At 40.9% G+C, this 144,179-nt stretch overlaps 5 protein-coding genes and 3 long non-coding RNA genes across 21 annotated transcripts; 2 read left to right on the top strand and 6 right to left on the bottom strand.

Annotated features, from left to right (window-relative positions):
• Nucleotides 1-5,566: 5,566 nt before the first annotated feature.
• On the bottom strand, nt 5,567-13,385 carry LOC133477319 (uncharacterized). 2 transcript variants are annotated; one of them, XR_009788299.1, is made up of 4 exons: nt 9,252-13,385; nt 9,041-9,187; nt 7,226-7,282; nt 5,567-5,867 (listed from the first exon to the last, which is right to left on the bottom strand). It is a non-coding gene; the product is annotated as an uncharacterized LOC133477319 (long non-coding RNA). The 2 variants fall into 2 exon arrangements; XR_009788300.1 differs by lacking the exon at nt 7,226-7,282 and having other exon boundaries at nt 9,252-13,373.
• A 14,656-nt stretch (nt 13,386-28,041) lies between these two features.
• On the top strand, nt 28,042-32,963 carry LOC133476261 (uncharacterized). Its single transcript, XR_009788007.1, has 2 exons — nt 28,042-28,099; nt 32,254-32,963. It is a non-coding gene; the product is annotated as an uncharacterized LOC133476261 (long non-coding RNA).
• Nucleotides 32,964-60,015: 27,052 nt separating this feature from the next.
• LOC133476259 (ependymin-like) lies at nt 60,016-63,655 on the bottom strand. 2 transcript variants are annotated; one of them, XM_061769407.1, is made up of 7 exons: nt 63,484-63,655; nt 62,953-62,987; nt 62,706-62,840; nt 61,465-61,648; nt 61,046-61,133; nt 60,561-60,718; nt 60,016-60,436 (listed from the first exon to the last, which is right to left on the bottom strand). In XM_061769407.1, exons 1-6 carry the CDS (start codon nt 63,641-63,643, stop codon nt 60,568-60,570), a joined length of 753 nt encoding a protein of 250 aa, XP_061625391.1. In that variant the 5' UTR covers nt 63,644-63,655; the 3' UTR covers nt 60,016-60,436; nt 60,561-60,567. The 2 variants fall into 2 exon arrangements, with proteins under 2 accessions (XP_061625391.1, XP_061625390.1); XM_061769406.1 differs by lacking the exon at nt 60,016-60,436 and having other exon boundaries at nt 60,485-60,718.
• A 996-nt stretch (nt 63,656-64,651) lies between these two features.
• On the bottom strand, nt 64,652-94,565 carry pnpla6 (patatin-like phospholipase domain containing 6). 8 transcript variants are annotated; one of them, XM_061769399.1, is made up of 36 exons: nt 93,481-93,593; nt 87,938-88,023; nt 86,252-86,302; nt 85,976-86,063; nt 85,785-85,867; nt 85,613-85,704; nt 85,397-85,537; nt 85,158-85,317; nt 84,827-84,907; nt 84,441-84,569; nt 84,181-84,261; nt 83,906-84,041; nt 83,674-83,736; nt 82,569-82,669; nt 82,196-82,375; nt 81,525-81,602; nt 81,175-81,380; nt 80,813-80,944; nt 80,566-80,689; nt 79,505-79,618; nt 79,354-79,429; nt 79,075-79,224; nt 78,924-78,987; nt 78,577-78,745; nt 76,819-77,001; nt 76,591-76,709; nt 76,354-76,510; nt 75,587-75,703; nt 75,427-75,496; nt 73,477-73,593; nt 67,571-67,719; nt 67,279-67,431; nt 66,908-67,024; nt 66,571-66,658; nt 66,169-66,314; nt 64,652-66,093 (listed from the first exon to the last, which is right to left on the bottom strand). In XM_061769399.1, exons 2-36 carry the CDS (start codon nt 87,983-87,985, stop codon nt 66,025-66,027), a joined length of 4,032 nt encoding a protein of 1,343 aa, XP_061625383.1. In that variant the 5' UTR covers nt 87,986-88,023; nt 93,481-93,593; the 3' UTR covers nt 64,652-66,024. The 8 variants fall into 8 exon arrangements, 7 of the variants coding, with proteins under 7 accessions (XP_061625383.1, XP_061625382.1, XP_061625386.1 ...); XM_061769398.1 differs by lacking the exon at nt 73,477-73,593 and adding an exon at nt 69,362-69,478; XM_061769402.1 differs by having other exon boundaries at nt 82,196-82,363.
• Nucleotides 94,566-94,713: 148 nt separating this feature from the next.
• Nucleotides 94,714-99,407, bottom strand: atp5pd (ATP synthase peripheral stalk subunit d). The gene is made up of 6 exons (XM_061769408.1): nt 99,289-99,407; nt 98,306-98,436; nt 95,390-95,486; nt 95,214-95,285; nt 95,022-95,084; nt 94,714-94,904 (listed from the first exon to the last, which is right to left on the bottom strand). Exons 2-6 carry the CDS (start codon nt 98,425-98,427, stop codon nt 94,773-94,775), a joined length of 486 nt encoding a protein of 161 aa, XP_061625392.1. The 5' UTR covers nt 98,428-98,436; nt 99,289-99,407; the 3' UTR covers nt 94,714-94,772.
• A 1,525-nt stretch (nt 99,408-100,932) lies between these two features.
• LOC133476256 (homeobox protein MSX-2-like) lies at nt 100,933-102,777 on the bottom strand. The gene is made up of 2 exons (XM_061769396.1): nt 102,374-102,777; nt 100,933-101,868 (listed from the first exon to the last, which is right to left on the bottom strand). The coding sequence occupies exons 1-2, from the start codon at nt 102,651-102,653 to the stop codon at nt 101,450-101,452; spliced, it is 699 nt and encodes a 232-aa protein (XP_061625380.1). The 5' UTR covers nt 102,654-102,777; the 3' UTR covers nt 100,933-101,449.
• On the bottom strand, nt 101,730-139,396 carry caly (calcyon neuron-specific vesicular protein). 4 transcript variants are annotated; one of them, XR_009787996.1, is made up of 13 exons: nt 139,263-139,396; nt 135,793-135,931; nt 135,446-135,556; nt 133,879-133,992; nt 131,144-131,360; nt 128,597-128,667; nt 128,322-128,481; nt 128,115-128,225; nt 119,609-119,776; nt 118,109-118,166; nt 116,190-116,294; nt 115,798-115,899; nt 101,730-101,868 (listed from the first exon to the last, which is right to left on the bottom strand). XR_009787996.1 is itself a non-coding variant. In XM_061769394.1 (6 exons), exons 2-6 carry the CDS (start codon nt 135,919-135,921, stop codon nt 130,267-130,269), a joined length of 582 nt encoding a protein of 193 aa, XP_061625378.1. In that variant the 5' UTR covers nt 135,922-135,931; nt 139,263-139,396; the 3' UTR covers nt 130,155-130,266. The 4 variants fall into 4 exon arrangements, 1 of the variants encoding a protein (XP_061625378.1); XR_009787995.1 differs by lacking the exon at nt 118,109-118,166; XR_009787997.1 differs by lacking the exon at nt 118,109-118,166 and having other exon boundaries at nt 119,652-119,776.
• Nucleotides 132,331-139,495, top strand: LOC133476257 (uncharacterized). Of its 2 annotated transcripts, none has more exons than XR_009788005.1 (3): nt 132,331-132,542; nt 138,979-139,100; nt 139,198-139,495. It is a non-coding gene; the product is annotated as an uncharacterized LOC133476257 (long non-coding RNA). The 2 variants fall into 2 exon arrangements; XR_009788004.1 differs by having other exon boundaries at nt 132,335-132,542; nt 139,217-139,495.
• The last annotated feature ends 4,684 nt before the right edge of the window (nt 139,496-144,179 follow it).

The following is a 144,179-nucleotide window of genomic DNA, read 5'->3' as shown; positions in this document are numbered from 1 at the left end:
AAAGTTTATCAGATTTATTAAAAAAGAAAAACTGAAATATCAAACAGCCATAAGTATTCAGACCATTTGCTCAGTATTTAATAGACATATAGAGCTAATACAGCCATGAGTCTTTTTGGAAATGATGCAACAAGTTTTTCATACCTGGATTTGGGGATCCTCTGCCATTCCCCCTTGCAGATCCTCTCCAGTTCTGTCAGGTTGGATGGTGAACGTTGGTGGACAGCCATTTTCAGGTCTCTCCAGAGATGCTCAATTGGGTTTAAGTCAGGGCTCTGGCTGGGCCATTCAAAAACAGTCCCGGAGTTGTTCTGAAGCCCCTCCTTGGGTATATTAGCTGTGTGCTTTGGGTCATTGTCTTTTTTGAAGGTGAACTTTCGGCCTAGTCTGAGGTTCTGAGCACTCTGGAGAAGGTTTTCGTCCAGGATATCCTTATACTTGGCCGGATTAATCTTTTCTTCGATTGCAACCAGTCTCCCTGTCCCTGCAGCTGAAAAACACACCCACAGCATGATGCTGCCACCACCATGCTTCACTGTTGGGACTACATTGGACAGGTGATGAGCAGTGCCTGGTTTTCTCCACATCATGTTACTTAGAATTAAGGCCAACAATTTATATCTTGGTCTCATCAGACCAGAGAATCTTATTTCTCACCATCTTGGAGTCCTTCAGGTGTTTTTTTTTAGCAAACTCCATGCAGGCTTTCATGTGTCTTGCACTGAGGAGAGGCTTCCGTCAGGCCACTCTCCCATAAAGCCCTGACTGGTGGAGGGCTGCAGTGATGGTTGACTTTCTAGAACTTTCTCCCATCTCCCGACTGCATCTCTGGAGCTCAGCCACAGTGATCTTTGGGTTCTTCTTTACCTCTCTCACCAACCATTTCAGGATTATGGAGGTCACTGTTCTCTTTGGAACCTTAAGTGCAGCAGAAATCTTTTTGTAACCTTGGTCAGATCTGTGCCGTGCCACAATTCTGTCTCTGAGCTCTTCAGGCAGTTCCTTTGACCTAATGATTCTCATTTGCTCTGACATGCACTGTGAGCTGTAAGGTCTTATATAGACAGGGGTGTGGCTTTCCTAATTAAATCCAATCAGTAAAATCCATCACAGCTGGACTCCAATGAAGGTGTAGAACCATTTTAAGGATGATCAGAAGAAATGGACAGCACCCGAGTTGAATATATGAGTGTCACAGCAAAGGGTCTGAATACTTATGGCTGTGTGATATTTCCGTTTTTCTTTTTTAATAAATCTGCAAAAATTTCAACAATTTTTTTTCTGTCAATATGGTTGCTGTGTGTACATGAATGAACCTAAATGATTTTAACAAATGGCTGCATTATAACAAAGAGTGAACAATTTAAGGGGGTCTGAAAACTTTCCATACCCACTGTATATCACTCTATGTAGCCTAGGAAGGGCAATTGCACATTTTAATACGACATTTTGTCTCTTTCAAAGCACATGCAGGCATAGATATTTTGGGACTAATTTAAAAGTGTGAAGAAACCCAGCTGCGCACTTGGCGTTCATTGATAAATGTGTCCATTTTCCTTGTCTTTGCTCCCTTTCTCCCACTATCTGTTTGCATTTTTGTAACCCACTCATCACCAAGTAACAGTGATTACTTACTGAAAGCCTATTGGAGGGAGTCGGCTGTTGAAATCAGAAGATCCCCCCTGCACCTCATATACACTCACACACACGCATGCGCACACCCTTTGCCTCTGGGAATCGAATGGAAGCATGGATCATCAGGTTAGAGTGTACATCTGTCACCAGAAGGCTGAGCGGGGTGGCTGAGTGCAGCTACAATTCAAAGAGACAGGGACAAAATGACAACAGGAGCGCCAAACTTTGAGGACAAGCAGTTATTTGTAGCCGAGAATGAGACAATGGACAAAAGTTTCATTTGTAACACATCTGAAACCATACTCTGACTTGATTTTTTTTGCGCATGGATGTGGGACAATAGGTGTTTCGACTGTGTGCAAATGCTCAGTAGGTGTTGGGGTGAAAAGGACGCAATGACGATGAATGTTAAGTGTGGCACCCACATATGACAAACTGTTATGCATCTGTTTTTCAGAGTGACATCCACCCATTTGGGAGGGTTTCAGTATGACTATTTACAGAGTCACTCACCAATGACTCACTTGTTTTTTTCCTACTTATTAGTCCCACTTGAATATGGCCGTTTCACAGGTCTTTCTTTGCTGTCTACGCGACCAGCACAATCCATTTTAGGGACAAGCAGCATCATTGCTAGCTGTCGGCTCCTTTTTCAGAGAAGACTTTTAAAAAGTGTCTCAGAGCTATCATTTCAAATGGGATTCCAGTCTCATTAAGAGTAGCTGATTAGCTCTCAAGCCTCTGGGAATGATTGGAACTTCAAAACAATGCTGGCCCAGCAGATATTTCCCTAGAAAATAATTTGCCTAGACAAATCTATTTTCCAGGAGCTCATTATGATCGAGAGCAATCAGCTCTGATGGTCCTAGAGACCACGCTGCACCATGCAACGTGATTATTAGACTGGCCAGGCAATTCATTCCAGCCGAAGGAGGGACATGTTGCTGGCTTTCATGTCCCGGTTTGAAAAAAGCTTTCAAAGTTGGGAGTGAGGGCCCAATTTTCAAAATAGGCCAATTTTATGCTTAAAACGTTTTTGGGCACACTATGGATGAGAAATTTATGATTACAGCACGGAAATAAAGAGAGAGTTTGTCAATTTAATGTAGGCAACTCCCAGGGTGACGGTAATAATGAAAAAAAAAACATCGGCGCATGAGAAAAGAAGCTCGCAGCCGGCCGCTAATTGTAACATGCAGCACTGTAAAGTTGCTCCTACTGTTTACTATTATTAAATCACATGATTTTTTAACAGTCTCCATGGTAACTTGGTATGTTCGGTGCTTTCATGTCACATCTTCCTCCGTGGGAGGCCCCCAGCTACTTGACATCACCTGACTGAAGTGCGGAACGTGAAGCTTGAATTCATTTCTCACTAATGCATACTATGTAAATGAAGACTCATCAATATTCTTGCTTTGATTGAAGAGGGGCCATATTAAAAAGATGGAAATCCTAAGATTGCATTGTATATGGTGTACACAGTTCAACATCAATGCGTACACCCGCTTTGAAAAGTTTTAGGCATTTCTCAGTAAACACATCCATTTTTTTTATTTTGATGATGATTGGAGTCACCTGACCTGGTTCAATTCTTTAATTCATCTGGGGAAACAGCTCACTACGACGCATTGCTTGCCCTGATGGATGAAGGTTTTTTTGTTTTGGTTTTTTTAATTGCCTGACGGAGATGTGCAGAAGAGCATGGTCAGGTACATGCACACATAGACCCAAGTGGTGATCCAGCACCTGCCCTTTTTCCTAAGTGCCTTGGACGAAAAAGTGCCATTTTCACTGCAGCCCATTTTTTTTCTTCATTCTGCGCTATTTAAAATAATAAAAATGACCCTCTCTGTCATCAAGTCCACCTAAAGTGTTTTGATATTTGAGCTGCATTTATTTGAGTCCTTGGGAGAATTGTACATATGCTCCCACCTTCATCTATTTGGGATGAATCAGAGTCATTATGACACTAAAGGTTGGCAGGTGTGTGCAGACCCCTATTAGCATGAGTTTGAATGTGATTACTTAATTCTGAACACATTTATAAGAGGGTGTGCTCACTTTTGCCGCCACATTATCTCAGTTGTTTCTTTGTACTTTCCCGCTCTAATTTGAGTTGTACAACAGTTCTTGTCTTGAGCAAGGCTAGTTTTGTTTCAGTAACTGCCTAAAAGAAGAGAAGTAGTAGACGTAAAAGATAGAGATATTGTGAAGCCAATGAGTTTGTTGTTACTAAATCACACTAAAATGTTGATAAAATGTTATGACTTACTTTGCAACAGGGATTTTTCCTCAGGATCCTGGGAGGGTAAAGGGGATTTATGTCAGTTAAAGCACTGTTTCTGTTTTTTGACTGTTTTCGATGCTAATAATGGCTCTTTATATTCAACTGTTGGTCTGTATGCTCTTGAGACTTGGCCAAAGATATTTGAGGGTTTCCACTATTCTGGAATGTACTTGCAAGTAAAACAAATATGTCTTTAAGACATTGAAAGTACTCAAAGAAAAGAAGAGAAACTCCGTTTTAATATAATTTATTTTTAATATGGGTGGAAGATTAAAAAAAAAAAACATCTTGTTCAGAGCACTGTGTGGCTCCGTAATGACCGCCGATAAAGTTCTCTTTCATGACTCTTTTGGACCTGTGTGATACAACTCCAGCTCTCTCCACAGACGATGGGCAGCCCAGAAGAATAGAAGTTTATCAGGGTGAGAGCAGCAGGGCCAGCATGGAGGAGAAGGCAGCACAAGTGGGAAGCTCTCGTATCTGTAATTGGCTGTGTAGTGCGTGCTGATGGGCGGGCTGATGGGTGTTTGAAGGAGCTTACATCTAAGCACTCACTGCACCTTTTACTTCATGTACGCTGCTGTTTGGTAAACAGCTATGCCGTTTATCATGCATATGCGTTTCAGAAACGTACAGATGATGTTATTCTCTTAAATCTGAAGATGAGGCTTTCATTATTTATCTTAGAAATGCCTTTTGGGCAATTCCACAGTGCAACCAGAGGTTTTTCACAGTGATTCACTCTTTCCTCATTTTGTTATGCTACAGCCTTGTTCCAAAATGTGTTAAAGTAATTTCTCCCTCAAGATTCTACACACAACACCCCATAAATGTATTGGAAAAAAAGAACGAAGAAATCACATGTACATATCAGTAAATATATGCTGCGAATACTTTCCGGACGCACTGTTTGCTTTCAACTCTGTACCAAGAGGTTGGTGAGGGTCCTTTTCAGGTCCCAGTCCACAGAACATGGTCCATAAAAGCATGCTTAGATGAGTTTGGTGTGGATGAATGGGAGAGCTCTGACCTCAACCCCATCTAACATCACTGGGATGAAATGGAACAGACCGTGTGAGCCTGCTTACCTCTGATCTGAGCTGTTTTAGCTTCATATTTTGAGCCATTTCAACGTGTTCATATAGTATAATAATGTTTCTCATCCCATAGTTTGATGTCGAGCCAGTCTCAAAGGTCCAGTTGCTTCATTGCAATTTGCAATTGCTAGTCAGTAATCTGTTTTGACATTTGTCTGATTTAAAGATCATGTCAAAGTTTTAAGGCTTCAGGCTAATTTACCTCATTGATAGTGCTAGATTAAAAATGGTTCCCCTAAAATCCCCGAGGGGGATTCTCACTAAACTTCACACAAACTGACAAAAACTGAACTAAAGTGCACAAGAATGAATCATTCCACCCACTACTTTAAGGCCCATTGTAAACAATTTATTTAACCCAGTTGAACTCATGTTCTTTTTTCCTAGAGATTTATTGTAGTGCGTTATTTAAAGATAATATTATATTATATAATATTTTCTTCAATTTGACAATCTTCTTTGAGTAAACATGCATCCATCCATCCATTTTCTGAGCCGCTTCTCCTCACTAGCGTCGCGGGCGTGCTGGAGCCTATGAGTAAACATGCATCTTGTAATATAGACTTCATGAAGACTCTATGGGTGTTGTTTGATCAAATGGTGTGACTGTTCTGGCATAGTCCTCATATAGTATGGCTGATGGCTTCATGTTAGGAGAAAAATTATTAAAACTCAATACAGTGCTTTTATTTTTTCATCACCCAATGACGAAATCCATTCAAGGAATAAAAAGAAATTGTTGAAATAAAATGTCTGTTCGCCCAGTGATTGATTGGTGACCAGTCCAGGGTGTAATCTGCCTTTTGCCCAAAGTCAACTGGGTTAGGATTCAGCTCCCTGTGACCCTGGACAGGATAAACAGTATAGAACATTCATACGTTAATGAAAAATGTGGATTAGAGCTACAACAGAGATGAAATATGTTCGTTCTGATTGGAAAATGATCACCATATGCATTATGTAGCAACAGAGCAATCTGTCGGTCTACTTTTTAGGTCCTTTGTTGTAAAAGTAACATACTGAGACATTATGTCACAACCACAGTTCGGTGTCTTAATGACAAAATACCTCCATGATCAAGAATTACGTCACATTTTCACTCTCTTTAAACAGCCCTGTTAAGAACAGCTGGTTTTGGAGGCTGTCCTGTCTCATGCATAGAGCCACTGCTCATCCTGTCCCCCGTATTACTGTATAAGGACATCTAGCACAGCCCTAGCTCGTGCTAATTTACATCCAGCAACACTGCAGCTCTGCTTAGCTTTTTGCTAAGGAATGATAGTGGTTCTGTGTAGTCTGCTTTACTTACTTAAATATACTCTTTACCCAAAATTTACTTGGTTGTGGAATTTTGCACTTGATGGGTGGGCCGGCACTGCAGACTCCAGACACTTTTTGCATACAAGTAACTGAAAAGTCAATTTTGAGAAAAACATCCAACATCCTTGTGCCAATCTCTGCTGCTTCATCCAGCATCATTTTTGTTTCTGCTCACTTGTTCCGCAATAGTCCTTCACTAAGTGATGGGTTTGACCAAATGGAGCCCTTTCAAAACAATGTATTTACTGCGTGAGCCATCATAAGCCATTATGTTCCTCAATTGCTTCCAGTAACTGTAACCTGATATTGTTCTCCTCCATAACTCTTTCCCTTCAAATGGCTTACTGAAGCCTTGGGGACAACTCTTGTTGCCTACTACAGTTAGTCGTGTCCATCCACACCTAAAGATAGAACACAAAAATTATAATGCACAAATCAGGCTTGTCTAGTCACAGTTTTCAATTTAGCATTGAGGGACAATGGAAATTCTTGGTCCTTAAATGTTCAGTATAGAGGAGGAGACACTCCCCCGAAAGAATGATCATCTATCCTCGCATCGTGGCCTCCATAAATAGTAGAAGCTGTGCTTCATGCAGTCTTCAGGTGGATTGTCCATTTGAGCAAATAAAAACACTTCCCCATATACTGTAGACAGCCCAGAAGGAAAAGAAAAACAGGTGTTAAACATGTAATTTAAAGCCACCTTTCCACCAAGAGGTTCAGTTTGGTTCATTTTTGTAATTCACAAAAAGTCTGGGATCTTAATTCTTTATACAAACTGTAACCCATAAGGACTAGGGTGAAACAAAACAAATCACTTTATAACATAGGACAAGCAAAATACACACCAGCATAGTTTTATAGACATGTAGCAAGGGCAAACCTGAATCAAGTATCAGTGGGCAGCTTACATCTTACGCAGGACTCTTTTTGTTCTGTACTGTGGCAAGAAGTAGAAACAAAATTACAAAAATGAAAACAAACTGTGGACACAGTACAGACAAAAACAAGCTGTTTTGTAAAATGTAAACGTGTTTCTGCTTTTGTGAATTTGTTTTCTGAAATGTGTGTTTTGGCTTTTTTTTGTTTCTGTAATGTAAAAGTGTTTCACAATTTGTTGAATTGTTTTGCACTTCCAGGCCACCGTACAGCTGAAATAATGCTTCCTACAAACCGACGACCTAAGAGCCAAAACTTTGTATATAAAGCTTCACCAGAGCACTTGTGCTTGTCTTGTTCGGCAGAAGTGCCAATTAATTCCGCCTCCTTCAGTACATTATTCATAGCAACCAACAATAAAAGAACATATGAATAGAAACTGTTAATACTAGGCGTTTACATATTCCATTCACCGTTGTAACAATTAAGTAACCATTCTCCATTAAATTAAGTATGGAACTCTGAAATTGATTAGATAAATACCCCACACATTACAGCATATAAATAATACCGTACACTACTCTACCTGTACTATGTTCTAATTTCATTCCTTCATTTCATCCACCTGCCAAGCACATGCGCTTGACTATGTGTAATGATCTGTGGTAAGAGACATACTAATAACATGATTATACACACTTACGGAACCTATTCAACCGAGGTCTTATCTGATGTCATTCACTTGACAGCTCTCATGCTTCCAAAGCCATCTTTCTTTACATGGACAAGTTTCCTCTCATTTCTGGTGTCCATGAATAATTCATAGCTATCCCCACAGGCTGTGAACGCCTTTACGGACAGTTATCTACCACAAAGAGCCTGTTATATAGGGTTAAAAGGAGCCTAGCAATAATCCATCCATCCATTTTCTGAGCCGCTTCTCCTCACTAGGGTCGCGGGCGTGCTGGAGCCTATCCCAGCTGTCATCGGGCAGAAGGTGGGGTACACCCTGAACTGGTTGCCAGCCAATCGCAGGGCACATAGAAACAAACAACCATTCGCACTCACAGTCATGCCTACGGGCAATTTAGAGTCTCCAATTAATGCATGTTTTTGGGATGTGGGAGGAAACCGGAGTGCCCGGAGAAAACCCACGCAGGCACGGGGAGAACATGCAAACTCCACACAGGCGGGGCCGGGTATTGAACCCGGGTCCTCAGAACTGTGAGGCTGACGCTCTAACCAGTCGGTCACCGTGCCGCCCTAGCAATAATAATTCAGATAATAATCCATCCATACATTTTTTTTGACTGACTTTAGGCGAGAGGCGTGGAACACCCAAGACTGGTCGGCAGTGAGTTGCAGGACACAAATAAACAAAAAACTATCCACACTCACATTCACACCGTTAAGTCATAAATTCACCTAATGTGCATGTTTTGGAATGAGGGAGGAAGACTGAATACTGAAAGAAAACCCACGCAAGGATGAGAGCCAGAGTCAAACTGCAATCTTCAAAACTGTCAGGAAGACATGTTAACCACTGGGTCATCTTCCTGCCCCTGTAATATTCATTTGACGAATAATATTGTTAAGCAGGGGTACTGGTACTAAGTAGTAATGGTACTGGTGGAAACGGGCTAAAGTAGGGAAACATGAATGCTGGGTGGATCTTGAGAAATAGAGGGAGTTTTAACTGTACAGAGGTGGCATTGATGATTTTGGTGATAAGAAAGGGACCAATGAAATGTGCAGTGAGCTTACGGAATTCAGTTTGGAGAGGGAGGTCACGAGAGGAGAGCCAAACCATCTGACCCACCTTGTATTCTGGTGTGGGAGAGCGATGAAGATCTGCCAGCCACTCATTCTTCTCAGCTGAACGAGTAAGAGCAGCCCTGACGTCCTTCCACACGGATTGGACATGTCGAAGATGCTCCCTCACTGCGGCAACCGCCACCGTATGCTCCTGTTCCATAAACAAAAAAGGATGGAAACCGTAACATGCCATGAAGGGAGACATACCTACATACTTGTTGTGTGAGGGTATTCAATGAGTCCATGATCTTGAGGAGGGCTTTGTCCTGTCTGCCTATGTGCGTGGCCCTGATGGGCGAGCGCTTCCCTCAACGCTTCCGGTGTTGCTGGTTCCATGATGGCCAGAGTATTCTGTCACGATACGAAATCGTATCAAATTGGACTGGATCGAAAAGCAGACTGAAGCGGAGGGAGTAGATTATAATGATTTATTTGGAAGCGGCAAGAGTTCGGGTATCCAAGAAAGGGTCATTGTTCATAGGACCAAGGACGGTGCAAGAAGCGGGAACGTGAGGGCGTGGAAGAGCTTGACGGCATGGTTGGAGCGGGCAGCGAAGCAGGGAGGCACGGAAGGAGCACTGGAAGGGGGAGAGAACACAACAGGCTGAGTACAGTTGCGGGTCGTCGGATAGGAACTTGCTTACAAGAATGCGAAAGTCGGCCTGTGTACCACAATAGAGTACTAATACTCTGGCGATAGATTCCTGGATCTGGCAGGCTTATATGCAGGCAGTGATGAGTGCTGATTGAAGACAGGTGCACGGCCAATTTGATGCTGATTGCTGGAGAGAGGGAGAGAGAGAGAGAGAGAGGGAGGGAGAGAGGGAGAGAGAGAGGCGAGGCACAAAGCACCCCCCAAGCGCAAAAAAGGAGACTGCAGGACACCGACCATGACAAGGTTATTGAAATGGGTGTTGTACGGTGGCTCTGAAGTGCAAAACACAATAGCGAATAACTAAACACAACGGCAAATTAAAAGAACACAACAACAAATAACTAAAAACAACAGCAAATTGAAAAACACAACAGCAAATAACTAATCACAACAACAAATTAAAAACACAACAGCAAATAACTAATCACAACAACAAATAACAGTCTTTTTGGTTTGCTGGTGTTTAGTTATTTGTTATTGTGATTATTTGTTGTTGAGCAATGATTTGTTGTGTTTTTTGATTTGCTGTTGTGGTTCATCAGTTGTTGTTGTAATTAGTTATTTGCTGTTGTGTTTTGTAATTTGTTGTTGTGGTTAGTTATTTGCTGTTGTGTTTTTTGCACTTCAGAGCCACCGAAGTAAAATTCACTTTTACTTTTTACTTTTGTACTTAAGTACATTTCAGAGAGTACATTGAATTCCTTTTTACTTTTACTTAAGTACAGGAGTTGAATCAATACCTTTCTTTTACCAGTCTTTCTTTACACAAGTATTTCTACTTAAGTACAGCATGTGAGTACATTTGCCTCCTCTGGATGACAGCGGCCGGAGTGTGCATGACAAAGAGCAGCAGCAGCGAAGCAGTCGGCCTGATTCGATCTTGTGAAAAAAAAGCGCTAATTGAGAGCACTGCCAAAGGGGTCGAGGTGCACGGGTCGCAGGTGTGTTTTATGTATCTGAAAGCGGGTGGGTGAGCTTTAGAGTGAGTACACAAACTACTTTGATAGGAACACACAGTCCATCTCATTTATATGCTAAAGGTTTCCACTCCATTTGCACAACAACATCTTAAAAGCTCTTCATGCTCAGCCTCGCTAATTCCTGAATATATCACTTCCCACCCAACATGCATTGTAACTGTCCCGTTCTCATCTAGAAGTTCACTTACTATCCAAGATGATGTGACTCCACCTCTTCCCATCAATAAGAATAATCTGATTTTCTTAGGACAAGACTCATCTTTCATATCAATACCAGTGGTAAATTAGGTTGAAGCTCAGCCTTGGAAAATGGACATGATAGGAAATATTTATGGCTAAAATGGGTTGTTATGTGGCTAGCAAAAACAAATGGAAGAAAACCACTAGTCTTCTCTCTGGAATAACACTCCCAGCCAATATGAACGCAGCAGACAATTGATGTGTGCATGAATCAGTGGAGCGGATGGAAGCAAATGGGTTTTGGAAGCAGACAATAGCCCAACATTGTGCATAATTAAAAAATAACAGCTGCTCATGGTGTGTCACGCCTAGTGAGTGCCAGCGCATCTGCGCGTCCCCGACAGCCTTCATTTTCTTCAGCACCAAACCAAAGAGGATCACTTTACCAAAAGACAACAACAACTTACTGCACAGCCCCTCTACAGGAGTGTCGAATTTAGTTCCCCTTCGGGCATTGTGCATTAAGAATGAAACATAATTGCTCTAGAGAGACCAGGTGGGCTCATGGGAAATAAATGGTCTTGGTCCATCCAGGCTGCATTCCAAGCTGCTCCGAAGAAGGAAATACCCCACTTGGAACTTCTGAGGTTTAAAGTCAAAAGTAAACAGTAAATATGACCTCCATATACATGTTGTTTAGTGTTAGCAGTCCAGTCGTGTCAATATGCTGAAAGCTCTTTTAAGCTAGTTTTATTAGCAGCTTTGTTCACCCTTTTTCACCCCCTGTTTATCACGGGCAATATGTTGCAGACCCACCCGCAATAGGTATTAAAAATGAGCAACCAATTCTTACATTGAGCAAAACAGGACGAAACCGTTGCTTCTGGTGCAGGTCACTGGCGGAGCCCTATGGCAGGAGACTAGGAGAAAACGCTTGGAGAAATAGTAAACATCTACAATGCCTTTTGATTTACACAAGATGACTTCAAGACTTTACCAAAGACGACCGTATCCTATGTTTAGGCTTTGTCCGTGTTTACATGTAATCACATTATCTACAGTATGTATAAATAAATTATACCTTTACATATATTTAACCTTTGTTCGGCGATATTAGTGATTAAAAAAAAAAAAAAATATTATAGCAAGTTCGGGTTCAAACCATTATGTCATCAACCCTTAGTTATCGTAGTTATAGCTGCACACACAGGAAGTCCGTCGACCTGTGCATATACCTATTTTTCTGTGTGTCTACCTACTAGACCTGGGACCTCAAAGGTTTTGCGCAGGCTCTTAGCTGTTCCCAGTATTGCGCTCTTCTGGACGCAGATGTCGGATGTTGTTCCTGATATCTGCTGGAGCCATTCTCCCAGCTTGGGGGGTAACTGCCTGCAGTGCCTCGATCTCTACGGGCACCACTATTGCCTTCACCATCCACATTTTCTCTAGTTCTTCTTTCAGTCCTTGGTATTTCTCCAGCTTTTCTTGTTCCTTTTTCCAGATGTTGCTATCACTCTGGATTGCTAGTAATAGATTGCTATTACTACCGCTCTCTATTATGTTTATCTACCACCACTATGTCAGGCTGGTTGGCAATCACCGGTTCGTCAGTCTGGATCTAGAAGTCCCACAGGATCTTGGCCTGGTTGATCTTAACCACCTTGTTAGTGCCTGCCATCTTGATTCTGGGACCTCCAGTCCATATTGGGTATAGATGTTACTTCTTCCTGGTTATGCCGCTCTATGTATGCCTTGCCTGCCAGAATTGACGTTATATTTACCTTATTTTGATCGTTGTGTGTATAGAAATAGGTGAAAACTATTTTGGATGCTGAAATAACAGTGGGGTCGCTTGGAAATCACTGTAGAGTGTCTTATACTTTTCGGTACATTGATGTTTACATGCACTGCGGTTACTGCTAGCCCAGAACAGCCACCACCTCCCACAATGCAATGCAAAATTAAGTCACATGTCCACACACAAAATCTTCTATTGGGCTTCGCTTTGGTAAGTTTTGAAAGCCGTACATGCTCGTGTTTACATTACAGACTAGGAAAAGAGAGCGCAGTTTTGTCACTGCCCAAACTTGGATATTTCAGCCCACTTCTAACTTCAGAAAACACCTTGCGGTAAGTTGCAAATGTTTTTGCTGTTGTTTTGGCTGTGCATATAGCAACATTACCACTATTTTATGGTCACAAGTAACTGTAAAACATGCAACTTGTTTTCTCTTGCTCTCTCTCTCTCTCTCGCTCTTTCTCTCTCTCTCTCTCGCTCTCTCTCTGACACACACACGCACATACACACTTGATCAGTAAATCTAGTCAGTTTTTACATTCAGTCATTTTAGTGGGTGAAGCAAATACGGTAATGTTTCTGTAAGGCCCTATGCATGTGTTGTTGTTTTTTTCCCCTTAAACATTTAAATGGTGGCAGGTTTGTGTGTGGACTCCCATCGAACATGAGTTTGAATGTGATCTGTTACTTCTGCACACAGCCACATGCCAGTTATAAGAGGGAGTGCATCCTTGTGCAGCCATATTTATTTTCATTTCTTTTATTTAAGTTTTATTTAACTTGGTCTTTTTGTCATCTCTGCCTGTTGAACCTATTGTGGTGTTTACAATATAGTATGACCATTTCTTGTAGCTGAATTTGCCTTATTTTACAAAGATTTTATTTTATAAAGATTGTATTTTTAATGTCTTAGATTAGGCGGCACGGTGGACGACTGGTTAGCACATCTGCCTCACAGTTCTGAGGACCGGGGTTCAAATCCCGGCCCCACCTGTATAGAGTTTGCAAGTTTGCTTCTGTGGGTTTTCTCCAGGCATTCCGGTCTCCTCCCACATCTCATAAACATGCACAGTAGGTTAATTGAAGACCCAGCACACCTGTGACCCTTGTGAGGGTAAAGCGGGACAGAAAATGGATGGATGGATGTTTTAGATTAAGTGATAATGTTCATCAACATTTGTATTTACTACTCACTAGTTACTCATAACTTGTAGTTTTTTCACTGAGTACTTTCTTACTCTTACTCAAGTAATTATTTGGTGGACTACTTTTTACTTTGACTTGAGTCATAATATTCTAAAGTAACAGTACTCTTACTTGAGTACAATATTTGGCCACCTCTGTATATACACTATAAACCACCGGTGAAAAATTTTAGAGCACCCCAATTAATTTAGCTTCTTTTAAATTAAAATTTATGCTGTTCAAGTTCTCATTTTACTCTTTAATCTTCAAGAAACCTAACATGCTTGTTTTTGGAATGTAGGAGGAACCCAGGAGTGCCTGAAGAAAACCCAGACCAGCAGAGGGAGAACATGCTAACTCCAAACAGGAAGCCTGTATTGATATTCGAACCACTAACCTGAGTTCCGCCTGGTGGATATACTAACCACTCTTCTACCGCGCCAAATTTTCCCAATTACTTCCCTTTAAATCTTGAGTCAGCCTAAACAGCTGATAAAGTTTTAGTGAAGTTCTGTGAAGTTCAGTTCAGTGAAGTTGCGATACATCAATTTGCACTGCGTGAAAAAAATTGAGAGGCATTCAAGGTCGTGTTATAACAGGCATTCCAAGGTGACCCATATTAAGTCCATTCACAGTAATTTAATGTGTTTTGGAAATGCTTTTTTTACTGACATGCTTTATTCTTTGGGGTAAAAGAAAATTGTTCTACTCGCCAATCCGTTCATGCTCCCCTTCCAGCTTTTCCCCATCAGCAGTAACTTATTCTGCTTTTATTCTCGTTTCTCCCCACTTTTATATAAATTTTAAAGAGACTGGTAGCAGCAATGTACACGCAAAGAGCATCCTTTTAAGGATTAATACATTGAAACCTTCAGCAGGGAGACCCAGCGTGGCGACGTATGAGCAGCAGAGCGGTAGACGGTGGCCAGGAGAAGGCCTGCTGCTGAATACTGATGCTGTAATAATTTTGCATGCAAAAATCCAGGCAGCGCTGGATCGCTGAGTGAGAAAACAAAGTACGAGCTGAGCTTTGGGGAAAACCAAACATCTGGCGCAGTTGTTCACTCCCATCACGTTTTTTGGGTCCTTGTTTGTTTCTTGGGGAATTGTCGGGGCCACGTGGGAGTGAAGTGAGGGAAATACAGACATCAATCTCTCTAGAATGATGACGAACGAGAGTTGAGTTGTTCCCAGCACATGGACAGATATTTATCAACAATTACGTGATATTGACAGTCAAATGTGCGTGCCATGGTCGTATGTGTTTATGGCAGATATATTTGCATGGAAACCATCATCCATTATTAAGACTTTGACAGCAGGAGATGTTTCTTCTGACAAAATAAGCTCAAAATAAACCTGATTTAGAGCATCTTTTTGCTGTCAAAATGGACTTTGACTGGGCTTCTGCTGCAAGCTGCCTCGAACAGTTTGTAACACTTAGACCCCTGCTGAGTTGTGAACGTAGCTGACAGTGTGTTTGTGTGTGTGTGCATATGTGTGTCCCCACAAGGATACTCGTTCCACAGTAGTCAGTTCTCCCAGGATTTAAACTCTCTCTGAGGGAAGGGAAGAATAAACAGCAAAAATTATTCCAGAGCTGCTCTCCCCCGCTCATCCTCCTGGCCCTGTCGCCTCCTCACTCGCCATCTTGACTTCCTTGCGCTATTTCTTCCCCTTCTTTTGCTCCCATTGTCCCACATGTCTATCCATTTGTATATTCGCTTGCCTTTTACCCCTTCATTAATTTCTCCTTTCATTTACCCCGACTGTTCTCTCCTACACCGTTCTTTTTCCTCTTCTTTGCAATCATTATTCTACTGTCTGCATCTGTTTCTCCTCTTCCTCATCCTGAATCTGGTGACCTCTCCTCCCCAGTGACCTCTTGATTAAGTGGGAACTCGCAGCAGAAAAATGAAAACAAGGCAGAGGGACGTGGTTACTGCCTGGTGATAATTGACATGCTGCCTGCTCACACACACACGCACATGCACATTTACACACACACAGAGTTCATGAGGGTTGATACGGTAATAGGAATTCTGAGAGACAGGAAAGCCCAAGACTATTAAGACATTTAAAAACCAGTACAAGAACCTTAAAATCGATCCCGAAGCACATGGGGAGCTACTGCAGTTATTTTAAAATCAGTGTAATACAGTATGTTTCCGTCTACAGGTCTTCGTCAGGACATGTGCCGCCGAATTCTATAGTAATTGTAAACATGAAATGCTCTTTTTAGGAAGATCAGAAAGCAGGGCGTTACAGTAATCAATCTGATTAGTAATAAAAGCGTGCATTATTGTCTCCGTGTTGGCCCGAAAGATGATCATTTTTCAAATGATGAAAACCTGTTTTAGTTGTATTTTTACAGTCCGGGATAAACGTGAGCTCAGAGTAAGGATGAGGGATTTAGACATAATATTCATACTTTAATTAAAGGTTTCTCTCTCTGGGCCTCAGTACCAGTGACTAAAACTTAATCCATTGGACTGGCGTGAACAGAAGACAAAGAGATACAACTGCGTGGAAATTCATTCCGTGCCTCCTGATGACACTGCCAAGAGGGAGCATATATAAAATGAACAGTGAAAGACCTAAAATTGAACCCTGAGGCACACCACGTTACTTCATAGACTTCTGTAGAACATGAATCTAAACTTACCATAAAACGTCTCTCAGTGAGGTAGGATAAAAAAACAACAACATTTGTGTATAGCACCACAGAAACGAATCAGACATTTGTGTCTATTTAAAAGAATGGTGTGATCTACCATATCAAAAGCGGTGCTTAGATCCAGCAGAACCAACACTGTTAATTTATGGCAATTGAGATTATTTCTAAATTCATTTAAAATATTGACGAGGGCAGTCTCTGTGCTGTGGTTTTCCCTGAAACCAGACTGATATGCTTCAGAAATATTAAAATTTGCAAAAAAAAATAACAAAAGGAATAAAAATGAGTTTGTCAAAAATTTGGGTTAAAAATGGTAGTTTTGATACCCGTCGGCAGGGACGTGCACAGACACTTTGGGGGGTAGAGGCTCGAGTGAGAAAAAGGGCACTTGTATTTTATTCATTTATGTACCGTACTACTCTTTGCTGTTTCCTGATGCTTCTCCTTCTTCCTTTTCTGTCTTTTGTTTTTTGCATTGTGCTGCTGACAGGATTGAAATGAATAATTTCTTACTTTTGAGCTTCTATAACTATGAAACAGAAAACATAATTTCCCAAATATTTCAATTAACTATTATTGAAATTGTTACCATTATTTTGCAGCACAGTGGACGACTGGTTAGCACTTCTTCCTCACAGTTCTGGTTCAAATCTGGCCTCTCCTATGTGGAGTTTGCATGTTCTCCCATGTCTCCGTGGTTTTTCGCTGGGTACTCTGGTCTCCTCCCACATTCCAAAAACATGCATGGTAGGTTAACTGGAGACTCTCAATTATCCGTAGGTGTCAATTATTTATTTATTTTTTGTCTTGAGTTTGTTGTCACATTTTTGTCGGGCCAATTATACATTACTCGTGCACTCACTGTAGTAGTCTCGCCACGCTGCACTATTTGCATATCTGTTGTTGACCAATACTGGCCACTCATTTGCCCTGAGTAGCATCTGCACCATTTGCACAATCGACTGAGTAGTATCTGCAACATTTGCACAATCGACATTGTCTCAGATTATCGCACTACTGGTCACTTTAAATTGCATACATTTCTTGAAGTCTTGGTGCCCTTTGCACAATGGTCATTGCACTGGACTCTTGCTATATTAGTCATTCAAATTGCTCTAAGTGCTAGAGGACTCTGCACCTTTTTGCACAATTGTCAAAAAAATAATAATAAAATAAAATACATTGCACCGGCATTACCAGATTACTAGCAACCTTTTATTGCTCAGTGACTGTTTTTCTCAATGTCCTTACGTCTCAAAAGTATTCTCTGTCAATTGACTGTCTGTTGTCGTACTAGAGCAGCTCCAACTAGCAGAGACAAATTCCTTGTGTGTTTTTGACATACTTGGCAAAATAAAGATGATTCTTGTTTTGTCTTGTTTGTCTATGTGTGCCCTGCGATTGGCTGGCGACCAGTTCAGGGTGTAACCCGCCTCTCGCCCAGAGTCAGCTGGGATAGGCTCCGGTACGCCCGCGGCCCCAGTGATGATAAGCGGTACAGAAAATGGATGGATGAATGGATGACAGGGAAGCTGTGACAAAGCAGGAATGTATATGTTTACAAGAGGATGAAATTCACTAATTAAAACAAACAAACAAGCAAAAAAGGTCTATGTGTGCACATGTCTGCTGGTCAGTAGTTGTCAAGATTGTTAAACTCTAAATTGCTCCTCTTCAGAAGGACCATTACCACTGCTGCTTTGAAAGCTGCAGGTAAGGTGCCCGTCTGAAGAGAGCAATTCATAGCGTTTAAAAGGTCTTCACGAAACAATCCATAAAATGTTTGAAAAAGTGACATCCAGAAGACGTGGTGGGCCTCACTGTGGAGTAAACTTTGTCAATTGTCTCATCATTTACCAGAGCAAAACTGTCCAGTGTTTCCCCAGGTAAAGATAAATAAATAATAAGATGAAGTTAAAACCATGTCACAGCTAAAATATCACATCTGATACTATCAATCTTCATCCATCCATCCATTTTCTGATGGGTCGCGGGCGTGCTGGAGCCTATCCCAGCTGTCATCGGGCAGGAGGCGCGGTACACCCTGAACTGGTTGCCAGCCAATCGCAGGGCACATAGAAACAAAAAACCATTCGCACTCACAGTCATGCCTACGGGCAATTTAGAGTCACCAATTAATGCATGTTTTTGGGATGTGGGAGGAAACCGGAGTGCCCGGAGAAAACCTACGCAGGCACGGGGAGAACATGCAAACTCCACACAGGCAGGGACGGGGATTGAACCCCGCACCTCAGAACTGTGAGGCTGACACTCTAACCAGTCGGTCACCGTGCTGCCACTATCAATCTTTCCTCTGAATTTATTATTATCGACCATACGCCTCTGTATAGTAACTCATCATTGGCAGATCTCTGTCGATTTCCAAAGCTAAAATTAGTAAAAATCTAATTTGCAGTAAGGACTTCATCATGTGACACCTTGGCTACTTGCACCTTATATATTGTGTTTCATGTATTGCTCCCCGTGGGGGATTTGACCCATTTGGTGTTTTGGCCAGCATTAGTATTCCCCCAGTCCCTATACTGCACACGACACTAATAGAACACCTTTCATGTCAAATGGAGCAAATGGAATAGTTGTCAGGATGCACAGAGTTTGAAATAGTACACAGATCGCTGCCTTTCTCTAATGGGTTAAGAAGCTATTTCATCAATGTGTGGCATTTTCCTCTTGACTGAGGAATACACTCTGAAATGGAGAATGGTGAAAGGGAACTGCATGACTTTTCACAAATCTGAATCCTGCTGCAATAATGTGATGTTGCCTGTCAGAAAGACAGAAAATGGCTCTTTGTATGTGTGGACGGTTTTTACGTCAGCAAAGATTTGTAACACACACACACACACACACACAGACACATGCACGCACGCACACACACACACGAATGAAAAACTGGTTTTGTTAGCTTTATATGCTACCAGAACATGCTTTCTTTCATTGCATCCACATGGTTTTAGACACTGAAAGGAAGTTTTCAAGGGTGACCAGCTTGTTTCCGTTTTCCTTTTTTGTGTATGGAATTGTTACCTCAAGCATCATTTTATCCATATTTGACACTGCATTTTTTTCCATTTAAAACATCCATCCATTTTCCTTACCGCTTCTCCTCACTAGGGTTGCGGGCTGCTGGAGCCTATCCCAGGTATCTTCGGGCAGGAGGCGGGGTACACCCTGAACCGGTTGCCGGCCAATCGCAGGGCACATAGAGACAAACCACCATTCACACTCACATTCACACCTACGGGCAATTTAGAGTCTTCATTCAACCTACCTTGCATGTTTTTGGGATGTGGGAGGAAACCGGAGTGCTCGGAGAAAACCCACCAAGGCACGGGGAGAACATGCAAACTCCACGCAGGCGGGGCCGGGATTTGAACCCTGGTCCCCAGAACTGTGAGGCAGATGTTCTAACCAGTCGCACACCGTGCCGGCATTTAAAACATGATATTAAATAATACATTAAAATGTGAATTTCTATAACATATAGTATATAAATTCATTATTTAAAATTAGCCTTATTTAAATATTTTGTTGACTGTGAGGTAGAGTACTTCACTATCAGTTCAAATACATTTCCCTGTTAACATCGTTTTGATAGAATAGAATAGAATAGAATGCCTTTTATTGCCACTATACAAAGATTTGCTTTGTAGAGTGTACTTATTGATCAAATGTTATGTGTGCTTGCCTGTTTGTACTTTTTTGTTCTTCTCTCTTAGAAAACCACACCCACACAAATAAACATATGCACGAAGATTTGTATTCAAACAAAACAAAAAAAAACTGACATAAAGGAGAAAAGTCCCAAATTTTTAATTTGCAAGTATATTCACGGGTGGCCGAAAAAGGGTTACTCTATTAGATCTGGGTACTTTAAGCAGTTTTTTAGGTCTGTGTTCATGTATTTTTGTTATTCAAACGGTCGGGCTCATGTGATTTGTGCATGGGTGGTAACGTAACTGGAGGAGCAAAGCGTTTGACGCAGTTGCTGAAAGATAGTGTGTGTACAGGATTATATATTTGTTCGGCTGTGTGTTTTAATGACCACTGAGTACCGACACACAAGTACACACGTATAAGTGCCCTGTTAACAGCAGCCAGTACCTGCATGCTATTAAGTGTTTTACACAACGTTAAGTAGTGAAAGATGCCGTGTAGCAATTGCTAAATTAGCGGCCTAATGAATAATGATAATGCATCCATCCATTTTTTGGGCCGCTTCTCCTCACTAGGGTTGCGGGTTTGCTGGAGCCTAACCCAGCACCAGTTCAGGTACACCCTGAACTGGTTGCCAGCCAATCGCAGGCAGGGCACATACAAAAAAACAACCATTCGCACTCACATTCACACCTACGGGCAATTTAACCCAATTCTAACCCGTAATTTGAAACCTCAACCCTCACCTGACAAAACTAAATACTATATATATATATATATATATATATATATATATATATATATATATATATATATAAAGCCAATCTGGTTGAATGTTGCTCAGAAAGTGACCACGGCCCTGAAAAACAACTTTTGCTAGAGGCCCAGACCTGGCAAAACGGCCTAAAATCGACCCCCATAGAAAACTGACATTGAATGTCATTTTCACTTGGAAAAAAATGTCCAAAAAGCTAAGGTTTATCTGTCTATCTGTGGAAAGGTTTTTTTCAATGGGATTTAGTTGCTTGGTGTGAGGGCCACTCTCTAATTGCTGTACACAGCCCTTATGTTGTTTTCTTCCTGGCCTGCAGTCAAATTCAAGCTTTTCTCCCACGACATATCAACAGGATGTAGCACTGCCTTCCCAGTCCACTTATAGATCAAATTCAACTCCTATATAGTGTTGTTGTTGTCATACACTTTTTATGCTGTGATTATTTTTGCTGTTGTTCCTTTTGCTCTATTCTCTCCTCTCTCTCTCTGTCCCCTCTCTGCCCACCAACATACTGCAACATACTGCATGATTAAACAGCTAAACATGAAAGGTTAAAATGAGAAAAAAGGAAATATTGTTTTCAGAACATATTTTAAATAGAATATGTAATTGAAAATGCCTGTTGCTTGTGGACATCATCGTAAAGTATATTAAGGGTAAAATGGTAAGCAATGTGATTAAACACTGCATTATATATTGTAACTGGTTGTGTTTGAAGTTGCCTGACACTATGGCCTCTGAATGGAAGCATATAAATATCCTGCTAAAATCGGAGGCACGTTGCCCAGAGACACCTCAGGGCACATAATGTTGTCCCCTTTCAATGTAAAGTTTCCTTCTCAGCACAAAGAAGTCATTTAAGGAGGCTACTTGTCTTTTCATCAGGACAAAATGCGCTGTCTGCTCTCCTGTGAAGGCAGCAATATTCAAAGGATGTTCGGTGGGAGTGTCCAGTCACTAGAAATGATCATGGTCAGGATGAATGGCTGGGTACTGGCTTTTATTTACACGAGTGGATTCAAAAAATGAACAGTCACGCTTATTAATGAGTACAATTTCTATTACCCATCATTCTTTCCACCATTCATGCTCCTCTTCTCTTGTTCCCAGGACTCGCGAGAAGTGGCCTCTTTTGTTTCCTATTGATTTTCTGCCTCCGCTTGTGGGCTAATGGCCAAGGGCAGATTCACAAACGCTTTAAAGATGGCCGTCCTTAACCTTCAGTGCCTCTTGCCAGCAGCAGCTACTGGCATTTCGTGCAATTCATTAATGTAAAGACAGCAGGGGATTGGTGTCAGCCCTCTGCTGGATTAAGATGGAAGCTCTCATTACATAACACGGCCGGCTGAGATGAGATGACATCTCAAGGTCACACTGCCTGTACAAGTCATGACACACTGCTCCAGTTTGAATACAGTTATGCTTTATTGGCCAATTTATATACATTGTATTTCTCTTACATGAGACAATTCATTTCTGCTCCGATTTGCTTTACATCTAAGGACTGGACCAAAAATGCAACACACTAAATGTTGCACAATCAGTGACTATAAAGCCTTACTAGAATAAACACCATGCCTGATTAGACATCAATCACCTCAAAGTCCCCATTGAAGCAGAGCAAATGACAAAGATATGAACTGAATTGGTTAATGTGTAACAACAAAACCGAAGAACTCTCAGACACTGTAAAAAATGAAACACACACTTGGTAAGTGCTATAGTGTTCTAAGTATATTATATATACTGCAATATTTGTCATTGAGTTGGAATCTGTTGGCATATGACTAAAACAATCACTAATACAATCACACAATATTGAGGACTCAAAGGAGGAGTGTGCAGTGTTAAAACTGCAAGCAAGATTTGAATGTATAGCCTCTCTTCACTAAGCCCCAATCGAGTCCTGACCAAAGCCACGCCTCTCAGTCAAGTGCACAAGTGTGATCCTCAAATACCGTCAGGCCGACCTGGCTTCCAGATGTACCGTGGCTAAATTCTGTCATTTGTGCACCTTCTCACCATTTGCGCACTGGGTGGAGTAACCCTGAAGTGTGGCCGTTCTCTCTCATACTATATCCGGCCTAGCACATACTGTATTCTCCCAAAGACTTGAGCACGTTTCCTCATACGTACTCCAGAGGCTGTAGTAAGTCTAGCGCTCCGGGAAGGCGAGACATTTCGATTCGCTTCTGTGCGCCGTGCCGCCGACGGCTGCATTTTGACGGCCCGGCGGCAGACTTGTGGTGATGAGACACCTGGCCATAGATGCTCACCGATTGCTCAACGGCCGTAATGTGTCCCGACTACATTTCTCATTTCCTCACAACAACTGCAGTCATGTTGATGGCACAATGCTGTTAGATTTGGAATCATTTTGTTTTTATTTGATCTATGCCATCGTCGCTAGTGACATCCGGTTAAGTGACATGCCCGCGTGTGTGGCACTAGTATGTTTGCTGGACCATGCTGATCAACAGCTGGCTCACTTGCTTTCTTATTGATGGACTTCCAAACGTCTTCACTCATAAGCACAGAATTCTGAGTAGATTACATACTGTATATTGTGCAATATTTATTTAATAGAGATTAGAGAATACAAAAACAAAGTAGCCTGTTAGACGAGCAGTGCTTGCGTCTCAGTCGGGAAGGACGCCTAACTTCCATATATCCGTTACGGGGGTTAATTCCACATTTAAAGCGTAACATATTTCCCTGAATGGATTTCTTTGGCATTCATGCATCTCAGGAAAACTTTATTATTATTTTTTTCTCCTTTGCTCTCTTTTCTACATGCACTCTCACTGGAACATGGCTATCTATTTGTTGTTGCTCAGTTAAGCCAGCTGTTTCCCGCATTAGTTAATTCTGTTTTTTGTGCTCTGTATTTCTACACCCTCGCCTGTGAAGGCTTTTATTGTTCTCTTATTTGAATTCATTTGTTCTCAATATGAAGAAGCCCTGGAAACCTTCAAAAGACATCAAATAAATGACTTTTAACAGCATGCTTGAGTGTTTTCCGATGTTTAATGATGAAATATTAAAGTCACATTCTAGACTTGCCTGCGGCCAGGTGCTTTAAACCCCCAGTGTAGCATCGGGTTGTCTTTTCTGCTCTTCTAAGCGACAGTATCTGCCCGCATTCTGTAATTTTGTTTGCCAAATGAAATATTGAATCACGTGCCAAGCTGTGCCTTGCAATTCCCTAATTCCCTCAGTAGTCGTGCAAGGCAGTAGAATGTCATCGTTCACCTCGTCCACAGGAGAATAGATGAAGATGATTGTCAAAATGCACAAAACAATTGGTCACATTTAACAAAACAAAGACATTGGTTTTGCACCAGGCAGACGCGTACTCTCGCGCAATGCACCCTCATGATTCCAGTGTAATATTGTATAGAATGAATTTTTAGATTGTGTTACTAACGGATGCTGCATGAAATATAAGGTGTTCCCAAAAATGTAACATCATTTGAAATATTAATATCTGAGTAACTACATGTGCTAGACCAGTGATTCTCAACCAGTGTGCCAGGGCACATTAGTGTGCCGTGAGCACTCTTCTGGTGTGCCGTGCGAAATTATAAAACGTGATGTAATTGCTCAAAAAATGATTTATTTACAATTTCTTCAATTGTAAAATATGTGCCTTGGCTCCATAAAGGTTGGAAATCACTGAACTAGAGGCTGACAAGGGAGTGGATGTTGACTCCCGCGCCCACTCCCGAGTGTTTTATCCCGCCAAATCCTGAGTGTTTGAAAAAATTCCACTCCCACAGAGATTGATCCTAATTCCGAGTCAAAAATCCAGAATTCAACTCCCATCCCCCCACCCCTCTTTATGTGTTTTACTCCCAATTAATCCTCCTCTGTTTTTCTTTATAAAATATGCAGTACATGTCTGCCTGAGTCACCGTAATAAATGCACTGAATTACCAGAAGGATCAAGAAACAAAACATAAGTTTATTAACAAAAGCTGTATTAGTCCCTTAGATGAGCAATGTTTCGCTCGATGGTGAGTGGAAATGTTCAAATATAGATTTAATTAAAAATACAATATAACCCTGTGACCCTAGTGAGGATAAGCGGTTCAGAAAATGGATGGATGGATGGATGGATGGATGGATGGATAAAATATAACTGCATCACAGTTTCACTCCCATCAACTCCCGCCATCATGGTTTCCACTCCCGTCCATTCCCGGTGACTTTGTTTTCATAGTTTCCACTCCCACCCGCTCCGGATGACCTTTGCTGCCGCTTCTGCCCAATCCCAGGTGAAATTCACTCCCATCCCACGGGACCCGGTGGGAATTCCGAAAAATGTCAGCCGTTAGGTATTAGTACCACTAGTGGTATGTGGGCCCCCTGTAGTACTTTGCAAAATAATCATAGCCTCAGTACAGTTCAGTTGTATTTGACTTTCCAGTAAAATATATTTGTATTTTAATCTTAAATAACTTTTTATTTAAATCATTTTTTTATTTAACTTTTATGTGTTGTAAATTTCATTAAATTATTATTTAGGTGCATCCCCCCCTATATGTAAGTACAATTTTAATGTTCAAACTGTGCATAATGTTACAGTGGCTTAAAATAACAAACATATTTTTAGGAATGCAACCTCTGTCTCGTGAACACTTAGCCTAGAACACTACTGTATTCTAATGTTTGTTGTGATGGGTGTACACTGTAAAAAAAAAAAAAAAACGATACAAGTGGTAAATATAATCCATGAAAATCATGAAAAATGTAAATTTTTTTAGATAGGTAAGGTTCCCTAAAATATAAGGTAAATTACCTTCACAACCTATTTGACAAGAATAAAAAGAAAAATTGAGTAAAATCTACCTAAAAGCCATCGGTACTACAACCCCAATTCCAATTAAGTTGGGACGTTGTGTTCGGCCAGATGACGCTGCACTTGCTTTGAAAGGCTTGACACTCGCAAAATAGGCAGATTTACATCAGTGAAATAAATACACTAAGAGTGAACACAAAGTATACAAGCAATAATGTGGGGGTCACATCCCCACACCCCAGCCCCTCCCGGACTCGGCCGCTGTGGTTGGAATGTAATCACAAATGAGTTTTGGAAGTATTTTATAGCAATTGAAATAAGGTATTCTTCACCCCAAATATGTTTAAATTTAACCAATTAAAGTGGCTAAAAATTGTTACACTAACTTTATTGGGTAAATTCTACCGACTCTTTTTACAGTGCAAGTATTGTTTTTAGGTTTTAAAGTGGTTAACTTCTGTTTACAATTGAATGATGACACTTTTACACTTGAATTCTAAGTTGACTCACTTTCACCATAGTCAAAGACTTAGCCATTTGATTTAACTTTAGTTCTATTTTATTTTGTATTTGTTTGTTAATATAACATGCAGTACACAATGTAAATTTTTGTTTGGAAGTACACAAGAATGGCAGAGGAATATTATATACAATCATCATCATCTTTCATTCTAATTTAAACATGTGCATTGCTTGTACACTTAAAGGGTTTGACTCAGGAGCAGATTAATGGTATTCATATAACTTCCCAAGGATTTTTTGTTGTTGTTGTTGAAAATACCAATGATTCATCGGCATCCTGAAAAGGATTGTACTTGACTTTGGACATCCCATTTTACATGAAAGGGCTTTTTGCAGGGAGTACAAATAGATATGCACTAGCCTTTCTTTTATTTAATTAAACTTCATTCATAATCATACCAAGTAGTTTGACATCATGGGAGTACTTGTTGGTTGTTATTTCCAGCATTGCTAATGAATGCAGTGCTAATGTAAAACACACACTGCTTATTCATGTCTTTTCATTCAGATTTGAATCGGTGATTATCATTAAGACGACTTGTTAGCATACCACTGGAAAGGTCAATGACCCACACAGCTAATGTAGCAAATTCAACATCACTCTGCACTTTTATGTGGTAAAAACAATAGCTTAGCTTTGAATAATAATTGTGAAACAGCGGCACAGTGAAAGAATTGGTTAGCGCATTTGCCTCGCAGTTCTGAGGACACGGGTTCAAACCCTGCCTCGCCTGTGTGGAGTTTGCATGTTCTCCCCGTGCCGATTATTTTGTACATATGTATATAAGTGTTTTTTATACAAATACGGTATTTATTTTAATTATGACTTTAATACTGCATTAGCACAGGTTAGTGACGGGACAATGCATACGAAATTGTGCTATGTCGTCAACGTAGGACTCGTGAAATTTTTTTTGTGCATCCGAGGACAGAGTTGCCTTTTATTGGGAATAGCATTTTTTTGACAGTCTTGCATCAGAAATGTTATTACTTGGGTTGCAACCACAACTCCCAGCGGCATTTAAACAACTGCTCAGATAAAAACAAATGCCTTTGCTGTTTTTAGAGCATAATAATGCAGACTTTTAAAACTGTTACGGTTGCTTTGGTCTGCATCTTTCTTTTCCTAAAGAGAAAAGAAACTATTTATGTTGCACTTTCCTAACAAGAAGAAGATCAGTGCCGAGAAATTCATTTTTGTACATGCAGATGTCATGTTCAGCATCAGGTTCTTGATAAAGTGTTCCGAAAGGCTCTTTGAACATGTCAGCATGTGTAGTTAAAATATGATGTATGTTTTCAAAAGCTATTCATTAAAAATACATTTATTTTATTGCTAAGATCTTTTAGTGGTGCCGTGACAATAGGAAAATGCGGGTTCCGGTGGGACGACAGTTGACAACCAATGCTTTAGACAAGTCATTGCAGTAAGAGTGGGAGAAAAGTAATTAAATGCAAATAAACAACACGGCAACCCTCGCGAGGATAAGCGGTATGGGAAATGGATGGATGAATGAATTTACAATGAGATTCAAATGCTTCAAATCCTTGTTTTGACATTATGACCAAGATTCATACAAGACAAGGTAAAGCCATCAACAACAAAATAAAAAAGTTAAACATTGTAAGCGTTGTATTATTATTATCATTAGTATTATTTATAAAAAAAAATCACATTTATTTATTTGAACTTTGTTGCAGAAGCTGGATTAGCACCGATGGTGAGCAGAGGAAATATCCCATCGCCACACAGCAACGTGGGAAGAGGGAGCAGGGCTTTGCTGTGGGGTGCAGGCATCATTGAAAAAGCAGGTGGGAAAATGTTCAGAGAAGAACGCATAGCAATAGGCCTTATGGCTTGCTGGCACTGTTGCAGTTGCCTCTGCAGGACCCCAAACGAGCTCCTTTTTTGTAATGTGTGGCCAGCGAAGGACGAGAGAACGTGGACTGGAGATGTATATCAGAGTTGCAGTGCATTAACCTTGCAAGGTGTCCATGCAAGGACTCCAACTGAGTCCTAATAAGGTGCGAGGATGACATCAGGCCCCCCCAGTCTAAATTCATTAAAATGTGTTTGTTTGTATGATTATTGTGGACACTTCATTAGGTACACCTGCCTGCAACCTATAATAATGTCTTTTACATGACAAGGTTCACTTTGATTGCCACTGTGAGTGAGGTATTCACTCAACAGCATTCTCTCATATTTGCTTGTTTTCATTTTGCGAAACAAGTGAACAACACAATTTGAAAGCCCTGAGTTTGCTGTCGTGCATTTGTACACCACAACATACGACAATAACAAGCAATTTACATTTGCATTTTGCTTCGAGCAAAATTCATTGATTATTGACTCGCATCAACAAATACTATGGAAAGTCAAATATCCTTGTTGTAGTACCCTGAAGGAGCCATTCATCAAATATTCATATTTGAGTTATTATCATGTAATTCATAACGTACGGTAGTATGAGCCAGTGCTTAATGTAATTTTGCTGCTTGCCTGCTTGAGTGAGCCTTTAGTGAGACTTTACAAGAGAATAGTTCAGTATAGTGCTTGTGCCCTCTAGTACTGGCAACAAACGCCAGCTACTGCAGGTCTAATTTGAATTTTGTGAGGCTCATTATATTTCTGTCTTACTTGTGAAAAAAAAAAAATAATAATAATAATAATAATATTCACCACAAGCCTCTGATGTCATTACTGCAGTCTGGATTATTCATGGTTGATTATTGCCAGGGGTCCGTGTGTCTCACTGGTAATGTTGTGCCACTAAATGGATGCAATCACTCAAAGCACAGAAGCTTGCTTGTCATGCAGAAGAAGAATTCTGCATACAGCCGCTTTGTGACGCCGCTGCCTTTTGCCCTGATGCTGTGGAAGTAGTTTTATGCACATTTAAAGAGTTTTACATCGTGAAGCCGCATGTTGTTTATAGTGGTCAATAAAATAAAGAAAAATGCCCATAAGTTTGTCTACAGATGGCAAATAAAATAGTGGTGATTAGTATATGCAGAACTGAACCGTTTCATTAAAAAATATAATAAAACACCCTTTAAACACTCTTAATGAGAAGAAATAAATCTTGTGTCACTGATATATCTCCCACCTCATTCTGTAACTCGCTGCACTATTTGCATATCTGTTGTTGACCAATGCTGGCCACTCATGCCAGAGTAGCATCTGCCCCACTTGCACACTGACTGAGGAGTATCTGCAACATTTGCACAATCGACATTGTCCCAGATTATCGCACTACTGGTCACTTTAAACTGCATACATTTCTTGAAGTCTCGGCGCCCTTTGCATAATGGTCATTGCACCGGACTATTGCAATATTAGTCATTCGAACTGCTCTAAGTGCTAAAGACTCTGCATCTTTTTGCACAATTGTCCAAAAAAAAAAAAAAACCATTTAAAATTGTACCGGCATTACCAGATAACTAGCAACCCTGTATTGCTCAGTGACTGTTTTTCTCAATGTCTTTATGTCTCCAAAGTGTTCTCTGTCAATTGACTGTCTGTTGTTGTACTAGAGCGGCTACAACTACCGGAGACAAATTCCTTGTGTGTTTTTTGGACATACTTGGCAAATAAAAATGATTCTGATTCTGATGATTAAAGGTGCAGTAGTGGTGAAACTGCTACCAAGATTTGAATGGAGTCTCACTTCATTACTCCCTCCCCCACCGCCTCCCCTCAGGCCTAATCCATGCACCTTGCAGGCGCCAGCTGGCTTTACCGTGGTCACGCCGTATAGGCAACTTTGCCATTTTCGGCATGTCTTGCTCACCGCCAAGTAAAAATGGTCATACTGTATATGAGTGGCAAACTAACTCATGGCATTATAGTTACAAAGTTAATAGCATCAACGTTACATTTAATTAATTATTAGCCCCATTTAGCAACAAGCAGTTTTGATAAAATCTATAAATAGCAATACTCCATATTGTAGTATAAAAGCAATGTCCGGTGAATTTATATTCTTTGCTGTTGAGAGTTCCCGAGAGGAGAGCACGGCTATTGGCCGACTAAAACCCCTGGCCGAGTGCCGTACTTTCACGACCATAGGGTGCACCGTATTAAAAGGCGCAGTCTCAGTTACGGGGTCTATTTCTGTATTTAACACATACGTAAGGCGCACCGTTTTATTGGGCGCAGGCATGGTAAAACATACGCTAGCTTAAAACATACAGTAAGCATGCATGCACGCTAAAACAATGTTTTTAAAAAGGCAGCGGGAGCAAAACTGAGTTCGGTTGTACTTTATTGAAGTATTTAACAACAATGTACTCAGATTATTTTTTGATCAGTCCTCATCCACAAATCCATCAAAGTCCTCATCTTCTGTATCCAAAATGAACAGCTGGGCAAGTTCTCCATCAAACACGCCGGGCTCCCTCTCGTCATTGTCGGAGTCAGTCTCGTTGTCGTGCGGCTCCTCAGAAATGATGCCAGCTTTTACGATAGCTCAGACAACAGTGCAAGCAGACACGTTAGCCCGAGCATCCACAATCCATTCACAAATTGTGGCGTAACTCGCCCGGCGCTGCCTCCTTGTCTTAGTAAAGCTGTGTTCGCCATCTGTCATCCATCGCTCCCACGCCGCTCGCAACTTCACTTTGAACGCCCCGTTTACACCGATGTCCAGCGGTTGGAGTTCATGAATCCATTGCTCGAGTTGGTCTTCCAACTCGGGCCACCTCGCCTTGTTTCTGCGTTTTGTTTTTCTTTTTTTTCCTGCGGAAAGTCAGCTTGACTTGGTGAAGCTCGTTTTCCTGCTTCCTTCACTTGCGAACCATGGATTCGTTGATCTTGAATTCTCTCGCGGCTGCTCGATTCCCATGTTCCTCCGCGTAACTGATAGCTTGCAGTTTAAACTGTGCTTCGTAAGCGTGTCTCTTCGTAGGTACCATTCGTAAAGTAGCAGTCAAGCCAGCCGCACCTAATTTTGTTCATACTAGGCATTACGGTAATAGGCCGCCAACTCGCGACGAAAGCCACCTTCAAAATAAAAGCTTCCCAATAATACAGACGTCAGTGCTCTTCGGTTAAGGAATGCAACCAGCAAAGTTCATTTGAATCTTTAGATATATTGAAAAATGTAGTTTTGGAGGCTGGCTTGACCGGCGCGATATACCTACTCGGGGCGTGGCTTTAGCATCCTCCTTCACGCCCACCCTTCCCCCTTTACGTCTGCATGCTGTCCTCAGCCACGTTCGCTTTTCCTCTGTATAAGCAGCGTGTCGGCAGGAAATGCTCCCAGTCAGTCAAGCGGAGCGCTGATCACACAACAACATTTATAGATTTTGGAACTCGGTGCACACATAAGGCGCGCCGCATTATAAGGCGCCCGGTCCATTTTGGAGAAAATTTACGACTTTTAAGTGCGCCTTATGGTCATGAAAATACGGTACATCTCTGAGTAGTAGACGAGGAGGTACGCTACATGATTTGTACACACGCATTTACACACAAAGACATTTTTAGCAAATTGCGTCAACGATTATGATTCTTGCTAAAAATTGTACCAAAACATTCAAATTGTCACATGTACTGTAAAAAATGTTGAGCTGCCGCAAAAGCATTTTCTGTTACGAAACCCAATTTTACAATAACTTGAAAAATAGCTGAACAAACTATTATTCTTGACTTCTGCTTTCAAAACAAGCTATCCATGAACTTGTTGTGTATGTATACGTAATATGGTGAGCCAATTACACATTTAAAAATGAACGCCCCTGCATGTAAATGTATGTGTACAAGAATGAAAACAGAAAAAAATGGTAATGCATTGTATTCATTCATTTTTGTTGATGGGATTGGTATGAGGGAATTTTTTTAAAATACTTGTTTAAATGGCTTTTATACGTGGACATCAAAAAGAATAGATGCAATATTTGTCACAATGGAAAGACAATTTCACAAACACAAAAGCTAATCACCATAATGTCTCGCTTTACAGGGGAGAGTTGACAGACTGAGTTTAGAGTAATCACATAGTGTGATCAAGAAATTTGTGCGACGTGACCCCGACTCCATGTTTTGACATCTGCCACGAGACATCTTGGGAAGCTCCTCCGACTCCTCAACTCCCCTGTTTAACGGATTGATGTCTGCCATAACTGCAGACACATGACAAACCTCATGGACACCATCTTGAACGAGGAAATTTTACACAGAGCCAGATGGATGTGGAATGACATCCGGACAGCTGATGACTTTCGTGACCCTGGAGAGAACAACAGACAATTCCGCCAAGGCCGCCTATCGCCAATATGTCATGTGGAAAATCCCCAAGCACATTAGATAGGATTCAGACAAAGCAGACAACGAGGAACCACATTTCATATTTTCAAAGCATTGGTCCAGTAGAAATGTGCATGTTATATTACTTTATAAATATTTGTAGCTACATTTGCACTTTATTTTTTAAATTGACTTCTAGGAATGTCTGCACATTTACCTCTGCCATTTTGAAATTGTTCATTTGTTATAAATTAAGAACTGAAAGTAAATGGTATTTTCGCCACGATTGCCACTCAGAAGTCAAAGTTCCACATTTTGTATCTCCTTCCAATTCATAAACATCAGTGCCCTGTATAACGCTTGTTCATGGATTATATATTTAAAACAAGAAATGTAAAACTAATTAAAAGTATTTAAACACCTTTGTATTATTGTTATATTAAGGTTCTTATTTCTCTATTTGCAAGATATGTGCGTGGTTCAATTATGGTACGTCATTCTAAGAGGTTTGTCTGGTATTCCAGCCCTGGCTCGTGTCACTCTAATCTTGATCAAGATTTGAAATTGACAGTTGCAGAGGCAGCATGAGTTGTACTGTACCTTTTGCTGACAATGGTATTCTAAATTTGTGAGATATACAGTAAGGATTCCACCTCTGCAGTGGACCTGAAAAAAACAATGGAGACGAAGTGGTAAGTAGTGTGGTCATACCAGTTATTCAAATAACCGTGCTTTTATCAACAAAATCATCTTCAAGGATGACAATGCACCACCTCGCAACCCCGCCCCAAGAGAACAAGCAGAAACTCTCCAAAAAGTCACAAGTTTAATGGATGTTTTCAATGGATGTTGAAATTCTGTTGCTCTGTGGTCAGAATTCCAATGTTGTTTCAATACTAAACAATGTGCATGCACAATAATGTAGAATCAACATCAGAGTTTAACGTTGACGTTACTTTCAATAACTATCTGGGGTGCTACACAGGAACGTGTACTGTATGTAAAATCGGTTTGAAGGTTTTTGGGGAATGCACAATCAATTAAAAATAAAAGTAGGTGATTGACTTCACTGTCGAGCAGAAATGAAGCCAGGACGCCACCTCTCCAAAAGAAGTTCCAATGTGCATCCTAGTTTTGTTTCTCTCTCTATCAGATTCCCTCTGTTTAGCCTTTCTGGTTTCTTCGCTCTGATTCTGTTTCTTTGTATTAGAAGACCCAGTTGTTGGCAAACGAGGAACAGCCGCTGAAAGCCTCCGCATCTGCCATTTTCCCCAGAGCTTCCTTCTGGCGAAATGCGGGTACACGAAAAAATGATTGACAGACACCTGGGCCACGCCTCCAGTCTGTACAATGTCTGATTGGACAATTCTCTCCGTCACAGACATTATTTAAACTAATAATGAAAATTAAATAAGACGTATTAGATGAGGCCGGAGAAGGATGAGTTTTCAAAAGATCATTTAAATAAAATATTTACTCTCATGACATGCAGAGATATCACACATATGATAAAAACGTGTCCCCCCCGAACTACTTTCATCACCTTTAAGTATAAAATAAATCAACCACTAATATAATTAAAACATAACACACATACTGTATAACACAGTGTCTTTTGTTCACTGTATGGGAGCTAACCAGTCGGCGCTCTCTAGAGACTCAAAAAATATCTAAATTAAAAAGCTTGCCAACATTCTTCCTTGCTTTAACAAAAGTCAGCAGGGTTACATTATCACATCTTGCATGATTTTAGCTTGTGGAAAAGTTCTTGCTATCATTTTTGAGCAGTAACTCTAGCGCCAATGTAGCAAAGTTTGTGCAAACTATACATCGTTTGCTTGCTCTCATGCCAACACGCCCTGAGAGGTGTCCCGGCTGGTCCGCAAGCCTTCTTGACCACTAAAATATGTGTTTTAGGTGTGTGACAGAGGGTAGTCTCGACGCAGGGGGCAGTTTGCATTGAAGGCCCAGCCATCCGCTTTCTATAGCACTTGTCTTCATCAGAGTTGTGGGTGAGTTGGCGTCTATCCCAGCCATCGTGCTGCCACACCATATGCCATTTAACCTTCAAGGCGAAGAAGTAGACCCAAACATTTTTTTTTTTTTTTTTTGCAAGTATATATTGTATGTGCCGGTACTAGTCAAAACACTGTACTCTGATTAATATTATGCTTTGGGAGTAAGAATTAAACAGAAAATTCATCAATCTAAGGGGGCAACCATGTTGGCCTCTGCCGCAGACCTGCAGTGACAACAAAGCGCCAGTAGAGGGTTACCGACTGCCACAGCGCTCAATTGAACTCTCTCAGCAGTGTCCCGTGATTTAAAGTGTGGATGTTGAAGCCTGTTTTTAAAAAATGGATCGGTAGGAACTGCAACTCTGTCAAGCTGTAAGCATCAAAGTTAAGTGTGCAGATTGATTTTTGTTTATAAAACTACATTTGAAAAGTTGGCACCAGCTGTGGGTCAATGGCAGCCCAGCAAGCAGCTATCCGCTAGCCACTAGCCGTGAACGCCAGGGAGCTAGCGCCGTATATATAATTATATAAGGTATAATATAAGGTACTCTAGGATACCAACTTGAACGACGCAAGAACAGCAGAATTGCGAGTCAACCAAGATTCCGCCCGACACCGACTATGTGTTGCTTGTCATTGCTGAATATTTAATAACTGTATGGTTTTCTCTGTAAATAAAGTAGGCAGGAAATGGCTGACACACGTCATATTCTCGCAACTTGGGACTATGGCGAGTGTGAAAAGACGTAAACATGTCGGCCTCCGTAACGAGTAAATCTTTTTTTTAGAATAAATACTAAGTGGCTTTAAGCATTAAGTAAACAGCAGCAGATAAAGATGATGTGCACATTTAAAATATCATAACGTTTTGACACCTTTGATTTAATTCCCCTTTAATATGATAGTTTACTGTCAAACAATCCAGTAGTACGACCTTTTAGTATGCCAACTTTTCACTTAACGTTGTCAAAGGGCTAAGGGCATCAGAATACTACTACGACTACAGTATTTTGACTGATAATAATATTTGATGCACTGTTCTTGGCACGTCTCCATTAGGGTACCATCAGTAGGGTACCTACAGTATGACACCCCACACACCGCTGTCTGTTGATTGGTGTATTGAGTATTTCCCCCAAAAAATGTCTTTCGTGCAAACAAATCAACCTCGTTGACCAATGCGCAACCGAGTTGACCAATGCTCAGGTCGTTGGGTGCGACTGGTGCGATTGAGACACGGTCTGACTGTTCTGATCCATGTTTGGATCAGTTCTTCTCTTCAGGCCTTCAAATGACAGTCCTCGCTCTGGCGTACTTTAAAGTCTAATCCTTATGCAAGTTCAAGACTGGACCTGTCGAACGGGACAGGGGTCAAGGGTTAATGAGCGTAAATGTGGCAGATGACTAAGCCTTCATGAATCTAATACTTGCATGCAGCACATCAGATGAGGCCTGCATGATATCATGTCCAACTGTTTTGTGGTGTTGTTAACCTTTGAAAGGCAAGGTCAAAACACAACCGTTTATAACCTCTTTCTCAATACCTTTTTAAGCCATGAGAAGCTCATGGTTTTTTTGTTTTTTGGGGTTGTTTTTATTTTTTGATCGAAATGATATTTCTTGATTCAAATTTGATCAACAAATATTCTGTGGATCTGATTCTTTGTTGGCTGGGCTTCTCACTGATTTAATATAGCCGCGGCAGGAAAACAGTCAGTCTGTCAGGCGGCGGGAGCATTTCCATACCTTTTGGCTACAATTATGTGAGATGGTTTCCATAACAATGACACCCTTGTGAGAGAGCTTGAATACCAACTCTCCTCCACCTCCTGTCAACAAACTCATCTTGATTGCTTTCACACCACATGAAGACTTATATTTTATGCATTCTTAGAGGATTACAGGCACATTTGAAGAGAAGATTGATATACAGCTGATTGTTCTTCGGATTTAATTATTTATTGCTCTTTTTCACAGGCTTATTTGAAATGAGCAGCGGAGTGTACGGTTTTCCCTTGAAATAACAGGAAAAATAGAGACAATTAAACAGCATTTGCCTCTTGAGATGTACAGTATTTCAGCAGCACACTGTTCATGAAGAGGAGATAAAATCAATTAAAATTTTTAATCAGGCTAATTGCCTAGTTGTCCATGATTAATTAATGGATTTACCTTCAAATTATACTTCGAAGGCATTCTTTACTGTTTAACACTGAATGCAAATTTAATAACAATAAGTTATGTTTGCATTTATAAACAGAGTAACCAGAGGCATATTTTGTTGCAGATGGAATCTGGAAGGCACATTTTATGTGATGCTCCCTCCATGCAGACACTTAACTGGTCACATCTGGCAGACAGGATTTTACACAGCTAAGCTTGTCACTCACATATCAAGAATATACAGTAAAACGTACTTATCATGTTTATGAAGCAGCTGTTCGACCACTCCTGTCTACCTTCGAACAAGGCACACCCTACATGCTCATGCTGGTCCAGTGATTTCAAATGACAATGTAAGTCCAAATTGAATTTATTTAAAAACAAAATTTCAAAAAACAGTAACATTGCAGTTTTTTTGTTTGCTTGTTTGTTTTTTTTACACCATCTGTTAGGAAGTTTAAGGATGCTTCCAGCGTTTGTGGGAGCAGATGGATTGGTGTGCTTTGCCGGTTAATTCAGCGGCTCTTAGTGCTTCATATTCACATGTGCACACTGCTTTCATTAGGCTCATCAAAATAGAACGTGCCTTCATCTGTGTGAAGAAAATTGTGGCCTTTAAAGTTATCACCACATTTACTCCACGGCCCTGTGACTCATTCATTTAGTGCTGGTGTGTGTGCGTGAGCTTAACACTTATTACTAAACATTAAATCTGTACCAAACAGTCAGACAAAATTTGAAGACCTAAAGTAGAAATTAAATGCAAGATACGAGTGACCCAACTTACACGCTTTTTGACATGAGAAAAAAACCATATACTATGTCACATTGGGGAAAATAAAGAAAATAAAAATAAAGATAGAATTGACCTGCAGTCTGAACATCACCACTTGGAGTCAGAAAGGGATAAAGCCAGAGGCAGCCTGCAAGATGAGAAAATGACCCCCAAAATATCAGTTTTTAACAATAAGGTTGTGGAGCCGGGGGGTTTGGGGGGGGGGGGGGGGAGTGTGACACATCTTTACCGTGCCACCAGCTGTAATTTCTGTCATTTGCTGAAAGTGTCAAGAGAATGAGAGGGCCACAGGGAAAATGAATAGCTTGAGCCTGTGTGAGAGAAGAAAGAAACGTGTTGAGAAAAGTGTCTACTTGTATGTCAGAGAAGCTGCAGGGTGGAAGAAAAAGCCTGATTACAAAGTGGAAAAGGCACACATACGCACTCACACACACGCACACGCAGGCACACACACACACAAACACACACACACACACACACTGGAATGTACTGGAAGAGAAATGGAGGCAAATCCTGCAGACTAATAGCACATCAACCAGCCACCATCCTTGCTGGCAAGCTTCCATGGGAACTGTGTTAAAGCTTCTCAACAGCTGAGTGATGTTAAGCAAAGTAAACACAATAAGATAAATGGTGCAATGTAGCACACGCAGCCAGTCACACTGTGGCTGTGACATTGGCCACTGTGTGAATGAAGAGCTTATCAAAGTTTGTCAAGATGGACACTGTGTCACTGAACCACGCCTGCACTGTGTTCACGATACGTGGGTCGTACTCCTGCTTCGTTAGGATCACACAGTACATTACAAACAGAGAACACGTTCAAGTATCCACACATACTGGCCGCTTTATGAGCTGTACGAGAACAATTTAGCCATCCATTTTTCAACGTTGTGGGTAATTGATTGACTTCCAGCTGACTTTGGGCAAGAGGTGCAGGGCACCTCGGACTGGTCGCCAGGCACAACCATTCACACTCACATTCACATCAAAGGGCAATTTAGAGTCTTCACTCGATGCATGTGCAGTTCTACACCACAATAATAAACATTTTAATGGTATTAATTTATACATCCTCGATTTAAAAAAAAAAAACAGTTCTTGCATTAGCTTGTGTTAATCAAAACGGATTAATATGATTTGTGTGGCATTTCATTTTAAAAACTGTATTACCTTGAACTTCAAATGCCTCAGAAGTTGTATAATTACAACCAGGACCTACTTAAAATTTCTTTAAAGGATTTGGAAGGGGTAAAAAACAAAAAAATGGTCTCTATAGAATGGGTTTATACCTACAGGTATTGTGGGTGGGTCTGGAACATATCCCCGTGATAAGCAGGGATTCACTGTACAACAAGTGACTCACTACCAAAAGCACACAGTCCAGCACGCCCCACTCACTGCTGCCACCGAAGCACATCGACTGAATCAAGCAGCCACAACTCCTTGAATGTAATTGCCAAGATGTCCACCTCCAACACATTTATGAACCAAGATGATAATGATAAAACTGCTGTGAGGAGTGACCATGCATGTTATTTACCCAATATCTTTTCATTGTTTTGTCACTATCTAATGAAGCAACAAATCAGCGTTAATGATACTGTTGACAATTCATAATTGCATCTGTTTCTGTATTTTTACAGTATTCAAATGGAGGTTTAAAAAGCTTCCATTCCCTACAAATCAATGAATCAATGCTTTACAGTATATTTTAATGATCTGCAAGGGTCTGTTTACAGAAATAAAATCCAGCAGCTGTGTTTCCTGAACCACACTGAAGGACAAGGATGCTTCTCCATGGTTACGTACATCTGTGTAAGTGGGAAGCGTCACTGCACAGCGTAGCAAGGAAGGCCGGCTGGATTATTGGGATATCACCTAATGAGGCAGAACGGGGCTAATTCTATTTGAACTTTTCCTCTTGAGTCAACTTTACAGGCACGATTAGCTCGCTGACACGAGAGATGGGAACAGACGGGTTGTGAGAAAGTGACAATGGCAGGAAAAATCAATTTCCTCTCTGGGCAGTTCAAAACAAATGTTATGAAATTAATATCCTGTCTTTTACTGTACTTGACCCACTATTCCTCTGTGTATCATAAGGAAAACATATTGACCTTGAGTTTTAGCTACTTCATATATATTGTTAGGTTGCGTGATTATAAAAAATTCAAGCTATTTGAACCAATAACAATAACATTAATTTTACACGTCCATCCATCCAATTTCCATTCAGCAAATTCTCACTAGGGTTGCGAGCGTGCTGGAGCCTATCCCAGCCAACTTTGAGTTAGAGGCGGTCTGCACCCTTTTTTTTTTTTTTTTCATTTTGTCCTGTTCAGCTGTTCGGTCAAGCAGAAAGGAAGATCTGGATCCCTTTTATGCCGGAACAGTTTGACTGTCACAGTAGACTATTTAAGCTGGCACTGCGGTTTCTTTGTATTCTGATGGCTATTTATTGAGAATTACAGTCGTTCAGTCGAAGAGAACAAAGTTTTTAAAGGGGAGTGACAGAAAAAACAAAGGAGAGAGAATGAAAAGGTAACAAAATAATAATAACAAAAAAAGACAAAGCACTTGCTGTAAACAAGATGAGGAAAGTTAAGCATTATAGATATATATATATAGAGAGAGAGAGAGACAGAGAGGGGGGGGGGGGGGGGAGGGGCAAAAAGCGCCACCCAATCTCCAAAACAGGAACTACAAAGATAGCTCATGACAATAGAACTAGTACAATGACACATTGGATTCGAGTGTGGTATCGGTCAGCAGTACTACACCCTATGAGGGAAGTACAGAACAATATAGGACAGGACTCGACAGGACAAGAGGGGAAGCATACAGGACAGGGGTCGTGGACCCGGCTCTACAGCTGAAGTGTGGTGGGAGTGGCTATGTAAATTATAAACATCTGTAGGGGATACCCAAGCAATTCGCATGGTTATAAGTTATTTGTCGCAATGAGTGAGTGGCCCCACACCCAATGACTAAGTCCCAGGGGTGCGTGTCTGCAGACACATGCAAGTGAATTGACACAGTTTGGCATGCACAATAACAGTCAGAAGTGTCCTGTAATTGCTGTGCCTGAACCGCGGAGGCCGAGGACCTCACACCACCCAATCGAGAGACGGGGTCGGGCCCAGGAGTCCACCCGACGGTGGCCCGGTGGAAGGGACACCTCCTGGCCCGGAAACTGCCAACCCGAAGGAGACCGCGGGGACCTAACGCCAAGCCGACATACATCCTACAACCTCTCCCCCCCCCAAGAACCTCCCACCTCCCCACCCACAGGAAGGCCCCCCCATCAACCCGCTTGGCCCACAATGTAGCCAGTCCCCGTCCAGCTCGAAGGTGAGACGGTGGCCCCTGTTTCATATTGTCATATATATATCGATAACGACTGATAGGAAAAAAAATTGTGATAGGATTTTTTGTGAGGTTAGTACACAGTCATAGGCATAAACGCAATTTTACTAATAATTAGCATAATTTATTTCAGTGTTGCTATTTTTGACCTAAAACCTATTCTTGAAAGAAAACCTACTAATTGGTTTAATAAATGGAATGTATTCCACAAAGGTTTTTCCTCTTTTTCATCATCCATCCATCCATCCATCCATTTTCCATACCGCTTATCCTCACTAGCGTCGCGGGCGTTGCTGGAGCCTATCCCAGCTGATTCGGGGCAAGAGGCGGGATACACCCTGAACTGGTCACCAGCCAATCGCAGGGCACATATAAACAAACAACCGTTCACACTCACATTCACCCCTACAGGCAATTTAGAGTTTTCAGTTACCTAGCATGCATGTTTTGGGGATCTGGGAGGAAACCAGAGTACCCGGGGAAAACCCAGGCAGGCACAGGGAGAACATGCCAACTCCACACAAGCGAGTTCGGATTTGAACCCCAGCCCTCAGAACTGTGAGGCAGATGTGCTAACCAGACATCCACCGTGCTGCCCTGTTTCATCATATCAATTATAAATGGCTTGAGTGGCCTTGAGTCCATTCTGAGGAAGAGTTTTACTGTTTAGAAAATACAAGCTATGAATCAAGGCAGTGTTCTAAAAACCATCATATCCAAAGCGAGCTGCCTCTCCCGGCAAGGGCATCAATCTGAAAATTCACAATCTGCTTGGAAAAATGGCCAGTAATAAAGTTAAATGTGCAATTTTCTCTCTCCACAGCGGGCAAGATAACGTAGAAAACAGCAATCATGGAGTGAATTTGCATCACAATTTAGTCCGTGTCATAGAATAGAAAGTCTGAGCACAATTTTGCTGGAATAGTAGACAAGATACAGTGTCAATGCACCAACCAACACAGTGTGCTACTGCAGTAGGTCAAAGGTGAAAACCACTGAGCCACAATCACCCATTAGTTCATATGACATTTGCTGTCATATTTCCGTGTAGCAGAGGTGCTGTTTGTGAGAACTACGGTGCACCTCTCACTTTGATAGTATTTACATGCACAAGGCTGCTTTCAGAGGCAGAAAATGACACATAATTGTATTTACAGTCATTCTCTCACAATGCTGACCACATCCCATGTTTGACCCTGGCCTTTCTGAACAAAATATGCCTTCAATAGTTTCTCTCGTACATGTGACAGACACCTCAACGCTTGGTTACTAGAAACAGATAGCGGAGAGTGGAGGGAATTTTGAACCATTATTTTGGGTGCGTCATTGCTTTCAGACAGTCACATTACAGCTGAACGAGTGTTGTTGTCTTCTTGATGTATTATTTCCAACAAATAAGCCCTTATAGCAGCATGATTTCCATTGGTACTCAGAATCCAGCGGAGGGAGTTTGAATGCATTTCACACACACTTGTGTAAAGAAAAAAAAAAAGAGCACAAAGACTTCTAGTACAATCAGTAACCTTCATGCTTGGAGTGGAAGTGACGCTGATGAAAAGTTCATTACATAAACCTAAACGATTTAAACTCCTAAATTTGCCGGTCAAGTCTTAAGTTCTTCTTTTGCAATGTCAGGAAACAACAAGTCTATCAATTGGATTGACTCAAGTGGCTTTGAGTCATCGACATTCAGTGAAGCATTATTGCTCCATTTATCAACACCAATCAAACGTTTCAGGGAGCAATGAAGTTGGGGCTTTGACCTTGACAACCAGTGATTACAAGCCCTGAAGTTGGACATGTTTGTAGTACAGTATTACCCAGAAAACAGATTCTCACAGAAGTTACATCATTGTAGAGTTACATCACTACTTGCTTGTCACTCTGGTGGTACGCACCAACATTTGATACTCCTGTGGAACCATCTCCCTGCAGTCCGGAGGGTACACACCCTCTTTGTATTCAAGAGCAAACCTAAAACTTACCTCTGTGATAAAACCTATCGCCAGGAATGACGAAGGCTTCTGCTGGCTCATCTCTTCGTGATGCTGCCATAGGCCTGGACTGCAGGGGGATCTATTTCCCCTGAGGCACTACGCCTCCTTTCCTCTTCTGTCTCTCCATCCTTCTCACCTCATCACCATTCATATAGTATGCCAAGGCAGATGGTCGCCCCACTCAACCTGGGTTCTGTTCGAGGTTTCTTCCTTAGGCCTCGTGTACACACATGAGGATTTTTCATATTTTAAAAGTTTGGGTTTTATTTTGGGACAGACCCGATACATAAAGACAAAAAAATAAGGCATTTAACAGTGTACCCGCCTCTCGCCTGAAGATAGCTGGGATAGGCTCCAGCACGCCCGCGACCCTAGTGAGGAGAAGCGGTACGGAAAATGAATGAATGAATGGATGTCACAAAATTAGCGCATTGAGGTAAATGGTTAATCACTTTTAATTTAAATATATTCAATTGAATATTTTCTATTACAATGTATTTAATAGTAAAATCAAATACAGAAATGTGTTAGTTTCAAAACACAATTGCCCCATTCAAGAGAGTACACCTAACTAGCCAACACAATCCATTGCTGCGTGACATCACAATGTGTTACGGACAAGCACATTCACCTCGAAGACCTTTATAATATTGGAACTGTTACTATATTGGATGGAGTTTGTAGAGCCAGAGTAACAATAACAAAACAGAAGTCTTTAAAATGTTTTAATCTTACAGGTAAAGAATCTGCCCCATCTAGAGAGAGTGTCTTCCTTGCACCTCCTAAATATTAATGGCACGATGAACTTTCCACTTATTTGCTATTTTCACTCATCTGGGATGTAGATGTGCAGCTAATGAGAAAGGAGAAGGAGGAGAAAGGAGGACGTCCAGAAATAACATTACCGCAGGACAGTTATTGCAGTAGATCATGTAATTGGATTAAAAAAAAAAAAAATCCTGCATACTGTTCAATTTCACAACATAATCATTACTCTATAATCGTAATCCAAAACATTTCGGCGGCCAAAATTTTGGTACATCATTGATTCCAAATACAGATAATGATATGAAAAACTACCATTGCAATTGTACGTTGAGGAACATTGACCTTAAAATGTTTGACTATTTTCTCACACACTTGTTCACAAAGAGGTGAACCTCGAACCCATCTTTGCTTGTGAATGACTGAGCAATTCAGGGAAGCTCCTTTTATACCCAATCATGGCACCCACCTGTTCCCAATTAGCCTGTTCACCCGTGGGATGTTCCAAACAGGTGTTTGATGAGCATTCCTCAACTTTCTTTTTTGCCACCTGTCCCAGCTTTTTTTGGAACGTGCTGCAGCCATGAAATTCTAAGTTAATGATTATTTGCTAAAAACAATAAAGTTTATCAGTTTGAACATTAAATATCGTGTCTTTGTAGTGTATTCAATGAAATAGAGGTTGAACATGATTTGCAAATCATTGTATTCTGTTTTTATTTATTTTAACACAACGTCCCAACTTCATTGGAATTGGGGTTGTAGAAAGAGAATAATGTTCCACCAGTGTCATGTAGCCTGCTGTCACACTGACAATTAATAATGTAGACGTACTGTACTTGACCTTGGCAGACATCCAGCCTGAATAGGGTCATGTGTTTCTACCTTGAAACCACTTTGGCAGCAATGAGAGCAAATTGGCTGGTGAATTTCGCAATCCATCACCTGATCAACCTCAGTGTTATGAAAGTGTTTGACTGAGAAAAAAGCTCAGATCCTGAGATTCCTTCTTAATTTAGATTGTAGACATTTAGCTTTGAGATGCAATGGACCTCATTATCTGTTCTTGTTTTCCCAAGGTGATCAGCATAAGGTCATGGTGGCATCATTTCCAACGCCTTGACAGCAAACAATTCAAAAAGACTGGCGGCCCTGACAAGAAGGCACTTCCCAATAGGCCTAATTGTCAGCATCAGTCAATGTTAACCGCTTCCTTCTTTCTCTGTCTTTTCCTCATGTCAGCTAACACATGGTTGCTGACGAGATGGGCGGTCGCATCCTCGCTACTCTTTCAAAGAAAAACAGCACCATCTGTGCCTGGATGGAGAGTCAGCCTAAATGCTTTTCACTGAGCTGCCAAATTTCAGCATTAAGCATCTGTAACCAGCATGTTGGATACTTCTAAGAGTGGACTCCATCTGAGTCACAGTGGCAGTTCAGACTGAGTGCACACAGAGGGTTTAACTTTCTATGTGATACACATAGGCAAGCACTAGCCAATTACATTTAGTCAGGAAAACTACAATACTCTCTCTTACTGTCGAATGCAGTCCATGACAGTAATTGGCATGAGCGAAGGGGGATGGGGATGGGGGGGGTTGGGTTGCATCTAGTGGAATAGCATTTATTTGTGCCGCACACTAAATAATCTGCATGGTTAATTATACTAATTAGGGAGAAGCAATGTAAGTGTACAGGATTCCTCAGATTTCACCTTATCAGATATTTGTGTGACCACTTGTTGCTCGGCAGGATATTTGTCGCACAATCGTCTCTGTCTCGAAGACCACTTAAAAAAATGCTTTCTCATTGGTAACTTAGATCGTCAGCCATCCCCCCCATCCATTTTCTATACTGCTTGGCCTCACTAGGGTCACGGGTGAGCTATAGTCTATCTCAGATGACTTCGGGTGAGAGGCAAGGCACACTCTGGACTGGTTGCCAGTCAACCACAGGCACATATAGACAAGCATTCACACTCACATTCACACTTAGGGACAATTTTGAGTCTTCAATAAACCGAACATGCATGCATTGTTTTTAGAATGTGGGAGGAAGCTGGAGTACCTGGAGAAAACCAGTGCAAGCGGGCAAAAAAGCGTCTGCACTGTAGGAGAGCGAGAGAAAGTTTTAGTGGATATTTATTTATTTATTTATTTTAGTTTGTTCAAAACACAAGCATATTGAGCATGGCATAAGTTTCACTCAAATGTAACACTTCTTACTCACACAACAAATATTGTTCAAAAACACGAACCTTTATTGAACATTTCTAATGCCACATGGAATAATCTTCCATTTGAGATTCAGATATGCAGATAACACATATATGAGGAAAAGGTGGGGGGGGGGGGGGGGAGAACATTGTGGCAAAGCTACAGTATTATATATAATAATATAATATAATTATATAACGTATAGTCGGACTCACCTCCACGCACAGCTTGGGCTCTGGTACCAGTCCTCTCGAGAGGGGTTGGAGTCTCTTCCACTCTGGAGTTGCCCACGGTGAGAGGTGCCGAGCAGGTGTGGGTATACTTATTGCTCCCCGGCTTTGGGAGTATGAGATACCGAACCCCCTGATACGGACTGTTCGGTCCCTGTACGACCGGAGTCAGAGTTTGGTCCGCATATCCGGCAGTAAGTCGGACTCGTTTCCGGCGAGGGTTGGACTCCGCCAAGGCTGCCCTTTGTCACCGATTCTATTCAGAACGTTTATGGACAGAATTTCTAGGCACAGCCCAGGCGTAGAGGGGGTCCGGTTTGGTGGCCTCAGTATTGCATCTCTGCTTTTTGCAGATGATGTGGTTCTGTTTGCTTCATCAAGCCGTGACCTCCAACTCTCACTGGAGCAGTTCGCACCTGAATCTGAAGTGGCTGGGATGAGAATCAGCACCTCCAAATCTGAGACCATGGTCCTCAGTCGGAAAAGGGTGGCGCGCCCTCTCCAGGTCGGGGATGAGATCCTGCCCCAAGTGGAGGAGTTCAAGTATCTTGGGGTCAACTGAGGGAAGAATGGAATGGGAGATCGACAGGCAGATCGGTGCAGTGTCTGCAGTGATGCAGACTTTGTATCAGTCCGTTGTGGTAAAGAAGGAGCTAAGCCGGAAGGCGAAGCTCTCGATTTACCGGTTGATCTACGTTGCTACCCTCATCTATGGTCACGAGCTGTGGGTCGTGACCGAAAGAACAAGATCCTGGATACAAGTGGCCGAAATGAGTTTCCTCCGCAGGGTGTCTGGGCTCTCCCTTAGAGAGAGGGTGAGAAGCTCGGTCATCTGGGAGGATCTCTGAGTAGAGCCACTCCTCCTCCACATTGAGAGGAGCCAGATGAGGTGGCTGGGGCATCTGATTCGGATGCCTCCCAGACGCCTCGTTGGTGAGGTGTTCTGGGAGGAGACCCCAGGGACACCCCAGGACACGCTGGAAAGACTACGTCCTTCGGCTGGCCTGGGAACGCCTCGGGATCCCCCCGGAAGAACTGGATGAAGTGGCTGGGGAGAGGGAAGTCTGGGCGTCCCTGCTAAAGCTACTGCCCCCGCGACCCAACCTCGGATAAGCGGTAGAAAATGGATGGATGGATAAAAATGATTATAATATCTTGTCTTAGTTGTGTATTGAATTTAATTTAATTGGAAATCATTGTATTCTGTTTTTATTTACATTTTACACAAGTCCCCAATTTCATTGGAAGAGGTGTTTTCAAAATATAGATCTGTGAAAACCAGCACACATTTCTCTTTTTCCATTCCGTTTACTGTTTCAGTACTGGTATGCCATGTAAACCTCAGCTACCCTTGAAATTAGATGAGAATACATTTAGTTCATTTTTCCTTCTACGTCGCAGGACCGGGAATGTGACTATTGCACACACGTACATCGCAATGACGATGCTCAAATGATAAACAATGGTGCCTCAAGATAAAAGTGACCAGAATGATTTTTCCAGATATTATTTCAGATTAGTTTGCGAGCCCAAACTTGAGAAATGAGTGCTGTATGGCAGCAGCAGGCTCCACTCACTTGACAACAATCAGCACTATGGCTGATATAATTAGTAAAAAAATACTTCAAAAAAGAGGCTTCAAGCTGTCCATTGCCACTAGCAGTTAGAGTTTACTTGAAAACTAACCATAAAATAAAAAGTAGGATTGTTTTATGTTGTAACGTTTTGGATTTGAAGCAAACATATAGCCTCCATCACACATATGATGGAAAAAACCACAGCCACCCACACAGGCTAACAATTAACATAACATGAAAATACAATAACGCCAGCTGTGTTTTTAAAACAATTTGAAGCTGTGGACTAGAGATCTCTTACGCCAGAGAAGTTACGTCTGCAGAAGACATGAGACATTGATGTGGAGGATTCACACAAAAGCAGACCCGCTCGCGTAACATTATGAAAGAACTGAATGTCACGTGGAGCGCAAATGTTGTTAGTGTGTTTGTACACAATGCCTTACCGTTGAGTGCAAGTATTCTAATTAAAAGATGTAAAACTAACGTTTTTGGAAGAGGGCGGGGGGCAGGGGTTGAGCAAGTGTGGAAAAAGAAAGAAAGAGAGAGAGAGAAGAGAGACACACACACCCGGCACATTTTAAGGCACATGCATGCAAATTAAATGTGTGTGCGTATGTGAGACTTTTGTCTTGATTACACTTAATATAACCAGTTAATAACTTTACCTTCTCTTCTATTATGTTTCTATGACTATATTTAACAGTATACTGCTACTTACTTTAAAAAAAATTGTGGAACTGGAACATTGCATTTCCATTCATTTTCATCCGGAAATGTGTTTTGAGGTAAGAACCTGGTCACGAAATGAATTAAACTCCTATCTCAAGGCACCACTGTATCATGTTGCTCTAATTGGGAGTGTCAATGAACAGCTTAAAGCAATCACAAGTTGACTCTTTTGGAAGAACTGTACAGTATTGGTGCATCCCTACCAATGATCCTTTCCACAGCCTCTATAAAAACCACTAACGTTTTCTATTGCCTGTTTTTAGTGCAGACATTTTGCACTGTATTATATAAAATGTAATAAAACATAACAAAAGGTCATGTGAATTGTGAAGACATTTTGTGTTTGTGTGTTTGTCCCAATAGAAAAACAGCTGAAAGTGAATTGGTGACTATGTCTTTACCCACATGTATGCATTGCAGTACCTTAACTCCATATGACTCGAGGCATATCTGAAGCTAGCTACTACAAGTTTGTAGGTACTCAAGGTAACCGCTGTGTAATATCTGCTCAGCACATTGGGAGCTCTGGCTGACTAGGTTGTAGAAATAACAGCTTAGATATCCTGGTAGCACCTGATTTCGCTGATGGAAAAGCCTTCAATAGTGACAAGATTGAATCACAACTTAAACCCCTTGTTTCCCGTTCTCTGGGAAAATGCTATTTTAGTACAGGGTCTTGTTTCTTTTTCATGTAATAACATAACTTGGGGGGGGGGGGGGGGGGGAACAAGCAAATAAGTGAGAGAAATAAGTATAATAGAAATAGTTTATATGCAAAAATTCAAGTGCATATCAAGCATCTTCCTGAAATATTTGCAAATTGATATCTCCTTACTGGCTCAGTGCTGAATTACTCGCTGCTGTTTAGGAAACAAATTTGTGATTCTGGTGCAACTGACGAGTGTTTTACATAAACACATGAAATATAATTAACTAGCACTTGTGTCTTCTCAGCCGTGCAGCAGCTGGCGACATGCTTGGCCCCCTGAGTGCATATTTTGAAGAATATTGTAAAAGAGTCAAAGATGAAGCACTACGAAAAGTTGCGTGCCAACCCACCTGCAGGTTTGCATCAATGCCCATCTCTCAAGTTGTGGGTTACAGACGATGTGCTGTAATGTGGTTTCACTTTATTGGACTGTCTGAACAGCAAGCTCCATCAAAGCTTGAGCAATCAGGGCACCAAGAGTCAACGAAGGGAAAAAGAACATTTGGAACTCCTTGGGAGACTGCTCTTGTGTTGCGGTCTACAACCAAAAGTCAAGGTTGTATTTCTGCATGGCCATGATTTTTCCTATATGTGACATGTAACCATGTCAACAAAGGCGCTTTAACCTTAATCATCTGGCTGTAATTTGAATCCAATCAATTTTAGCCCAAACAAGAACATTTCTCTGTCAAATTATTTTGTAACCTGTCTAGAACTTAAAGACATTTAATTAGTTTTTTGCTGAATGATGGCAGTCAGAAGATGGTTGGGAGTAAGCTCTCGCAGGGTAGCAAGTAGAGGTTGGTGGAGCAAAATAAATTTATATATGTATGCACAGCTATGTATGTATGTATAGTGGGAACGGAAAGTATTCAAACCCCCTTAAAATTTTCACTCTTTGTTATATTGCAGCCATTTGCTAAAATTATTTAAGTTAATTTTTTTTCCTCATCAATGTACTTTTACACACAGCACCCCATATTCACAGAAAAAAACTGAATTGTTAACATTTTTGCAGATTTATTAAAAAAGAAAAACTGAAATATCACACAGCCATAAGTATTCAGACCCTTTGCTATGACACTCATATTTTTAACTCTGGTGCTGTCCATTTCTTCTGATCATGCTTGAGATGGTTCTAAACCTTCATTGGAGTCCAGCTGTGTTTGATTTTACTGATTGGATTTGATTAGGAAAGCCACACACCTGTCCATATAAGACCTTACAGCTCACAGCACATTTCATCGCAAATGAGAACAATGAGGTCAAAGGAACCGCCTGAAGAGCTCAGAGACAGAATTGTGGCAAGGCACAGATCTGGCCAAGGTTACAAAAAAAGATTCTGCTGCACTTAAGGTTCCGAAGAGCACAGTGGCCTCTATAATCCTTAAATGGAAGACGTTTGGGACGACCAGAACCCTTCCTAGAGCTGTCCGTCCGGCAAACTGAGCAATCGAGGGAGAAGAGCCTTGCTGGGAGTGGTAAAGAAGAACCCAAAGATCACTGTGGCTGACCTCCAGAGATACAGTTGGGAGGAAATGGGAGAAAGCTCTAGAAAGTCAACCATCGCCACAGCTGCCCCTCACGCTGTCCAACTGCCCTGTGTCAACCATCAAGTCCAGGGGTGTCAAACTAATTTTTGTCACGGGCCACATCGTAGTTTTGACTTCCCTCGGAGGGCCGCTACAACTGTGAACCCATATAAATGAAAGATTACCTCATATACAGTAATTACATACTGTATACACAACACATTGATGAATAGAAAGTTTTGAAATCAGAAGCCTATAAAAACATGTTTTCCAACTATTACATTTCTTTTCAAAGGGTGATTGGTAACAAAAAATACTTGCAAATATCTCAATGGCATTACACCAGAACGCAATGAGCAATTTTGATTTGCTTTCGCGGGCCACATAAAATGATATGGCAGGCCGGATCTGGCCCCCAGGCCACCAGTTTGACACCTGTGGTCTAGACCTTCAAGTTCCTGGAAATTACAATCTCTCAGGAACTGAAGTGGGACACCAACATCAACTCCATCCTCAAAAAAGGGCAGCAGAGGATGTACTTACTGCGGCTTCTGAGGAACCACGGCCTGCCACAGGATCTGTTGAGGCAGTTCCTCCACATCCTAGTCACCACCTCTTCCAGCTCCATCCCTCAGGTAGGCGCTATCGAACAACGGAAACTAGAACTAGCAGACATTCCAACAGCTTCTTCCCTCTTGCCATGAACTTCTTAAACAGTTAGCTTAAAATTCCATTGTACCATCTTGCCACTTTTGACTTGAGATTGTTGTCACATCTCTGTCGTGCCAATTATACATTACTCGTGCACTCACTGAAGTAGTCTCGCCACTCTGCGCTACTTGCATATCTGTTGTTGACCAATACTGGCCACTCATGTGCTTGAGAAGTACCTGCACCATTTGCACAATTGACATTGCTCCAGATTATTGCACAACTAGTCACTTTAAAGTGCATACATTTCTTGAAGTCCCTGCGCCATTTGCACAATGGTCACTGTACCAGACTATTATTCTATTAGTCATTTCAAACTGCTCTCTAAATTTCTAAAAAGGACCCAGCATCATTTGCAGAACTGTCAGCAACAACAAGAAAAAATGTATCGGCAATACCACATCCTTTCATTGCTCAGTGACTGTGTTTTTATGTTTTTATATGTCTCCAAACTATTCACTGTCTGTTGTCGTACCGGAGAACTAATTTCTTGTGTGTTTTTGACATACTTGGCAAATAAAGATGATTCTGATTGTGATGGATGAATAAATGAATGAATAAATAAATAAATAAATAAATAATATAAAGGAGCAACATTTCACAATATTGATTCACAGGTAGCTGAACGATTGGGCATCTTGACAATTTGGAATGATAACCGATTATGATGAAGTCCAATGGAACAGTAGTAAATTATCATCCTAATATTTGTGTGGATCTGGAGTTCTGGACAAAGAAGCAGATCACTAACTGTTGGCAATAAAGTTAGATCCAGAAGTGGACAGTTTCTACAATTTTGGCTTGATACATGGATTTGAAATAAAACAATAACTGTGATTGAAGTGTAGATATTCACCTTTAATTTGAAAGGTTTCATGAAAAATGAATCAGTGTTTTGCTTATTTTAAAGTCAAAATCATAAATTGGAGATACAGGATTTTTACCGCACATTCTTAACACATTCTTTAATTTCTAATAATACCAACTAGGTCCATATTCTCCCAATAGCTTGACAGGGAAAAGTTGCACCACTGCTGACTGCAAAGATTCTTCCGTCCACTTAAACCTGTCATTTACGCAGTTTTATGCCAGATATGCATTATGGGTGCAACGACCATAAAATGTGGGCAGTCCCTGTCAAATCTGACCTTATATGTATGTGTGTGCTGTGTGTGTATGTGGAGACACAGAACCAAAGCTATTTTATTAAGCTAATCAAATAGGTACTTTCAGTCAGTTATTATTTCAGCATTTTAGTTACGATATTTGTTGACGAAGAATATTGGCGCCAGCAATTGCGCTTCAAACATGGTGCCATGGCATTAAAAGACAAGCCTCTGGAGGTTTTTGAAAGCTCAAAATATCTTTTAATCTGCTTCTACTGTATGCTGGTTGTCAAATATTATAGCATACAGCATTATAAAGTGACTCACTCGGTCCGTGGTGCAAGGAAGGTTGGACAACACTAATCTATAGAACAGCAAGCACATCCCCTTTTTTATTGATGGACCTCCAAACATGCATTCAGTCATAAGCACAGTTTTCTGATTAAATGACTTCTATTGGATTTGTTACCTGCAGAATAAATAAATTTAAAAAACATGCTTTCTTTCTTTCAGAGTGGTACACACACCCCGACTGGTGACGACACATCCGCTATGTCGGGTATTTTCAAATTTAAAGTGTGCTACTTTTTATCATGGATATTAATGACATTCATGACATTGGCAGCCAATTTTTGTAGTCAATTCAATTTCATCGAATGGGTGGGCGGGCTTTATTTTGGGGGTGCCGCAGTGGGGGGCCCCCTAGAACCACCACTGCGTGGAAGGTTAATTGAAGACTAGGTCAGAGCACCAGTAGTAATTTTAGTTTAAAATAGAAACTTCAAGTAGTACTTGTCTGAAACGTGAGATCAGATTATAATGTACAGTAACAACACGTGCACATTGGCGGTTGAGAGCCTCGGCAATGCCATGTAATTTAATGTAATGGAGGTGGCATTTCTTAACCTTTGCTCCCCTCCCCATTAACATGTTCAGTGAGGGAGCTATTTCAGTAGCGCGGCACCGTGAGCAGAACAAACAAGCACACACCAAAACACAACTTAAAACGGGTATGTGAGAACTAACGAGTGGATAATGGTGGGCCACTGATGGGCTACCTCCCTTATGTCGGGTGTATGTAATGGAAGGCAGGACTCTTTACTGGACATTGAACCTCCATGACTGTGACTGAGTGGTAGGAACTCAATGGGAAAGTCTGTAGTGGAACCTCAATATCCATCCATCCATTTCCTATACTACTTCTACTTACAAGGATTTCAGGTGAGATGGCGCATATCCCAGCTAACTTCGGAGAGGCAGGGTACACCCTGCACTGGTTGCCAGCCAATCGCAGTGAACTTTCCAAACATTTTTAAAATAACAATAATCACTTTCAGTTCTTTCATTGACGTATCAGGTGAAATACTAAAGTCTTTCCTGAGTATTGCGTTACGAGTTGCGACGTTTGAGGTTTCCAATTTGCTCCAAAGTTTAGGAAAGAACTGCAGCAGCATGCACGGCTGCAGTAATTATATTAAAATAATCACACAAAATGGAATTTAATTGAAGGCTCTAAATTGTGTGAATTTGAACGTTAATGGTTCCTTTCTCGATATGTACCCTGTGATTGGCTTGTGACCAGTCCAGTGTGTACACCACCTCTTGCCCAAAAGTCAGCTGGGATAGGTTCCAGCTCACCACGAGTTACAATTAGGCTTGGGAATCTCCAACTATGTTATAGCTAATAATAGTGCTATTGGGTATACGGGATGCTTAAGTTAGCAGGCTTTAGATTCTTGCGACGGTGAACCTTTGTCAGTGCAGTCTGAAGTATTTTAATGATGGTTGTACATAATTAAAATGTCAAAGACTTGATTAACAAGATATTTCACTGCAGACTGACTGACTTGTTTGTATATATGAGCGGAGAGGCAGCTGGTTGTGTCGCTCAGCGCAGCTAAGACCGAATTCTCCCACACGAACAAAAGCTTCCAAATACACTCACTCAATGCAAATACACACACACACACACACACAGACACACTGGTTTCGCAGCATTGACATAATGAGAGAAGGCATCTCCATGACAGATGTCTGGGCAGATCTGCCGCTACCACCTTGTGAAGCCTCTGTCCGCTGAGTAAAGACACATAAATCAACAGAAAGTACATACACACGTGAACCCAGATCACACAGGCTAATGACTGTGCCTGCGAACCATCGTTTTTTTTTTTGTCTGACAAGGGCCACCAATGGGAGGCAAATGAAGTCTCGGCTGTGCGCCGTGCATAATGAACGCAACAGGAGGGGATGTTGTGTTGTAAACTAGATTTGACAGACAGTCATTATTAAATTCGATGTTATCAGTGCTCGCAAGATGACTTCCTAATTGTTGCCGTAACCTTTAAAACGTCTCATCAAGAGACTTTAGTTCATATAATGTAGGCCATGTTGCTTCACAAGGGACCTTTTTTAAGGGGATTAAGGCGAAAACGATGCACTCAGCAATAATGTGCTCAACTTTGAAGTACCAGATACTGTATTCTTACTGGCAGCACCATGGATAAGTGGATAGCACGTCTGCTTCATAGTCTTGAGGTTTGGGGTTTGAATCTCGGCTCCGGCCTTCCTGTGTGGAGTTTCAATGTTCTACCCGAGCTTTGATAGATTTAAAGTGTTCCCCTGCTAAAATGCGGAACATCGCATCTTAAAGGATCTATTCTTTCTCAGTTATTTTCTTGTTTTTACAGTATACAGCCAAGACAAAATTTAGAGTTGCATGCCTTCAGTGGAGAGACTCATGAGAGAATTGGACCTATATTCTCCTTTTGAACATGCTAATGATGACAATCTGTTCACCTTGCACAAATCAATGAGAGGATTCGTTACATTATGATGTTGTGTGTTAGTCTTTTTCAAAAGACAAGATGAGATTCATACAGTATTCTAAACAGACACCTTGTGTTGTAAATGAGGGCCTCACAGGCTAATAAATCCTGGACTGAAGGTCCGTATATGACAAAAGTGTCAATGAGGGGTTTTGCTGGCGAGTGAATACAAATGTCTAGGCCGAAAAATGATTTATACGTTAAACGCCTCTTTTGGTCTAGCTGGGGTCGTGTCTCAAACAAAACACACAGCATCCAAACATTACTTGTACGCAAATTACGAATATTATTTATGAGGGCTAAAGGTTGTCAACTGGAACATCCATCCATTGTATATCACTGCTTATCCCGTTCAGAGGCAACTGGAGCCTATCCCTGCTGACTGGGCGAAAGGCAGACTACACCCTGGAGCGGTCGCCAGTGAATCACAGGGAACGCATGGAGGCAGAGAACCATTCGCACAATCACTGAGTGAGTGAGTCAATTACGGGCGGAGCGGCCTTTATCAAATATGGCGGACGTGCTGACGTAGCACAACAACAGGGTAACCCACTTAAGGCAGCGTCCGTGTATACGTTTATGCTAATACGTTGTCAATTGTAGTTTTTTAATTATATAGTTGCGGTCTCCATATTGTCCATCAATGTAATGTCTCATCAATTCAGTGCATAACTGACATGAAGTTAGATGTCATAGTTTTTGTGTCTGTTATCTTTGACTTGCGTGTTTCCCTCTTATGATCAAATATCATTCTTGAATCCAAATGTAATCGTTTTGGGATCTCCCTCCATGATACGTCCGTCATGAGGTGACCTCCGCTCTCTGCGTCATAGCGTAGTGGTGGGTTGTCAGGTTTGCGACGTGCATGACTCCCAAAAAAAAATAAAAATAAATAAATCACTTCTCTTTCAAAAACAAAAGGCACACTCTCTAGAAAAATTGCTTACCACGGCATCCTTAGCATTCGCCAATATTGCATAATAGGCAAGCCAGCCCTGCTCCCAGGGGTGCACGTACAGTGCGTGTTTTAACTGTGAGGGGAAAGGACGCAATTAGCTTCCCAAATGTTTGCAAGACCGGACTGGATGCCCTTTTGTGACCGCCTCTACATCCTGCCATCAAAATGTCAAATGAACGAACACTGGACAGATGTGGCCATGGCATTCCACAGTTGAGACGTTGAAGGCCGGCATCGGTCACGTGACAAGCACTTGGTGACCTCAGAGGTCACACGTTGGACCAAACACACTCCAATCTCGCCTCCATAAAGAGGTCAGCTGACAATGAAAAACATCAGCTGGAAATGGCTGGAAGCGTGTTTTGGGTTAAATCACAATTTGGAAATCATTGCATAGCCTTTCTTTAATGCGCGCATGCGCACACACACACACACACACACACTCCCTCAACATCACAGCAGGACATCGTAAATCAGTGGAGGCTGCTCAAAAATTCCTCACGGACCACTCGACCGTTCCAAGAACTCTTTTGACCCATCAGAAATTAAAAATAGTTCCCTGCAACAGCATGTGTTATGTCACTAATACTTTTCAGCATTTACAAACAGTGGTATTATCTAATCTTCTCAATTTTTATCTTCTCTTGCAGTCTAACCAAAATACTGTATATCCTTGACTCAACAAAAAAAAAAACTCCATGAACTGATTCCTCCAGTGAGAGTAAAGACTTCAGCCTAGTAGAGAATTTGTTACCCATTTATTACATTGCCTGTGTTGTACCAATTGCAGTCAAAGCCAAAACTTTTAAACCAATAGTAGCTACAAATTTTTCCATCCAAAAAAAGCATTACAATAATTCTCATTATACACTAGCTTGCCATAATAGAGATGCCATGTCAACCCTGGTTCCCCTACTTTAGTGGCATATAATATTGGTGGACCAGCCAGGACAGTATCAAAAGTCGTGTCGTGCTTGTACAATCTTTCCTACATAATAAGATAGTCAGACAATATCTATATGTAATAATGTATGTGACAGCTATTATTATTGCCTTAATGGTGCTGAAAAAAGATGACGCTTACTGCATGGTATTACTGAAGATTCATTAATAAGATGAGGCCCAATTTTGATTTTTCTCATAGATGTGCTTGATTAAATAATCAAAAGAAATAGCAATAGGAGTTCATGCAAGTTTGAATCCACTTGTTTCGGTTTTTTTGCACACCAGAATGTTCATGGGGCAATGTGGCCCACTGCATCTTTAATCATAAAAAGTCAAAATAAAAACGAGCACGGCATAATGTCCTTACTAACTTTTCTATCAATATTTAGTGCAACTACTTTGTTATAAAAACAGAAGTCTTTAAACTAGATTTTCAAAGTGTGGTACGCGGGCTCACTCTAGTGGTGCACAAGAATCACTGAATTACTGTAGAAGTTCAAACCACGCTCCTCAGAACTGTGAGGCAGATGTGCTAACCAGTTTCCACCGTGCCGCCCCTTATTTAACTACTGTATTTTTATTTTACTATATTTAAGCACAGTGTTAATGTTCAAACTAACTCGATATAATGTTAGAGTGACTTACAATAATATTAAATATACCTTTTAGGAATAAAACCTCTGCTTCATTTTTGATGAACACTTCGCCCTACTACGCTACCGTGCTTCAATTTTGGTCACCATGGTTTTACTCACTTGGTGGTTCCTGGTTTAAAATGTTTGAGGACCACTTAACTAGACAGTTCTTCCCCCTTTGTAACACCTGCCCGGTCAATATATGTAATACAATATTAGCAATAAATATACAGGATGTAGAAGAAAATAGGGCCAGCAGGAGTTTTATCCTCACGTTTGCATTTTTGACACATTTTCCGGAGTTTTAAACTTTAAATGAGTCTATTTGACCCATGCCGAGTAATTAAATGGATGTGTGAGGTTAAATGAATGTCAAATGTTAAAAAAAAAAAACCAACAGATGAACATTTGGTAAAAATATACAAAAGGCAACATTTGCTCATGGAGGTTGGATGTGCGAATAACCTCCTAATATATATATATTTTAGGCAGCGAGAGCACCAAATAAATGTCATCAGATTATCACCCTCTGTCACCATGCCACATTTGGCCATACACATCTGGAATAGCTGCCTCTAATCTTATTTCAACGTCTGCTTAAAGTCCCTCTCAGCTTTTGGATCCGTGTGAGAGTTGCTCCTAAATGAACTATTGAGAGGCGGACAATATCTTTTGTCCTCTTTTCAGCCAGTATGAGTGATGTTAATCTGCAGTAATCCAAAAAAAAAGAAGAAAGAAAAAAGACAAATGATAGGGTTGCTATTTGTATGGCTGCAATCTTCAGACCTCATTTGAACCTTGTGTCGCTATGGTAGAGCAGAATGTACAAATGCATAATGTAGCACATCTCCTGAGTTATGTAAAGCCATTAAACCTCAGCTGTACATCTGATGAATCCTTTGTCATCACATGAGAGACTGTAAGGTAAGCAGTGGTGGAAACTAGGTAGATTTTTCACATAGTTGTACTTTGAGTATTTATTTTTCTGGCAACTTTTTACTTTTACCCCAACATTTGAAAACATGTCTGTATTTTTTACTTTGTCAAAATAGGCTCGTTACTTTTTTCAACCTACGCGGATGACGACACGATGTAAAAAATATAAATAGAGAAAAGTAAGGTCACCTGCGGTGGAGATCTTGGGGTCTTATAGGTCCGAAAAAAACAGGAAAAGCAGCGACACGGAGGACCATGAACCAGAGGAATTAACGATGATGATGCAACAAATTCAGAGAAGCAAGATATTCCCAATCCATGGCCGTATTTAAGAGAATTGTTTGATGCACCATTGTGTTTGCAGCAAACATATATTTTGGAATTATAACCAAAATGTTGAACATTTGCTTAGAGAGGGAGTTTGCCGTTTTTAGCCTCACTTCACTAATCCGCCCAAGACACCCTCATAAATGTACTTGTTGGGCAGAAATGCTTCAGTACTTCTGAGGTTCTTAGAATTGCATCATGGGCCTGAGCAAATGCTCTTATGGTGCCGTAAATTGTCCATGGGCCATAGGTTGCCCACCCCTGAAATAAGGGATTCGAATAAAGGCAAGTCTACTTATGCAAACAGCCTCTGATTATAGGAAGTAGTGGTTTAGTAGTGGCAAGTATTTATTTTCAGGAACAACAACAACAACAAATGTATCGTGGCTCCTGAAGGGGAAAAAGAATGCTGCTTCTCTCTGCTGGAGGCCAGCGAGTACTGCAGAAATATGGGAGGGTGTTTAACAGGCAACTTTTTAGAAAGTTTTTAAGTGATACATTGGCTTTACTTAGAATAATTTATATGTTGTACAAAATATGCGGCACGGTGGGCGACTGGTGAGCAAATCTGCCTCACAGTTCTGAGGACACTGGTTGAAATCCGGCCTCACCTATGTGGAGTTTGCATGTTCTCCCCGTGCTTGTGTGGGTTTTCTCCAGGTACTCCGGTTTGCTCCCACATCCCAAAAACATGGATGCTAGGTTAATTGAAGACTCTACATTGCCCGTAGGTGGGATTATGGGTGCGAATAGTTGCCCTGCGATTGGCTGGTGACCAGTTCAACGTGTACTCCGCCGCTCGCCCAAAGTCAGCTGGGATAAGCTCCAGCACACCCGCGACCCTAGTGAGGATAAGCGGTAAGGAAGATAAATGAATATAAAAAATATATATTTTTATTAACGTATGACGTTTCAGTTTCTGGACTGGTGTCTCAAAAGATATATTTCAAGTTTTCCCCTTTAAAGTGGGCCAGATGATCAACCGGCACATCCACAAAGAGATCCTTCGCTTGCTTCATTCAGTGTGCAAACAGAGGCGAGAGCTTCGGCAGCACAACTGGCGGCTGCTTCACCGTGACATTGCACCTGATAAGTTTCTGGCCGAGGATAACATTGCCGTGCTGGAGCTACCTCCCTACTTACCCGAACTGGCTGGACGTGATTTTCCCCTCAATTCCAAGCGGGTCATTGGGGGGCCCATTTCGAGCACATGGACAACATCAAGATGGCCGTGACGATGGCGCTGTGAAGAATCCCGGTAGAATCCTTCCCAGATTGCATGAAGGTATGGCAGAGAAGGCAGGGAAAGTAAAATGGCATTCTATGCATATAGTGAATGCCTTTTCCCCCTGCAAACCAAACAAGCATAGTGTATATGTACGATCGTCACGTTATGCTGACTTTGAAAAAAGACTTTATTTCCATTGAATGCATGTATGCATTGGTTGAGAGGCTGGCTGATGAACACAACACCTGATGTCTACTTCCTGTTCTCGGTTTTCCTGGCCAGAGACTCTAAGGCGGTGAACATGGTGTCAGGTGCCTCGGAATCCTCCAGCTGAGACATGGCACAGAAGAAAGGCGGGAAGAAGTCCATGGGATTGGTGATGCCAAGTACCCAGTTGAAAGTGCTGGAAAAGGAAGAAAGATTCTTGTTGGAATTGTTCACATTTACATTTGGTCAGTTGTGGTTCCATGTGTCTTTCTATGTAAGTGTATTTAAGTAATTCTGCATGTTTTACAGCCCTTAAAGTAATTCAAACACATTAATTATTGTTTCAGAAACAGTTTGTTCCGGCAGTCTAGCTATGTAATTGTTCCTGTTGTCTTTTCATATAGCGTGTATGTAAACGTCTGGTTTCAACTGTGGGCGTGAATGTGGATATAAATGGTTGTTTGTCGACATGTGCCCTGCGATTGGGGGGCACCCAGTCCAGGTTATCCACTGCAGTTCCCACCTGACAGTGGTCCATCCACTTGTTGGTGTGTAGCCAGTGAAGGTCATGGGGATGCAGCCAATCTCCGTGAAGACGCTCATATAGGTGCCTGAGCTCATGAAGGTATACAGTATGTAAATAGTAAAGTCAAAAGCAGTTGCCCAAATAAGGAACACAAGCACAATTCTTTATTATTTATGCGTTTGCACACTATGTCTCGTCTGTAAATGAAGCTGTTATTGATCTTTTGTCGGTGAAAGTAACACTCTCGTGTAGCGCACCATTATCACACTCCATTACTGGGCTTTAAAACTGCTAAAGTCTCCCCTGTAGATGGATTCATACATTCAAATTCTGAACATTTTCTTCCATCAATAGACAGTTCTGTTTCCCCAAATAAGCTGTGCACGTCACAGATCCAGCAGTGTTTTTTTCCTCACCGTTGCCTGGCAGGTTTCCGTACCAGGTGTTGACCAGCACACCCATTCCCCAGGAGGAGGAGGAGCCTACAACGACCTGACCCATCAATTGGGAGTCATCAGGCACTTGCATGGGAATGAAATCTGTACTTAGACGCCTCTTCTTGCAAGAAAGTTTGTGCCAGTCGATCTCATAATAGACTTTCTGAGAAAAATAGAAACATGTTGACCTTTAATAAACGATATATAGACTTCAATATGTTGCTTTGGGGCTGTTTTTCCCAGCTGGAACTGCGGCCTTTGTCAAGTTGAAGGGAATTCAGAACAGTTCCAAATACAAGTCAGTGTTGGAACAGAACCTTAAGGCTTCTGCAAGAACGCAACAAAATGTCAGGAAAAGCCTACTAGAACAACTGACATTTGCATTAAATAAGGGCACTTTAAATCAGAATCATCTTCTTTTGAGGCATAAAAACAGTCACTGCTCCATAAAAGGTTACCAGTAATGTGGTAATGCCGGTACATCCATCCATCCATTTTCTGAGCCGCTTCTCCTCACTAGGGTCGCGGGGGTGCTGGAGCCTATCCCAGCTGTCATCGGGCAGGAGGCGGGGTACACCCTGAACTGGTTGCCAGCCAATCGCAGGGCACATAGGAACAAACAACCATTCGCACTCACAGACATGCCTACGGGCAATTTAGAGTCTCCAATTCATGCATGTTTTTGGGATGTGGGAGGAAACCGGAGTGCCCGGAGAAAACCCACGCAGGCACGGGGAGAACATGCAAACTCCACACAGGTGGGGACGGGGATTGAACCCCGCACCTCAGAACTGTGAGGCTGACGCTCTAACCAGGTACAATTTTTGATTTTATTTATTTTGGGTGGCAGTTTTGTGCCCATTCCCATTTGACATGTGATGGCTTAATTTAATTAAAGACACACAGATCACCAGGTCTAAGAGGGTATGGAAACTTGTGAAAACACATTATCTTAGTTGTTGTTAGTTGGTTCAATTGAGTTGTACATGTTTTAGGTTACATTAACGGTGGGAAAAGTCCCCAGAACTGTGTGGCAGATGTGCTAACCAGTCGGGCACCGTGCCGGCGTGTAGACTTTTATATACACTGTATTTACTGTACACATACTATGAAAATGATCCTTTTTCTTAATAGGAATAACCTAAGTCACTATGTACTGTAGATCAAAGCATACCCCAAAATGTATTTTTTTGTAAGATTTGCCATGCACACCTAAATACCTTGTTGAAAAGCATCAGCTGGTCCACAGCGAAGGTTTCATTTCCAACCATGCCAATGTTTCTAACCCGAATCTTCTGACCAAAAGCGTCATAGCTGATTGTTCCCGTAGACACGAAGAGCCCATTGCTGCCCAGCTGGAAGACAAATGACATTTTTCTGGACACCAAAGGAAAAATATATCCCCAATATATCTATCTTTCTTGTTTAAGTGCGGGGGGGCACACAACTTGCAACTGTCTAACTTACCACAGACACACCTCCACTCATCAGAGGGGGAGACTCTATACAAAAGGAAATATAGATACATACCATTAAACAAACTTTGGCTCATGTAAAATAAGCATACATATAAACGGTTACACTGACTAGACAAAATTATTGAGAATTATGTAATACATTCACCGGCCACAAAATCATAGGCACATCGGCACAGTCAAATCACCACTACAAGAGCTACGTCAAAAGTTCTGATAAACGTACCATTAACAACATTTTAAGAGATGTCATTGCATTGTGAAGGTGTACCCAAAATAATAGCCCTTGGTGTTTTTAGAGAGCATTTCAACTGACTTGAGAAATATTTATATAAACCTTTTGTTTGGCCTCTGACAGGACAGAAGGCCCGCCACCTCTGATATAGCCAGTATACGTAATTCATGATAATACAGTGTGAATTTCTATACAGAGAAATGCACGATAACTGTACAGTAATTTTCTATTCCAATTCCAATCCATTTGAATAGATGCATCGCGTTCCAGTGTCGACTACTGACTCACCACAGTGTTGGGGTTTCTGGGCACTGGCAGCTGCAAGCAGCAGGCCGAAGATGGACAAAGCACTGATGATGTTCATGTTCAGAGGCTGCAAACACCTTTGAGTCACAGAGCAACGGGTGTCTCCAAATATACCCGACCACATCTGGACAGGTCCCATCATGGGTTTCCGCCCATGCGGACTCTTTTAGCGCTTGAGAAAAGGAAAATATTAACTCAAAATGCAATGTTAAACAGACACGTCATGTATCACAGGAGTCTCAACCCACATGCTCAGTTGCCATTATGGAGACGCCTCTTCATTAAATATTATACTCACATACTCAGGCCTATTCTCTACAGTAATTCACATTTGATCAATATTTTTCTCCAAAAATGAAAAACAAACAACAAACGACAAATGAAATACATTGAAAGCAGCATTTCAGAGGTTGTGAGTGAGTCAACACAGGTGGAAGAACTCCCACACTGTGGTGACCTCCACCTGCTCTTTTCTCATCTGATTCGCAGTTCTCTCTGAGAAAAGTAACATTTTCACCACTCGTTTTACAAAGGCCACAGTTACTCGTAAACCAGACTACTACTGTTCCTGAATAATGGGAATGAAAATAAATATTATTTTAATCTCTCAATATTATGAACAATAAGGGGACAAACAATATCGTTCTTATCTTTTCTGCCGCGTATAAAGACTAAAGAAGTTCATTGAAAACTCATCTGCTTCTTAATGTTTTTCCCCCCCAAAGAGTGCTTTGGTATGCTTTATCATGACTATGCAGAAAGACCCGTCAACAAATTCATTGGAGGACCAATGCATTGAGCCAAGGCCAGATACTGTAAAAAAGGTTCAGATCCAGGAATGTGTTTGTTAGCATTGCTAGATTGGGGATTTTTTTTTCCGTCAACTGCTTCTATTCCACAGACGAAAATACATTCATGACAAAAATCAGGCATGCGCAAGAAGTGGAATTTTTACCTATGAAGGATTACAATTTGGTGCTTGTCCAAATGAGCATCCTTTTGCTATGGCAGAGGTGTGTATGTTTACAAGAGACTCCACCAAAAGCTGAGCTCTTGTGCATTACACAAACATGGATCTCAGCAGACAAGTTCAAAACATCCACATTCAAAAATGGTGAAGCTCAAACACACAGTAAAAGGTAAACCGCAATATGGCATAATGCATGTTTATTTTACAATGTGCATATTAAATCATTCTTAATCTTTAGCTTCTCATGTTTGCTGCTTTGGGATCGCAACGTGAATAATGAATCGAAACAAAGCATCTGATGAGGAAGGAATATTGTCACTATTTCAGTTACCATTCAAAGCAAATTAAAACCCACATCACAATTTAAGGAAGTTCACAAAAAAACATCAATTAAAATCAGTAGTTAATAACATTAAATCAGTTAAAAAATAAAAATAAAACAAGACCTGTCAAATAAACTGTACAGTTGTTTGACATCACGTTTCTTTGGATGTCGGTTTTGCAACTAAGTATCAGAAATGTACACCTCGCATAAACGCATGACTGTCAACACAAGGTAGTCCATATCATTTCAGTTATATGAGGTGATAATCAGTTTTAATCAGGGTGCTTTTGATTTACCAGTACAGTAGGACCATAAGCTGCAGGGAGTTTTTGTACCTTCAAAATGAAACTGGACTTTGTGACAAAAGGGGCACAGGGATGGAACACCTGGATTTGGGCTGGATTTTGTCATCCAAACCACTCGGATCACTGAAAGCAGCTCAATGAATCCAAAGTTCCATCACACATTCATTCGCTCTCCTCTTCCCTTACAACTACCAAAAGCGAGCTGCCAGTGTGCGTTAGTCTTAAATAAATTTAATTTTAAAAAAACGAGATGGACCAGTGAGTGTCCATCTCGTTTTTTTAACTTCCTTGTAGACGCATTTCGAAACAATCTAAAATCCCTTTCCCATCTTTGACTTTCAATATCCATTTCATCATCCATCGTCTTCCTAATACTTACAACCTTTCCTGATGTGACTTCGAATGTCAAGTTGTCAACATTTCATCCCTCCTGCAGTTTCCTGACATATCCATCTTCCAGTGTCCTGGTACTATTTCAATATTCAAGCATCACAGACACACACAGTGTATATAAATACGCTGGAGGCATGCATCGAAGTGTCTTTCTGGCCATTTCTTAGCCAAACACTGCAGTTGTGTGCAAGGTCCTCCTGTGTGGGGTTGGTTATTGGAGTCCTTCTGGGGTTTGAGGAAGCAGAGTACGTGAAGTGAGAGGGCCCCCTTAAAAGCCATTTTTGAAAAATCCACTTAACTCCTTGTGGGGCAGAAAGAAGAAGCCACTTCCGGTTAAGTCAGAGGTGCTGAGACAGCTTAGGGGATGAGTTCAAAAAAAAAAAAAAAAAAAAAAAACAACAAAAAAATGTTTTTAAAAAAAAATAAAATAAAATAAAAAAAAAAAAATCTGGAGTGGAGCACATTGTTTGAGTTTGTTTTTCTCTTGGCCCTTGATGAGCCACTTCAAAATCTTCCGCTGCAGCTTGTTGTCAGCAGTCAGAGACTTCTGAGGTGTCACTTGTAAGTTTCCTACGTTGCCTCACAGATTTCTCCTCATCCTGCACAGCAAACAATGTTGTTTCTATGTCAAGTACAGAGGCTGAGTTTTCTTTAGCCATTACAGTTACACTCACAGTCTGGAAGATTCCGTTTGGCCCCCACTCTCCAGGGGACAGGTCCTCTAGGTCTTCTGCCTCTTCTTCCTCCTCCTGCCCTTCCTCCTCTCTCACAGTGTCCATCCCATCCTCCTCATATTCCGTCAGACAGTCCGACTCCTCCGCTGAAGGAAAAGATTTAGAAGAGATATTACCGTGATAAATTATGAAGTGGCTGAACCCACCAACATCCATCCAATGTCAGGGGCATGCTCTGCTGCTGTATTCTAATAAAAAAAATTGGGTCTAAGTTGTAAACCCTTATATATTATACCAGTTAAAAGTAATGACATCTTGAAGATGAACAGCGCAAAGCGTTGTCTGAAATATAGAGGAAAAACACAAAACAGTAAAAATGGAATTAAAAAATGAATACTTCACCCTCAGCAGAAACGTAGTTTTGGACTGGCTCTATCCTGGATACAATCTCTGCAAGATCTGTGAAGTCAGCTCCTTGATATGTGCATGACTGGGACACATATTTTTGCATCATTTATTCATGCTGATAATTGAAGCGGTCATTAAAAAAAATAAAAATAAATACCAATGCAGTATATTACTTGTATTGTAAAATATTCGCCTATCATGACGGTTACAAGGCTTCTGAGGCAGCATCCTTTTCACAGTATTGTTTGTTTTAGGGTTGCCCACTTGCTGGACTCTCTGAGCATTTAAAAAATCAGGTAGAGTTTCTTATAAAGGTGCTAGTGGCTCTCACGTCAACTCTTTTGCTGTCGTTGTAGTCGGCCGATCGATGGTCCCTCAGCATGTTTTCAATGATGTCACCTCGGGCCCAGCCAGTGAACACCAGCTTACCGTGCTGGAAGCCCACATCCTGAAACAGCACAATATGTCATCAGGAGATGTTTGTACCGAAAGGAAACAGAAATGCTTTTGTTAAAAGGACTAATAGCTCTTAGTATGATGTATCTATGGGAGATGGTTTCGATTGGATAGACAGAGACAACAAAGTAGCCATAACCAAAACGCTGAAACCACTGCCATGTATATTTATATGAGGATGTCAAAACAGTTTTCCAGGATGTGTTAACGTGTACTGAAAGAGGAAAATCCCATTAAGAAACTCACATAAATCTCATCAAACTTGCCAAAGTCCATGGTCTTGAAACGATCAATGGGCGGTCGAATGTACTCGCAATAAGCACTCTTCTTGACCACCTCTAATTGCCGCACACAAGACACATAGGCCAGTCGAGACTGGATCTCTGCCATATCTGGCACCTAGATAAGGTTGTAAAGATTATAATTACAATACAATAACTGTATAAGTGACACAAATTTAGTTCATCACTACAGCAACACAATGAATGGAGGTTATGCATTCATCACGGTCATCACAGTGCTGCCAACCCGGACCCACCTTGACTTTTTCAGCCCAGGGATTGATTCGTTTCCACAGCAACCACCAGCCAGACAGACAGTCGCCATAGTTACAGAGGTCTGTTTCATCCTGGCTGCCCACGTCGATGGCAATGACTGTTTTGGCGCCCATGTTCCTCGCAATATCCGCTGTGATGGCCACAAGGCAAACACCAGAATCGAGCCGCAGATAAAAAGATAAAGATTCTTTCAATACAAGCTGTATTCTAAAGTCCCAAATTAAATAAACTAACGCCACCAAAAGGATTTGCAGCAGGGAATTTAAGGCCAATTAGTGATTAGCTAATATGGACATTTTGGAAAATGAATACACAGATGAGAGTAGAGGGATGGAAATTTTTCCCATGAAGCGTCTCGTATTTAAAAACTGGGCTTCAACATTGTGGTGGTGCTGAGTCCATTTAAAGACAAACAAAAAGTGCAACGCTCTGATCCAGTGTCAAGAAGGGCCATAAATAGTATTGATTGATCAAACTTCTCCGGGAGAGGGCAGACCGGTAGTTTATCAATAACAGGCTGCTAATTTGACAAGACTGCAAGTCTGTTGGATCAATTTTTAGGGCCACAGAGTGCCATATTTCACAAGCCATCGCGACAACAATCAGTGGAAGATGAGGCATTTCAAACAGTGATGTTTCCAGTGTGGAGCTTTGTGAAATGTGGCTGCTCCGTTTTATCAGGATGACACATTAATATCAAGAAAGCATTTTCATCCGCATCACATACTGGACTTCAGAAACTCAAACCCTTTTTACACATGTAGCTGAAATGTACATCTTTGAACATTGATTTGCAGACCAACACGCTCAATTCATCTTTTCCTCTGGTTGAAATGAGGCAAAGGCTAATTTTGGAACAAAATAAGTTGAGCGGAGTAATAATTTCCAAACATGAACCTGTGGTTGATAAGGACCAATGTCACACAGTTTTTCATTCCAAAATGAATTGCAAAATAGCGTTGACATTTTGAACTGTGGAGAATGCACATTTCAACTGAAGGCATAAGGTCCTGATGTCATCGTGAACTAGTGTCAGCTCATCAAGCAAAGAGAAAGAAAATAAGTTGGTTCATGTTTGAAATTACAAAAGATGGATTTTCTCACATGTATCTAGATGTAGGAACGTAAAACTAGATGAACGATACCAACTTGAAACCTCCCCTACCTCCCATGTTGAAGTTTCTGACACTAGTTCGAGAGGCAGACATCAAGTCCAATGTAATGCTTATTGTACTGCAGCACCACTACACTTCTTATTCCCATCGGTTTGTATTATCGTGCAGCGCCCAAGAGCAGACTTACCCTCCTCATCAAATGGGGCTGACAAAGACTGTTTGTGAGTGGTTTTTTTTTTAATTAGTTTTTAAATTGAGCTCTGGAAGGGGGCGTTCACCGTCAAACCAGCCTTGTGTTGTCAGTCAGTTGACACAAACCATGACGTGTTTAAGAGGAGCAAAACTTCAAAAACTCTGTACCCAGTAATGGAAACTGTGATGATGTTGTCTTTCTAAAATGTATTTGAAATATACTTTACAATTGGACCCATTGGAAAGTTGGTTTGGCTACCAATTTGCTGACGTGAACGTACCCTTATACTCTGATCTTAGCGGTCATTAATGCTGCCTGGCATTCAATAAACAATGTCATACTCACCCATCCTGTGCAAATTATGTACAGCACTTCATCAAACAAGTTTCTCTCAGTCCACTTTAAACCATCCTTCTGGGCCAGGGTGTTGGTGGATATTGACAGAGTGTACCACCTTTACTTGCCTGGCAGGTTGTTGATGTAGCCACCATCCATAAGCAAGTTCCCATCTTTGGGGTCGCAGAGAGGCGGCAGGTACCCGGATAGGGTCATGCTCGCCCGCACATAGCGCCACAGAGAGCCTGGCACACCGGGGACGGAAGTAGGGAGGAGGAAGGGGGGAATAACATCTCAATTTTTGCTAAGAGATTCATGTTAGTGTTGATGCAGACCACAATCCCAACACCATGCAGAGATCAGTCACAGATGGGGAGACGATCCCTGCAGAGTTCGGGACTGTAGTTCTGCCCGCCTTTCCACTCTGCTGTACACCAAAGCAAACCTCATTACCATGCACAAAGATCCATTGTGACTTGTGCGCCAGGTAAAAGGCAAATGGCAGCAATCACAGAGCACCAAGGCTGTACACAAATCTCCAAACTGTGTCGCAGCAATAGCACATTTGCTTTTAAATTATGGAAGCAGCAATATCTATAAAATAAATGGTTGGTCTAAACGTGCTGCTGCAAAGAAGTCAAAGAAATAGCTATTTTGTGACAAGTTTGAAGATTGTGCTACGGAGCAACCAGCCTGCCCAATTCTGCAGTACTGTTCAGTGGCAGCAGGGGGCAGGAGGAGAGCGCTGCATGGGTTGGAAGGATAAGGAGCACAGCAGAGATGCGCCAGGATGTAACTGTGCATAAGGTATTTGTGAATAATTGAGAAGAGATTTTCGAGGCTTTAAAACCATCTTTGCAGAGTTCTTTTTTTCTGTCTTAATGAATGGTCATTTTCAATTTATACACAGGTAACAAATGGGCAACAGCAGGATCCAGAACACTTAATCCCAAATACTTGAAGAAACAAACAAAAACAAAAAAATTAAAAAGATAACGCAAGAGACCTTGCACATTTATGAAAATACAGTGGAACCTCGATAGAACCTACAAATAGGGGCGGGGGTCGTCCGATTTAGCCGATTGTTCGTTACATTGAAGCATGTTTTTTTTTTAGGCCATATGCACAGGTATTACTGTACAGTACAAAATTATTGTTTTGTAGGGGTTTTTCATGGCCTAAAATGCCCAGGACAGTACAAAGTTATGATGAATAAAGCTAAAAAAAATAATTAAAAAAAAATACAAAACTCAACAATGTTTGAAAGTTTCACGTTTTATCCAAACTTACCACGGCGGTGTGCTTGGTCACAGTGACATTGTTGACGTAAAGTACTCATCAAAGTCAAGTCGCTTTCATGAGCCCTGAGGAATTAGTGTGCTTCCTAGTTCTAAATCTGTTGCCAAAGTTGAACGGCTTGGCAAACAAAAAAATTGTTACTGTACCAAAAATAGCATGTTCCAGACTCCAAAGACGTTTTGTACTCCTCGGAGTTAATGCCGCAATGCCACTTTCTCTCTGCCCTATGTATAATAGACAGTAGATCTACTAACCATCGTCGCATGGCCGCCACGTCAATGCCCCCACATTCAACATGGCCACCACGTAGGGTTTGGAATTCGATTTAGTAATATAGAATATCTGTGACCCTGAAATACATCAGTCCTATTCTCTGCTTGCATTGCGCCAACAGCGTCAGTATACAACAGCGGCCAATTCTGGAACTAACAGACTTTGTAAACGGCATTTTAAGTGATAAATTGAAGCTACGGTTTTTTTGGACACATTGTTCCGTTTTATGCAATAGCCATTATATCGGGGTCCAATTTATCGAGGTTCCACTGTGTTTTTATTGGATAAACGTGCCCAGAACTGGCATGCACATAAAAGCAAGCAAAGCCAGGTGAGGAGACAGGTTTGCTGAAGGTGTGACTCAACATGTGGCAACAAGTAAAGATGAACTGAGAGACGAATTGAAATGAAACTGTGGCAGTTTCTTAAACAAAAAAAAAAAACCTCTTCATGGGGAAAGAAGACGGACACATTTCAGCCCAACGACTGGTACAGTTATCCAAGCCAAAACAATGTTGTGATGTAGACATGGTGCAGGGCTATACTTCCTCCAGAGGGTCCCAAAGTAGTAGACACTATAATACAAAACTGTTGGCTTTCATTTAACCCAAACATGTGACACTGTACTAGTTGATGACTATGCCTAAATATCAATCCAAATATCCAAAATTGTACGATGGACATAACCTTTTAACCATCCATTTTCTACAGCGCTTCTTTTCACTAGGGTCACGGGTGGACTGGAGCCCATCCCAGCTGATTTTGGACGAGAGCCGGGGTACACTTCGGATCGGTCGCCAGCCAATTACACTACAAATACAGTATAGACAAACAATTATTTACACTCACAATCACTGGACAATTCGGAGTCTTTAATGAATCTAAGATACGCGTTTTTGGAATGTGGGAGGAAGCCGGAGTAGTAGTCAAAAACACACGCAAGCACGGGAGAACATGCAAACTCTACACAGGAAGGCCATGATCCTAACACGAACCTCAGACGTGCAAGGGAGACAGGCTAACCACTAATCCACTTGGCGCCCCTGCTTTTGAACATCAGAACTTCCCTTTATTTTATTTTAATAAACATGCTGGGTTTTTCATAGTGCAGGACAGTGAACCTCCTATCAGAGAAAATAATACAGCCATTACAGAACATGGGCAGGGTTGGCACAGGGTCATGAAAGCTCTTAGCCAATGTGGCTAAACAGTATAAAAATCTCGTAGACACAGTTATGTGGAGTTAGCCACAAAATCATGTGTGTTTATTTGGCTAAACCTTTAGTCAGTCCTCATCACTGGGAAGCCGATAAGCTTTAACGATGTGGGCCCAATTAAAACTACTTAGTCTTCAATCGGGACTCGGGCTAAACAATATGGGAAAACACTTCTTGCGAGGGTTTTTTGTTTGTTTCTTTTAAACAAATATTGCCATTGTGATTTAGCATCCGATTTTTCGGGAGGAAGTTAGTTATCTTCAGCATTATTGCCGAAATAAAGTATTCTTTAGTATGACCAACACAAGATATAGGATTTATTGGCTATAGGGAAAAAAAAAACAAAAAAAACTATTTCCTGTAGGCCAGGCCTAAATGTTAGGATGAATTGATAAAGAACAAATCTTTATTTTACTATTGAATTGTAAAAAGAAAACCTTTCAGCCACAGTAGAATACTGACTTATTATCGACACTTTAAACCTATGTCGCGGTAATATGCGTGCTTCAATTCAGTGCCAAACGGCATTGGGTCTTGTCACCCCCAATGTTTTGCTCCCCACAGCCAAGAAAGCCTATGAGCCTGACTACTTAGCCAGCAGCGGCTAGATGACGGTTTGAAGCATTTTAAGAAGTGGGACGGGGGTCTAAACCATTAATACCGTTCACACTCACTTTAACTTTTAACAGGAAGCGTTTTTGAGTTTTGACGCGGGCAATTTCGATTCGCCAGCATGGGCAATATTCGCTTCGTCACATTCTATTTTGAATTAGCCATTGGCGAGGTGGTGAACGGGCAGGGCGAACCCATTATGGGTGTTCAGGCACTGTGGATTTTCCTGATTACCCAATACCATGTCTGCTCTCTCGAGAACTAAAATTCAATCCAAATATAGTTTTCCCTCAACATAGCCAAAGTGACTTTAACAACTTGAAGATTATATGTTTTATCCTGAAGCTACTTCGAAGCCCCTGAAGTCTCTGGCGCCGCCCAGAGGAGGTACGCTGCACACTTTGAAAACCGCTGGGCCAGATAACATGAAAGCATCCACATTATCGATCCAAATTCAGAGATGAATAAGAAATTTCAAAGCACACACAGGAGGCCAAAAACAGCAATACGATCATGCCACTCTGATAGATGGATGCACACACAATCAAGAGAATTTTTTTTCAAAGACAATTATAAATGTGAGAGCCAATTGAAGAGGATGAGGTGTCCTATTGGCCATAACGTATTGCAAGATGAAACTAAGGTGGGCACAATCTAAAAGACACATTGAGAAACATTGTCTTTCCTTCCAAACCATGGGCTCCCCAAGTCTAGCTGGTCAGGTTGGGGTTAGTTAGGAACAGGAACGGGCAGGGAGAGCGAGACGATAGCCGAGCCACTGATTGTCGACTTTGATGTTGACGGAGGAGGTTTTGGTGTGCGGGCATTTTTTAAGATCTGACCTGGGACATTGTTTACATAGCAACCGTCCACAAGCAAGTGGCCATCCTTGGGGTCGCAGAGGGGAGGTAAATACGGGGTGTAGGAGGCGCTGGCTCTAACATACCGCCAGACGCAACCTGTCAGGAAATTGAGATGGAGGAGGAAGACATCAAATGTGGGTTGGAATCAAAGTAGCAGGCGGAAAAGAGAATGAGAGAGTGTGAAAGGAGAATACAGGAAGCTGGCATGGGCATGGATGAATGGCAAAGTGTTGATCAACCCTATTTACTTAAGACTACATAAAACAGTAAATGTTTTAACTCTAATTGACCACACAATAACACTGTTACACTGTGACTTAGTGACTTTTAAAAAAGTAAAACCCAAACAGGGCCTATAGTCAGTCCAATATGTGTAACTGGATGCCAAGTTGATTTTAAGTGTTTATATTGAATAATATTAGCATTGTTAGCTGACAAGCAAAGAGAGAGAAAGGTGAGTACAGTAGTGTGTGAGAATGGAATCAGGAGTAAAGGAAGAGGAAGTCCAACATGCCATTAAGTATCATTGGGCCTTTCAAACTAACATGTAAAGAAAATTAACTGGACACGGCTGTATTCGTTTTGAGTTTCAACACATCTACATCCCATTGTAGAATTTCAGGCGATGAAAGCTAAATATGAAATGTCGATTATGACACTAAGAGAACCTCCACCCCCCCCCCCATCCCAAAAACAAAACAAAAAAATAAAAACTACTACTAGAAGTACTGTAATTCCACTACCCACTATTATTATAACTACAGAAAGCACTAAATGAAGTAGAATGAGTGAATGAAACATGCTGGGATGCCATTTTAATGGGAAAAGGTTGGGATGGGGTGTTCTGGAACCTACATGCTGACATGGACATGGGAGAACTATAAAGTATTGACGGGACTGAGCAGGTTATTTTTTTCCTGTTCCGAAAACTCGATAAGCAACTCCGTGAGGTCTCTTATCTACTGACTTTGAAAAACAGCTGTTTAAAAACAATGACAAGATAACCACTTCAATAATTTAGTTGATTAAATAAATTAAGCAAGGAAATTAAGCAATTTTAAAAAAATAACCAAGGAGGTGAAATAGAAATGAAAAAAACTGGTCAAATAAAACAGGAACAGTGAGACAGAGAGGGAAAGGATTTGCCTCAATTGTTAATACACATGCCACGATGCAAACAGTATTACAATATTATCCAGCATATTGTCCTGAAGCACTCTGGCCTGTAAACCCCTCACTTCCAGCATGTTTCAAGGTAAAAATAACGTTAGAAAAATACTTTTTAATACTCGTCCAAGAATATACTGTAATTAAAAATTACAGCACTGTGATAATTTATAGTATACTGGATTTGTGGGGTGAAAAGGGCAGGGAACTCTAGTACTTTTGTCACTGTTAGTGATGATGCATATTAGCAAATATAAATGTACAAGCAGAGAAACGCATCCAAACAACGTTTTTTTTTTCCTGTCTGTCGACAGTTTTTTTTGTAAATCATTGGTTGTGGCACCCCTCAAACAGCATCGTGGGAATTCCTGCATTATCTGTGTGCATTTGATTCAATTTACATTTTTGTTTGGGGTGTGGCACAGTTACATATAAAACTGAACGCATGCCAGAGTCACACTAAGATTTTTCATAGCAAGGATATTGTAACTTCAGCAGTTGACTGTATAACACAGTTACAATAAATACAGTAGGTCTATGTTATTGTACCTCTGACTGACTTATTATTCACTATGTAGACTAAGTACCGTACTTATGAAAGTATTTTTCAGAGCAGGATTTTTGCACTAGAGGAAAAATTCAGTATGCTTTTTGTTTAAAAAAAAAAAAGGCATCTGTTGCCCCAAATTGCCTCAAGTTTGAAGCCAAAATACAAAAGAAGGAAGAGCCGGTGTCCTTCTCATTAAAACAGCTGTCACTTACCATCTTGGTGAACACGCATGGCGGACGCTGTGATATCTGTAGTGACGTTGAAATATGGCAGCCACAAGTCCTGAAGACACAAACGGTATCATAAGCATAAAATCCATTATTTTTTTGCTCTAATCTTAAATGTACTAAAATCCTGTATGCTGCAAATCACCTCAGCTTGCTTGTCCTGAAAAACTTTGTAGATGCTGGTGTTGAATGCAGAGCCGGAGAACATGGAGGTGATGGGATAGGTCAGGTCCAGGACTGTTTTGAATACCGAGTTCATGGCCTATTAAAATAGCAAAAGACATAGCACTTAAAAACATGTATAGTTTTCGACAACTATCACAAGATTGGGATATTAACTACATGCTGTGAATAATCATAGACCACCAAAAATGCAAGTACATTTATCTGCCTTCCGCCCTTTTTTGTCTTTCACTGGCATAAGGCAGAAAACAGATCCAAAACTTTTCAGGAAACCAAAACAAACAGCATGTTTGTTGAACCAATAACATTGCATGCATCCTCAAAGAGGGCAAGCCATTTTCAACACTTTAGATTTGTCAATAATTTGAATAAATAAATAAATAAAACGCACATGGGGACGGACCAATAGTATCGATTTATGAAAAAAATACAAAATTGACCAATTTTGAACATGGGAGGTTTTGGCCTGATGCCAGCACTTTGAAAAAATATCGACATGCAACAAAATGGATCACAAAAATCAAAAGGCAGTTCTACATTTTGTGGCCCATGTTTACAGCTGAAGTACTTATATAAACAGAGCTAAAGTGAACATGGTTAAACTAAAACTATGAGATGCATTCTTACAGGACACAGATTACAATAAATAAGAAACGACTATAAATCCAATCGTATATAACCCCAGCAGGGTACAGTTTCTGAATAACATTATAAATGCGGGTACTGCACCTTTGACCACTCTCTGGCTCTCTGCTTGGTTCTGACAGCACTTCTCTCCTCAGCGTACAGCGCTCCAATGAATGATCCGATAGATGTTCCGCCAACAATGTCAATGGGAATCCCCGCTTCCTCCATAGCTTTAATTACACCCACGTGAGAACAACCTCTGCAGAGGACAAACACAGGGACGTCAAGATGTTGCAAACGTACAGGTAACACTATGCACATTACAACTCACTGGCTCACCTTGCTCCACCTCCTCCCAGCACAAGGGCTATACTGTTACCAGTCAGCTCTCGGGCTAGCCGAGAAAAATCACTGTGTCTATCTGCTGTTTTCTCAAAAACCTTTTCGTAAACGTCTCTCTGCAAAACACAGAATGTGTGTGTGAAAACTTTGCAGTAGTACCAGCTTCAGAAATAAAAAATAGAATATGTGACATATACTGTAAGGTGTCTAGTTGGTATTCTGTACCAGTTTGCTAGGGCTGCGTCTGGAAAAGACCCTGCGAGGGCACTTAAGGTGAAGATGCCCTGAGCACCAGCTACGCATGTTAAGCCACTCGACTGTCCTGGAAGGACCTGGACTATCCTCTCTGTGAAGAAGGATGAGCTGTTTCAATGCACGGACTGCTGTGTTCTCCAGCATCTGCTCCAACTGGGGGCAAATAGAAGAAGTTGTACAGGACATTTGTGCTTGGACTATCACATGAACGATTGATTGCCTCGTTACAAATTCCCCAAAATTTTAATATCATGGAAAAGTTGATTTATTTCCATAATTCCATTCAAAAAGTTAAACTTTCATAGATTATATATTCAGGGGCCACAATTTAACCAATTGCAAGTATTTATTTGTTTATTTTTACATAATTTGGGCTCCCAGCTCATAAAACCCACAAAACCAGTAATTCAGAAAACTTTAATACTGTGAAGAAATCACCATTTACTTCTCTGTTTTTGAAAAAAAAAAAGAAAGAAATTAGGGTCACATTAATTAAATCAAAATATGATCTCTTGATAATATCCCATTGATTCTCAATGGGGTTTAGATCCGGCGAGTTGGCTGGCCAGTCAAGCACTGTGATGGGATGGGCATCAAACCAGGTTTTGGTGCTTCTGGCGGTATGGGCAGGGGCCAGGTCCTGGTGGAAGGTGAAATCTGCATCTCCATACATATCCTCAGCAGAAGGAATCATGAAGTCTTCTCAAACATTCTGGTAGTCTGTTGCGGTGACCTTGGATTTAAGAAAGCAGAGTTGACCAACACCTGCACTGGACATTGCACCCCAAATCATGACGGACTGTGGATATTTCACACTGGACCTCAATCAGCCTGGGTTCTGTTTTTCACCAGTCTTCCTCCAAACCCTTGGAGCTTGCTTCCCAAATGAAAGGCACGCTTTACTTTCTTCAGAAAAGAGGACCTTGGACCACTGGCCAACAGTCCAGTCCTTCTTCTCCTTGGCCCAGTTGAGACACTTCCTACGTTGGCTCAGGCTCAAAAATGGCTTGACCCAAGGAACCTGACAGTTGTAGCCCATCTCCCGGATGCGCCTGAATGTGGTGGTTTATGAAGCTGTGACTCCCGCCTCATTCCACTCTTTCTGGATCTCTGCTAGATTCTTGAATCTTCTCTTTTTAATAATCCACTGAAGCCCACGGTCATCTCTTTTGCTGGTGCATCTTCTCCTGACACATTTTGTCCTTCCATTGCTATGCTTGGACACAGCACTCTGTGAACAGCCAGCCTCCTGATCTATGAATGTTTGTCGCTTACCCATCCTATGGAGGGTATCAATGATGGTCTTCTGGCCAGTTGTCAAGTCTGCAGTCTTCCCCATATTGAACCCAACAGAGACAATTGAACCAAACTGAAGCAATTTAATGACACCTGGGGAAACCTGTGCAGGTGTTTTGAGTTCATTAGATGATTAGTGTGTGACACTCAGTTTCAAACATTTATGGCCTGCAAAATTTGGGCTGATTTTTTCGCAGTATTCTAATTTTTTGAATTCCTGATTTTGTGGGTTTTATTAGCAGGAAGCCCAAATTATGTAAAAATAAACAAATAAAAATTTGAAATTGTTTAAATTGTGGGCCCCGACTCTATAATCTATGAAAGTTTAACTTTTTGAATGGAATTATGGAAATACATTTTTTTTTCCATGATATTCTATTTTTTTGGAAAAGGTCTGTCTGTATAGTATTTTGGCCTTCCTGTGACACAAACCTCTCCTAGGGTCGGTTCCTGGTCTCCCAGGCCAACAATAAGGATGCAATCTGCCTGGCGAATGCAGCGCTGAGTCCATGGGGTCATGCTGTTGTCTGTCTGGTACAAGACAATTCGATTGATGTCTTCCTGCTGGGCCAGCCAGCCGGAGAGGCGGTACTCATAGATGCTGGTGGATAGGAATAGAGGGTATCACTAGCTACTGTAACCACGAAGGCAACAGCAGAAGGAATAGTTCCAGTAAGAATAAATGAGACTTCTTTAATTATATAATTACAATAATGATATCAAGATGAACATAATTTCAAAGATGAGGCAAAATAAGATGTGACTGAGAAGATGCTGACCTGTCTAAAGCAGATGCTCCAAGTCGCTCTCTAATTATGTCACTGGTCAATAGCAAAGTTGGCCCTTGATGGTCAAAAAGTAACATAATAAACCATAAAAATTAAAATCATTCAGCAGGTATTTGATCACACTGAAATCATTAAGGCCTACCAATGGCACTGAGGGCATGGCTAAGCTCCAAGTTGAACGCATTGATTGGCACTTCATCACATACTGGTAACACAGCCACAGTAGAGAGGTTGCTGGCAGGGTTGGTTACATCAGCACTGGTGGTCGTACTTGGCAGACGCAGGGTTGAGCCTGCAAATGAGCCAAGCGAGAAATGTGATTCTATAATGTTATTTACTGTGAAAGCGTCAAATTGACATCCAATCACTACAATGTGCATCATCACTGTATTGTTAATGATCCTCATCTTCACCACTTTACCCGAGAATGGTCCTCGACCCTGCTGAAGGTTCCCCAGAATTTTCTGGCCCAATAAGTGGATCAACCTCGTCACCACCTGAAAACAAACAGTGACCTTCAGAACCAGTTGAGTAAAACACTCAACACAACCACAAGCCAACTCCATTTTTACCTGAGGATATCTTCTTTTGATGTTGTTGAGTGTTCCCTCAGGCAGCTTGACCAGTTCAGTGTCTCTTACAGCATGCACAGTGGTGGCTCTGGGCTGTCTGGTCAACGCCTCCACCTTAACCATATGGACATTGAAGTATAAGGCGAATTTTTTTTGGCATAATAGCAATATCATTATATTGCTATGGCTTCAAGCTCTCATCAGAAGTTTCTTCGTGTCATCAGCTGTTATATTTAAAAGGTTACTGGCAATGTGTGTCAGAATTTACTCGAGGATTTTTGATAGTGCTAGCAAAATTTCCTCATGTGAAATGACAAATGCAATGAAAAAAGTAAAACAAAAATTCAACAGTTGTGAAAACTGTCCTCCATAAAGTTTAACTTTAACTTAACTAACTTTAACTAATGAATGTAAACAAGTATACAGTACGAGAGTTGTGGAACTGGCATACAGTGCAACTGATCAGAATTACATTGGGGAAAATAAGTCTACACACCCCTGTTCAAATGCCAGGTATTTATGTTAAAAATGAATAAATAAAAGAGACCAAGATAAATCATTTTAAAGCTTTTTTCACTTTTTTCAACTCAATTGAAAAACAAAATGGAATATTTTAAGTGGTAAAATAAAAAAAAAACACAAAATAGCTTTTTTGTGTAAATATGCACAGCCTCAAACTAATACTTTTATGCAGCACCTTTGACTTTTTTCCCCACAGCACTCAGTCTTTTTGTGTAGGAGTCAAAGAGTGTGGCACATCTTGCTATGGCAATATCTGTCCACTCAGTTTTGCAAAAACACTCCAAATCTGTCAGATTGTGAGGGCATTTCCTATTCACAGCCCTCTTCAGCTCAACCCAAACTCTCAGTTGTTGATTTTTACTTTCCCTCACTAAAGGATTCAGTTACAGGTCACAATGGTGGAAAAATACTATAAAATTATTTATCCTGCTCTCATTTTTAAATTAACAAAAACCTGGCATTTGAACAGTTGTGTGAAGACTTTTTATATCCACTGTATAGCAACCAAAAGTTGACTCTAAGGAAAACTGAAGTCTCACCACTCCAATGAGCTCTCCTCTTCCATATTCCCCCACTAGTTCTTTCTTGCCATTTGCCTTACGGATGACTGAACGCAGACGTCCATTCAGAACAATATATGTGCAGTCTGACTTATCATCTTGTCTGTATGTTTGTAGACACAAAACACATACTGTATGATATGATATGTTCTCTTAATTATGGTTATATTGTTGAATAAACCATGACGGTAATGTGTGTAAACCAGTAAAAGATGGACTAGAGTACCTGTAGAGGGCTCTACCTGCTTCCACAGCCATCCAGTCAATAGCAAAGTCCATCTGTCTGACAAATGGTGACATCCGGATGGCCACAGTGTGTGCTGCACTCAACACCACACTGGGCTGCTCCCTCATAATCCTGTGAAACAAAGCCACATAAAATAAGGTTGTTATAGAAAGTGAAAGCTTTAAATTATGGCTCAGTTCAAGGTTTTAATTATGCTTTACAGAATTATTATGTATTGTTGCAGTAATTACTGTGCATTAGTGCTTCCTTGTTAGGATTCGGACAAGCACTTTACTTTCAGGAGACCAATTAAATACACTTGTTTACTTGCTTTCAAATTAGGCCTGCTCAAAAATACTCACTCATAGAAATCAGATTTTGATATCTTGAGGTAAGTACAGTCTCGAATGGCCTTAATGGTGAAAATGAGAGGCTCGCCAGTAAGCACAGCGAGCTGTCCCACCATCTCCCCTGGGTGGGTCACAAATAGGCAGACGGCTTCTTGCTTATTTATCATCCGCTGATAGACATGCAGGCAACCAGACAGAACAAAGTGCAGACTCACGTCCTTGGGAAGGGAAGACGAAGGGAAAAAGAAAGCAAGCATCACATGATTTAATTTTGTGTGCTTGTCATTATTTATTATTATTTTTTTCCCAATATTGCTTTTTAAACTACAGACAGACTACATTATTTGCATTATGATACTTACCTGGTCTCCCTGTCTGGCCAAGACAGCTCCAGCTTTAGCTTGATGTAAGGTAACTTTTCCATTTAACAGAGAGGGGTCCTGGCACCAAAAGGACAATGTCAAAAAGTAAATGGAAAAATAAACATAAATAAGGAACACTGTCAGATGTATTAGAAAGTGAAGCATTAGCTACTCACTTTAATACATAATTGTTGCCTCAAATTGATAAATCAAAAATGGAATGGGTTTCAATTGAACGTGTTTGTCATCAAACTTTTGTGTGTGTGTGTCCTTTTCACCGCATAGAAATGTCCAGTACAATTCCTCTAGAGGGGGCCTCCTGACTGACCTGCTTTTATCATTATAATCTGTAAACAGATGCTGCTGGCGGATTAATGCCAATGTGCTCATTCATGCAGCAAGTGACTTGTTATTTATCAATCCATAAGATAACAGTTAGATCTGTCAGTATACCAGATGGAATTTACAAAATCACATTGCAAGACAATGTTTTCTTTCCCCATTTCCAATAATAGTTTGTTTTGACTGTGGATATGAAAAATTGACAACCCCCCTGAAAAATGCCCAGTTTTACACAAGCTTGATTTGAAATAAATTAGCTTGACCTAGGGAATGTATTTGTTATTACCATCGCAGGTGTTCAAGGAAATAACTACTTAACAGATATATACCTCAATCCCCATGAGCTTAAGGACCTCTTTCTGAGCTTCCTCAAACAATGCTGAACTAGATCGACAGGTTATAGTTGTGAAAATATTGTCCACTCCTGTCTCTTCCTCTGGATACAGGTAGATCCCTGAAGGAACCTCATCCACAGTCACCTTCCTCTCCCGGTGGTCCTGGGAAACAGACTGTCAATAATGCACACAATGTTTGATTAGCCTCAATTGATAATTTTCTGATTACAGTGAGGGAATCTAACTTGTGACATTGATTTTGTTTTTAAATCAGTTACACGGTAACTGCAGTCTAATTTTATGATTCAGAATAATTTATATAAACAATTTATCACTGGATAAACAGTATACAGTACTTGACACTGACCCGAGTAAAGTTGGGTGGGGTGTTGCCATCTTCTGCAGACACAGAGATCCGTCCCCTTTCATATGCCATGTCAAAGTCTGATCTCAGACCTTTCTGTATACCTACATAGACAGAAGTACATATTAAACATTTCATTCCACTGTGAAGAGCTGTAGCTGTCCAAGCAGGATTTGGCTGCGGGCTAACAAATATGTTATAAATAGACAATACAGCCTGTTTGCTGTGCTTCATACATCTACAAAACATTGCACAAGAATATTATATGGCAATATTTATCCAGCAATTACCATACCGTGTAGAGTGAGATTTTTCCTCAAAAAAATCTTCAAAAATTAATAGTGCGTATTATACATTGATATAGTAAAATTTAGAAAATTATTTCACAGTGAAATGAGATAAGTAGATGTGTATCAGAACAGCCATAAATTACTTTTAAAGCTGCAATGTTAAAACTAAACACTAGAGTATGCCACAATATTAACTACATTGTTAAAGAACAAGCTGTATACAAGAGAATATGCCAGATCAGGTTCTTCTCATCCTTACTGCTCTGTTTTTATTGCTTTTGTTGATCTAATTTCTTTTCATGTGTGTGTTAACCTAAGGTCACTTGCTAGTGACCCAGCAATGTGGTTTGCGATTATAACTTTGAGCACCGTAATGCTGCTGCCGCTTCACTACCTCTCATGACATTGAAAGGTTCTCCCAGCCGGCTGCCGCGATTTTCTGAATCTCCCTACGGACATCGATCGCCTGTGACATATGGCTGAGGTCCGGAGACGTGATACGAAAAGCATGATCGAGATGGGAAAAGAGGAAGAAGAGCAGGACGACAGGCAAAAAACATCTTCCATGTTCGCAATGAGAAAAAAAAGGTAGAGAAACGCTGGTAGAGATGCTGGATGGATGGATGGATATGGTATCGTGGTTGATACATTTCTTGCTAAATACCAATCCCATATCTCATGAATACAGTATAAATAAATGAATCAAATAGCATTATGTAATACATAATTTACTTTAAAAACTATTTATACAAACCTTTCCTCTCAGGCACATTGTGTCTGAAGAATTTCATAGTAAGTGACAAAGAAAAACACCTCACCAGCAATATCCACAGGCATGGAGATGGTCCTACTAAGAGTAGCTCCATCCTTTGCTTGATCTCCTATTACACACACCAACAAATGGCAATTGAATAGGCCATCAAAACTAAATGTTTAAAAAAAAACACACACACTTAAGCCATATATAGCTAATTGATTTTCTCAATATCACATATTGGTATTTCATGGTCTTGAAACACAATTCAAAGCCTTCAAGTCTCATTTCCTTACCAACCAAATCACCTTTTATGGCAGCTTCGCGTTGCTCCTCAGGCACTGTCAGGCTGCCAAAGCGCTTGCCGTGGCGGATGGGACTGGTGCGGGTCGGGTGAGGAGACGGAGGGGGCTGACGTGAGGGATGCAATTCCTGTCATAGTGAGTATGTGAGTTGAATGATGCAAGACAGAGAAAAAGAAACAGACATAAATCAAAACCTGAGTATTACATACTGTACATAACGATACATTAACGTGTACAGTGCTGGTGAATGTGTGTTATGAACTCACATGGCTGAAGAGCTCATTTGTTAGGCCCAAGTAGTTGTGCAGGGCTAAAACTGTTACTCTCTGGAGACGAACCATGATAATCTGAAAGATTGACAGATAAATTCATCCAAACCACATCTGGTGTTTGAAGTCATACATATAAAGAACTCCAATTGGATCCATAAAAAACAACCCGTAAAAACATGGTCACGATGCTCAGCTAATTAAAAATACTGTGAAAGGAATTAAAACATGAATCCACAAAAGAATAAACTTCTCACCTGTACTACCCGCACCAGGCTCTCAGGGTACTTCTCAAATATAGACAGGAAGGCTTCTACTGGTAACCGAAGAACAGTGGAAACCTCAGCAGCCCGTGCCGACACTGTTCTGTAAGGTTTCTGGTGGCCCTGGAGAGATACAAAACAGTATGTATTTCATGTGTTCTTAAAAAGAGGTTGAATATAATTCATTTTAAATCAACAGATATGATTAATGTATGTAATTAAAAGATAAATACGACAGTATGACGGAATTGACTTGTGAATTCTGTCATTTTGGAAGGAATTTAAAGCAGGAGGAAGCTAATCTGCTACTTGTGCAATTTTTACAGATGACTGAGTCTGTATTTCTGCCCATGCATGTCAGAAACGCGGTAGTAACAAACCGTGATGACATCCAGAATGCTAAGGAGGCTGTGGACACTGTCTCCAGGGAAAACCTCCTTCACCACACTTTCTTTGCCATCCTGGGAGAAAAGAGTAAACAAAAGAGAGCAGAACAGCACATTGAACAGCCAAAGTCTTTTAAAGTCTGAGCTCAAAGCTAAGCAAACAACTGCAATAACCCTCTAGCTTTCTGTGTCAAATTCTTTCCATTGCATTTTTCTTATTCCATTCCTGTGACATTGAAGTGACAATCTACACAGACAGAAGTGTGCCAAAAAGTACTTGGTAGCCTTTACAGCAATAGATACAACAACTGTAAAATTTCCCTACCGTTCCAGTAAGGCACAATTCTAGTTTTCCATCTTGAACTACGTAGATGCTGCTGTCTGGCTGGCCCGGCCTGAAGACATACTCCCCTTGTTGGAATTGTACAAACACCATATGCTTGCAGAGCTCTAGAAAGAGCGGCTTCTCAAAGTGGCCCAGCACACTGCAATCAAAAGACAGTGTAAGAGTTCACTTTATGAGTCATCATATGCAAATCAGCTGTGTGATTGTTTTCAACCTACCGGACATTTTTAAGCATATAAAGCACCTCAGAAGGAAGGTGAGAGTTGGCCACGTCAAACTCAGTAAGATCTGCCTCCAGTACGGAGGGAGGAGGCTCCTTGGCCTGCAATGTAGGCACTTCCTTCTTAAAGCGCAGGATCCTGTAAATGGAGACCATTTGGGGTGAGATGTCAGAAGAGCAATGTTGTGATTTATGGGACTAAGCCTTTTGGTACTTTTTGGCAATGTTGAGCATCTTCTGCTTCTTTTTCAGGCGTGGTCGAGAGGAGGAGGATGTACCCACCAGGGAGGAGGTAGACTGGGAGACCTTTCAAGAAATCACACTAATGTGAGCGGGATCGAGAAGCAGAATTCCTGATACGTTGAACTCTTGAGAGCAAATCTTACTTTACGCATGATCTTTCGCCCATAGAACATGACTTTGTCCCTCTTACGAAAGCGATACTTGGGAGCCTCCTGTGCTTCTAGGTCTGTCAACAACAACAAACCATCTTATAAATACAGAAATAAACAAGATGTAACTTTGTGTAATGATTGCATAAGCACAGGTAAGAAAAGCATCACAAGCAACCACTGACTTCGAAGGTGGATCCGCCGCAGGATGAAGAAGATGAGGATGGCGATGATGATTATGGCGACGCCAGCACCAATTACGATCCCCATCATCTGAAGAAAAAAAAAAAACACCCGAGTTAGCTGCATTATGCATAATGACATACTCCCGTGAATAACATCTGAATGACAACAACAACAAAAACATTGCATGATTGTATGTCATCAATGTACTGCTTAAAAACAAAAAAACAAAAAAAAAAAACAAGAAAAAAGGCTAAGAAAACCTCTTCACAACTTACCATGCTGGTCTGGAGTTCCTCCTCCACAAATGTCTTGTCATTAAACTTGTCCTAATTATAAACAGTGATGTGACATGTTATGTTAATCAAGTGACTGTATCACCTCATAGAACTTCACTAGTAACCTAACAGCCAGATTTCTGCTTCAAATGCAGCAAAATTTTATTGTAGCGCTGTGAAGAGCAAGAAATTGTGTCTACATTGAAAAGGGAATATAGGCTCACTAAAATAGATCTTGGACATAGATTGAGCTTGTCTATTGGTGCAACATCAGCAAAACATCCATCCACCCAATTTCTATAGTGCTTGTTCTCATTAGGATCATGGGTGAACTGGAGCCTATCCCAGCTGACTTTGGGTGAGAGGCAGGGTACAAACTGGACTGGTCTCCAGTCAAACTCAGGGCACATTAAGACAAACATTCACAGTCATACCTATGGCCGATTTAGAATTTTCAATTAACCTCCCATTTTTTTGGAATGTGGGAGGAAACTGGAGAGCCTTGAGAACACCCACACAATCACAGGGAGAACATACAAATACCACATAGTAGGGCCTGAGCAGAGGTCGAAGCCCAAACCTCAGAAACGTGATGCAGCAACCTAATCACAAGGCCATCAATCAGCTAAACATTCATCCATCCATCCATTGTCAACACCGCTTATCCTGGGTGCTGGAGCCTATCCCAGCTGACTTCGGGCGAAAGGCGGACTACACCCTGAACTGGTCGCCAGTCAGTCGCAGGGCACATAAAGACATGGACAACCATTCACACTCACGTTCACACCGTCACTGAGTGGGAACTGAACCCACGCTGCCCGCACCAAAGTCAGGCGAGTGCACCACTCCACAATCAGTGACGCTAAACATTCAAAAGCAAAAATAATCACATTAACAGAAGAGCATTTAAAAGGTGCCTAGCCTACACATCCCCTCCTTGAGCTGTCACCTTATCATGGTGGTGGGGTTTGGGTGCCCCAATGATCCTTGGAGTCAAGTTGTCTGGGGCTATATGCACCTGGCAGGGTCACCCTTGGCAAACAGGTCTAATATGCAAGTGATGTAGACGTTTCTGTTTATAGCTCCCATATTTTACCAAACCAACTTTTTTAGTATTTGGGATGTTATATTGGTTTTATGGTGCCCCAGTAAACATGTGAAATATGAATTGGAATTCTCCACGCATTCCTGAGTTTGAGACGTTTTTCTGCAGAGAGGCCTGAAATCAGGTCATTCGAATTTCTCAAGCTTATCTACGTCACTCGCAAAGATCTCCGCCTACCTCTCTGCCCCCGAGCCAGCGCTGTCAACATAACAAACGTGTGATCTCACAAGTAGTGAGGGTTGGGTCTTCTACACAGAGGCAACCAACCAGAGGAATTGAGGGTGTCTTATCCAAATATGGACAAAGCAGATACAAAACTGGGTTAAACAGAAGTAGCTGTCAGAGTGGCCTTTTCTGTACACTCTTATGACAAAACTGTGGTGTTTTTTTTAAATGAAATTGACACTTTCCTACTGAGTCCATGTTAGAGAGTCACTCAATGTAGGTCTAAATAGCCAAAATATGGGACCTTTAAAAGTGACGTACTTCTGAATCATCTTTGATAAAACAAGTAAAAGAAATAATCTATACAATTCCAACGGCCTGCCCATTTTTCCAGAGCTGCTGCATGACAAACCAACCTCTGAGCCATCTGTTTGGACCTCTTGTTCCGAGGTACTCTGTCCCATTGTAACCCTGTTTCTTCATAGGGGTGATCCATAAAAGGCTGTTGGAACAAAATCAAGAGAAACATTATTGTTACAATATAGTTATAGTACAGTGGTAACTCAAAATGCAAACACACTGAGGCTCTAACAGCACATCATTTTCTCTAAAAAAAATTTTAAAAAGAAAATAAAAAATGTAAAAAGAAAAGTGCCTCTCAAGAGTGCCACAAAAGCAAGGTCATTATGTCACATGATGTCACATGACTTTAGGTAAATGAGCATCGAAAGAATTACCTCTATGACGATTCAGGTTCAATTCCACTTGCTTAAATGCTTCGTTACGTGTCATCAAAGCATAGTTTAGTTTTTATTTTACATAGTTTTATGGTGGCAGCAAGTTGAAATAGTGGTAAGCACGACTGCCTCACAGTCAGGAAATCTAGGTTCAAATCTGCTGGAAAAGGAATCTTCGAATCTGGTGGAAAAGAGCTTTGTGCAGTTTGCATGTTCTCCCTGTGCTTGTGTTTTTTGTTTGTTTGTTTGTTTGTTTTTTCCACCCCTGGTACTCCAGCTTCCTCCCACATTTCAAAAACATGTGTTTTCCTAGCAATTTGGATAGTTTTTTTGGGCGGGGGGTTTTTTGGGCATCATGTTAGGTTCATTGTGGACATTAAATTGTCCAAAGTGTGATTTAAAGAGAGTATAGAGGGTCAAACTACTAATTTCCATTGTTTTCGATGGGAATTTTTCGGGGGAAATTCAAACAAATCAGTGGTCGATTCTAGAACATAATGTTCAAGCTAAGAGGTTCCAATGTATCTCTGCCTATCAAACCACTTCCTTTGTGCAATGAAACAATAAGAACATGTGAACATCAAAAAACAACAGTATGGACAAGGAAGAGAACAAAAAGCCAGTGTATTTGAATAAGAGCTTAGAGAAAATGTTTGAGAGCTCCTGACAAGATTGACTGCCTTCCAGATTGCTGTAACAAAAACCTAATCTCTGGTTCAAATCCCTGCAATGAAAGCAAGTGATTGCATTCTGCAGCAACAGGAACCAGAGGACACTGAGGCAGGCCTTTAGAACTGTCTACAGCCTCTTGAAACACAGGCATGTTTCTAGATAAAACATGCAGACGGAAGCACCCCTTCCCTCCATCCAACCCCTGAGGGATGATCTTCTTATTCTCCAAAATACAGTGGTGTGAAAAAAGTGTTTGCCCCCTTTCCGGTTTCTTATTTTGTGGCATGTTTGTCAGACTTAAATGTTTGCCATCATCAAACACATCTAAATATAAGTCAGAGATAACACAAGTTAACACAAAATGCATTTGTTAAATGAAGGGTTTTATTGTTAAGGGAGAAGAAAATCCAAACCTACATGGCTCTGTGTGAAAAAGTGATTGCCCACTAAACTTAATAACTAGTTGGGCAACCCTTAGCAGGAACAACTGCAATAGAGCATTTGCAATAACTTGCAATGAGTCTCTTACAGGAATTTTGGCCCACTCATCTTGGCAGAATTGTTGTAATTCATTTTCAAGCGTGAACCACCTTTTTTTGAACCACTGCCAGTAATCGATGTTAACATGGATATTTGAATTCAACAGCCGTCAATGGCAGTGTATAAGTTAAGGTCATGCCACACCATCTCAATAGGATTCAGGTCAGGATTTTGATTAGGCCACTCCAAAGTCTTTATTTTGTTTTTCTTCAGCCATCCAGAGGTGGACTTGCTGGCGTGTTTCAGAGCATTGTCCTGCTACAGAACCCCAGTTTGTTTTAGCTTGAGGTCACGAACAGACGGCCAGACGTTCTCCTCTAGGATTTTTCGGTACACAGCAGAATTCATGGTTCCATTTATCACAGCAAGTCTTCCAGGTCCTGATGTAGCAAAACAGCCCCAGACCATCAAAATACCACCACCATATTTTACTGTTGGTATGATGTTCTTTTTCTGAAATGCGGTGTTACTTTTACACCAAGTGTAATGGGACATACACTTTCCAAAAAGTTAAACTTTTGTCTCGTCAGACCACAGAGTATTTTCCCAAAAGACTTGGGGATCATCAAGATGTCTTCTGGAAAAAATTGAGACAAGCTTAATGTTTTTTTTTGCTTAGTAGTGGTTTTCATCTTGGAACTCTACCATTCTAACCATTTTTGCCCAGTCTTTTTCTTATGGTGGAGTCATGAACACTGACCTTAGCCGAGGCCAAGTGAGGCCTGCAGTTCTTTGGATGTTGTTGTGGGGTCTTCTGTGACATTCTTGGATGAATTGTTGCTGCGCTCTTGGGGTAATTTTGGTCGGCCGGCCACTCCTGGGAGGGTTCACCCCTGTTCTATGTTTTCGCCCTTTGTGGATAACGGCTCTCACTCTGGTTCGATGGAGTCCCAAAGCTTTAGAAATGGCTTCATAATCTTTTCCACACCGATAGATCTCAATTAACCTGAATTTCTTTAGATTTCTGCATGATGTCTCGCTTTTGAGGATCTTTTGGTCTACTTCACTTTGTCACTTTGAAGTGATTTCTTAATTGAGAACAGGTGGGGCAGTATCAGGCCTGGGTATGGCTACAGAAATTTAACTCTGGTATGATAAACCACAGCTATGCTTTAACAGGTGGGGGCAAGCACTTCTTCACACAAGGCCATGTAGGTTTGGATTTTTTTTCTCCCTTGATAATAGAAACCATTTAAAAACTGCATTTTATGTTTTTCTGTGTTGTCTATGACTAATTAAATTTGTTTGATGATGGGTAACATTAAATTGTGACGAACATGCAAAAAAATAAGAAATCAGGAAGGGGGCAAACACTTTTTCACAACACTGTAAAATGCAACATTTATATTGAGACTAAAACTTTGAAGGCATCAATACGGTGACAATAGCCAATGTAAAAAAAACAGATCGAAATGTTTCATATACTCTAGTCTACTGTAGGGCGGCACAGTGGACGACTGGTTAGCACATCTGCCTCACAGTTCTGAGGACCCCGGGTTCGAATCCAGCCTCCCCTCTGTGGAGTTTGCATGTTCTTCCCATCCCTGCGTGGGTTTTGTCTGGGTACTCTGGTTTCCTCCCACATTCCAAAAACATGCATGGTAGGTTAACTGAAGACTCTAAATTGCCTGAAGGTGTGAATGTGAATGGTTGTTTGTCTATGTGTGCCCTGCGATTGGCTGGCGACCATTTCATGGTGTACCCCGCCTCTCGCAAAGAGTCAGCTGGGATAAGATCCAGCACGCCCGCAACCCTAGTGAGGATAAGCGGGACGGAAAACAGATGGATAGTCTACTCTGCTGGACTTTTTTTTTTTTCTTTGTTTGGTTTGAAATCAAGTTGTGCGCAACAAATGGATGTACAGTAGATTTTCCTGAGAGCACCCAATAACCTCTGCCAGTGCTTTATAAAGCAATTATTATAACATTATTATTACTTCATCCAGCCTGCAACATACCAGCCCGAGTTAGCTGACACAGGCATATGTGGTGTAGGTGAGAGTCCATGGGACAATAGCCATGTGTCTGTGGAGAAATATGCCAAGCCATACAATTGGTAGAGTCATTGCGAACTGCCGGTTTTGACACAAACATCTCGTCTGACGGTCAACAGTCCTGTCTTATTGTTCAAAGTCAGCCTAGGGTTAGTGTGTCTGCCGTGATTACATTAGAAGATTTGTAATGATCTGACTCATGGCATGTTTCACCTCAAAACTGGTATCTTAAAATGTAATTTCAATTTTGTACGGATAATAATAACTTTCAGGGGGACACTAAATGCTAAAATGGTTAGAACCTGTCTGCCTCCAGTACTTGCATGTACTCAACATGAAGCAGCACCACAGGCTGGCTGGCATCAGCGGCATGATGGGTCTGACACACTTCCTGTGCAATCTTCATCATCAGCGGCTGGTTGAATGTCACTAAACTGCTGTACAGAGATCATTACTGAAAGGCTGGCGGGAGCAACGTGTTGCATGAAGTATGACGCAGTGACAAAAGAACCCTCCACACAGGATCCTGCTGCAATAGAGCGAGAGAGGAAGCTTCATCTGTCGGCCATTATCCTCCCTCAAACAAGAAGCTTCAGCTTTAAAAGGTGGCAGAGCTCTTGATTTAGTATACCTACTATAGTTGTGCCCATTTGTACTACAAATGGGAATTCTGCACCAAAATCTAACTGACCTTGCACTTAATGCAAATATCAATAGTTTGGGGAAAATTGCCCATCCATGCTCCAAAGTGCACTCTCTATTGTGCCGATTGCCTGTTCAAACATGATGTTTTCTTTTGGGTTTGAATGTGAGGGTGTGTGACTCTGCACCAAAACTGTTTTCACCCAGGTAAGCAGCAATCCGGGCATTAACCATTAACCTCTGCCTTCACATGTATGTGTGTGTTGTAGACATGAGCTTGTTGCCCAACAGAGAATGAGGCAAGAGCCGGCCTCTTGCCTTCAAGCTGTGCCTCCCTCCACCAGGCTCAACATCTATTGTTCTCGATGAACAAAGCTGGTGTTGACAACACTGTACAGAGAAGATGCAAACACAAACATGCCTGTGTAACGGGATGCACATTTGTAATGTAGGGTTAGCAGATTAGATAGTGTTTGAGATTGGGTCTTAGATGAGACACGCCACACCCCCAGGGAAAACTTGTAAGAACAGGACATAACATTGAGTGCACGCAAAGGCATGTCACAGCTCAGTGGGCGAAAATATGGGCGTGTGTACAGCACTAGCTATGTGAACATGTCAGGTGTTAGCTCATGTTTCTCCCCTAGTAGCCAAAATAGTTTTGTATAATTTGCACCACCTGAGGTGTTTGCCTTACTGACCTCTGATCAATTCAGTGACTGATCCTGTTTGAAGCACTGAGGGTATTGTCCAAAACAACAAATACAATCCATGGAACACACCTGCACGCGAACCAACATTGGTGTTATATTTAGCCTATTTCAATTAGCAACGTTGGCTCGTTGCTACCCCTCCCTGAAAACCACTTAAGTGACTGTAGGATGTGTGTGAATGTGGAAAGTACAGTGCAGAGAGAGAGAGAGACATCGTAGTATTTAAATCCTCGTGTTTCTCGTGGTATTGGTATGTGTGGAAAACCGAGACCCTGACAAACACCTTAGCAACATTCAGAGCAGAGGGCACTTGGCTGCTTGTCCCACTGGCAACGTCATCCCTGATAGCTAACACAAAAACAACATAAGCTAGCGGTCGCGGTCCGCTGTTGTGACAGCCACGCACTAATCACTCCAAAATTGCACGTTACCAAGTACAGCGATGCACTTGCGTCGCGTAATTGTTGCCATTCCCTCTGACAGACCTTAGGTACTCCGAATAAAAGATAACACCACCGTTACTCACACTGGGAAGGCTGAGATGTACTTTGCACCACTCGCTTCTCCTAAAGGGTCAACTCTCGATCAGTAGAACGACTCCGATTATGTATACACATTTCAATTCAAAGGCATTTCTAACAAGTTAGGAAGGGAGCATTTACCTGGACTGAGGGACTCCAGATTTTACATCAATGACGGTCAAATAACCAACTAGTACTCGCGTTAGATCAACTCTCCTTTATTTTTCCGCAAGCCGCTAAACCAATCAAAAACAAAGGCTGGAACAATGAGCCAATCACAGCGCGTGGATGGGAAAGGGGCTGAACGTCGACCTATCCCTATGTAAATATAGCCTCGTTGTCCAATGAGTAGAGAGGTACACATTCTGTCGCTACGAAATTGGATGACAGGACTGACAGACATCGTTATCCTATCGCACGCGGACGAGCGTCCAACGATGGCAAAGCACTGTATTTAAAGGTCATATACTTTGGCTATTTAGACGTCCATAAAGTGACTCTCTAACAAGGACGTAGTATAAAAGTGTCAATTTCATTTAAAAAAAAAAAAAAAAAAAACACCTTGGGTTTTATCAAAGAAAAGGCACCTCTAACAACTACTTCTGTTTGACCCAGTTTTTGTATCCACAGGGCAGAGGTGAAGCTATCACAAAGGACTTCATCGGGGGGGGAAAGCAGGTCTTAGACTGGCCAAGTCAATCACCAGACTTTAACCCAATAGAGCATGCATTTTACTTCCTGAAGGGAACTGACGGGAGAAACCCCCAAAACAAACAACTGAAAGAGACTGCAGTAAAGGGCTGGAAGAGCATTTCAAATGAAAGTCTGAAGTCAATCAGTTGCAGATTTTGATGCAGTTACTGCAAGTAAGGGTTATGCCACCAAATATTATTGATTTTAATGTCTGTTCCAATACTTTCGCTCAATTGAGAAGTGGGTGGCTTCAAACAAAAGGTGCACTGAGTTAACACATCTAGATGTAAATACCATGAAATAAAAGCTGCAATGCTGAACCTTTGTCTCATATCCATCTTTTCAGTATACAACAAAAACAAAGGAATAGACCTTGCCGTTCCAATACTTTTAGAGGGGATTTTAAAAATAATCAAAACAATTATTAATTCAATTGGAAGATGTCCACTCATGAGCTCAATCAAACTGGAATAATTCAGTAAAGAAAAATTTAATGTTGTATTGTAAATTGTGCATTTTTGTTTCAATACAAAAACTGGAAACTATGATAAGGATTAAGCATGTCAAAAAGTCTTTACCCTGTATGCATACAAACTGTATTGTGTGGTGGCTTCACATTGAGGAAGGGAGATTCTGCAAAATTTAGTATTTCACAGTGCACATATACGCATAAACACTCAATTTGAAACATTTAAAATATGCATTTTTATTGTAAGGTGAGTGCCAAGTCAATGAAGTAATTACAGTTCAGCAATGGGCTTGTTGGGCCAATATGGATATTTGACAGTGTCCAACTTTGTCTCAGGGAAGGTGTTGTTGAGATCTTCAATGGTCATCTGGTCGAAGGGGATCATGTTCTTAAACTTATCCAACTGTGAGCGAACAGGAACGTGAGAGCGAGAGCGAGAGAGGGAGAGCGAGAGCGAGAGAGAGAGAGAACATGAACAATTTCTTCACGATACCCGTGGTATTTTAGCAGCTATTCTCACCTCCGCCTCATACTGAGCGATGCGAGCTTTTGACGCTTCCACGTAAGCTGTGGCATCTTTGTCCTGGTCACATTAATGTTGGGAAATAATGAGATAACATAGGCATGTAATAGAAGACTCAATTCCAGTAAGAGGGATCTCTTTTATACAATGTTTGGTGATGGCATTTTTTTATTTGATGTTAACACTTACAGCTTCTACCTCCTGCGCGTTGATGGCACTTGTCTGCGTATCAACAGGCTGAGGGATCTGCAGCGCTTTAAACTATGAACAAGACAATGATGCAACCAGGAACACAAATTCTAGTTCATTTAAACGATTCTGAAAAGCTCAAAGTTGTCTTCTTGATGGCGGCTTGTTCAATTTACCTTCTTCTCAAACTCATCAACCATCCCAGCTTTGGCCACAGCACTCTTGTAATAGCTCCAGTCAATGGCCACTGGAGACTCTGGCAGGGAAGCTAGTCTAGTCAGGGAAACGATTAAAAACACAGGAATGAGCATTGGTGTTGTTCAGTTAGAAAGGCACATGCAAACAAAATGGAACTTTTCACAAATGTGGCAATTGAGCTGAATTTACTATCAATGCTTTCAGAATATCACAAGTTAATAACAATGCATTGCACTTACAGTATAAAGCGCTTTTCTAGGCACTCAAAGACGCTTTACAATTTCATGCATTATTCATTCACTCCTCGGTCATAACTTGGTGGTGGTAAGCTACTTGTGTAGCCACAGCTGCCCTGGGGCAGTCTGATGGAAGCGTGGCTGCCATTCTGCGCCTACCGCACCAAACATCCAACCACATTCATTCAAGCTGTAAGCACACCTCACTGGACCTCATTTCAACTTGCCAAGATTATCTGCTCGTTGTGCTTGTCTGTTTGACTTTGTGACCCTTTTTCTGAGGGTGATAAGAAAAAAACTTGAGCGAAGCAAGCACACTCATCCATTTATTTTTGTCCTGCAAGCAGCATTACCAAGCGTTTTAGTGTGTTATACTTCATTTCATACTCGCGCAACAGTGAATGTTTAAAAAAAACGAGGCACATGATCTTTTATTACCTCTTTTGAAAAGTCAAATATTGTTTCTATAGAGTGTTTTACTGTTTGTAAGACATTATTAAAATGATTAACTTTTTCCTGCATGATATAACAATATAATAATAATCAGTTGGCGTGGCAGTAGCTCATCTGTAAAGACTTGGGCTTTGGAACCTGAGGGCTAGGTCGAAGTACCCCGCAGACAGACAGAAAGAAAAAAAAAAAAGAAAAAGCAAATACATGTTGGCGAGACGCTAGTCTATTTCCTAACGACTGTCAAGGTGCCCTTGAGCAAAGCATTAAGGTGCAGCACTGTTTGCGTGCCCTTTCACTCTGGACATCTCTCCTTGCATGCCCGCATGCATGTGATGTGCTTCTGTGTCGTATGTAACACAAACCCTAAAGAAGAGGACGTTGAATTCCATTTTGAGAGATTAGAATAAGAATAATAAATACAATAAAATGGACCAAAATCACATAAATCAGTGATTCTAAAATTGTGGTGCTAGTACCACAGTACTTGGGCTCACTCTAGTGGTACGCAGAAGAAAAAAACACTGCCCAAGTACACCTCAGCTATTTTTAACTTTTTAGTACAATTTTCCTATATTTAAGCACAGTGTTAATGTTCAAACTGTTTCAGTGACTTGCAATGTTATTATTTTTATTAGTGATGCACCGCAATTCAGCAGCCGAATTGTTTTGGCCGAAATAAGCCAAAAACTAAATTTTCATATTTGGACCAAAAGACTTTTGTCACCGAAATAAAATGGCAGAAATAATGTCATTAATTCTGCCAACTCATTGCTTTGCTTGCTTGAGGTATGTTCACATACTTTTAATACGATACGGCTCACAAGCAGGCAATAAAATGTTATGTAGCCTAGCAACCTAGTGGTTGGACGTAAACATGCCGCCGTTCTGTCGAATCATGCTCTAAAGTTTCGGTGTGAGTGAAGTCATTTAATTAAAAATAAAGTAATTTAATTAAAGTAAGTTAGCCCCCATTATTTCTGTCATGTCATGCTGGTTTGACCCGACTCATTAGAATTCACAATCTGACTAGAGCAGTGATTTCCAACCTTTGTGGACCCAAGGAACATATTTTACAATTGAAAATCTCACGGCACACCAACAAACAAAAATGTCACAAAAAGTTTATACATTAATTCTTGTATTTACTTCCTGCCATCTAATAGAAGATCATTCATTTGTTCTGTCTGTCACTTTGCCTCACTGGCATAAACAGAGGAACAAAGATACATTATTTATTGTACACAAGTATATACAGTAAATGAAAAGGTCATTTAAGTAGACATTCCTCCATCTTGTGATCGGATCGGTGATCATTTTTTTTTAAACTCGCTGATCAGTCCCAAAAATCCTAATCGTGTAAAGCTGGAAACCGGATCTGAATTAACACGTCACCCCTGCTACATCACTGGAGAAAATGGACCTATAAATTTAAAAGTACATTAATATAACAAATATACACTGTACACTGTAAATGCACACTGTATAAGATAACTGTTACGAGTCCCACAATGGGGAATTTGTGTCATTTCAGCAGCAATCGTGGAAATGGGAAATACAAAAATGGCATTCAAGAGAAAACATTTGGCTGCAAATGTGTCCACCATTACAAGATTAATGCAATACATACAGTAAAAAAAAACATTTGAAACAATAATTTATCCACTATTAAAACTTTAGAGCAATGATTATGTTGTGAAACTGAACAGTATTCTTTTTTTTCCTACTACATAACATACTGCAATAAGTGTCCCATAATAATGTTCTTGACATAATTTAAAAAATATGGAAATTTAAAAAAAATTGCTCCGGAAGTGAATTTCTATAGGTTGGCAGCTCTGCAGTCGTAGCCATAAATGCAATTTTACTAATGATTGGCATAGTTTTATCATAATTGGCAGGTTTGATTTTTGATTAATTTTAAGCACTTTGCTTTGCATTTTTTGTATGAAAAGTGCTTACAAATTCAGTTTGATCAAGAAGTTTTTTCGGTGTTTTAGCTTTCAGTTTTCGGCCTTGGGCTACTGACCACAACTGCTTAAAAGTAAAATAAACTTTACAACTACACAATACAGGCACCCAAAAAGAAATTCCTTGCAATTCTTATGACTCTTTGATGTTTGATCGGTTTCGGCAAGAGTTGCAAATGTTGGAGAGTAGCAAACCAGACTTGGCGATAAAGAGCAAATGCGATTAAATTTAACTGACTTAGCAGAGATGGCATCACTGCGGGTCTTGAGGGCATTAAACATGCCCTTCTGGTTGGGTGGAACACGCTCAGCAAATGCCACCCAGTCGAGGGCCTTCAGGGCTACACGGCGGGCTGCCATCTTGACAATCTGAAAGACACATAATGGACCACATCTAAGGGAGTCAATTAAAACGTGCACATGTTGCTAGATAACAGAAGATCAGTCAAGCATTTTAATGTCCACAAATGTATTCAGAAATATTCAATTAACTCTTAGCACTAAAGAAATTTGTCAACACGACTTCAGTTAACACAGTAAAACATACAAACGTAGCATTCAATTTTCTTTTGTAATCATGACAAATTGTACATCAGCCTTAAAATGAGTGGATCGCAGGCACCGCATTCTCGTCAAAACGTGAAAACCATGTGAGCTTGTGCCACCACTGAGATTATGTGGACATCAAACTGCTCATTTCAGAGTTGACAATCGGTGTTTTCCGAAATGTGTTTAACCAAAGCACATATTTTCGTCATCTCTCACGGCTCACTGGTTGGGAGTAAATCATGTCTGTTGCTCATAACGCCACTTTAATGAGTAATCAAGAATAATGTATTGTGTATATTCCTAATAATTCGTGACAGACGCATGTCAGCTGGACAGTCAAATGTAGAAACTAGCGAAATACTAAAAGGTGTTAAAAGTCAACTAAACAGGAGAAATAATTGTACTTTTGCCACATTTCGTCCCTCGTCTTTGGCATTAAAACGAAATTGGCTGCAAAAACGACTCCGCAGCAGCTAGGATCGCTAGCTTGCTAGCCAAGGTCAGAGAAGACCTTTTCTCACGTCAAGGTTTACGCCAAACATCGACTGACAACAAGGTCACGCTTGCAACGAACGCACATGCAACGGAAACACTCGCAGAAAGCCTCGCTATTTCAAACAAATGTAGCTTTACGTGACGTCGTAGAATAGGAGCCGACTACGGCGTACTCACCTCGCTTCTCCTAACTCTGTGACAGACAGCAGGACGCAGGAGCGGAAGTGCCGCTCGTTTGAGCCAAACGGGTCTGCACTGAGCCAATCGCCATCGCCTCCTGGTGGTCAAACGGAAAAACTGCAGCTTCGCGTTCTGGACGCGTGATGAGCGTGGAGTACTGAACAAGTACGGCACAGGATTGGGCTAAACCTGTGCTCATTGCTTCAAATGACAACGGGCCACAATTGAGCTTTCAAGCGGATAGGTCGGACAGGTCATTCGTAGATAAGGTTAAAAAAAAAAAAAAAAAACTCAGACATGAGATAAAAAAATCTGTTAACTTGCTGATTTTAATAATACTGCACAATAATAATTATTTTGTGTTTTAAATTCAATATTCATTTATTTACAATTCACTAAGCCATTATTTATATAAATATATATTTTCAAATGTAAATGCGAACATTTTTATGTTCGTGTTTTATGTCATAATATACAATAAACAAATTATTATGTTATTATTTGTTAAAATAAATACAAACATGTTAAATATACATGTACTATTTTATCTAAAATGATTTATTATACTACATTAATTGATGCATATCAATTCATACATTAATTTATTGTTATTAATCAATAAAATTAGATAAAAATTAGTGCATACATTTTAAGTAACCAAACACAGGAAATAATGGCTAAATTAATTTAAGAAATGAAAGTTTACTAGAAATGAAAGAAGTATTCATGATTTTTCCATTGCATTATCTATTAATTCATTTAATTAAAACTAATTAACCAATCATTTAATAAAATAGAACGTGTTAAAAGTATATATAACCTTGTTTATTTTAATTATATTCATATTTATATTATCTTTTTTTTTTTTTTTTTTTTTTTTTTTTTACAATAAACCAGTTATTTCATTAGATACATGAAAAAAAATTTCATCCACCCATCCAATGTCTGAACCGCTTAGGTTCGCGGGTGTGCTGGCGCCTATCTCAGCTCTTCGGGCAAGAGGCGGGTTGTACACCCTGAACTGGTCGCCAGCCAATCGCAGGGCACATCATTTTAAGTAACCATTTTCAGGGAAAACCTCTACATTATTGCAACAGCTATTACAGCACCGTTGATATTGTCAATGCTCCGTGGGTCGAGTTTAAAAAAAAAAAAAAAAAAAAAAAAAAACTGAGCTGCACTGTGCACTTGAAATCATTTTCTTTTTAAGTTTGCTTGTTTGGTTTGATTTTAAACATCAATTTGTGCAAATTGTCCAAAATAGAATATCGCGCCCTGTGATCACAGTACTGTCTTCATGAACTATAGTTGAATTTCAGAACATGAGGCATTTAGATTTTACAAATGGCTTTGAAAATACAAAAGTTGTTTCCTCTGTTTGTATATTTTAAAGCAGGATTATTCACCAATATCACGAATGTTACAAATTTCCAATTTAAACTTCCCAGTTCGACACAGACAAATGTCCACATTCATTTGGGCTAACTTAAAAGCAGACGAAATGCAGGCTTGTGTCACGTATACAACAGTCGGCATGCATTCAATTTCTACTAAATAAATGTTTTTCCTTTACTTTAAAATGGAATTTGAAGAAGGGCATAGGCCAGCCCCGTTTCAACAACCACTCAAATACAAAACAGATTCCGATTTTGCATGTTTATTTACATGTTCCATATATGAGAAGTGTACACAGTACAGATAGAAAAGATTCAATAAATACAAACGTCCTGCTGTTGCTCGAGTGAGAGTGCGGGACCTTTTATTTACATTTACAGCAAAATAGCATCAAATTCTATAGTAATCCTCAGAAAGGCCACGCTGTGAGAGTAAACACTATTCGATACACACATGATATACATTGGCTCTCTGTTGACAACCCTGTGATAAGTAAAATAAACAGTTGAATAAGATGGTGACAGTTGAGGCACCCACTTTAAGTACTTTTTACTGCTCTGTTTGAAATACCGTAAGTCAACTAACCGCACTTTTCCCACAAATGCACACACTTTTGTACAACATGTCCAACAATACAGTTGTCAGTTTTGGAGGTGCCGGTAAGAAGAACATTTGTCGAAATGTAAATTCATTAAAAAAAAAAAAAGTTGGAGAATACTTGCAACCGCGTGTCCTGAAAACATGTATTTCCCACACGGCAATACTAAGACAAATAGTACATCCCGTACGTGACAGGTCCGCCAAAGAGTCCCGGCACCGGCAGACCGGTCCTGGGGAAGGGGTTGGAGATGGGCCCCCACGTTGCCGAGCCCTGCACGTGCGCGCTGAGGGGGAAAGGCAGCGCGAAGGCCGACAGGACGGGCTTGGAGGCCAACTTCAGCTTCTCCAGCTCGGCTTCCTGCAGCCTCTTGGCTTTGGCCCTGCGGTTCTGGAACCAGATCTTCACCTGGGTCTCGGTCAGGTTGAGCGAACTGGAGAACTCGGCTCTCTCGGCTATGGAGAGGTACTGCTTCTGGCGGAACTTGCGCTCCAGGGCGAGCAGCTGAGAGGTAGTGAAGGGCGTGCGAGGTTTACGGTTGTTTTTGTGCTTCCGTAGAGTGCACGCAGATGGGCTGGAGCTACCTGGGAAGGACACGAAAGGAAACACAGATATATGTTATTATGGCGGAGGGGGAGAAAAAAGAAGAAAAAAAAGGGCATGATGCATTTGACCTATTGCAAAATCGTGTTGAAGAATATGTGCTTTTCACGATGTTAAGTATGTTTTTAAGTGTTTTGCTACTCTGGAAAAAAAGAGAGAGACCACTAGCCGAAAGATAAAATAAATCAAAGCAAAATAGGAGGACGTTGGGGCTAATGCTGCTTGCTGTGCTGGGATCGTTTGCAGAAAAAGACATCATCAACACTTTTTTTGGGGGGGGGGCATAAATTGATCTTTTTGCAGTGAGCTCTTATTTCATTTTGTATCTTTCCCCCAACAGAGCTTTCTACGAAGAGATGGCCAGCAGCCGCGTTTTCCTGATGCAAAACAGACCAAACTGTATTAAAAGTCAGTTCGCAGGAGTCTTTCTGATCGCCACTACAGCGAGTGCATAGAAGCTGCCATTCAGTGGGCTTCCGTCCTTACGAGGCTTGGAAGAGAAGGTGTTCGCCTGGAACCAAGTGCCGCGGTCGCTGTCGGCCGCCTGCGGGGTGTCCTCCGTCGAGCTGCTGCGAACGGCCGGCGAGCCCTCTGCGGCGTAAAAAGTCCCCGGAGAGAAGCAAGTCCGACAGGTGCTCGTCTTGGCAATCAAAGCCTCCACGCTGAACGGGAGGCGGCTCCGCTCCTTCTGCGCGCTCACGTCCGTCTCCTCCTCGGGATGCAGAACTTTGGCGTCCCGGCACGGCGAGCCCCGCGCGTCGTTCATCGTAAAGGCGAGGCGATGGGGGCCACGCACCTCCCGGTGGATCGCGATGGAGTCGACGATGCCTTCACGGACCGATGCGCGTCTCCCGAGTCGGAGACGCGCACTTAACTTTCACGCAGAGGAAGAGGTGTGTTTCCACTCCTCGCCCGCGCCAATCAGATGGCTAATTTGGGGTCAGAGCGCGCTTTTGATTGGCTCACAGCCTTCTAAGGAAACATCAAGAGGCTTTTGAAAGGAACGAGTAGCTCATCATACAGACCCCATGCTGCGAGAGGCCATTCATGGCCCCTCGCAAAGTAGCTTAGACCAATTTTAGTGTCATTAACCAGTGGGGAGGACTCTCTTGACCATTTATATCCATTAGCGCTCACCCAACTGGCACTCTCACATCTGAATCAAAGTCGTCAGATAAGAAGGCTCTGCAGCCCGCGACTGTGGACAACTGCGCTGTGCTCACTATACTAACCACGTGATGGATAACACATTTAAAAAAATAAATATATAAATGAATAAAAAAGCTAAATGTCTCATGCATGTCTCACATGATCGGGACAATCCGTGACCTTTTTTTCGAGAGCGAATTGCCGTTTTAAAAACATTAGCTATGTCTAAATAAAGAGTAAAAGAGTCATCCTTTTATACGAGTAAATCAAATGAAACGAGTGCACGGAGAGCGACCCTGATTGGGTCAAACACTTGCAGTATCGCAGCAATTAAAGGCCTGTCACGATCCTTTCTGGCTTCACAATGGCCTCGGCTGAGAAGCAACAGGCCTTTTTTTTTTTTTTTCTTCCTCCACCTCCAACAATTTAATAAGCCAGACAAGTTGCGTTTTGCAGGCGCCATGCAGGCTCGCCCAGATCTCAGAGGAAGATACCTCGGGGAGAAAGGCCTCTACCGTTCAACTCCACCAAACCAGTTGTCCCCCGAATATTTCATCGGCACTGCATGAGTGGAGCTCGCTTCTCATCCAGCCTGGAAGTGCGACTGATCTTGTTTGTAACATTGTTTGGACTTTAGGACTTTGGTCTCAAAACACATTTCATCATTCAATAATATAAGAAGCATCAGCGTCATCCATTATGTCACATATACATTCTTTGAAGCTTGTTGTGGTTGTAGTTGACAGAGGCAAGTTTAAACTCTGCATTTGATGGTCAAAATGAGCAATTTATCATTATTGAGTATTATTATACTGTATTTTAGAAGATTTGTGAAAGTCAACCTGTCATATAATGCATATAAAGAAGAAAATAAAAACTGGCAAAGGAATAATTTGAGATTTTATTTTATTTTATTTTTTTTTAATAATTGTTTATACTGAGGCGGCATGGTGAACATTAGCACATATGCCTCACAGTTCTGGACCCGGTTCGAGTTTGCATGTTCTCCCCGTGCCTGCGTGGGTTTTCTCCGGGCACTCCGGTTTCCTACCACATCCCAAAAAACATGCGTGGTAGGTTGATTAAAGACTCTAAATTGACCATAGGTGTGAACGTGTGTGCAAATGGTTGTTTGTTTATATGTGCCCCCCGACTGGCTGGCGACCTCTCGCCCAAAGCGGTACAGAAAATGGATGGATGGATGTACACAATTGTTCCCATATTGCCACTATCATACAAAGTAGCTTCTTGAAATGTCTTAAATAAATAAAGCAATAGCCCCTCAACTGAAAATGTGAGGGGCACAGCTTTTGATTGGTAACTCAACATGAGTAAATCCTCATGCTGATTGCTTTTCCTTTATTTCTATTTGACAAAGTCAGACCTCTGTCTCCACACACTGGGGCCTCTTGTTACCCACATGGTTTGGGTTTACGTCTCATGTAGGCCCCCCTTCTATCTGGTGCATGCAGGTATACCCAGTGATCTAAGCACACAACAAGTTCTCTTCCCTCCTCCCCTGAATCTCTTGTGTCTTGTGCCCCAAAAATACATTTGTGCAAGAGCGTGCAGAAGAGTAAGCCATGTCAGAAGATGTTAGTGAGTTTGAAAGCAGATTTATGCTTCAAGGTCAGTGCAAGCATGAAAGGAAACATGTTTCCTTCAGCGGGAGTCACAAATGGAAAACCGTTCGGATGCTTACATAGCACTCACTGGTCACTTCACAAAGCACACTTGCACAATTCAATGACATCCGATACAAGAGAAGCATAAAAAACTAGGCACATTACAAGAATAATCATTTTCTTAACAATGTTGGACAGGTTCAAATTTAAGATAACAATGTTGATTAGTGCGGTTGTAGTTTGCAGTGCATAAGGGGGATTTCTAATCTTTTGACCCTAAGTTTAATGGAACACCTGAATGATGCAAAGCGGTTTTTTACCACTGCAAACTATAAACCCGCAATAATAAACATATTGTCTGCTTAAAGCAAGAGTGTGCTACGGGTAGATCTCAGCTGTGACACTAGTGTATTCGGATGTTACATTTACATTTTCATACTTGAAAGCCTCATTTCCCCTCCAAATCGTATGAGGTGTCAAGGAGCTCATCTTCAGGTTGCACAACATTATAGAATGTATCATGAACTTTCATTTGACATAATCCAAGCCAGATCCGAGCCAGATCCGAATTGCTTCAGTCCACGTTTTTAAAACCTAGAGTTGACTTTTTCTGCCAAAGCCACTACCTCAGAAATTAGAACTATTTTTGCCTAGCTGAAACTAAAGACTGTAATGTAAAGAGAGTCAAAGTATACTGTGGTGATATAAATATGTTTTCACCTCAGGGTTCAATATTGAGTACTTTAATTTCTCGTGTATAATGTGGATTTCCCCCCCAAAAAATGATCAAAAGTCAATAGTGCGCATTATACATAGGTATAGGGTCAAATGGGGGGGGGGGGGGAAACTTTCACATTTTATAAATGTATGCCGCCATCTAGTGGTTATGAAAAAGCTGTACACTTTCATTCCAAAATGCAACTTTGGGGGTGCGTATTATACATGGGTGCGCATTATACACGAGAAATTACGGTATGTGAAACATCCATACATCCATTTTCTGAGCCACTTCTCCTCACGAGGGTCGCAGGCGTGCTGGAGCCTATCCCAGCTATCATTGGGCAGGAGGCGGGGTATGCCCTGAACTGGTTGCCAGCCAATCACAGGGCACATACAAACAAACAACCATTCGCACTCACAGTCACACCTACTGGCAATTTTAGAGTCTCCAATTAATGCATGTTTTTGGGATGTGGGAGGAAACCGGAGTGCCCGGAGAAAACCCACGCAGGCACGGGGGAGAACATGCAAACTCCACACAGGCGGGGTCGGGGATTGAACCCGGGTCCTCAGAACTGTGAGGCTGACGCTCTAACCAGTCGTCCACGGTGCCGCATATTAAATAAAAATCATTACTGGTGTGTCAATAAAATTGGCAGATTTTTCTTGGGCATAGCATCTTTCATAGAAGTCCCCTTTCCAGAGAAAAGTCTTTAGAAACAAGACGAGTTGGCAAAATAGGCTGAGGAGATTCAAGTGGCCGTGTACACACTGTGGTCACATTCACAAACCCAAGAATGCTGCCACAATTTCATTTGCTCTCGGAGCCCAAAGCTGTGATGCAGCAGAGAGAAACATGGCGGCAGCATAAATTTTCATTTTTATATATACTGAAATGTTGACAGGGTCAAAACCAGCAACCAAATAACTGTGGTCTTAAAAAACAATTTTTTTCTTTTCTTACACAATAAAATCATCCTCATTATAATAATATCCAGACTGTGTTTGGAACATTTCAAACACTTTTAATTTGTATATAATTCAGTGTAAGTCCTTATAGATGATTAAAAACATTTTAAAAATGTCACCTACATCTGGTTTTAATAAAACATTTATTCTGGATCCTCTTTTGTGGCTCTTAAGAGTGAAGTGAAATATTAATCACAGTAATCGCACAAAAGATGTCACAGATTCATTTCTTTGATCATTGTAAAACCGTATTAAATCCCCAACCCTTCTTTCAATAAAAATGGATGTGACCAGTAGTGTTACTCATGCATCTTAATGGCAGGACTGCTTATTCAGTTCAATTTAAACATGCTGATAGTTGAACCATCAAAAAAAACGTTCCACGTCAGTGTAAGTGCTGACACATGGATGCAATGAATGGGCAACGCTCGTCTTATAGCGATAACGTTATTGCGGGCCCCAAAGGTCAAAAGAAATGCGCGTGCTTGAATATCGTGAGATTACAATTTCAAAGTGTTCCCCATGTGAAGGGGAACAATGGCGTGGGTGGGGAGTTAAAAAAGCTGCTCTCTTTCAAATAAACAAGCATGGGTTGACTCTGAATGAGACCGCTACGGAGCAGCCGCATTGGTTCTCAGAGGATCGGGAGCAGCCACCCTCTTCCTCCTCCTCCTCTTCCTCAGCTTCCACTCACGGTAACCACAAACAACCTGATGGATCCTCATAAGCATAATTCAGTACTTTGGGCCACTTCTTTCAACCCACTTTAGCCCGTCTCTGCTTTCCCCTTCCTGTCCTCCTGAACAGAGGACATAGCATAGACGGGAAAGTAGATGGGGGGTGGATCAGAGCTCCCCTTTTTTGTGCTATTGCTTAATGAGCCTGAAAATACAATTGCACGGCTCTGGCTGTGAAGATAGCCTGCAGGCTGGTGTAAATTAGCAGCGCGAGGAAGCCCAGAGGGCTGAGTCTTGCTGAGCGAGCAGAATAGGGAGATGTGGCGAGAGGAGCAAATCCTGTTAGGAAACCGACGCGGAGGAATCACGGTGCGTTTTGGAGCCGACAGCGGCCGGCGGGCTCACTTGTTGCACCGGCAAATCCCGGATCCATGACAAAGTAGCGACTTCCTGACACTAGTGAACGCCATTATGTAGGGATGTTTTTGAAGCCACAATTGCAGCGTGACCCCACAATTGCTCTTTTGAGACACTACCGTAATCATCACTCAATTGAATTTTCTATGCTTGTGTCAAATTCAAGTGAGGGTGCAGTGGTGAGAATCTCCTACATAGCATATGTCCTCTCATGAGCGCTGGCTGCTCCTTTGACCGCTCCGCTTGGCATCTGCTGCTCGTAGCCTTTCTATATCTGCATTCTAATGCACATATCCTGCTGGGATGTTAACTTTAGCCCCTCCATAATTGATGGCTTCCACACTTCAACCGGGTCCCCCCCACCCCTTGCCCTCTCCCCATCGATTGTTGGTATAGCTCTGTGGTTTGGGGTTCTTTCAGTCAGCCATTGTTCTTTTATGTAGGAATTATAATAGACTAAAGTAGGGGGGAGCAAAGAGAAAGAAGCAAGGGAGGAGATAAAAAGAGAGTCACTGCTGATATTTAGTGAACTCTGAAGGGGGAGTTTTCATTCTCATTCTGCAAGTTTGGCACATGCCTTCTGTTACTAAGTGGCAGTGCATAGAAAGAGGGCCTTGCATTTCCCATTCTGTGTCTCTGCTAGGTGCCGAGACTTACAACCCTGGCAGCTGCTGGGCCTTCTATGTCGCTATAGACTCCTCTCCGCAGGTGAGCTGCCCTACCCAACTCCCAGTCTCCGCTGCACTCAATAGAGCCTCTTTCAAGTCGTCAACCGTGTGTGTGTGTGTGTGTGTGTGCGTGCGTGTATGTGCACCCCTCACACAAACTGCAAGTACAACACTAACGCTAAACATCTCAAGTAATGTTTGTTATGGTGCTACACCTGCAGTTTGATTCAAAAAGGTGGTTTGCTTGTCTTTCTGTAGCATTTTAAAGCATACGCAAGCAAACAAACATCATTTTCATGATCTCAAGCGACTAACAGGATGAAAGCATATCAGATACGTTCAATGTCCCGTTTATGTGTAGTGGAACAGTGGAACCTTGAAAGACAAATGCCCCAGAAGTCGTGAAAAATATGTTCGAACGGTCATTCCACATGATGTCACGTGATAAGGCAGCATATTGCGCCAGGCCTTGTCATACCTGAGATGAAGTATTTTTCTTTTCTTTGGAATTTTTGCAACAGCAAATAAAAGAAAATAAAAATAAAAAATGACAGGCGAGAATTGGACAAATCGGAGGTCGACTAGCATCCCAGAATGAATTGCGTTTGAATTTAGCCATTCCATGATAGTAAATGTGTATGGCTGATTTATTTGGTTTGTTCAACCACTCGAAACTATGTTTGTTGTTTCTATTAGGGCAGGTTTCAGCACCTTGTTTTCTTCCTTTGAAATCGGTGGCCCAATATTCTCTTGTTTATTTTCTTCTTCATTTTTCTCCTGTGTGATGCGAGCTGTTACATATTACTCCTGAGGTGTGGTGCCTCTCCCCTCAAAGGCCTCCACTGTTTCCCCCAAACTGCTGCCAAGCTGGGCTATCTATTCATTTGGTTACTTAAGTGTAATTGCTCCCCTTTGAAGCCTCAGAGAGGCAAATCATTTGCTTTGGCCCCGGGGCAGTAATGGTCACCGAGCCAGCGACCCCCTCCTGGTCCGAGAGCGTCGGAGAGACCGCGAGAGGCCAGAACCCATACAGAGAAGAAATAATACAGCCAGGGCCGCTCAATTTCACCTCCCTTTTCATCCCATTCTTTGAAAACTTTTTATTAACAACAGCTTTCTCTCTCAAACCGGGGCGCCAGGAGAGGGGAGGAGAGGAGGCACAGGGAGGGGCGGCGGTGGTGGCATGAGAGGATCTCGGCGGCAGGGGGAGGCGGAGGAGGTGGAGGGGGTGCCGGTCCCCCTGTAGATGTCTGCCGGATTCTCACACACTCTCGTGCTCACTCCCATGCACACATCATCAATAGTGACAGGTCAAGGAGGCACTGAGCCCCCTCCTCGTCCACTCTCCCCCGTGGTTCACAGCGCTAAACAGGGTCTCAAGTTTCATATACCGCGGGCCTACACACACACACACACACACAAACTGAATATATGAATTTATTTACCTTTATATGCACTCACTTGCAACCCACGACAAGCCATAGAATGATATGGTACACAAAGAGTCCATTTAATGCGGAAAATTACTGCACCGCTTACTGTAATTGTCACAACTCCAAGAACATTGACATTGTAATCTCATAATAGCATAATGGGGGGTGAAACTGTGTACAGGGGGACAATTAGAACAGTGTAGCACAGGAAAAACATTTTCCCATCCATGCAGAAATGGTGAAAGTTGTGTGTGTGTGTGTGTGTGTGTGTGTTTATATTAATTGAACCGGGAAAAAAGGAAAATGAACTTCAGTCATCATGGACAGAGGTTTCGGCAGGGACTCAGATTTCGTGTTTGGCGAACTTTGCTGTTTAATTCACATTGATTTGGTTTTGTTCTATTGAGAAGCGCTTCATAAATGACCCCCAACCCCCAGTCAGAATTGTCTTAGATGCTCATAGTTACTCAGGGTCAACGCTGTGTATATCGACTATTTGTACAAATATGCTTTATATTCTGATTTTTAAAAAATCATAATTTTATTTTCAGTAAATAACATAAAACATATAAACATTTAGAAATATTATTTTCAAATAATGAATCAGCAAAGTTAGTGGAACATAAAATGGGAGTCGCTGTCAAAACTTAGATATTGTTGCAAAAAATGAGGAAAAAGGAAACTGTAATCAGAGGTCATAACATCTTAATTTGAACATTAATTTCATTTAAAGATCTGGATTAGTTTCAAGATCCTGGGGCCAAACCTGTGCAAGCAAGGCTGGTTGTGAACGCTGCATTTGACTAGTATCATTGTGACTTTGGAGTTTTTTTAAGAGAGTCGAGCCAGATGGTAACAATTGTTGGACGTATTACGGGCTGCTTTGTGCCAAATAACATACCGTTGGGCTAAGTTTTCAGTGGGCTATAAAAGCCAATAATGTAATTTTGATCTATTTTATCAGACATCAACCTGCCCTGGCTACGTTGACACTGGGCAAGAATTTGATCTGTTTTGCTTTTTACAGCCTCAGTGCACATTTTTCAATATCTGTCCTGCTGTGTGCCTTTGTTTGTTTGACTTTTGCAACGGGATGAAATATGCAGGGATCCGCAGCCATGTTTTCACACATAAATTCTTTAATAGACGGGATTAAAAGGTAAAGTAAGATACTAAAGGTCGAGGTCTGTGAATACCTGTGAGGGTTCTTGTGGAAGCTTTTAAAAAGCCTGACCTTCACATCCCACGCAGTGTAATGATGACACAGTAGCAAACGCTCCTGAGTGGTCCACCATCAGCTCCGTGACTCACCACTGACCTCGCAATAACTTTCCAGACCCATTTACAAACCTTAAGGGACCCGCACACGGCCCAGCGATCTATGTGACATTCCATGATACTAAACACACCTGAGAACTTAGTGCGAATCAACGTAAACATACACACATTACAGAAAACAACAAATCAGCAAGAATGTTCCCACAATATATCCAAAGAATGTGCAACCACAGAAACAACCACATCAAGGTGGGACAATGGAGGACATTAGCTCAGGTTTTCCATTGTGAAGGTTGTTTGCTTCTTGGCCGATCACATGCACAAGTGGAGGCCTGCTGGGTGGAAATACTTGGACTAATGGCACTACACACTTTCGTAGCAGGAAATGGGACAGCCGCGTTGTAACTGCTAAAACAGCGATTAAAAAAACTCAAATTGCATCATGATGTGGCGGAGAAAAACAAGCCTGCAAGTGGAGTGACTGACACGTTCTGGGATCTTTAAAAGTAGCAGTTTTGTGGAAAGTAAATAAATAAAATCCTCTAAATGTTGGCTAACTAGTAAAGTCTAATTAAAGATCCCAATATTCACTCTGTAATTTGCTTGTCTGTAGAGCCATTAAGTGTCTCCCTGGCTTACTTTAATGGGATACAAAGTGCTCTTAATGAGACAAATAGTTACCAAAGTTCTGCCTGGCTAAATGTTAGCTGGGGATACTGGGAGGTTCTTTGTACTCTGTAGGGAGTGTCATCATTTAAATGATGTGTTTTATATCACATTGGTAATGAAAAGCATGCATGCCTTGTATAAGACACAATGGCTGCTTTGAGTATTATTTTTTTTAATCACCGTGGTGCATTAAAAACATACAAATAGGGCTGTCACTATTGAATCTTTTTTGAAACGTTTATCCTATCAACTATTCCATCGAGTAGTGGAGTAATTGCTCCTCCGCCTCCTCAAATATATAATTCAATTGAGGTATGGAGTTTTATCCTTTCAATGTATATGTTGCTACTGAGTGTATGGTATAAAGGAAGTGTGCACAATGTGAGTTGAAGTGAATGAAGTACTTATTACTTATTATCTTTTATACTCATTTGATTTAAATGTGGTTCTTGAGTGCAGCTGAATTTCACTGTATCGTGGCTTGTAAAATGACATGAAAGAATCTCGACTCTTAATCTTGAATAATCGGATGTAATTTGATTTTCCATGAAATGAATTGCAAAAGTGGATAATGCTTTGCAAGCACACACAGCGTCACTGACTGTGTGTGTGTCTACAATCGCCATATAATACCTTCAAACTCGTGATGGTGGGGGATATTACATTGCCTGATACGTAAAAGAAAAAACAACACGTTTCTTACGTACGCTGCTCGTACGTAAGAAGTTCACGTTTTTTTTTTCATTTTTCCTGCTGCTGTGGTATGCCAGCTCTGCGTTATTTATTTATTTATTTATTGGATCCCAAACCTTGGACATCCTTTGTCTATACAGCAGTGGTCCCAAGTTCCCGACCATAGATATGAAGGCTACATACGCCAGTGCGCTGTAGCAGCCCAGCTAACCGAAGTGCCCATGTGTCGGCCATGTTGGGGAGGTCAACGTCAGGGTCGTGGCCGACATGCGTGCGTCGGCAAGTAAAGTCCATGTGGAAAACATGGATGGTGGAGCAAACATGGTTCTGATGGAGTTTCGAGGCAAAAATTTCAGGTCGACTAATTTTTGTGGTCGACTTAACTGAGTTAGTTGCCTTTTTTTCCCCCGGCCCTATTATACAAGTAAAAAGTACAGCAAGCACTACTTTGTGGTGTCTTTTCTTGTGACACCTGTTGAAAGCTATTGGAGATAACAACACAATTTTCCTCAGATAAACTCTAGCGGGCAGGCAAGTCTCTCCAGCGGTGACTTAAAAGGACGAGTTTCCACATCCACGATGGTCTGACTTTTTTGACCAAACCTCTTTCCCATTTATTCCCCTTCTTGCTGGGAATCTGCGGTCGTGTGCAAACCTTTAACGAGCTCCATCTTTGACCTGGCTTGTACTTTTCCAGAGATGTCATGTCTCGAAAGTCAAGGAACGACTTATATGTCCTTGTGATTTAACATTAAAGCAAGGCAGTCAAAAAAACAAAAACAAAAAAACAGTGTTCATTGCCCAAAAATGTAAATATATCCTTGTAAAAGAGAAATTGTGAATGCTAAATACATACAGATCACAGGAGGACAGCAACAGCGAGACGGTGAAGCCTCCAGGATTAAACAAATAAAACAACACATGACTCTAGTTAACGTGCAGAGCTATACAGTTTTCCATTTTCTCACTATCTTTGTTTTAAATGACTTCATGCACTTTAACACAAAATTTGGTTTAGATGTGTAAAGTTCTTTAGAAATGACTCACACAATTTTAAATCTTCTCCTAACTGCCTTTATTTCATATGTTTTCTATTTAAACGTGCTTGTTAGTTCTTCATTTTAGACAACAATGATGAAAAAGAAGGCTGAAAAGGGAACATGACCGTAAGTGACATGCTTGCCGTCACATTGTTTGAGGTTTTTGCCAACATAATCAAATTTGGGACCGTTTGGAAAGCCACCGTCATGGTGCGCTTCCTTACACAGAACATATTTTACAACATATCCACTTTAAATGGAAATAAAGAAATGCATCCTGTGATAAACTGTGACAAAAGTTATTTTCTTTAAAAAGAAACATGAAATAAACATCCCCCAGGAGAAATAATTTCCATGCGACGACATAAACGTTCCTATTACATTATACAGTTGTCATGTCCTCAAATCTGTTTGTTTTGTCATGTTGCTGCAGGCTTGTTTTGTGTGTGCCCAGGAAACCCTACTTCAATTAAGTGTGATTGAAGACATGTGTCCCTTTTTTGGGGGCCAGTGTCTTCTACGGTTGGCCTTTGAAATGACACTGGCTCCATGGGATAATCTGGCTTAACAGGGTTGCCTCTCCATGTGCCTGCGTGGATCAGCTGACTCCAGGCGCGTGCATCAGTGGAAATACAATCAAATAGTCTCCCATTTCTTGATGGCGTGAGAACGGGCACTAAGGAAGACTGTACTTTGAAAAGTGTGTTTTTATATGTCCTGTATGTGGTCTCTCTGCGTCACTTTTTCACCTCTTGCTGGTGGGTCTCGCTCATATCCCCCATGATAAACTCTGGCTCATTGTACATATGTTTTGAAAGGCTATTTTTGAACAATACATATTATTTATGGTCCTTACCTTCTATTAAAGTGGGTATCTACTGAGAAACAATAAGAAACAGGGTGGCAACAGTTGAGAACTGCGCTTTCCTTGTTGTGGGTTTGATGGTTAAACAAACGAACAAACAAACAATCCTGGAGCTAAATTCTGTTTTATATAATCACGCATACAAACACACAGACACGTACACACACAGAGACATGCTCACACGGACGCACGCACGCACGCACACACAAACACACACACACATGACTCAGCTGAGTCTGGTAATTCCCAAAGCAACATCCCACAATGGAGCAGTGTTTACTGTTACCCTTGCGTTCATATCACATCATCAAATCGACAATTCTGCCTGGCTCAACAATAAAAGTGACGGCAAGCCTAATTTTCATTGGTGCTTGGGGGGAGTTCCTTAAACCGCGAAGGAAGGGAAAATGGATTCTCTGCAAAACTCTTCTATCATCTTTCATCTGCGCTCACCACCGCTTGGACCGACAGTCCAATCGTGTCGCTGCCTTTGCTGGCGGCCTGCTCCTGATTCACCACAGTTTGATTTTGTTTACATACAGTATATTTTCTTCCTGGCACAAAAGATTGCCAAAATCTGCCAACATTACAGAAGCACACTCCGAAAGCGTTCTCCAAATAAAGAGCACAAGATTGAAGTTTTATAGCATGAGCCGTCAACAGGAAGAGCGGGCGGCGTGACTTTGGGCCAACAGCTTTAATTGGCTGTCTGCAGGAATTTCGTCTGTGGTAAACTAATTGACCCACAACTCCCGGGTGCTTTATCAACACTTGTTCTCATCAGGCTGGCGGGTGAGCAGGAGTCTATCATAGTTGACTGAGGACAAACACGAATCATTCACTCGTCAGTCACACCTTCACACGTTCATTCATAGGCAATGCGGGTCAAGAGTCTTGCCCAGGGGCACAATGACGACACGCGCTCCCCTCGAGAAAATCACCTCCGCGCGGGATTCGAACACGGTACCTCTTGACTGTGAGGCAGACTTGCCAACCATCAGGCCACCATGCTTCCTGTTGTACCAAACATTCGCCAAACTTTGTCCAAAGTACTGCAAACAATTGTGAAATTGATGCCAGTGCAAATGCAAGAGAAGAGAGAACAGAACAGAACATTTTATTGAGTCAGGCTCTTTGTTTATGTGGTCTTAATGGTAAGCTTGTATGTTGCGCCAGGGGTTAACTGGCTGCAAGCAGAACAAACAAACAAACAGACACAGCGTCCTCATTCCTAAATTGACAGTAGTTACATTTCATATCTTGAGGTTGTGAATAAGCCATAATTCAGTTATTTTTTTCACTTTTATTTTCAGCGCCTACTCTTATGTAACGGCTTTTGCTGCATAAACTGACCATCCGGGCGCGTTCTCACAAACTCGTGTAGGGTCACTGAGCTTTTGACTTTGGACATGAAAAATGATGCCATAAACGCTGCGAGCGAGTGCGACAGGTCACAGTGATCAAAACCAGCTGCCAATTAACTTAATGACTAAATCTATCACATTCAATTAGAGGGAGTCTACGAGCTGCCAATCCAGTCCTCGGATCACTCGTTAAGCAAAAACACAGGCGGAGTGATCACTTTAGGAGCTGTATCTGTGTCTTTGTGATCCTTATCTGGCAGGCCCTGCGTCGTATTTGAAGCGGCCGCCCACCCCCCCGGCCCTGTCGGGTCCCACGGATAAAACGCTGTGTGGAAGGGCTCACCTCAACCTCTGGAATCCATCGGCCACTTTCTGTCTCGCACGGCAGACAAATGGTTTCCAAGAGCAGCGAGGGAGCGTTAGAGAGAAATTCCCTCATGCGTGACTGTGGAGAGGATGAGAACAAAATATGAGATCAACATTTCGTAAGTGAGATTGCTGATGCAAAACAAAAGACAAAATGAGAGCCACTTTCCTTCAATAATGGGACTTCGGCAAAGGGCCTACTATTATTCCCCAGAGGAGCAGCTATCTGACAGAGGGGTTGCTCCATGGTCAGTGTCTTTAACCCCGCATGATAACACTTAGCCCAGCCATAAAGAATTGGCCCCCTTTAACTGATCCATTAGTGTCTGATCCCTGAGAGGGGACCCGGCGGTGTCTACTGAAACTTACCAGGAAACCTTGAAAGGAAACAGCATGGCGGACGAGCCGCAAGATCAAAGAAGGTTTCCCTCCTCCTCTTCCTCAGCTCTCAGTCTCTATCTGCCGCTCACCAATCTGCAGATTTGACATGGCCACATAAATCAACATTAGCATCATTTCTTGTGTATAATACACATTTTATCCCCAAAGGTTCATCAGCGTCGATAGAGCATCTTTTACATAGGTATAAGGTAAATGGAAGAAATGTTTTCACATTGTTTAAATGTATCCAGGTCACTAGGGGCTGCGCAAAAGGTGTAGTTTCATTCCAATATGATATGTAATACTTTGTGTTACAAATGTATATACAGTACAATGCGGTCATTTTGTTTTTTGCTGCTCACCCGAGAAACCTGACAGGCCTGGCAGGCCCCGCCATATCATATCATATCATATCTGTTGCCGCCTCGTCTGTCTGTTGATGACGTTGGATTTAGCGTCTTTACTAGACGGCAGATTTATTTCCTTTACCGCCGCTTCACAGAGCACACTAAATTTGAGGTATGAGCGATCTTTAAATCTGTAACTCCTTATGTCTCTTACTAAGCCACTTCATAAAAAAGTGTTTATTTCTTAACATTCTCTTATATTATGTTTTCATACAATACAGCGCTGTATATTTTAGGGGTGGGACTTAATTTAAAAAAGTCATCAAATTAATTTGAGCCTTTGTAATTAATTAACCTCAATTAATCACATTTTAATTGTATAATAATATTTCTGCGAAAAAGCAAAATGGTTTAATTTAAATGGATTTTAGTGGATGACTGAATCATAATTGACACAGACAGGAATATTGTTAACTATGGAAAAATACATTTAATTGTACTTCAGTAGAAAACAGTAGAAAAATGATTTGAAAAGATCCCTGGCCAAAATTAAACAGACCTCATATTTAAAATGCCAGTTATTTGATGCTGACTGAACTCAGGTCTGGCCTAATGTGGCGAGTATACAGTATGTTAAGATGTATTAAGCAGTGTTGTAGTCTTCTATTCATTTCTGTCTTGACAACTCAGTAAACTTGCATTTGAAGTTGTTCTGGTAGCATTAGCATAGGCCCACTGATAATGATTAATGGCTTGTGTTTGTTTCATTTTTGTGCTTGGTTTCTGTTATTCTTTGAGAAATCACTCTGCTGTGAAAGACGGTGTGACGGACTGAGATTTAAAGCTTGTAATGGTCTGTTTTGATTGATATTAATTTAACAGTATGTTTATTGTATTTTGCAGTGGTGTAGAACTGCATTGCATCATGCATTGTAATAACTTTGCCCTCTCATTGAGCCAAGCAATAAAAGTGATGTGCAGCGCCGAAAAGCGCTAACGGATGTTTTTCCCAAAGGTCTTTCTGATCTTAACACACTCGTCATTGGCCCTCGTTACCACCAGTTAGTGGTATTCCATTTCAGTGTGCTACTTTTATGGCAGTCAGATATCGTTATAATCTGACAATACCCAGAGGGCGAGAAAATGTTGTCAATGCGGATGTTGCCTTACACACTCTTTCTTGCTGCCAGTGTTCTGTCTCTCTGTTCTTTGTTTTCCTGTTTCGGCCACCTTCCCTCCCTTTCTCATCCCTCCTGGCATCCCTCCTCCCGACGTCGCCCTAGCGATCAGCCTCTGGTCTCTCTGCTCCCAAACTTTCCCATGTAGCCTCTCTTTACTACCACCACCCCCTTGGCTTCCTCCCACCGGTGTTTTCAATTTAGCACCACTATAAACCGGTTCACATTGTAACGTTATCAATTAGTCTCTGCACATTTAAAAGGCCCAGGAGTGAGCTTTGGTGATTTACTGGCTGCGAAGGAAATGGAAGGGAGAGATGTGCAGACATGGGCTGATATGAGGGTTTTCTGTGGGAACCGAGTCAATGTGGTGCATGTGTACCTTAAGGATTAGGTCCCACGTGCAGTTTTAGGTCCCAGTAGAAATGTGGTTAAAAATCCTAAAGATGAAATGGCTTGTGAGAGGAAATGCAAGGAAAAAGGAAAACATTTGATATTTTCCACAGGGTCAAATGGTTCTTGTCATATTTTATGTCTATGTCAAATTTCAACCACACATTTGTTTTGTTTTTTTTGCTTCACAAGTTGCATTCTGGCTGTGGAAATGATTGCCGACAAAGCGCAAAGTATTTTAATCCAAGAATTTGGATACCCTCATACGCCACACGTACTGACATTAGATAATTTACAATTTACAATGAAGCATTATCGTTCTAATTTATCAAATGTTGAAGTCGAATGAAGCTGAACAGCTTCATGACTATTAAGGTTTTATGCATGCGGTCACTAAACACGTTTCCCAATGTAATCAAAACCTGTCAGTTCTGTGAACTTAAATAACCTTGACCTGCTAACTTACAGCAGTTGAGCACATTGTTAAACACAGCCTAGCTGCAGCTAATAGGTCCTGAGAAAATATAGTCCATTAACCAAATAACCACATGTCTGTGGTCAAAACAGTCATCCTAGAAAATTCTTCAAGACCATTTTGAAAACAACGCTACAATAATGTTGTGTTAAGGTTAATCAATAATTAAATATCACATTACTTTAAATGACATGACAATTTGATACTAGAATGCCTTGGAAAATACATACTGCTAAATATTATGTGCTTAATTGGTTGAAAATTATTGGGAACATGCACTGTATGCATAATTAATAAGATTAGTAAAGGGGGCATATTTTACCAAACCAACTTTTTGCAGTATTTGGGACATAATATTGTCTCTAAGGTGCCTCAGTAAACGTGGAGTATGAATTGTCCACACATTCCTGAGTTCCAGATATTTTTCTAACGAGGGGCCTGAAATCAGGTTATTTGTATTTCTCGCACTTATCTACGTCACTAGCGAAGCTCTCTGCCTACTTCTCCGCTCCCAAGCCAGCGCTGGCAACATAACAAACACGTGTGCTTTAGGGGGTGGTCTTAGCCAAATATGGACAAAGCGGGTACAAAACTGGGTCAGACAGAAGTGGCAGTTAGAGGGGTCTTTTCTGGACACTCGTATGACAAAACCAAGGTGTTTTTGGAAATGAAATTGACACTTTCATACTATAACCATGTTAGAGTCACTCTACGGAGGTCTAAATAGTCAACATATGGGACCTTTAAAGCAGTTGGGCAAAAATGTTTCAAAACGGTGAAAAAACAATTTACAAAATATTTCATGTCACTAACTTTAGACAGGAACCTCCTAAGTTTTGCATGAGATTAAAAATGTAATGGCAGTATGTTGTTCTAATTATATATTCACATTGTGTGATTATTGTCAGAGAATAAAAAAAGATTACATATTGTGTGTGTGTTTGTGTTTGTGTGTGTGTGCGCGCGCCGGTTATAAGAGACCAGAATGGGGTTTGTCGGCTTGTCAGTACACACCAGTGGCCCCCATGGTGTCTCTCAATGTCTTCTTCTTAATTACCCATCATTCTTCTCACGACCTGGCCCCTCACAAATTACAGCACATTGTCCATCGCCGATCGGCCTGTCATCACGCGGCTCCATATTTCAGAGCACGCATTGTGGACTGAGAGCAGAGCTGTGGGGCTGAGAAGAGAAACACACAACACGACCATTTGTGTGTGTGCGTGCGTGCGTGTGTGTGTGTGTGTGTGTGTGTGTACATTCACACACTCGCTTTCTTTCTGGCCATTAACTGTGGTGCCAGCTGACTCTGTGACCCAGACTCTTTTCTGCCACATCAGTAGCACCAAATGACAGCGGGGCAGTATGAATATCCACTACACGTCAGCCTTGAAGAGGACAAGTGTATTGGCCGTCGTGTGTGTGTGTGCGTGCGTGCTCGTGTGTGTATGTGTGTGTTGATCTCAGTGGAAAAGTGTATTTTCTGTTGATTATCAGCGTAAGTGCATTACTCAGGTGATGAATGGAGAAGAAATGACCTTTTGTTCTGGATAGGTTGATGAATGTCATGAGTGAAGTCCAGTGACCCTGCATTGTCAAGTGGATGCTCTTTGAGCAAATTACATGAAAAGGTGTGTGCGAGTGTAAATGTGTGTGTAAATGTGTGTGTGTGTGTGTGTGAGAGAGAGACAGAAACGGGCACAGCGCATTACATGTTACATTAACGCTTTCACGAAGCTCAACTGACAACTAGGCTATTGACTCAACCGCCAAAGCATATGGGTCATGACCCACTGAATTTCCTTTTGAAAAGCGATGAATTTTAGTGATATAAGTACATTTGAATTATTGGCAGTTGTTATCCATCAAAAGGTCAGAATTGTTTCTAAAGGGGGGGGGGGGGGATATTCTAAAGTAATAATTTTCAAACATTTAATGCCAAAATGTCGTTAATATTAGATGTCCAAAATGATGTTTCATGATTTGCAACAGGTTTTCTGAAAATGCTGATTACATTTTTGGATACACAGTACGAATAGGATTTTTCTCCTACTGCTTAATATGCCTTTTCCGTGAAAACTATCTCAAATGCATCACAGTGTCTTCAGAGTTCCCTTGTATTCATTACACAATAACAGACAGCAAAATAAAGGGTGTTATTTTTGAGATATGAATGAATATGTATAAATTTGTGAAAGCGTTGGGACTATTGCGTCTCTACCATTATTACGATTGTATAAAGACAAGAGTGTAATGGGTTTCATGAGTAGTTAGGCTCATTTATGCATATTTATCCACAGTTTGAAGGGCAACAACATCTAAATTGTGCAACTCACACGCTTTTTATGAATCTTTTTTTGTCTTTCCCGTTATTGGTCAAATAATATGAAAATGACCCATACAATGATGAACAGACACAGCAGACAGCGCAACACCACTAAAGGTCACAACAGAACATGCAAATAGGCTTCTTTTATCTGACATTAACTAGAGTCCAGTAACATTTGTTGTATTAATGTTGCCTCTTTTTCCTTTAATTAGTGAATTCAAATGTCAAATAATGAAATACAACTAATATGTTAGCAATATACACAAATGTGTAAATTTAACATTTTATTAAATAATTGATCAGTTAAATCAAATTAAATTAATTAAAACGTTTTTAAATGTTTTACATTTTGTTAATTTTGGTTGCAACTGCATTTAAAGTCTTATTTTAAGGAGAAGAGTGGCCGGCGTGAACGGTGGCTCATTTGCAAAAGACGGGACCACCAGCTCAAAAGAAGAGCCAAACTGTCTGATTTCAGCAAGACTAAAAAAAACTTGTACTTTAATTCCTGGTCCTTGGAGTATTTTGACAAAACCATGTCACATATATGTTACGAAGCGAATTAACCTGACCTGGGAACTGCTCTAAATTGTGGTCATCTCTAGTATGTCTTCTTCTAGACGGAATGTGTTATTGTTTCTATATGCTAATATTAAGTACATTACTCAATATTTGTACATAACCTAAGATAAATAAATACATAAATAAATAATAGAAAGAAATCGCCTGCACGGATAGTGTAGTGGTACATGCTGCTCCCTTTTGAGCAGACGGCGCATGTTTGATTCCCAGACACCGGCAGTTCCATGTAAGCCTGGTTAAAATAATTGGTGGGTTCGTTATGTCAGCGAGGGCATCTGGTGTAACAAAATGTGCCAAACAAATCATGCGAGTGACCCAATGTGGTGACACCTGATGGGACAAACTGAAAGTCACAACATGATAAGACTATAAGGTTTACAATCAAATATACAGTGTTATAGCACATTTGCCTCACAGTTCTGAGGACCGGGGTTCAAATCACGGCCCCACCTGTGTGGAATTTGCATGTTCTCCCCGTGCCTGTGTGGGTTTTCTCCGGGCACTCCGGTTTCCTCCCACATCCCAAAAACATGCATGGTAGGTTAATTGACAACTCTAAATTGCCCGTGGATGTGAATGTGAGTGCGAATGGTTGTTTGTTTGTATGTGCCCTGCGATTGGCTGGCAACCAGTTCAGGGTGTACCCCGCCTCCTGCCCGATGATAGCTGGGATAGGCTCCAGCACGCCCGCGACCCTGGTGAGGAGAAGCGGCTCAGAAAATGGATGGATGGGAAAAATTGTATTAAAATCCAAAAATCCAGTGTCCTGGAGCATACCTTAAATTGCACTGATTGTCTATATACGTTTTTTTGGTGATATTAGTGCTTGATTACCAGTGATTGGCTGGCCAGCAGTCCTGGGGATTTCCGAAGGGTCATCTGTGGTGTGGTCCCCACAAAGTCACCTGGGAAAGTTCCAGCTCACTCGTGACCCAAATGAGGACAAGCGCAATAGAAACTTGATGAATTGATAGTGTTTGATTATCTTCATTATTTACATTGATATTTTAGCAGCAACAATAAAATAAACAGAGAAACCCATTGATGTTATTATTCAGCATTGAAAGACGTCTCTGCTCCTCTGAGTTTGATTCTTGTTCCATGTTGTTTTTCCATTTGATAAATCTGGCAACATAAATGCAACCTTTTCCTAAATGTTTTTTTTTTTTTTTTTTTTACAACAATTTAGTGTGTCAGTGTGTGTGGCTCGTGTGTTTACTTACTTCTCTGGTATTCCGAATGTACAATTCTGTTCATCTTGTTGGAGAAAATTAGTTGAGCTGCCAATGCAAAGGCTGAGAGTGTGCATGCCAAGCTGTTGCATCAGCTGAACATTAAAAACGGATTGAAAAACAAACACATAGTAAAGTATAATTGTAGGTCTTGGCAATAAGGACTTTTAATTTTACAAGTTCTCCCTATCATTAGCCTAAATGTGAGTAAAACACTAATTAATAATCACAAGCATATGCTGTACAAAGCATGGAATTTTTTACTGGGACGTTAGGTGTAAATGGGATTAAAAAGTGCAATGACGGCTGCTCACACTCTCCACCCAACATGGTCGAATGGCACTTTTTACAGGCAAAAGTATGGCCTTAATTTCATCCAAAATCACATTTACAACACATAATCACATGGACTTTTCATGAGGGCAAAGCACGTTTGCTCAACTTTCCATGCTGCCTGAAAAATGACCACAAAGTGTCATGTGTATAAAGAATGTACTTGTAGCAGCCTGCGGCTCCCACAATCAAATGCCTCTTAATTATAAGCAATCCCCCACAAGTGCTCAGTGGGACACATGAAAGTAAGTGTAAGAGGTGGAATTTGGGATTGGTGGGGTGGGGGGTGTGACTCCGCTGTGAAAAATCAAAAAAGGTTCTCATTGAGGGGAACACGGTGCCTCACAGCTCTGAGCTGTGCTGTTCTGTTCAAATCCAGGCTCTGGCCTTCCCGTGTGGAGTTTGTGTGGGTTTTCTCCAGGTACTTCAGCTTCCTTCCACATTCAAACACATTCGTGTTAGGTTTATTCAAAACTCTAAATGTTCCATTGGTGTGAAAGCTTGTTTGTTTACATGAGCCCTGCAATTGGCTGGCGACCAATCCAGGGTGCACCCTGCCTCGCGCCCAAAGTCAGCTCGGATAGACTACAGCTCACCCATAAACCTAATCAGGACAAGTACTATAGATAATGGATGGATGAAAGAGTACTCATTGAATACAGTCACTTCCTTCCTAGCTAATTCCCTCTATCACCCAGGATGGAAAAGCAAAGGGGGTGATCTCCATTTGGTACTGATTAAGAACAGGCATTTTTTTTTTTTTTTTTTTTAAAGAAGGAGTAGGGGGGCCAAGAGACCACAGGAGTCCCACACATGCATTAGAAGGCTCCTTCTAATTTAGATGTCTAAGAATTCATTACCTCATGCCAGTAAGTCTCAGCCTCAGTGAAAATAAATGGCACAGGGCAGCGTGCACTCGGCCCCATTTGTAAACCATTAAAATATTTTCGATGTGACATATTAATTAAAAGTGTTGCCTTGAAGGTCCCGAGCCTGCGAATGTGAGCGTGGTGCTTCATGCATGCTGCATGACGTAGCGGACACTCGTAAGGTTGCCGAGGATCCGTTTCAATCATCTGTAACTTATCGTGTCATGACAAAACAAAGACACACATCTATTGAGATGACTCATGTTGTGTTTTACTGCGTGTTCGAGTTCCCTCCCTCGTCCCAAAACACAGACAGAAAGTTGACCAGAAACCCAAAAGAAAAGTAATATTTTCAATATGCTCTCCAAATTCTTCGACAATAGATTTTTCTTCTTATCTGCACTCCAGAATGACACAACCTGATTTAACATCCTAATCAGCCTTTGGTCGTCATAAAATACTCTTACTACTACTACTAATAATAATAATAAAGATTTGAAGATTTTAAATGCACACCTGCACAATCTATCAAAGAAAAATCTGGTTTAAAGACCCTGTGAAGTGATTCCAGTGGATTGTTTTTTTTTTTTTGTAAGTCCATTATATATATATATATTTGAAGATAAGTGCTGAAAACATGCACAGACTGAGAACAATGTAGTACTGAATTGATGAGATTTGGTGATAAACTGTTTTTACCCGTTTCAGTTGCCCGGATTTTGGGGGCATAGGTAAAACCAAGCTAAAGTAGACTACGGACCTGGGCTTTCTTGCATGAGTCAGCCCTCCCCCACAATATAAGTGAGCCCTGTCATTCCATCAGTGGCTACGAGCCACAATTGCAAATTATTTAGTACTAATAACTTGGCCCATTTCTACTTAGCTAGCAAGGTACGCTAAAACCTGTACACCCACGCGTGGTGTACAGAATGAGGTGGTGGCGAATCGGGTGGCCACACTGTCGGATAAGCCAGCTACTTATATGTTCTGATTTGGAAAAAAATTGGAAAAAAGTGATGTTTCAGGGTCAAACTGCTGCCATTATTCACTGAGAAATACAGCAAAATCTAACAATCTTGCGATATTAATCAAACTAAAGGGACACCATTTTAATGGGTTTAGCTGTTGTTTGTGCTGCTTCCTACCGCAGGATTTCGTGGGAATCCGTTTTTTATTAATTTTGCTCGCAAACAAACTAACGGATGCCAACATACTGCATGCATCTTCTTGTTAAAATATTAGACAAATCTGCATATCATTCAGAACACCATTCACTAATGCGAACAGTGATTGTTTGTAGACTGAAAGAAACAGAATCTCAATGTGTTTGCGCCACTGATACAAATCCTTTGGGCGCTTCTTCTTCATCATGTGGATTGTCTTTACCTCTCTCGGAGAATTAGAGCTCTAATAACGTTTATTCCTGGCCCCCGTAGCATCACTAAAATGTTTACAACAAGAGCGCAGCAAGCTCCTTTGCTGAAGCCGTGCATTCATTACACAGCCTTTGACTCAATTTACTGAGTATAAATATATCCATTTCATTATGGCGGCCGGTCAAATATTTGTTTCGGCGGGTTTTCCCCCATATAATGTAAATTGCTGCAAGCTGTTGCACTTGGAAAAGGCATTCTCATGATGCTTTTCTCCACTCGCATAAATCGCTGCTAAATACCGCATTGAAATGACTACTGACAGCCAATTTATTCCAGGAATATCACAACCCCCTGAGGAGCCCCTTGGTTTTTAATGGTATTGATGTTATTTTTCATCACTGGCCTCATATATTTCTGTTTTAGCTCGAGTTGCACATGAAAGATAGAAAGCGTTCAATATGATATGTCATTGTCAGGAGGCAAGTGAGATATGAAGTGAAACAGTAGCTGTAAAGCAGTATTCTCTAGTTCCTAAACAGTATGAGCAGGTGATTTTTCAGTACAGTAAAGTTCGGACTACCCCCGCGGCGCCGGCTTAAACAAAGATGCGGCTTATTTGCGGATTTCCATGTTCCCAGGCTCCTCAAGATCTTCTCTCGTCTCAACTTCTCTCGAACACGACATTTGCTGTTCATAAATTGACGGTTCATGAAATTTTCACTGCGCTCATTCATTTATTAACTATTGCTGCATTCATCCAAAAGCACTGGCAGACATATAGTCTCTCTGTTCTGTGGAAACCATTAGAACTGCTCTCGTTTAGCATTAGCTTTAGTTTGCTTTGCCAACTGATTACTTCTTCATGACGTCATCAATCGACTGTACCTTTGCATTTGACTTTGTTAAATAAAGCCCTGGGACTAGAGGAGACTTAAAGGGGAACTAAACCCAAACCATTTTAAAGCAAGAATACATTGGATGTGGCACATCTGTCAATTGACACTGAAAAGATCAAATGTTTAAGGATAATAGTTAGATGTCTCACATTTTCTTTGTATTGTCAACTGACTATGTACTAAACATCTTTTCAACATATCAGCACTCAACAACTACAAAAAGAAATGTCATCCTAATTTCCATCTGTCATCTGAACAGTGACCGTACATGTGAAAGTTGACAACGTGTGTGAATATTTACAGCCCGTTGTTCATGAAACAAAATGCGCTGTTGTGATGCATATGTCAGACTTTCCATCCGGCTGACTATTACTGTATTACCTTGCCAATTTCTAAATAATGAGATGCCCACGTATGAGATTGTCTACATTACCATTATTATCCCCCCCCCCCCCCCCCCCCCCCCCATCAACTAGGCCAATCTAAAGGTGAGTCATGCATATTTGGCACTCAAATCTGCTTGCTTGAGAAGTAGCTAAAGGACAACACACATTAAACCCAATTTAGAAGGTTTGAAGTTGAAACAGAGCAGTGACAACGATCTCTCTGCCTAAAAATCAAAATCAAACAAATTTGTTTGTGTGTGAGCGCCGTAATTTCATGGCTCCGGAGCCATTTTTCACAAGACCATCTTGAGGACAAACCTGTGACTGATCGAAACCACCGTTATGGACAACAATGTAAAATGTCTGACAAAGAGATGTATGGCATATTTAAAGGGTGTGATATAAACTCAGTTGGGTGGAACACGGAGGGCTGGCACCACATTGGGCCTCTGCAGCCATGGGAGCAGCCGACCTCATGAATCCTCCACTGTAATAATAATATCAGTCAGTGATAAAAGCACTGGCTTTTATTTGCTCAGTGGGCAACGAAAAGCAGTGTGTCTGAACCCTCCATAAGTTACGATCAGTCGCTCCCGCCCTTTAAACAGCAGCTTGATAGGATCTGTTGTGTGCGCTCTGAGCTTGTCTAGTGTTACTCCATCAAAGAGGCCCCAATAGAGCTGAATGGAGGATGATGTGTGTACTGCCTCTGCTTAGTGGAGGCATTTCCAGCTGGCGCCAGAGTAGAGGAAACCCACTGAGACACACAACAACACATACAGACATCGGGGTCAGCCCGGATTCACCCTCCTATTGCCTGACCACACCTCCCCTTTTTCAGGCCTGACTGCCTCTCTCTCTTTTGCTCTTTGTTCGGGTCTCATCCATGTTATGCTACATTCTGGACCCTAATTCGTTTGGATGAAGCTGAATAATGGCGGGGAGTGAAGGTTGAGAAGCCACTGGCATCAAATGAGCTCCAACACAGGAGCTGTAAACAAAATTCGGCTTTTACAAAGATAATAATGCTCTGTTTTGATTGGCAATGTCAGGCGAAGTCTTCATTTATTTAAGATCTATTATTCTGTCACCCATGTAGAACGGCAGAGCAACATTGAGCTATTCCTAATATTTTGACCCCTTTATGTAGCACAGTAATAAATCCAAAATATGATGCAATGCTTTCCACACCATTGCAAACTCCAACCACAACAATAAACCGATAAAGGTTTTTGAACTTATTTACTTCCATGCCCTGAGCTAACTGGATCTAAACTATGACACCAATATCACTATGGAGAAAAATAAACCCTAAACACTAATGGTGTAATATGGACTATGTTTAAAAGGCCACACACACTCCAAACCTTGAACTACTGATTCGTAGCACTTGTGGAAAAATGGGAGTGCAAATGAGATGCAGATGAATAACTACTGTACAAGTGGACAATACCCGTACCATTTTGTTAAAAAATAAGAAAACCCAAAAGTGCTCCCTGAAAAAACTTGAAACTTACAAAAGTATTATCCATCCATCCATTTTCCGTACCACTTCTCCTCACTAGGGTCACGGGTGTGCTGGAGTCTATTCCAGCTCTCTTCGGGCAAGATGCAGGGTACACCCAGACCTGGTCGCCAGCCAATCGCAGGGCATATAGAAACAAACAACCTTTCACCCTCACATTCACACCTACTGGCAATTTTAGAGTTTTCAATTAACCTACCATGCATGTTTTGGGGATGTGGGAGGAAATCGGAGTACCCGGAGAAAACCCACGCAGGCACGAAGAGAACATGCAAACTCCACGCAGGCGAGGCCGGATTTGAACCCAGGTCCTGAGAGCTGTGAGGCAGATCTACTAACAAAGTCGCCCACCGTGCCGCCTAAAAGAAACAAGACAACAAAAAGTAATGAAACTGCCCTGCACAAAAATTACTCCCCTTATTTTGTTGCATAATGTCTGCAATTAAGCAATTTATGTAACTCTAAATGAGACACCTTGTGCCACTTCAGGGTGTAGTCCGCCTTTCGCCTGAAGTCAGCTGGGATAGGCTCCAACACCCCGCGACCTGCACAGGACAAGCGGCATTGAGAATGGATGGATGGATACTGTAGTTTTCAAATCAGAATTCAAGGATAACGGTTTGTTCAAATTACTTTGAAAAAAAAGTGCTTGCAATATCTCAGCATTATTTTTTACACATTACAATGTGAAATTCTGGTACAGATTTGATCAAGAGTCATGGAAGTTGACGCAAATGATTTGCATTCGCCAGCCACAGAAATGATGTGGAGGGCCGGATGTGGCCCCCAGGCTGTGAGTTCGACATGGCTGCCATTTGGTTTTATTATATCCACTTGATACTCTTTTCATCTGAGAGGTGTGGTTTAAGGATTAAAATAAAATGTTTCTTTTAACAGTATTTGATTTCATATCTTATCAAATTATCAATTGTCGTCTTTTGTGTTAATGTTGTTTACGTGTTCGACTCTGTAGCATGTATTTTGAGTAACTACTGTTTCAACGAATCATGTGTAACTACGGTATTGATGAACTATATGCTGTACTAATCTATTATTTGTACAGTTGATTATACAGTATGCGGACGCCAGGAAGATTAGGAAAGGGCTACGGCACAAGCTCATGAGGATGTCGGCAGTGGCTGATGCTTACGACAGTCATTGATAGTTTCATCAAAATACTTTGCCTACATAATGTATTTTTAATAGTACTATATAACTTCTGAGCCGGATGAGGACATTTCACAGAGCCTTGAAAGCCACCACACCTACACCACCAAAAAAACAGTCAATATCAAAAGTAATTTAGCATATGACCGCCAGCACTTGCTGAAATTGCGATCATCATGATTTCGAGTTTGTAACTACGACGGTTGGGGCGCGCTCTAACTAAGCTAGCTAGCTTTAAACAACAAACAATGGCGGCGTGCGCTCGAGCCATCTTATTTTCCGGGTCACACTGAGAGAAAGCGCATCGTTAGATTTACTCTAAATTTCACAGAAAACAAGAAGAATAACCGTGAATCACGTCCACATAGTTTTCTATTGTGTCCGACTCCTATAAACGTGTGATTTTCAACGCCAAAAACACTTTTTGCAGTCAGATTTGCGCTGTTACACCCACGAGGAACATTTTCATCACTGTCAAAAATTCAAATAAACACATAACGTAGATAACGCTAATAAAAATTCACCCCATAAGAATCTGAAAAGTATTCCTGTAGCCGTCATTGCCTCTGATCAAATCAGATGTCCGTCCACGTTTTTTGTCCTCTTTCGCCAATCACTTTCACTTTTTGCAGTCAGATTTGCACTGACACAACAAGTTCTTCAGTAATGCGTCTTCATTCAAATTGAGAACAAGCAGAGCGTCCAAAATTAGCAGTAATGGTTACTAGCCCTTTACTAGTACCTCAAATACATGAGCGGATTCATGTAACTGGTCCCTGACTTGCTGACTCTCGCATTCCCGCACACCCAACACTGTGTACTGTATAGTTCATACAAATAAGATGCTGCTCATGGAGTCACGTGCACGTGTTTGGCTGATGCTGTTGTGCGGGCCAATGTCATGCAGACTTCAGGCCGGACAAAATTGCTGCGCGGGCCGGAATTGGCCCGTGGGCCGTGAGCTTGTCATGTCTATTTCAGAGGAACACTGAAAAAGGAAAGACACTTGTGAATGAAAGAAATTGACATTTTTATTTGTCTCCATGCAGTGTCATTTGGGCAGATGGATGTGATGTAAGGACAAGATGCGCTATAATCTCACACTCGTAACACGCACACACACACGTTCAAAAACATAACCATTTTAAATAAAGAGGAGCTGGGAAAGGAGCGCAGGCAATGATACGGACACATTTAAAATGAATCTACAATGACTTGTACAGTAACATAAGATCTATTTGCTGGAATAGCAAACATGTTGCACATTTCAATAAAAATTATGTCCAACCGCAATCTACAAAATGTAAATGTGTAATTCTAGCAGCTACAGCAGATGCATTCATATTTCCAAAATCACAATGAAACATTACTTTATGCCATTGCATGTACATTTACTTACATACTATTAATAAAACGACTTTTATTCTTGTATGGGACATAATCAGTTTCGACACGCAAACATTTCTTATTTAAGAAAACAACTTTCATAATGATAGCACAATTTAAAAATTGTCCCGCAACAGCAAATGATGACAACAAGCACTTCTCATTAAAATGTCACCTTCCACCATGAGAACATACACCACAAATATGTATACATAGTGTGGTGTACAGTGCATAAGGGAAAACACACTTAGAATGAGTTTAGTCACAGCTCAGTAAAACTGCAAGTGACATTTTCAAACATTTTAATAACATTCTTGCATCTGACCGCAACCTCTAATATGCGCAGACGCGCGCACACACACACACACACACACACACACAATTTGATTAGTGGATGTACTGAAGCACCACTGACTGCCCAGTGAGAAAAAAAGCACACTAACATTCACTCATCTCCCCTCAGTTCACCTTTGACTGGCTGGCTGTCATGTTTAGCGGCGTCAGTCTCCTTCAGAACTCTGATGACCGGCAACCACGGCGATGGCATCTCAGGCGCTGTCCTCTTGACCTGGTTGAAGCGGCTGAGGGCTGCATACAGCCCAGAGTTAGCGCTGCCTGGGATGTCTGCGGGATTCTGCTGCTCGCTGGAGAACGGCTCCAGAGCGGCTGGAGTGCAGTGCCTTTGCTGTTCACACAGAAAGAATAGTCCGACACATGTGGTCACATCCAGGGCCTTGACATGCTAGAACCTTATCTTTGGTTTTCCTTTTTACAGTGGCTTACTTCTTTTTATACTTGTAAGAATGTTCAAAAGTAAGATGCGTGACGCAGTGTATCCTTCGTGTTGTACATTCATCATTGGTCATTAGACTTTTGACGTCCTCATGTTGATAACGATAGTGGTTACAGTTCAAATTGTTACTTTCCTGTACTCTTAATACACGTTTTTGATGAAAACAGTTTGACCCTGTTGTAGTTCATTACTATTTCCATTGTTTTCCTCCAAAATCCAAACAAGTTGGCATTCAACCAGCATCCTGGAATGGATTGCGTTCGGCCTTCAAAGCGCCACTGTATTAGCAAACAACTAGGCTCATTTTTACATCACTAAAAGTGAAGCAGGTCTGTTGGATATTTGGGAAATTAGTTATTTGGCAGCACTAAGCAAAAGCTTTTTAAGTGATTTTCACAAAATTATGTGGAGGGATAGGGTATAGGCCAGAAGAGTGTTGAAACAAATTTGGGGAAAAGCTTCAAATTTACTTTAAGGTGTGTGCCTCTTAAAATGTTACTGCAAATACAAGTAGACTTGACACCGATTTTATCGGCCTTATCGGTATCGGCCGATAATTAGCATTTTATGCTGATCGGCTTTAATGTCATAATTCGCCGATACGATCAATGACGTCATTAATCGGCTCCGCAAAATACCTTTACCCCGCGTCGCCATCATGCACAGTATATTTGAATCCAAAAGCTAGTTTATTTTTAGCCTTGTCTCTTGGCGTAGTCCTGTAAATTCCTGACGGCCAATAAAGTTATTAAAAAAAAAAAAAAACATGTCGGCGGTGTGGGACAGACAACAAACATGTAAGGCCCGGATCACAGTACAAGACAAATTTGCTCTTTCACGATTGCACTATGTCAGACTACTGCAATAAAATCTTGTATTCCGATCCCACCGCATCCCGTTTTTTCCAAACACTGGGCTTCATCCTGTCAACGCAAACGCAACCGGATACACTCGTTACCATGGCAACGACAACAATAATGGATCGCGCCGTGTGTTTGTAAGAACAAAATGGGGGAAAACGTGTTGGTGGTCACCGGTGCTCAGGAGAGGACGTTTGTTTGAGGCTTGCTTGAGGTATGTTCCCGTACTTTTAATACGATACGGCTCGCAAGCAGGCAACAAAAACGTTATGTAGCCTAGCAAGCTAGTGCTAGCACGAACGGTTGTACGTAAACATGCCGCCATTCTGTCGAATCATGCTCTAACGTTTCGGTGTGGGTGATTTAATTAGTTAAGTTAGCACCCATTATTTCTGTCATATTGTAATGTTGGTTGGACCTGACTGATTAGAATACACGATCTGACTAGAGCAGTGATTTCCAACCTTTATGGAGCCAAGGAACATATTTTACAATTGAAAAAATCTCACGGCACACCAACAAACACAAATGTCACAAAAAGTGGATATATTAATTACTGTATTTACTTCCTGCCATCTAATAGAAAAACATTAATTTATTCTGTCTGTCACCATGCCTCACTGGCATAAATGGAGGAACAAAGATACATTATTTATTGTAAATATAGGTTTTTGAGCAATTAAGTAGACCAGTGTATACAGTAAATGAACAGGTCATTTAAATAGACACATTCCTCCATCATGTGATGGGATCAGTGATCGTTTTTTTAAACTCGCTGATCGGTGATTGGTGATCGGCCCCAAAAATCCTGATCGTGTAAAGCCTAAATACAAGTGTACAAATTAGTTTGTGAGACATATTTTAAAAAATGTCTGTCACTCATTTGTCAAATAGAAATTATACATAGAATTCAATTTCATGTCAAACCAGGTGAACAGAGCACAGACGAGATTTTCTTGTAATTCTTAATTACCCAAGTTATTACCGTATTGTAATTGGATTGCAATGCTTGCATTTCAATAAAATAGGATAAATTGAACAATAACAACACCCACACTCGTTTTTTCCATATCTCCAGCGACGCATTAGCAGGGAAAAAAATGCTAAAAGCAACTGTATCCGGCAAAAAACTTCAAAGGTTCCCCAGTCCTCCTTCCCTGCTAAGCCTTTAATCACAGTTTAGTCACGCTCAGTCCTAATTAAAGACCCCTCCGATTCACAGGCGGGCGTCCCAGCCGCTGCCTGACCAGAAGCCAAGCGCTGTCCCTCCCTCTACCCCGTCTCTCATTTTCTCCTGCGAGAGAGGTTCTTTAACTAACATGCGTGCGGCGCTGCCTTGCTACACGATGCCCCCGAGGTGTCATTAGGAGATAATGACTTTCCTGCTCCAGTGTTGAGAACATTCTACTCAAGTGACGGATGTGAGGGTGTGCCGGGAAACAAAGTGCCGGATGACGAGCCACATTCTGTGTTCTACTGCTATAAAGCACACTTTGGACTGGACGACTTAATAAGCTACTCCCTTGTGTTTGGGGTTGTGTGTTGTGTACCTGAAGGATGAAACCCTCTGGGCAGGTAAGACGGTTGTACCACATGGCTTTGTACATGAGCAGGAGGAAGAGGCTGGTTAGGAAGGCCAACATGATGAGAATTAGACCTGTGATCTGAAGAACACACACAGACACACTCTCATGAACACATGTATGCAGCATTTATAGCTAAAATAGCTACAATTATTCAGCCCTTGGGCAACGTTTACTGCATTTTTATTTGACGAATGGTAAGAATAATCTTTTAACTGGAAAAGGCCCAAGTGGCAAAAGACTGTACAAAGTTATGTTAGGGATATTAAATATAGAAATTATTTTGAAAATTATGAATGCCCCGATCTTATTGGACAATTAGAATCTTTTGCACCATTCTAAAGGTTCTTAATAAGGTCTAGCATAGGGGGTAACCTAAAATAATCAAAGAATCACTTGGAGCCATTTCTCACAGAAAACAAAAACATAACCACATAAATTGAAACGAGATCATCATTACTTTAGTCGTCGTACATTTTGTGACAACTTTCTTTGGTGGTGTGCCGTGAGATTTTTCTCATGGAAAATGGGTGCCTTGACTCAATAAAGGATTGGAAACACTGGACTAGTCAACTAGTTGATTTATGGACTTTACGACTCCACAATGACGTTTAGAGTTTGAAGTCGACTAGTCATTTATCACGTTTCAGGAGGAGGCAGAGCCACTTGCTGCAACAGATGAGTGTACTCAGTTAAATTATTTGATTTAAATTGTCTTCTATTTCTGAAGAAAATTCATGATTATTTGCAAACACAAATTCCCACCACACAGAACAGGTTTCCCATTTCAGCCAAAATGTGCAAATTTTACCTGGCTGTCCAACGACAAGCATACCAAGGAGGAGGATTTTTTTTACTCTGGCTGGAGATACCTAACATGCAACAGCGGGCGAGCCTTCACCCCGCATATGTCGATTTTATGTAAAATATATTTTATGTAAAACAGTTGAGTTGTTGATGTATTTGCTATTCTGTGCATGAGCCGTTGTCAGCAAAGGTAGATAATTGAAAAGCATAGACTTCTCTCATCTGACTTTTTTTCCATCAGTGGAAAGAAAAGAAAAAGAAAAAACATCAATGACATCAGCGACTAGTGTCGATTTTATAAAATCTGATGTCATGCAACCTCTAGTGTTGGTCATACTCGTTAGATGATTAGTAGTGGAGTAATTAATATAGCTGATTTTCATGAAGCTTGGAATTCATCAATTCCCACTCACTTCATTCATTGTGCTGCAACTGACTGATAATCAGAGGTATAGAAAATGGATGGATTGACTGTCAACTATTATTGAAATTATAGTACATTTGGACCCCGGACTGAACACCCACACAAGCATGAAGAGAACATCCAAACTCCACATTGGATTGCTGGAGCTGAGATTGGAACCATGAACCTCAGAACTGTGAGGCAGAAGTGCTAACCACAAGCTCGTTGTAAATTAGACATGCACAGTACAGTACAGTATGTATTGTTTTTTTCTTTTTTTTTTTTGGTAAGGGGAGGGGGGGGGGCGTATCAGAACTAGAGTACCTTGGCTCTGTCAGAGACATCTTTGTACAAGTTGATGTTTAGCTTCTCAATGCTGGGCATAAACAACTTCTTCTTCTGCAACTGGTAATGAGTGGACGTCTTCACAATAACCTGAATCGAAAAGAAATGTGCAATGAATCTTAGTGTCTTCCTACTAGGTAGACTAGTTGTAATCGAAGAATAAATGTGAGTCAACCATGTCTTTAAAAGACCCGCTCAGATTAGAGGGAAGATGGCAGCAAGATGTAATCTGCTCACTCCAACTGCATTGTTGCTACGGGCAGCATGTTGTGGTCATTGTGCAACATTATCAGCAGAGAAAAGCAACCGTAATAGGCCGTATTTACCTTGTCTGCAAAAGACCGCTGCAGCTGGCTGACCTCCAGGGGTGTGATGAGGGGGATGTTATCAAAGCCATCATCTGCAGACGGCTGCTTCTCCATTTTATCAGACAGACTCGTGCCCAGCTTCACCATGACTGCACTGCTGCGGGCGGGACAGGCAACTTAGACTTACTATGAGTTAGGGTGAGAGGGTCTTGATGAGAACGACAAACACCGTAGAGATGCTAGAGATGGGCGCAAGAAATTCCTTTACTACAAAGTAAACATGGAGAGAGCAAAGTTTGATCAGTTTTTATTTGCTGTAACTATTGCAATACCGTAGATTTCGTGGACCAAGGGTGGGCAAACGTTTGTGCTCAAGCTACAGATGCGCAAGGTACACACAATGTGCATGTTTACTCTATAGATAAAATTATTTACCTGTTTTTTTTATTTTATCATTTTAAACAAACCAATTAACCAATTATGTAAGACAACACATTTTTTTAAATGTGTATGTAATTGTTTTATTATACTTATATTTTTAGTATATTATTTGTAATAAAAATGAACCAGTTATTTAAAATGATAAATACCAAAAACTAATGAAATAAATATTTTAACAAATTATTTTTTAGGAGGCAAATGGCTAAATTAATACAACAAATATAACAGGACTCGATCATATAAATATTCGTTGGGCCAGATTAAAGAACTGAGCGATGACCCTGGGCCATACTTTGCCCAACCTTACCATTGACTGTCACGAGGCAGGGTTTGAATTTGACATGCTTATGTTATTCTGGAGTTACTTTATTAATTTATAATTGGTTGGTGTACACTAAAACAGAAACGTAATGATATAGAGGATATAAATGGTTTTTTTTTTCCAATGCCAATCCTTTAGCGATATGCTGTAAAATTTTATTCACACAAGATGAATTCAAATGAAAAGAAAATATATTATAGCCTGTTCTTTTAGCCATACAGTATGCTTTAAGGAGATTTCATGGATTCTTCAATTTTAGAAATGATGGACGGCTAGAAGAACATAGTTATCTTAGCATATAGGCAGAAAACTGAAGAAAACGATTCTGATTTAAGACTGCTTAGCAAGCTCAGTAATTAACATTTAATTAATTTGGAACTTTTTCTTGCAATTTTTATTTTTTTTTTACATGAATGGAGACTACCTCTGCCATTACTCATGGAAACTAAAGCGAAATTGGCTTGCTTGCCCAATAATACATCTACCGTAATTATATTATTGTTTTTGTACAATTACCAAACAACGTGTATCTGTTAACATGAAACTGATTAAAGGTACTCATCTAGACAATTTCAAGCTCACCAAGAACCAAATGAGATGTTTTCAGTGGAGATAATTGGCTGACACAATCACACCCCAGCAAGAAAGCAAAATATATTGTACCAGTAATCACACATAAGTGTGCAATACTGTATAATAATGTGGAGACATAGTGCAGTACTGTATATGAATTGTGATGTGTGAAAGTTGGCTTATTCCTGTCAATGGGGTCATTGGTTTTGAATTTCAAAGATGTTATGATTCATCTGCCACTTTCATTCAAATCTCTGATTTTTACTGTTTACTATGGTTCTCATTGATCCCATTTCTTTTCTCTCACTTCAAACAAGTGAGCATCCAAATGTGGCAGGAAGCGGTAATGAGTCATTCCTCGGTCATTCACACAGCGTAACGATGAAGAAGCCACTGGCGCCCTGCTGTGCTGACTCACTGACGATACACAACCTGACCGATTCCAATAAGCCCTTTTTCTTATACACATTATGACAAATAACCTGTGAGATGCACTTGTGGCAACATAAAAATGAATATAAATTGGCAGCTGTCAGATAGTACGGAGGGATTGATTGACGTTGACCTGAAATCGTAACAGAGGCAAAACAGTGCAAACCGTGACCAGCGTGTGAAACACCCAAGACTCACACTGCCCTTTGTGTTTAAAACAAGCCGTAATGGCGGTGTGAAGGTGCACTTTAGACACGTCAATGTCCCGCTTTGGTGAGTTTTGTCGGAAAGGGACAGGCAAAGAAATCTGTGGATTGTGTCTCAATACGTTTGTCCATCAAATGCATCTTTGGACACAGAATCCAATCACAGACACTAAGCAGCAGCTCTCTAAGGAAGGCCATTACTCAAGAATATCCAATGTTCTCAGTGTGTGGGTGGGTGCTGGAGGAACGTGTGAGGGCGATGAATCATCCTGATGAGCATCTGTGGTTACCAAATGAACTGGGAGCATTTAACAAACACGAAATGGTCACACATCTGAAAACAAATCAGCCAAATGGAAGAGCTGCAAATAATATTACATTTCATTTGAAGATATTGTACATCCCTGTATGTATGACTTATTTATATGACAGTTGTAATAGTACATAGACATCAATGTTAGTATGAATTAGGGATTCATCATTACAATTAATCGATTAATTTAGAAAATATTCTATTGTCAGTGTTGTATTGATGGTTGATTAATAATTTCTTGAAGCAATTGAGGCAACATGCAGTACGCTACTAGACTGCAACCAACAGAGGTACTGTTGATTCAGTTTTTTATCTTAAGAAGAACATGGCGTAACCTAAGTTGAAATACAGTGAACCCTCTTTCATTACAGGGGATATGTTTTTTTTGTTTGTTTTGTTTTTTTACACACTTATCACACGTTTTAAACACATTTCAACATGCAGTATTAAAGCACATTGTAAAATCTCATTAAAAAACAATCACTATAGACTGCAGATTCCTACAAGAGGCAGATATGTTTCCCAAAAAAAAAAATTGCGATATAACAGTGGCACCAACGATGACTGCGATAAAGGAGAGAAACACTGTACATCCATGTTATGGAAATTCCTTTGGACATCATGATCGAGCGCAATACATCAGAGACACAGAAACTACAGTTCAAACACATTTAACAGATTGATTGATTGCTACATTTGCCCCATAATCAATGAAGGAAGTGTTTTCAAAAGCCCATCCATTGTGTAAATACCGAGTTATGTGTGCATCTCAAGTTCAGGTTGCGTGTCTGTGCAAATGTGAACTTGCTGCATTAACAAAGGAGGTGCAGTCAGACAAAGAGCATCAATGCAACAACAAATCCACACGACATGTAGAACTAACAAAAAAAATACATTTTTTCATTGTTTTTGTTTAGTTCTGTATGATGAGACGGATGCACCTCCTCTAATGGATGTTGTGGGATTACTATCTAATGCGGCCAACATTGAAAAGAAGACACTCACTACCAATAAAGGTCCAGTGACTGTCACCGACAAGGTAAATGATGATGTCTGACTTGCACTAATCAATGACGATCAAATGAAAAAATATTTCTTCACACTGAGATTATAACAGCAGGGCTGTGTTATTTCAGCATCTACTGTATTTCTCAGCCTCTAAACACAAGCTGCTGCAGTCTGGAAAAGAGAATTAACTTACTGCGGATGTCTCTGCTCTGTGGCCAAGTGGAGGTGATCGCACGCTACTGATGCTGCCGGGGACTTGCTGTGAAAGATGGTTGCCGTGGTGATGTTTTGTGACCGGACTGCGCATGTCACCCAGCTTGCGGCAGCTTCCGGAAGCTGAATGTGAACTCAGCCTTGAGAATCATCTAATGGAAAGTCAGAGATTGATTGATAGTCTTTAATAAAATCATATTAGCAGCATTTACAGATTTATCTGTAAAAGGCCTCAGATTTTGTGCCAGTTAATATAAAAGTAAACACATTAATTCCATTTTTTCTTCCAATGATAATATGAAAAATCAGAACCCCCCAAAAATAGAACATTTTGGATGCATGCTAAAACTTCATTACGGATTTTCTCACAGGCACGACAACATACAGTATCATTTTTCTTTGCCATCTAAGAATTTGGTTAGCACAATGAAAATGTCAATGCAATATGCCAACCATCCCCACTATGCTGTTTAAATGTTAAGGCGTACATTTCCGACTCCATCATACTGCAATCAGTATGGACAAAAAATCTATTTTAAAAAAAATTATGCAAAAAAAAAAAAAATAAATGAATAAAATAAAAGGACATCAGATTGATTTGATGGGGCCCTGACCTCCCCCATCCATACGTCGTACTGCTGAAAACAAATTAGGGGTTCCGAGGTATATGACAGTGTTCTGTTACTACAGTGGTATTTATGGTATTAGAAATTCTCTCATCTAAATTTGTGCAAAGGTCAGAACAAACCATTGTCTACCACTAACCTACACTAACGTGTCACAATTACAGTAAATATTTAATAAACAATCTAATGAAAAAGCATAAATACGGCAGTAACAGAACAGGATGATGTATTCTTATAGTGCTGTATATGAAATGTCATAATTACAGTAAATATTAGGATGAAAAGTATTTCTTGGCCATAACGAATAACTAATTAAAGAATTGGAATTTTCAGTAAGGTCAATAAGAATAGTCTGGAAAACAATCTGTCTTTGGGTTACTTTGTTGAAGCTTCAATCAGGCACAGGTCTGGCCGAGTGCAAGCAGTCTGCCAAAGTGTACAAAAAAAAAAGGATTCATCAGAGCAGGGTTTTTATAGTATATGAACACGAGATGTTTGCGACAAACTGATTTCTGTTTATCGGGGTGATAAACATTTCATGTAAAAAGGAAAGTTTGTGTGGTTGACAGCTTTCGGGACGAATCTTGCAGGACAACACAGACAGCATAAGTAGAATTTGTAAAACAGCACAAGTTAATGTCAACCTACTTTCAAAATGATTACAGAGAAATGAATGACGCAAATTTCCATAACACCATGAAATGGAATGAAAACCAGTAAGTAAGTACCATGGTAAATGAATGTGCCTTTTGCTTACAGTGATCCCTCATTTATGGTTAACTATTCAAGAATTCACCTATTTGCATTTTTTTTCTTTGGAACTGACCCTCCATCATTTATTGACTGAAATTTTGGTGCTCTTTATATAATACCCTAAGATGAATGCCACCAAAGCCCTGTCTAATGGGAAAGTAATAATTGGTGTCAAGGAAATAGGTTGAAGTGATACATCTCGACTGTTCTAAAATTAGTTTACTCCAGGTTGTTAGTGTATAAATCAAATGATCTATAAACTATTTATTTTAGGGTAATGTACAATTAATTTAAAAACAAAGAGTTTTGATATCATGGTTTGTGGTATACAGTATTTACTGTTTAAACTGTTTATATTTGCCTATATTAATATTTTGGGGGGCCTTCACCGCCAGTTTTTTTTTCAATTCGCAGCTGTGTTGAGTTCCTAATCCTCACAAATAGCAGAGCCTGAAAGCACATCGAGTGATGTAGCCAAACCCGACTGAACTTCTGCGCAGTGTGCAGGGTTCGGCAACTAGTTACATGAGGGAAGTCGCCAACTGTCTTTTCTATTTTTGTATTTTTTTTTTTTTCGATGGTCAGGTCCAAGTCTGGTTCGGCGGCATCGCACAGTGTGCGTCGGGCTTGAGGATACGCTCTCCTCCGAAACGTGAACTGTCATAAGTCGGGACCGCTGTAAACTGTGGATGACCTGTATGTGCATGGTCTAAAATGTGTTATATTTTTAGGACAAGTGTAATCTGAATTGAAGTATTTTTCTAAAGGTTCCCCAGAATATCCCCAATGGTAAGGAAAAACACTTATCTTGTATCCTTCCACATACTGTAAATGTGTCAAGAATACACTGTAAGTACCCTCAGGCGGATATTACAAACAAGTGTTTCCCAGCCTGTATTGAGCCATGGCACCCATTTTACATGATAAAAATCTCACAGCACACTACCAAAGAAAAATGTCATAAGGAGTATGAACACTGAAATAATCGTTTCAGTTTACTCAGAAATGGACTTACTCAGTGTAAATCTGGGCCTGCTTAATTGATCACAAATCTGATACTCGCAGGACATCATGACCTGTTCTGCTGTATAAATGGCAACAGGTAGCTATACAGGTTAATTGTACTTTCTGCCATCTAATGGAAAAACATTTAACTGTGCTGCCTGTCACAATACGCCACTGGCATCAATAGATGAACAGAGATATATTTGTAATTAAAAAATTCCAGACAAATCAGATGAAATTAGGTAATTCCCAAAGCACCCCTGATTATCTCTAATTGCACTTGTGTGCCACAGCACCCCGGTTGGAAATCATCGTTATCAAAAAAATATATACATTCATTTGCACTTCTTTATCATTTTACTTAACTGACAATGTCTCTGAGCATTTTCCCTTTTTCTTAATTGTGACTCAGCGGTTTCTTCAATCTTTTCCACTGAGGTTCTGGAAATCATGTGTATTATTAACTTAGTGGTGGTAATTTAAAAGAAAGCTCCTTTCAAGTTGGACAGAGGGTCAAAGGCTAGTAATCTGGGAGCACCCATATCGTACTTGCATTTAACCTAGGAACAGATATCATGTGACCTCAGTGACCTGCAAATCTTCAAACATTTTGATATCAGTGACATACCGCCAGAGACAGCACACTGAAAATGTTTCGTGCTGCACAGTGATCTGGATGGGCTCATTGGGAGACTGCAAGGGGGAGCTGAAGCATATGAAGATGTTTGTCTACAAAACAGAGAAAAAGGCTCTAAGTATGTGTGAGACAAGTTTGTTAAAGAGAGCTTTGAGAAGAAGTGAGCGGGCAGAACAGACTCAGCTGTAGATTTAGCTCAACCTTTTCGTGGGGAAAAGGGCCCGTGCCGTTTCCCTCGTTGGCTATGCTTGGCTGTATGAATTCATTAGGCCTGGAGGAAAGCAGCCGCCCAAAAATCTGAAGCCCCCTTGCACAACCCTCCCTCCTCTCCCAAACCATCAGTTGAGGCTACATTTATTACTTTGACATTTTCTTGACACCAAAGTAGAGCGTCTATTTGTTGCACAGAGGTGTCATCGTCACAGTGTGAGAGACTGACAGTCCTAGATGAGAGGGATTTTTTTTTTTTTAAATTGAAATGGCAATCAATTAATCTGCAGAACAGACACTGTGATATGAAATGTATTGACGTGTATCATTTTTTTGAGTTTTCAATAATTATTTGCATACTCACAGGTATGTATGTAAAATAATATTGATACATTTTTTAAGTCTTTGTATAGTTTATAAAATTTAACATTTAATTCATACAACTTTATATATTTTCACATTTCATGTAAAACCATCTGACTGCTCTTATGCTATACCAAAGGCATTACAAAAAAAATAATTAATGGTTAGTCAAACTGAATACCTAATAAACTTATTTTAGACACTGCAACAGTACTGTTTTAAGTCTAAAACAGTTTGCTCACTTCAGTTTTATAAAAAGAGTATTCTATAAGCATTTAAGTCAAACATTTTATATCAGTGAGTGGATAGCAGCCACAGAATATAAAAAAAGTTAAACATAAATTTTTTTTTAATTATCAGTACGGTTGACACTAGATCATCATATACATATTGGTGGGGGGGACTACCAATATTAATGTTGGGTAATGTTCGTTACATCATCTACTATCAGAGAGTAATGACTGAAATAGAGTACATGAAATGAAGCAAAATTGCCATTAGTAAGTGTTTATTCAAACCTTTACAGTGTTTTAGACAAAACCATGCTATGATAGAAGGGGTACCAGTAGTGTGAGTTTACCATAAGGAGAAGGCTACGTGGTTGAGGTTTTATCAAGATCCTGGAGAACACTTCTGTTAGACCCACAAATCAACTTTGAAAATACTTCCTTTCATATAATATTTTGAACATTATGAATATGTCCTTATTATGATATATATATATTTTTTATTTTTTTTTCGGATACGTACCATGAAATATTTTTTTTATGTAAAATGGAGTAAAACAATACTTTTTTAGTTAAACAGAATGTTATTAATACCTAAATGGGAATCTTAAAATGAAATACTATTTTTCTTGATCTTCTGATTTATTCCTGCATACAATTAATATAATTCCGCAACATGAAATTTAGATTCGATGTAATAAAACTCAAAAGTTATAAATGAAAAGAGTGTTATTTTCTTTGACATGAGCGTCTGCTTTGTTGTTACAATGACATAAAAATATACTTTACTGCCAACTTGTACACTTTGTTGATTGACGTGTGCTGATGGTCAATCTTTACAGTTTTAGCAATACATTTATAGGTGGAACGTATTCAGTGTAAATCGCAGTGCGGGAAGCATTCATATAAAGGTAAAGGAATATCGAAACGGATGTGGTCATAGAAAGAAAATGTCATAAAAAAGATAGCATTAACCTAGGTTGTTTCGTGTGTAACTTAGTAAGAGCTCACAGACGTCAACAAATTTAACCGAGCGCGCCATCACGTGGGCAAAAGGCCACATTGCAAGACTATTC

Source organism: Phyllopteryx taeniolatus, chromosome 4 (assembly GCF_024500385.1).
Source record: "Phyllopteryx taeniolatus isolate TA_2022b chromosome 4, UOR_Ptae_1.2, whole genome shotgun sequence".
Classification (NCBI taxonomy): domain Eukaryota; kingdom Metazoa; phylum Chordata; class Actinopteri; order Syngnathiformes; family Syngnathidae; genus Phyllopteryx; species Phyllopteryx taeniolatus.
This window is presented reverse-complemented; position numbering and strand designations above follow the sequence as displayed.

Bases quoted from the DNA above. Each gene is read 5' to 3' on its own strand.
- LOC133476256 (XM_061769396.1), bottom strand. From the start codon at position 102,653: ATGAACGACGCGCGGGGCTCGCCGTGCCGGGACGCCAAAGTTCTGCAT. The intron at 101,869-102,373 runs GTAAGGACGGAA...TGTCCTTCCCAG, and splicing joins CACCTTCTCTTCCAAGCCTC to GTAGCTCCAGCCCATCTGCG.
- LOC133476259 (XM_061769407.1), bottom strand. From the start codon at position 63,643: ATGATGGGACCTGTCCAGATGTGGTCGGGTATATTTGGAGACACCCGT. The intron at 62,988-63,483 runs GTGAGTCAGTAG...CCTTTTGTATAG, and splicing joins CCAGAAACCCCAACACTGTG to AGTCTCCCCCTCTGATGAGT. The intron at 61,649-62,705 runs GTATTTAGGTGT...TATTTTTCTCAG, and splicing joins AGCTGATGCTTTTCAACAAG to AAAGTCTATTATGAGATCGA.
- atp5pd (XM_061769408.1), bottom strand. From the start codon at position 98,427: ATGGCAGCCCGCCGTGTAGCCCTGAAGGCCCTCGACTGGGTGGCATTT. The intron at 95,286-95,389 runs GTAAATTGAACA...TCTTGTTCATAG, and splicing joins TTGATGAGTTTGAGAAGAAG to TTTAAAGCGCTGCAGATCCC. The intron at 94,905-95,021 runs GTGAGAATAGCT...GTTCGCTCACAG, and splicing joins TCGCTCAGTATGAGGCGGAG to TTGGATAAGTTTAAGAACAT.
- caly (XM_061769394.1), bottom strand. From the start codon at position 135,921: ATGGTGAAGCTGGGCACGAGTCTGTCTGATAAAATGGAGAAGCAGCCG. The intron at 133,993-135,445 runs GTACTCTAGTTC...TGTGTTCTTCAG, and splicing joins ATGTCTCTGACAGAGCCAAG to ATCACAGGTCTAATTCTCAT. The intron at 131,361-133,878 runs GTACACAACACA...CTGTGTGAACAG, and splicing joins CAGAGGGTTTCATCCTTCAG to CAAAGGCACTGCACTCCAGC.
- pnpla6 (XM_061769399.1), bottom strand. From the start codon at position 87,985: ATGGGACAGAGTACCTCGGAACAAGAGGTCCAAACAGATGGCTCAGAG. The intron at 86,064-86,251 runs GTAAGTTGTGAA...TTTTTTCTTCAG, and splicing joins AGGAACTCCAGACCAGCATG to ATGATGGGGATCGTAATTGG. The intron at 81,381-81,524 runs GTAAGTATCATA...TCCCTTCCCAAG, and splicing joins TGGCCAGACAGGGAGACCAG to GACGTGAGTCTGCACTTTGT.